The following is a 143074-nucleotide window of genomic DNA, read 5'->3' on the forward strand; positions in this document are numbered from 1 at the left end:
TGGTTTCAGAGAAAGCGAGCGGAGGGATAAATTAATGATTATAGCTGCTTCCATGGAGCCTTGTGAAAGAATTAAAGACGAGAATAAAAGGAAAAGAGGAGAACTCGCCGATCACAAAATCTGTATTCATTTACTCGCTCGAACTTTACATAAATAATAAACGCATGAAGCAATTCTTCAAATACTAGATGTACTTTTGTTTTTTTGGGTGTTCACAGTGTTCTGTTATTGATGACATATGCAGACCACTTTACCATTCAAGGGAATGGAAAAAGTTTGCATGCAAAGTCAGAAATCTTGTTAAAGAGCTAACTATCATGTAGGTATCCTGTTCTTAAATCTTTTGTAGTCTAATGCTTTAAAGGCCCAGCAGTAATTTGCTATATTACATTTTACAGACGTGGGTAAGTAGCTTTTCCATGATCACAATAGAGTTTGATCTTCATCATAAACTGGCTCAGTGCCGACATGTATGTATTTTGAGAGACACAAAAAGAAAAAGGTGTACGAGATGGGGAAGGCGGAGGGGAGAGGGAGAGGTAATTGTCTTTGATGATTGATGATTCTCATTGCTTTCTTGTTTATTTCACCAGACGGGAACTTGAAAGCAGAGCCAGGCCTGTGACCAATCAGTGGTCATCATTAAAAGGCAAGATGAGTGCCAGAACCAATCATACGCCGGTTCATTAGAAGGCGAGACGCGAGAGAGGCAGTCATGTTGTCTGAAAGGTGGGCGAACACACAAGGTACTTGTTCAGTCCGTAAAACTTTACATGTTGCACCTAAATGTGAACAGCAGTGAGTAGTGATGCCTGTGCAATGAATACAGTTTACTATACTGTATATGTCTGTAGCCATGCTAGTGACATGGATCTGAGGATGGCAATGGTGGTCCGTCTCTGTCAGTGCACCACTGGTTCAGACTGAAACATCTCAACGATCATTGGGTGGATTGCTGTGATCGTCATTGACAACATAAGTTATTAATACTTCATCTATACATTCTTTTCAAGGGCTTTCATAAACACACCCAGTGCTCTGTTTGTTTCCTCGTGTTTGATCCATGCCACCGTGCTTCACGAAATATCCTCGAAATCCTCTGCAGGGGGAAAAATGTCCAAGAAGTGATGTCATAACATACAGGATGTAAAAAAAAAAAGCCTCGCTGGTTATTTGGCCAAAAATGCTCCCAGACCCGTGTGGCACGAAGACTATCAGAGGGAGGCACCTTGTTCCATTTTAAAGAAGCTTTCAGTTCTCTCTCCTGATATCACACGCACGCACGCACACACGCACAAACACACACACACACACACGTGCACACATGCGTTTCCTTAAAGGTCATGTGAAGGTGAGAGGGCAGAAGAAAGAGTGAGACGTGGGAACTTTTGTAATCTTCTCCCTTTTGTTAGAGAATTTTGTAACCTCCCACACACACACACACACACACACACACACACACACACACACACACACACACACACACACACCACTCTTGTCCAATACTTTGGCCACAGTTGGAACCAGACACCTGTCCTTCAGTCCTGTTCCATCCACAGAGGTTGGATTTCAGGTATCGGGTTTAAATGGGTCAATAACCCCTCCTCTCTCCTTTTTCCTAACCTCTCTGCACATGCTCAGTTAGCAGGTGACCAGTACACCTGTGGCTGTATCCTACATACTGTATATTCACAGCAGGTAAATGTAAAAGTGTACCACCAACACCACCACCCCACCACTCCACACAACACATTAGTGAGGAGAGGAAAGGGCCACTGGAGTTGAAAGGCGATTATGTCTGGTCTCTGATGAGAGACAAAGCTGTGTGATGTGGTGAAGCCATGCAGCCATCCCCAGGTACACAGGTAGACAATAGACAGCAAACTCAAAGCCCTGCAAAATGTATTCTGTCTAGACACGCGAACAAGCCAAAGCGAAAAGCCCATACAGACGAGATAAAGGCGTTTCGACAGCAAAAGAAAAAGAAAAAAAGTCGAGTGAAATGTTTTGAAAATACTTTGAAGCACTTGAAATGCACTTGAATTAACCTGTTAAGCCCTCGGCTCGGTAAGAGGCCCTTCAGTTTAAAGATCAATCTGGGAAGATTGTTTCCCGTGTGTCTGAAACAGCAATCTGTTTTACCAAAAATAGAAGGAAGATTCAAAGCCCTGAGTACACTTTCAAGGCATGTTCTTTGCCTGAGCCAATTGGCAAATGGAATAAACGTCCTCAATCATATCAGCTATAGATATAATTGTCCTTTGCCACTGAAGTAGTTGAACCTTGAAGGAAAACTACATCTAAATTTGTCTTTCAAACAATGAATAATCTGTATTCAGGCCTCAAAAGTGGCTCCACAGAAACAAAATTACACTCTCACAGTTGATCTTAATTTTCAGTCTGTTCCAATTGTCTTTTGCAAATGAATGACTTGATACAGTACAGTACACTGCTCCTTGTGGAGTTTCTCTTCAACATGATTACATACACTGCTCCCATGTCACACAATCACCATATTCATATCAACATTTAATGTTTATGTAAACACCGGTACTTCAGTCTCTCTATAGTCTAGATGTGGTAGGGATGAATGATTGATGATAATAGTTGTCTCGTGTCTATAATGAGTTTTTGCCTGCGTGAACACCTGCGACCATGCGCTCCTGCTCACTTTAATTCCATGACAAAAAAAGAATAAAAAGCATTTACAGCAGCGTTAGCTGCTCTGCTGCCACTGATGGCACACACACTTTTCGCAGACACATAAAACACACAGATGAACCGGCGGTTTTCGAAAACCACAACAAACACTTGACTCCAGGACTAATCCCGTGTCTGTATATTGTGTTTCCTCCTGTTTACACTCTCCAGTAATGAGAGGACCATTAGACATGAGACTTTGTCTCGCATAAAAGGAGTCATCACGCTTCATCATCACAATGGGCTGTGGCCTGTAATGAGGACAGTGCGGCAGGGCTTCCCCTCATCTAGCTGCTGGTGCCTTGACTCATGGATTCCCGCAGTGGTTTTCCTGACTGAAGGCAAATCCTGCCTCACTCCCTCTCAGCTTGGGGTTTTCATCCAGACCCCCACAAGTGGCCTAAAGAATCTCATGTGGTCCGATGATGAAGACCAAGTTAGCAAAGCATTAAAACACGGGATTAATTTTTCCGTTTTTCAGACTTAAATTGTCAATATCATCCTAAATAATGATACTGTACATTCTCTAAAATGTTGTAATTGTGCTTTGGGCGCATTTATTTTTGAATCAATCCTACATACACTGCACAAATCCAAAGCTGAAAATAGTCTCCAATAAATGCAATGTTTATGTCTGTTGGACTTACACTACAGATGAATAGTGTATCGCCGAGTTGTTTGAGGAAATTAAGTGTAACAGGCAGGGAATAGGAAAGTCATGAAGCTTTTAGTGTTGGACCAACGCTGGTTCAGCTTTTGTTGACGATAACAGAACTGTAGTATATCTCCAGCCTTGGGGCTACACACTACTGCGTTTTAAAACTTGTCACTGCTGCTACATTTATGCTGTCCACACTACTCCAGGGGTTTTTCGAGGGCCCTAGAATTGAAAAATTTGGAAAAGCTGCTGAACTTGTTTTAATTTTAAAACCTCTGGGTTTTTTAAAATGCTAGAGCTAGAGTTGTTCGATAAGCACATTGTTCGATTAGCACATTGTTCGATTAGCACATTCTCTTACAGATATGACGACGACTTCGTGATAATAACCCCTCAAAGGTTTTTTCATCTGGTGACCAGAGTAACTGGCATATTGACTCTGTCATCACCACCTGCATGTGTCTTTTCTCTCGGGTTGACAGTTTTCTCTGTGCCACACACACACACACAGGCACACACACAAAATGTCTGCAATGTTGTCCCTCATATGGAGGCAACAACACACAAAGATCTTTGATGTTTTGGATGCGGAGCCAACAGAGTCCACATGCTTCCCAAAAGAGATGATTAATGGCTAATAGAACAGACAGGGATTAATGAGATTCACCACAACACAGGTCGTGAACTTTGTACACAACAGACATGTTGGGACACATTTGTTGGTGTAGTGGTTTTGATTGTTGGTCTCGTCCGCGATGTTGACTGATGGGAGTTCCCAGAGACAAAAAACCTGTGTGTTTACTGTTACATCAGAAGTTAGATCACCGCTGGGCTCAACTCAGAAATGCGTTACCTTCCACATGTAGCCCATTTTAAGGCAACAGAGTCCTAATTATTACATAACCTTTCATTTATACTGTCAGAAACCTTGTTCATCTTCCCAGAAACTAAGATCTAGGTAGTTTTGCCTGCCCCACCCATTTTTCTTTTTTCTTTTTCTGACATGATTACATTCAGAGCTGTTATTAACAATGACCAGACAAGAGGAGTTGTTTTGGGTTAGTTAGCACATCCGAGGTGTGCACCTGTCATTGTTTGACCTTTGACCTTCGAAATTAAGGAGAAAACATTACTGTGCAGTGCATTGTTCAACATATTATTCCAATAAACCGAATACACAGTTACTTCTGGACCCCACCGAAGCTGCATCTGACAAAGTGAACGTGTCAGACGAACTGTGGTCTACGTGAGCCCGACACATTCTGTAAAGATGTGGCAGAACAACAGTAAAACAACACAGAGATTGGACACAATCAGCAGTGTATTCTATCTTTGATGTGATCTGTCAAGCATCTGGTGCATGTAATTGTATATTTGAAGTCGAGCAACCTGCCAGCTTTAGCGTAGCATCTTTTTAGCCATGTGGACTGACGGGCTGAGGCAGCTGAGTTGAAACTATGTCACGGAGAGACATTTGAACCACCTGCTGCTGCCGTGGACAGGTCTTTTCTTCACCAGCAAAATCTGCTCGATTGGTCCTGTAATTTTCCAGCAGTTCAGCTGACTCAACAGGAAGACTCGTAACCCTACCGCCCGGAGACTTTTCGCATTTTCTCGCCTGTAGCAGGCCTCTTGTGAAGGCAGTATTTCCTGCAAATGTGCAAGCAAGCTGTGGATTGATGAGAAATGTGCCACTTATTGAGGGCAGAGGCGAGAATGCATGAGAAGTGACGTTATTGTCATGTTTTACAAACATGTGCATGCTAATGTGGTTGTAGTTTTTTTTTATGTTCACTGACGATCTGATCATTGACAGAAGTTTTTTTCCCTCTGATTTTGGGTCATTCTGTATGTGAATGTGGTTGGTGGTGCAGAGGGAGACTGAGAAGAAAACACTGATGACAGCTGGGATTTGCCTTTCGGTGCTACTTGAAATATAGTGTGACTTGGCTCACAATCATCCAGATTTTTAGAATTATTTTCCTTACACAACAGATCTGTTTAAGTTGAATCATAATTATGAAAGTACCATGAATGTCTTTGAATGGAAATTATCTGTACGGAATACATCTTAGGCCCAGATGGTTTCTTGTCGCTAGCACTGTTAAAAATTTAATCTGTACATTACTTCCAATTTGACCTACCACCTAAAGTAATCCATTTCATCTCTACCTGATGAAGTTTTTATATTTATTCACGTGTCCCTCCTTCCTCTTTTCGTCTGCAAGACATAATTCTTCTTTCTGAAGGCGATGCAACTGACATGCAGTCACACAAAGAAATGACTGCTAATTCCCTCTCTCCTTTCCTCTATCTCTGTATGTCATTTCCCCTCTCTGTGTGACTCACTTAGCTTTTCCTTTTTCTTTTTTTAAGGGTCTGTGACCCGAGCTCCTCCACTGATAAATCTCTTCCATCCAGAAAGAGACCACCCAGACTCCACTTGTGTCTCACGGACACATTTCTTTTGAACATACCAAGACATCGGAGGATTTGTTTTCTCTAGAAAAACACGTGAACATTTACTTTGAGCGGATAAATGTGTCGACTTTGAATCTTGTAGATATTTCACGGATTAATAATAATGGGTAACATTTGCTTGTCAAGAGACAATAAACTAATCTGAGAAATAACATTTTTGGAGCCCTCAGCCATTTCCAGCTGAGCCTAAAACAAACACGTGATTCAATGACTATCCAACCCTTCCCTGGCACTTTGTCCCACTGGGTTGCTGGTTTGAAACCTCATTATATTGGGTCTGATTATGGATTTAATCCTGAACCTGACGTTGACGGGTCCATAGGACCGAGACGAGACATCCGCTGACTCAACAGGAGGGGCCTGGATCAGGGCTCACCGGAGCTTCATCTCCAACCAATTGCTGCACCTCTTTCACCTGTCGAGATGATAGGCAGCCGTGCTTGTGATTCATTTAACTGGCATGACATATTTCAGCAAGAAGATTTTAAATTCTTTAATATCATGATAATGATATACCGCATTTAGAAAACAACAAAAGCCCAGAGGGGTTTGCAGTGAACCTGAGCGTAACATTGGTACACAAGGAATTTGTGTTGAATCAGAAAAGCAGAAGCAGTGAAAGAGTTTGTTGGGAGGGAAATCGTTCAGTACTTTACTTTTAGCATCGCTCTTGCACAAAAGATTTCCCTTGCACACAAAATATGCACTAATCTCACCTATAAGTTATCCCCTTAGAGCAAAGATACGCACACTACATGATGTCTCATTGAAAAAGGACATCATTTTTGCCTTAATGTCGGCCATGTGTGCAATAACACTCTAAGAGCAGGAGCCGAATAGTTCACTGCTGAAAGTTGCAAGAGTTACAGTCCTGAAAACTCTCCTGAGCCTTGTTGTCAGTGAACATTGTGAGACAAGAAAAAACAGAGCAATGGTTGCGAGTAGTGTTGTAGGGCCACAATGTGAGTGGTTGTACAGTGGATTCGTATTTCTGACAGTGGTAGTGTTATATTTGTCTCCTACGTTGATGTTATAAAGACTTAGTGATTTAAGTTTTTAAAGCAATATATTATACAATATAATCATAAAAAAGTTATCGCTTAATGTTCACTTACAATATCATGGAAAATGCATGGAATTTTACTTTCAGTGTCCGCCTTCTTTAGAATTCTAGGAGAAACGTGACAACACACATGCGCAAGCGGTGAACCATTGAACAACCTCATTCTGATCGTGTTGTCGGCCTCAGACATACTTAAAAATTTAAAAAAAATGATCTGGACAAAGCCGTCTCATGGTCGCAGTAAATATGACTCTTGTGCATCAATAAGTCAGGTGATGTTATTGTAAAGCAGCAAGGTTTGCAGACGGATGTTGGGCTGGATGGGTCAACAAAATGTTAGGCTTTGACTTGGGAATCAACTTTTCTCTGTCGGTCAACAGTTATTACTTGCTTGTATGTGTTGTTCTCAAGTCATGATGCATTTTGTCTTTTCATTTAGAGGACTCGTTGAACATTGTAAGGCTTTAGGGTTTTGGTCCGTCGAAGAAGTGCTGCCTCGAGCTGCACATTACGTCAGTAACAGCTGAATGTCATTGTGGTTTTGACTACTGAAGTTTCATGAAGGGGGGGGGGGGCGTCTATGTTTTTCACATTATGGTGTCAATCACTGTGAAAGAAAGTGAAAAGTAAGAAAGAAAGTCAAGTGGTGTCTTGGTGCTTTAGGGAATCCTTCGCTCAGAGGTCCGCCTCCACCACCAGACCTCTTCTTAGACACACTCTGGACAATGTCCATAAAATTGGGTCCGGACATTTTCCTGTACTTTGCCGTTCATATATGAGGATCGTGGCAGGAGATTGTATGGGTCAGACGCGGGAATATTTTCTTCTTTCACTTGCACTAAGTAAGTCAGTAAGTCTTCTGGATATTTTCCTTCTGTATTCTCACATGGGCTCACTCAGAAGTTTTCTCAAGGGCGCCGGCAGGAAAATTTGCGGAAAATGTGCCATGTTAAGTAGATGCTCTTTACATATTTTAATGTTCAAATGATATTTCAAACCAACTTAGTATTTGTGTATGCAATGGGAAAACACTTCCATTCATTTCTCTTTAAATTGGACAGTAAGTACCAACCTCCAGCAGCAGGTTGTACCAGCCCAGATTGCTCGGTAGGAAAGTCTGACCCACAGTCTGTCTGTCTGTCTTTCTTATTGCCTAAATGTTTCTTTTTTTGCCAACAATATATCTGTGGAGTCTTTTATTGTCATTCATTCACAAACACACACGTATACACACATTCACACAACCCTGAAAGGTAATGTTCATTCCCAAATTTTTTACTATGAACCTAAATCAATCCGAAAACTCAGTTTCCCCACGCACCCATCTGTTCGACTGTTAACCCCGCAGATGCAGTGATCCTTTCGGTGGTAAATCTGTCAATATGTCTAATGTTATATACGTCTGACCCACTCATCCAGCCACTAGCGTGAAATCAGGAGGAGTCTTCTTGATGTTGGGAGGGAAAATATCTCAGGCTGTCGTGGATTCTCCTTTTTTGAATTGTTGTTTTATTTGAGAAGCAAAAACTGGAATACTACTGCATGCATTTTTTTTTTTTTAAATGAATGCACAATTTCCCTAAATGTAATAAGTCTATGAAGTCACCTTTAATCAAATGGGATTTTAAATAAATCCTGATGAGAGTGGGTGGGCTGATATATAATGTATGCACCAAGGAATGATGTCATGCGAACAATTTGTCCGAGTGCTGACATTTTTATTTAAGAAAGATAGAGAGAGAGAGAGAGAGAGAGAGAGAGAGAGAGAGAGAGGTTACATTCAACAAATATATCATCACTAAAAAATGGAAGAAGACAACCTCCTGTCAGTGTCAGTTGTGTTGTTATAATGTGGAGGGGAAAAAGGTTTTTAATTGTTCTGCATTTAGTTTGTTGTTTATTGATGTTATTATGTGTTCGTCATTTTTTTCTGATAGTTGTCACGTGTTGTTCTGCAGAGTTTGGGAGTTGAGCTTAAACAACGTTTACAGTTTTTTGATTTGTCAAGTTTCAGCTCATTTGTTCTCCCAAGACGTTTCTCGACCATTTGCAACTCTGCAGATCTTTTCCACTTCTTCCCTCGTCACTCATTTGCAGAGCAGGGAGATCTTGTAAAAGTCCAGCTGTGAGCACGAATTCCTGAGCTTCCAGGGGAAAAAATGCTATCAGACAGCCTTAGCCCAAATAACGTTGTTGATTGATCATTTACTAACAGGCTCTGACGTCGATTCATACGAGAGACATCCAAAGGCTAATGCATTACTCACACCGCCTGGTGTTTCTGGTCACACACACTTATGTACACACACACATATATATGCAGCGGGAGTAGAACTCTAAGATTCGTGCTCACATGCACAAATACACTACTTCAGTGTGTGCACGCCGCTCTCAGGCTCCTTTGGCCTGTTACCTGACTGTAGCTCGCAGATAGAGTTTGGTTTGTAATCCAACCCCTTCTCTCCCTGCGAACATTTGACAAGCAAAGCTGCAGCAGGTGACAGAGACGGAGAGCGAGACGTGGACGAAAACCTGATTTTAGGCATGTTGGGTTTTGTTTTTTTCCCCCGGTGAGAAATTAACCTTAGCCAGATAAACGGTGATTAATTTACCTGATCAGAAACACATGGCTAAACTGCTGCGTGGCCCTGATGAGAAGTGAATGTGAGGGCCAGATACACTCGGTCTAATTCATTACTTTAAGTACACGTAGATTCATTGCCTCAGTGACATCAATGGATCAAAGCAGCATCAGCAGATTGGATTACCGAACTTACAGTAATGATGATTGCTTTTTACAGCGGGACAGAGCAAAAGTGGCAGGGCAATATAAAGAAAAGGAATTTGATATGTCTTTCTCAGTAATCCGATGACAACATTTTTGTGTGTGCTGGTGTCTCCCTCATTACAGTAAACCAGAACACATGTACGCGGTGTCGTTTGTTTGTTCTTGTAATTAAAGATCCGTCACTTAGAGACACTTAGGTCTCCCCCAGGCCAAGACGCACACAAAGAGAGACTGGTCCATCATGAAACTAAATGAATCATTGTAATTATTGTCAGAAGGCTGCTGGGAGCGAATAGCTCAGAGGCCAACATTATAGTGTCACTTTAGCTCAGAGGCCGACTGCAGATGCAGAATATTGTGGACTCTGTTTAAACAGTCATTATCCCCACAGCTCTGATCTGTGCTCCAAGAAAGTCTCTACTGTAGATATTAAATGGCATACCTGCACATTACACGAGACAAATGGTTTAAGCAGTGCCGAAGTACTTTTTCAAAAATGGAAAAAGACACATCAGCGCCGCAGGCCAAGTTGATTCAGCTACAAATGATATTTTCATTTTCATTTTTCGGAGCTGCGGTTGGGTAGAATCCCTCAACGCCACTGCTGCGAAACCATCTGCCCAGGAGGAGAGTAATCAGTGTCAGGTGAAATAACATGGATGGACCATGAATCACTGGAAAAATTCTAATGTTGATTACAAATCTGTATTGGAAATCTGAAGCAATGCTTTGGACAGCTCTTATGAAAGCCTCGAAGTCGGCTCGATGTGAGTCTTCTGTTTTACGGGATTTTTATCGTAGTGTGTAACTGAACCCGTAGATGTCACTCAGGTTTTGATATATTGAAGGATTTTATTATTTTTTTTGTTATCATTTTTGAGCATGACAGTTTAAAGGTCCAACACCTGGAGATACGCGAGCCAGAGTTTGTGCCCTCATGGTTTTTAATTGATCTAGAGCACAATGTGGTTCGCATGAGCCTCAAAGTGTTTCACATTTTCTTCATGGACATAAATTACACCTGTTGTTTGTTTTTGTCAATCATAAATTTATAAGATCTAATGATATAAATGACATAAAAAATGCTGAGCTGTGCTTCTTTAAACTCCAGAGTGATTTAGTAGAGACGCTCTCAGAATCAAACCAGAGGATTGTCCTGGTTTTACTGAATGAAGGTGAGTTTACAAGTAGGTCTGGTGATCACACGACAATTCCCGCTTACATTGCTCCTTTTTTCTAAGTAAATAACAGAGCATCTACTAAGCCCATTGTTTGGATTTTATGGCAGACAAATTCACTGTTTTAGATCACTCTCACTGCTCTAATCCACATTGTTTCCAAATGTGTTCAAGTGAACAAGCTACAAAAAAAAAACAACCCAGTATTTTCACTTGCTCAACACCAAACAGCACACAGACAACATTAGCTACTAGTGGTGAACATGTTGGAGCATTTAACAGCCAGAGACTAAGATGTTTCCTGTAGTTGGTCCAGACCTTATTGCTTGAAGGAGAATGTTGGCCTTGAAGCATGACTGCTGCAAATTAATGTTGATCTGCTGGATATGAAAATAGGCCCAGATTTTCCATAAGTATTGATAAGGTGTTAATGTGTGAGTGGTTGCTCCATGTTTTTGCTGCCCCCCAGTGGCCAAAAAGTTGCTGCGTATATTGATAACAATATTCACTAAAGCAGAATGGGCGCCGACTGTCATTTTAAACGTATACTTTTGAAACATTATTTCAGCTAATGCATTTTTTTCAATCCTATAAGCTGATATGTCCGAACTAGAGGAGAAGTGTATATAAATAAGTGAGATACAGTGGAAATAATCAAGAAAATTGCAAGTGCTTACATGTTATACCCAAGTACAGTGGTTGAGCAAATGGACTTACAAATTGAGTTTGTTCTGCATTTGGGTTTTATCAATCTATTTACTAATATTTGCTCCTAACTGTCAATTTATTTGTAGATTTATTTTATCACTAAATTCAACAGATTTTCCTTTCTATTTGTGCATCTGATTTTTCTCTTGAGTATTTCCGCGTCCTTATCTTTCCTCAGGCTGCAGCGAGGGCGTCTGCCTCGGTGCCTCTGTAACGCTGCTGAGCGCGAACCCTCGTATTTCTGTATTTTCACACAGCGTTTGATAAGCTGAGAGAATTGTGACTTCTGAAGCCGGTTTGATAGGTTGAAAAGTCAAACCTGCCCCTTTTAGTCTCATGGTAGTTCGCTTTGTGTGTCCAAGTCTGTTTGTGGACGCGAGGTTACCGCCCGACAGCAGCGAGTATCAGAGGATGTGAATCCGTCTCCTCTGGCTCTGGAGTGTTTAGTCTGAGGACTCGACTCCACCATCTGCTCTACAGCTGCCTGTACGAGGGTCTAATTAGAACAATGGTAATGTCCAATCATCTATGCTACATTACGCTCACATCTAATGCGCCCAATCAGGAGGTCGGGGATCACGAGGGCCCAGAGCTCATGAGAGGAGCTGTTACTGTCACAGAGGTTAAGGTTTAACACAGTAAGGTTACTAATGTTTATCTCATAACTAGAAGGGGAAAACATGGGAGCATGACAGGCTCATACAGGCCGACTCTCCCGTATCCTGATGATATCAAGATATGACTTTAACCTTGTTACGTTTACACCCTAATATTAATACAGCACGTGTCTCCAGTGTCCACATTGTGATCGGATCGCTCCGTCCAGCTCAAGTCGCCTCCTCCTCTCATTTGAGCAGGTCCAAAAAACTGGGGGGAAAAGATAGTAGCTATCCATGAAGCTGTGTTAATTGTGTTTGCTTTCTTTTCCATCTTGTCTTAACTGCATCCATGAGTGTCTCTTGAATAACGCGAGGACCGAGGAGAGGCTTTGTGGCTTCGATTTCAGTGTGGTCACGACGCGTCCCTGAACACCTCTGGAGGTCGTGTGGCCGTGCCTTCATGTGTCTCGTGTGTATTTTCTCAAGGTCAATCGTTAGTGCAAAGTCAAATCCGATCACCTATCACCCACAACAAGTTTGAATGCCAGGTGTGAATGAAGTAGTCTCAACTTCCTTCAGACGTTTCTTTAACAACCTCTTTCTCTGCAGAATGATTGGTAGAACCTCAACACCAGTTTCCGCCTGAATTCCGCTCTTTCTCAGCTTTTCCTCCTGAACCCCTGACATCAGTTACTGTATCATTCCTTTCTCCTCCTCCTCTTCCTCCTCTTCCTCCTCTTCATCCTCTCTCGCTCTCATGCCCCTCAGCCCTGACACTGGCCTCCCTTTGAAGTGCTCTTTGTAGAGCACAATTAACCCCCTCCTCCAGCCACTGCACTCACTTGTCACCTTTTTAATAAGGCACTCATAGACAAGTGTCGGACCCTTTTTTCCCCCGTCGTTCTCTCTCTCACACTCAGTCCGTCACACACACTTGGATCTACGGGTCCTCCCAACACGCCTGTAAATTCTTTGTCACTTGGCTGCAAACTCAGAGACCCCTTCCTGTATACGTTGTTGTGTGTGTGTGTGTGTGTGTGTGTGTGTGTGTGTGTGTGTGTGTGTGTGTGTGTGTGTGTGTGTGTGTGTGTGTGTGTGTGTGTGTGTGTGTGTGTGTGTGTGTGTGTGTGTGTGTGTGTGTGTGTGTGTGTGTGTGTGTGTGTGTGTGTGTGTGTGTGTGTGTGTGAATGAAAGGGAGAGACAGAGGTGGTTTCTGGATGTTTGACTCAGTGTTAATGCAGCTTCCGGTGCTTTGATACAAAGTGAATCACTGGTGACTGGGGGGTGAAAAAAAGCCATTAAGCAGTCGACCACCTAATTGTAGCCCAGCATGTGTTCCAGTTTGCATGATATCTGTGTAGTTCAGCTCAATATGAAATTATTTGTCTGTTAATTGCCGCAACTTACACAAAAGTATGTGGAAACCTAAACCATGCCCCTGCAAAGACTTCCCACAAGACGTTGAGACCTCGCTGCAGTGGTCTGCTCCTTTTCAGGCACCAGCATTCGACTTCTGAAAAGTAAAGACGTCCATTCTCCAGTCATTCGCCTCGATGCAGCCGCAAAATACACATGCTCGGTGTTTCCTGCGCTGGCGTGATCCACAGCCTCAGGCACCTGGAGTAATTCGGTACAGGTGAATCTGGCTTTTTGTGACTCAACCTGTAGCTCAAGGGGGTTTAGTTTGTGATCCGGGAACCGGGGGCCAATGGACATCACCTGATAGTAGCAGACATAATGAAATAATAATGAAATTGCTTCTCTGCTAAATCTTGTTTTTGTCTTTGGTCTTGTGTCTCCTGGTTGTCCAGCAGTGGGGGATAACACCGCTGTAGACAGCAATATGTCCAAAAATCTTGCCATATTAAATATATTATCTGAAGATCTTACAAACCTGACTTTAACCCGAATTTAGATCCCTCGAAAGAAGAAAAAAATAAATTCCTTCCAAGGCATTAAAAACATATACATCCTTCTAGTTGTTGGGAAGCAGCCGCTATGAAGCTCATACGCAAAATTTTATAAAATTAATTGTTTAAATTGGTTCATCCATTCATCGGTTTCTATGCAGCTTATCAGGGTCCGGTGAAGTTAAATTATAGATATTATATTATATCACTATAAATCATACTTTTTTTTAGAGCTTGGAAATACAGACAAAAAATGATTTCAATGTCAATAAGTTCAAGTTCAACTAACTGTTGGCTTTTTTCGTCCCAACTAGTTTTCTGTCATTCTTTAGATGGCAAAACATTGAATTTAATGCACTATTAAAAGAATCAAATCCTTTGCTCCCATTCAGCCATAAGAGAATAATTACTGATGTTTGGCGACGTTGGGCTGCCGTTAACAGTTCCGGTCGGTCCTGACGGTGTCGGGCAGCGTTGAAGCTCAGTGTCGTGCAGGTTCTCAAGCAGAAAACTAGTTTCAAAGATCCTGAGGAGCAACGTCACGAAAAACAGGAAAGGACTTTCTCAAAACAGCTGTCGCAAAGTTGGAAGCACACTATCGTCCTCAGTACTGTTGGAAGCTGTAATACGGGGTTTTTCTCAGACTAAAACCACAGAGAGGGAGTGTCCATATTTATCTTGGGGCATTCAGCGTACGTCTTATCATCTGTCAGAAGTGTGCCACCGGGTCCGGGGGAGTGACACGGTGCTAAGCCTGCTGAGTATTGAGTTAGATTGAGAGGATATTATTCAAACACAGATGTGCTGCCTTCCTACAATAACTTCCTCAGAAGCGACAGCAGCTCCGTGTTGAGCTATTTAAGACCAGGAATCCTTTGAGGAGGGAGGATTTTCCTTCCCCAATTCTCTCGGTCCGTCCCTCTGTCTCTCTTTTTCTGTCATTAATAATGCGATATTGTCCCATCTGTCAGGGGAGCCAGCGTGGAGCACGTGTTCCCAGTTAGGGCTCATCAGAACCTGATGTGGGGAGGCCGGAGTGAACGTGAGGGACTGAAAACTGGGAACCCGGAGTGGGAACGGCGGCACTGGGGAAGGTAATTAAATCACAGGGTCTCCACCGTCTCAGTGCACCGGTAGAGACTCGAGTGATATATGAAGAGTCTGTTTGGACGGAGAGTGACTCGTGTGGAGGGAACGTGGAGCCGCGAGAGGTGATTCTCCAGCTTCCACCACAAATGGCCAAATAAAGTTCTTTCCCATAATTTCAAATCAACACACGACTGTGCAGAACAAAGTTGCCTCCCAGATTCTTCCGTTTCACGGCTCCCTGCCAAATCTTTTGCAGGCACATAACTTTCACGACATGCGGGCGATCATACATTGATACTCGTCTTGTGTGATTAGTTTGCAACGCAAAGTGTAACTGCCCCGCGACACGAGTAAGTTGACATCCCTCTTAACATATTTGTAAGATGCCATAATGTAAAACACAAACAAGAAAATAACATGATCAAAGGCCTCGTTCTGCCCACTGCCATTACTCCACCTCCAGACAGCATTGCTGCAATCACTCTGCGCTAAATCAGATGCAGAAATAAACATCTCTGGGGTTTGGATCCGGAGCCAAAACTCTCTCACAACAGGGATCTCGTCCAACTATCCCACATCCATACAAAAGGAAAACAGCACTTGTGATCTGCGAGGCAGCATGTGATAATGTATTACTGATTACAGGTTGAATAAGATAAATACACATGCAAACATTGGAGCTTGCAGAAGACAGATGCTCATTTTAAAAGGAATTGCTCTCTTTTGTTTTTCTCCAAAGCTGAAGATTCACAGAATCTCGTTTAAATTTACTTTACTCCTATGTCGATGCTGTCTTTTCTTAATCAGCACATACGGACAGACACATCAGCAATGTAACAATTTCAAATTATAATCGCACAGCCATAGTTTTTACAGTGTTTACCACGGTGTTTTTGTGCAGGACTGCTGCAGAGCCTCTCTGTGGTCTGCTGTGTTGCGGTCCTCCGGAGTCATGAGTGTAACTGTATCTCAGTGACCCCGGGTTACTGCCGCACTCAGCCCTATGATGTCAGGACACGCATCACAGTGCCCAGAGATGGTGTAGTGGTTGTAGTGGAACATCACTCAATTTAAGAAACCACGTCTGCTTTCACGGCGTAGCACCATCGAATCTTTTTTTTCTTCCTCTCTTTTAGGGACCCGAGTAGTTTTTCTCCCAAAAGCGAGAAACCAGAGAGCCAGTAAGGTTGTAGTCCGTGACGTCATCCTGGTGTGTCGCCCGGAGTGACAATCGAAACGAGAGTGAATTTCAAGGAAATTCTTTTATGATCTTTCGGTGATCTTGGGCTTGAGTCATTAAATGTACATTTTCCCACAGGAAATGTTCCGGCGTACTGTTACAGTCACCTTTTCCAACTTCTGAAATCGATTTTCTATGGACCTGTGTGATGGTCACAGGCGCTTTATCGTTTCACATTCTGAGGGACAGTGTTAAATGTTCACATACAGTAAAATATAGCATCAACAATCTTAGAAATGTTATCCTGTAATGGTGTCATTCAGACGAGCTCCCTGGCTACAGGAACGAACTTCATATTTAAGTTCAAATCAGGCCAAATCAGAGCCTCTCCTCTGTCTCTCTGATCCTTCTCATCATTTCTGTTCAGCAAGGCTTCATGTGCTTGTTCCATGAGCCAAATGTAGATTACTGAAAGCATCTTTGCATTAATATCATCTTTTATCCATTAGACTCTGGTTCAAAGAACCGCCGGAAGATGCCTCGAGGAAACGCAACCCGCAGATTTTGAATCATTTCGATTTGGTTTGATTCCATTTGGTGTACTTCAGAGAGAAAGAAAAGAGCCTCGTAGAAGAATTAAATCCTTGTTTTTCACCAGAAAAACAAACAAATAATGTGTATACGAAGTTCGGGCTTGTGCCCTGAACCCAGCCATGTTGTAATATAGGAACACACTTCTTTATGTTTTCTTTATTGCATGTACTACACGTTGGAGTGTGTGTGTGTGTGTGTGTGTGTGTGTGTGTGTGTGTGTGTGTGTGTGTGTGTGTGTGTGTGTGTGTGTGTGTGTGTGTGTGTGTGTGTGTGTGTGTGTGTGTGTGTGTGTGTGTGTGTGTGTGTGTGTGTGTGTGTGTGTGTGTGTGTGTGTGTGTGTGTGTGTGTACGCATGCTTTCATGTGCATGAATGTGTGTGACTGTGTTTGTGGGCCACAGTAGGCTGCAGGCGAGGTTACATCTTGCAGCAATTAAGCTGCATGCGTCTCTTACGCCCCTCCACTCGTCTACTGCAGGGTCTTATTTCAAGGCCAGCCTGCGTTAGACAAACTGGGAACATTTGACGGCTTGGTGGCTGGGGCTAAATGGGCGAACACTTCTGCAACATGTTGCACACATCAGTTAATTGCTCCACTATAAAATGTGGTTGCATTAGATGGAACATGAGCATGTTAACAATGTTGACAAACCAGAGAGATGTGTAACACAAGGAGTGAACGCAGAGGGAGGCAGAAGTATGAAGTGGACAGAGAGGTGGGCGAAGTGAGGGATGAGGAGGAGGCTGAGTTGGTCACCATGTTCTTCACCATCAGACCTCCCATCAAAATACACATGTAAACTCCCTGTTTTTTCTTTTTCTTCCCACGAGTTCCCAGATGACTGAAACCATGCAAGTAGTTATAATGTTGGTGATTACGGTCATACAGAGATTACAGTCTTTTTAACCCTCCCCAGTTTGTGGGAGCCTGGATAACAAAAGCCCATTGTCCCTTGCACTGTTGAGGCACCTAGCACAGGTAAATGTCACTATTAATATTTCTAAATGTATATCAAAAGGTAATCAATAAACAAATAATCCGTTGTAGATGTAGAGACACACAAGTATTGTTTATGGAGACTATAAGTTTACTGAAAATACTCTTATTTGTCTTTGTAGCCACTGTTACTTAATCTCAGTGTGATTCGGGATTATGTTCAATTTTCTTTTTTACTGGACAATGATAATTTACTGTAAGTGACAAAATTCTCAATTTCTATAGCACACAAGTGTCTTGGTTGTTAAGTTTTATTTTGCCAACATGGTCTCAAAATCCGGGGAAAGACAGAAGTGTTGCTGTACTGTTTAAAAAGTAAATGTGGCCAACCAAACATTACACCTATATATGATTGTTAAGGCCTCACTCCAAAAACATGGGCATTAATAAGTTGCCTCCACTTTTCTGGGAAAACTTTCCAGCACTTTTTTTTTTTTTTTCGAACTTGCCGTGGGGATTTGTTAATCTACTCAAAGAGCATTAGTGAGGTCAAGCTCTGATGTTGGGTGTTAAACCCTGGATCCATAGGTGGCAGCGGAGACTGGGGCCAGTTAATGGATTTTTTTTTTGGTAATCATACCAATAAAATATTCTGTCGGTGAAGATGTAGAAGTCAATCCTAAGTATCATATGTCTACTGCAAAACTTTAAACTATAAAAGCACTTTGTTGGGACTGGTAGATACATGAAGGATAGATAGTGCTGAGGGGACATGAAGATGTTGACAACAGTCATTATTGGAAAAACTAGCTAAAAATATTCAGAAATATTGAAACAACTACACACACACACACACACATATTTTACACGTACCAATACTTGTATAATACACATCACATCACATCACCTGCTCACTGAGCAAGTGTGCTATGACGCACATTAGTGGGTATTCAACAATATTTACTGAGCACACAAACTGTGATTAGTAGGATATCCACAGTGTAAACAGTATAAAGTAGTTTGCAAAGACACAGAACATTTAAGAAGATGTAAGAGGTGGTGAGTTGGCAGCTGAATCTGCATCACTTCTATTGCTGCCTTGCTTAATCAGCCTGGAGCTACGGTAGTCAAGAAAACTTACCTGCAAAGGGACTTCTTCATCAGCAGCTTCCTCCTCCTCATTTCCGTCTTCATACTTCTGGCAGTTGACACATTTGTTTGCTACTTCAGAAGAGTCTCTTAGTTGCAGATTAGTCATCCCTCCAGTGATTGAACATATACACTTGTCCCGGTCTCCCAACCTGCTACTCTTGCTTTTCCATGTTTTTTTATTTCCTTTGGCCACGACCTCCTCTCATTTCCTTCTTGATGGGGCTCCTTCAGCCACAGTCTTCCTCTCCCGGTCTTTGACCTTTCTGTAATGACTTCTTCACATCATTTATCCTTAAATTCAATCTCTTTTTCAATACACAGAATTATCCACGTCTGTCCTTGGATATCTAGTTCAAAACCTTTTACCTTTCATATATTATGTCTTTCTTTGTCCTTTTCAAGGAAAGACTCTTGTTTCCCTAACTGTGCCCTGGGGTTCCTCAGGGTTCATATCTGGGTCCTCTCTTAATTCGCTATCTTTTTTTGAGGGGGGGGGGTCATTTTATGGGCTTAATCTATTAACCTCTAAAACGTCACCGGCTCAGTGCTGAATCAATATTACAAAGCTTCTGATTTTGAATCAGAAAAGGAAGTGTTCAAATGACATTCTTGCATCAAATATCAATTTGATGCAATATTACTTCGAAGTAGGTCTGCAACTCACCGTTGTTGTCATCAATTAATTTGATGATTATTTTCACAATGAACTGATGAATCATTCCGTCCTGAAGAACAGTTCTCAATTTACTATTGAAGCAGAAAAGCTGCATGTCTTCACATTGAAGTAATTATTGTATTTATTAAGCCATTAATGGAATATTTGAACATTGTTGGTCCATCGACTTATTTTTTCAGTTGTGCTTTGGAGTCTTTAGAACAAGCAGATAAAGAACAGATTTGTGTCATTGAGTAGAAAAATGGTTTCATCCAAGTTTAAAGAACGTAATTAGACACTGGAAGGAAAACGCTACAAGATCAACTTAGTCGTAGTCAAATAAATGAACTGAAATACGCGAACAAACATATTCGAAGAACATCCTCATCGCATTACTTCAAATTACACATTTCAGATGGGCCGAGGAGAGTTCATCCTGCCACTCACACACTGCAGACTTTGAGATTTTACAGCGGCCCGGGACGCTGGACAAACATGGGCCCGAGCTGGATTAGGATCACAGCACTAGTTCCCTCTCTGCTCAACCCTCGAGGCCTGAGGGCAGAACGTGTGGGAAAGCAAGATTGACAGGAAGTTGTCGTGTAAAGGCAGAGGTGTGTGCATATGGGTAATGTGTGTGTTTGCCCAGCAGGCAGAACACAGGGCCAGGGCAGGAAGCAGAGTGGTTGTGCCACCGGTTAGAGGAAACAGAGCGGCAGATAAATTACCCAGAGCCGGGCTGGCAGGACTTCTGAGGGCCAAGGCTGAGTGGACTCTGAGGGAGGACAGAGTGTTGACATGGACGAAGGTGTGCCTAACCCAACATGAGAATAAACAATGCATCGGATTTTTATTTCTATTTGCCCAGTTTTTCCAATTCTGAAGTGTGTTTTAGTCCGATTCTAGGAGATGTAGGTTTGAGAATAAGAACAGAAACAGAACATTAAATATTATTTATCATGATTCACATGACATACTGTGTGTGTAGATGGGGGAAACATAAAGTGACTTGCTTGTGTTGCACCAAGGAGCAGTGAACACTATCCCTGCCACCGATATTCCCTCATTTGGCGTTTTGATGATGGTGGTGGTACGGTCCAGTATCTCTGGTCAGTTGGATCTGGAGACTGTGACGGCAGCAGCAAATAACTCAGATCATTTGAATCATTATTAAACTTTTTATTTTCTGCCGTCAATTATTCAGCTCTTTAATGTGCCATCCATTTGTCTGTGAGGAGGAACCTGTGAGGAACGATGAGATCCAACTTTGGTAAAGGTTTCCATCTAGTGGTCATGTATTGTCTGTTCAGTCTCATCCTGTTTCCCATGAGTTCAATTTACAATGACTCAAAGAAATTGTGGCTCATTTTTGATTAATAGAGGAGCAGTCAAAGGTTCAATGAAGTAAAATATTTAATCGGCCTTTAACATCGTCTGACATATGGTCATTAATCATATATATTATTTAACTATTGCTTTCTTTTGTACTGGAAATACCACGATGATTAAAGTGACAAAAAATCTGAACTACTCTAGCACACAAGTGTAACTGTTGTTTAGTTTTATTATGTTTAACTTTACCAACATGGCCTCCAAATCCTTGGGAAAGGTTTTGTGTTGCTGTGTTGTTTAAAAACGTGTCACTCTGGACCTGGTTTATATTAATCTGTGGTGGCTTGTAAACCCATGTGAGCCGAGCACGACATAATGATAAAAAGTTTCCATTTAATGTGCAAATACTGATCAGCTTTCAAATTAAGTGATATTTACCTTTCTTAGGAGAATCAGGTAGTTTTCTGGGACCTTGACACATGATGTGAGATGGACAACATGAAACAAAGTCACACGATGGTACAGTATCTTGGAAATTTATTTATGTTGGACAAAAAAGCAGGTGGCAAAAACATGTTTTTTTTCCATGTCACTACAAAAATCGTTTAAGTTTAGGTTCTTTCTTTTTCCCTTTCTTTGTACGAAACATTTCAGTCAAGGCCTTGAGAGAGAGAGAGAAATTACAGCTGGAGCTTCAGTCAAGTTCATTTAATCTCACTCCAGGTCGACGGTGTCAGAGTGTAACGTTTGCAACGGTGACGGCTAAAGGTGTGTGGCTCTAAGTGCAGCACTAAGGCAAAGGAGTGATGTGAAAACCGTCTACTAGACATGCAAAAAAACTAAAACATATTCTCGGTCACTGAACAGAACACATCAGTACCTACAAGGTAACACTGAAGCAGATCACAAACAAAAAGACCCCAAAAAATGAAATCTTGATGAGGAAGCCTGGTGAGATTAGCATCTGTAATAATTGAGAATTATTGATATTGGCAGTAAAATGTTCTCTGTAAGGAACATGTAGAGCCGCAAAAATAGTGATTATTAAGTGCTGGCACGTGACACAAGACATGTTTTATGTAAAACATGTTGAATGCTCTTCAAGTAGGAAAACACCAAAAGACTTAAAGTAGACGAGAGGAGCGGAAACGTCAGAACTAAAAATGTCTCCTAACTATCATGTTTTTGGGTGTTTTTTTTTCTTGTTCCTGATTACAGTAAGAAAGAAACAACTCCTCCACATATGAACAGGAACATTTTAGTTTCATTTAGTTGTCACTAGCTGACAGTGCGTTTTTTGTATTGAATGAAAAAAGCTTCTCGTTCACACAAAACAAGGCCATAAAAATACAGCTGTCAAACCTCTTCATTTAAGTACAGTAACTTCGAAAACATGACAAAGAAAAACACAAGACAGTAAAATACATTTATATTTTCTTGTGCTAATAGGAAAATAGTCATACAAACAGTATCATGCTTTTTCTTCAAAGAGGTGCGGCCAAAAATAATACATTTCTATGTGATCTTGGCCAGCGCTGAGCAAACTCACGTGCATCGATACCAGGGAGCAAATAATTTAGATGGTATCAGGAAATTGTGGACGAACATGAAACATTTAGACGAGTAGAATAGAACGAAGACTGTTGTATCATAAAATAGATACTTAGTGACAGCAGAGTCTTTTCTTTCTCTTAAGGCGTAATAGAAACAAACCAAACTCGCCGTCTGTCGACTGAGCACATACACGAATGTTTGTATCAATCGCACTTGTGCCACTGCGTGTGATGTAAGGTTACTGAACATCTTCAGTGTGGTGCTCACGTGCACATACTGTGCGTTTGGCTGGTGCACACTCATTTGAATGGTCAGTTGGCTGATGTGGAGTTTCCCCCCAAAAAACATCTTCCATCGCAAGATTGGCGACTTAAAAAAAGATCTTGATGGGTCAAAAAGCAAAAGGCAATGAACATATGACTGTAAACATTTTCAAATACTGAAGGTTTACCCGGAGGCACCAATGCGTTGGCCTTGCTTTAATCGGCACGAGCAACATGTGAGTTCCGACGAGCGGCGAGTCTCATCTGGCTTCGTGGAGACCCGGCCCTGTGCGTCTCAGCAGGCCTCCTTGGCTTGGCTCGGCATCTTGCACATCATCAGAATCTGCTTCAAAGCTTTCTGTACATCCTCGTCCATCTGACCCTGAAGGTAAACAAGTGCCAGATCGTCATCATCAAGAAATGATAATGCTGCATATTTTAAAATGATAAGTCCACTCGCCCTCCATCGTATCGGAATGGGGACAGAAGTTTGGGGGATGGATATTTCAAAACCATTTTTAAATAAAGCCAGAAGTATCTACATGAGGAGATATCATGACTTAGTGAACAAATATGTTAGTTCAAAAAGAATTTAGCGAAAACTGTGCAACCGAACAAGTTAATTTACCTGGACGGCATAGAGGAGATGCATCCTATAGACTGACACGATCTCATTGTGCTGCTTCTTTGACTCCTACAAAGAAAACGTGAATTAATAAAAATAAAACATGATTTAAAAAAAATTAAAAATAGAGAATTTTTAGGTGTGACATTTAACAATAGGTGGAAGGAATCATACAGCCAGCTGGTACTGCAGTTGTTTGATTTGCTGCTGCAGCGTCTCCAACTGCTGGTTCTGCTGCAGTCTCTTGGAGGGGGAAGCAGAGCTGTACGAGAGCTGCGACAGGCTGTTCAGGGCGTCTTTCAGCTTCCCCACCTCCCGTGACAGGTCGTCTATCTGAGGGGGGAGCAACATGAAAACGTGGTTGATGAAGTTTAAAGACAGTCACAAATGTCATGTACTGGAGTGACGGGTCTTCTATACTGACCCTCTTGTTTTTCTCTCTCTCTGAGGCCACGTGGTTCTCCACCAGCTGTTTGAGCTGACACACGGCGTCCTGGGACTCGGCCAGCCTGGACGACAGCGTCTGGTTCTCCTTCTCCCTCGACATCACCAGCTCCTGCAGGGCTTCACGCTCTGCGCGATTGTCCCGCGCCTAATGGAAGAACAGAGGTTGTTTAGAAACGTACAGTACTTTCGTGGATTTGTGCTTCCTCTCCTCTTTCTTCTCACCTTCTGCCAGGCATCAGCAGCGTCCAGAGCCAACTCATCCTGCTTCCTGAGAGCCCCCTGGAGGAGCTGCGTCAGGTGGCTCACCTCGCCCTCCAGCTTCTCTCGCACGGTCTCGTGGTCCAGACGAGACACCGAGTCGTCGGGGGCCATTTCTTTCTCTGCCGTCAGTCTTTTGATAAAAGTGGCACCACAGAAACACGATGACACACGCAAACAACTAGAATTGGAATACATCTATTTTCTTAGCAGACAAAAAAATAATATATGAATCTTCATCACACACTGGAGGGTAAACTAGATGCTTCTGCACCTTTTCCGTTTAGTCTATAGTTTTAAACAGGAAATTTACTGATTGACAAAATCAATAATAATCTTACAGACTGAACATTGGAAATTTGTTGTCTCACGTGGAACAAGCAGTCGCACTATTCTTCCTCACGAACTTCCTGTCCAGCTCAAAACAAAGCATAATAGCTCCTTTACTCACGTAAATATAAAAATCATGTTTTCAAAATCTGACATAAAAGGAAAAGGGCTCATTATTGAGTAAAATGGCCCCAGTGATAGTTATATTACTATCTATTATATTTGTGGATGGTTTATACTGGGTTAGGGTTATATATTTCAGATTATTTTTAATTGAATCTGCATAAAATGGTAGTATGAGGGAGTTAAAATCGTACTTATATACTGTACTCCATTAACTGTACTTAATTACATTCTTCCACTAGGTTTTAATGTTATTCATCTTTATGAGTCCGTCGCTCTGAAAAAAGCAGAAGAAGTCACAACAGTCTTCTCTCCTCACCTGCTCTGAAGTGCCTCCACCTGCACGCTCTTCTGGTGCAGCTGCTCTTTCAGGGCCTCCGATTGGCTCTCCAACTCTTTGATGGCGTTTCCCAGCGATGACATAACCTGCGCGTGATCGGCGAGGGCCACGGAGCTCTGCGCCTGAGCCTCCGCCTCCTGCTGCAGTGCCGCGATCTCCTCCTGAGCAGCCGACTGCTTCTTCTCCGCGTCGGCGAGCAGAGTCTGCAGCTCCTCCACCCGACCGCTGAGCTCCTCCACCTGCAGCTGCTGGTCCACGGAGGGAGACGTGAGTGCACTGCTCTCGGCCTCCGCTGCCTGTTTCTGGGCGGCACTCAGTTTGCTCTTGGTTTCGCTGTAGGAGTGTGAGAGCTCCAGCAAGCGGCGCTGCAGCCCGGCGATGACCTCATTCAGCTCGGCCTTCATTTCTTCAAAGTCTTTGGCTGCGGCCTCAACGGGCACCGTGCCCCTCAGAGCCTCCTACACAGCAGGAAGAATGATTGGAAGTATGAATATATGGAAAAGGTAATTGAATAAGTGATGTAATTAGACAGAGTGAAAGACGGATAAATATTTACTTTTAGAGTGAGAGGAAAATGCCCGTATCTACCTGCAGCATCCTAATCTCCTCCCGTGCCTCCTTGTACAGCTCCTCAATCTGTGCACTCCTCTGCTCTTTCTCCTTCACACTCCGTCTTTCCTCCTCCGTCCTCCTCAGCGCCTCCTCCAGCTCTCTGACTCGTCGAGCTGCGCTATCTTGCTCAGATCCCGATTGGACGAGCTTGGCCCTCAACTGTTTTAGGTCGTGTTCGAGTGTGGACGTTGAGCGCTCTCTCTCCGGCGGATCACCACTTCCTTCTCTTCCCAGGTGCGCCCTGAGCTCCTCCACCTCCTCCACAGCCTGGTGGTATCTCTCCTGGGTGTCCGTCAGCTTCGCCTGCAGCTCTGCCAGACTCTCCATCAGCTCGTCCTCTCGTCCCTTCTCCCTCACATCGTCGTCCTCCTCCTCTCTCTCTCTGCCGCTCTCGGGCTTCAGCTGAGCCTGAAGGGAGCGATTCTCCTTCCTGGTTTCCAGCAGTTTTACCTGAACGCTCTCCAGCGCCTGTCTCAACAGTCGGAGCTCCTCTTTGCTCCCTCCTCTCCCCATCTCACCCTCTTCTTCCTCCCGTATGACAGAAACACTGTCGTCTTCCCTTTCCGCCGCGGTGGTGGAGGAGACTCGAGGCGGTGATTCAAACTCATCCTGGGTGGAGTGGAAGGAGGAGTTGGAGGCCATGCTGTTCGGACGGCTGGTCTCCTTCAGGTCCTCGTTTCCTTGGAGGGACGGATGTTTCTGTGAGTTGAGGACGCAGGGAGAGAGAAGTTGGAACTGAAGTTAAAGGATAGACAAATCATTTAAAAAAATAAGTAAATCATTAAAGCTTCTGAATCATATTTGTACTATAAAAATATTAAAAAATATTTAAGGGGTTGTCAACAAATATTTAAAAATATTTATTGCTTGTACAACATAAATAGGAAAAGTTGGTAAATCTAAATAAACACTCACTTGATGATTTGATTATATTGGATCTGGGTTAGTACATTATTACAACTTTACATCCTTTGTTTTTGTTAATGAATTATAATATCAGTGTTCAATAACGTGAGTACTATTTTAAGACAGACATTGGAACACAGACTTAAATTGTTGTGCTTGAAATCATTTTCCTTAAATTTCATTTAATTCATTATTATTTAACTACAATATCTGTACATTGCATTGTTTTATCCATCCTTTTTTAGTTGTTGTTTAAGTTTCTTTTTTATATAGTACAATATACTACTCTTACCTTTTTCATCCATGTATGTTTATGGTTTAAAACTAAAACAGGGGAACATACCATCAGTTTGCTTGCAAGTGTCTGGTTCTCCAGAGTGAGAGCAGTAATCTTGGCTTGCAGAGCAGAAACCAGAGCTGCAGATGCTGTAAAACGGTGCTCGACCTGTCAACACACACAACACACGTATATATTACCGTACGTGCAGACGTGCGCACACAGAGGCCTCGGAGCTGCGCTGAGGACCACTAGCTACCTGCTGAACGAAAAAAAAAACGAGTCGTGACACGTCGAAGGCTCAGGTTAGACCGCCAAGAATGCTAAGGTGAAAAGGTTCAGCAGTTGTCTGAAGAAAGTATTAAACTTAAAGAGAAAGAGTTGATTTTCCACTTTTGGTAAAGTTGTGACACGTGAAAAGAATGAATTAAAAGTCCAAACATCCACAATGTGAAATTTTATAACTGTATCCAAAAACTAAAAGACATTTAAATGTCTGATGTGAGATATTTTCAAATCTTCTGCTCTGGTCGTCACATCTGTTCTAAAAATCAGCTCGTATGTGACGTAAGTGTGTTTTTTTTTAAAGTCCTTTATCACCTTTGTATCCGGCTCAGGACTCGTCACCGTCTGCTTCAGGTCTTCAATTGTGTCCAGCAACATGTTTCTCTCCTCATGGAGCTTCTCCACCTCCTCCCTCAGCGTTGTCCCTCTCACCTCATCCTCCTGACAAATGAGAGGGGGAGGAAGAGAGAGAAGGTGAGGGGTGGCAAGACGGAAGAAGGGGAGGGGAGAAGAGAGTAAGGGAGAGAGAGAAGAAGCAGGGAAATTAGTTCTACCTGCTTGTGTACTGCATATTGTGCTTGAGGTTTATTGAACTTTTCAATTGCGTATTTATTCAACATGTTTATTTTCCTTTGATAATTGTATACATATGAATGTTAGAAAAACAGTACACAAAGCACATTTTCAGACTTCAGTGCAAGCCAGTTACAGCAGAATCATTAGTTTATGGAATAAAATATTCATTTTTCTGTTGACTACTGTTTATATTACCTTGTAGTTGAATCTCTTGGGAGTGTCACTTTTGTCAGAAGCAATGGTCCCGCTGGAGGTGACGAGTGAAGGAGAGGAGGGTCCCGAGCTCTGAGGACGTCGTTCAGTTTTAGATTGATTAGTTGTTTGATTTGTTTGTTAGAAGAGTTAAAAAAACTGAAAAGTGCATTTTGTTTTTAATCTGTTGGCACAGAAAAACGTTCTTATAAAGAGGAGCCCCTAGATATCTGTATTTTCTACCGTTTTATATCATAATCTTTGGAAAACAAAAGACACATTACTATAAAAGATAAATCAACTTACTACATGTTCTTTGACGAACCTTAAACTACGTTCCAGTGAGAAATGACTGACTGAGGGAACAATAATCTTACAGGTCATATATAAAGTGGACGTGCTACATTCGTGAATGTACAGTACTGCAGACATGCATCGATGTAAAAGAGGAGAACTGATACAAGCAGAGTCATGCGTTTACCTGCAGCGGGCTAAGAGGAGGCGGAGGTGCTTTTCGTTTTTTGGGAGTTGTGATCCGTTCATCACTTAGCTTAGCTACTTGATCATGCTGAAGAGCCAGCGAGGGAAAGATGGAGAAGAGAGGTGACGAAAGAGAGAGAAAAAGAAAAGGTGGGATTCAGTGCTGGTTAGTAAAGAGGTTGTCGATCAGTGAGCGCTGTGGTAAGACTCAAAAACAGCACGTAAAACGCCTAGAAACTGAATATTGACACATTACAGAAGCTGGTACTAAACTACTGCTCATGGGGGTTGAGATGAAGCAACACAAAATTATAGACAAAAATTTATCACAATTTAGCACTACAAGCATTTTTTTTTTAATTGGTTGGTTTCGTGAGCTCAAATATTGTTTTAACTTTGTTTTTCAGGATAAAAATTTCAAATGTCTTACCAGAGGACTCCTTGGAGACTTTGGGTCTGTCAAAGGAGATAAGGAAGAACAAAAGACAAAAAGAAACGTAAGCCTTTTCTTGAAACAGTTTACATTTTCTCCTACATGTAATATCTCGTTCTTAAAGAATGAGGAACACAGAACGTGTAGGAAAAAAAAAAACAGTGATAACATTTGAACTCCTCCAGATGGCAGTGTTGACTGCGCTGGTATCAGAGCAGTATATGAATCTCTACCACAAAGAGGTGCTACATGCACAAGTGTATAATGTATTATGATGTGGAGGCGAGCTATATTCATATAGAGGCATTATGGCTTTAGGCCCTTATGGTCAGAACTCCAGGGGACGACTGTGAGTCCTTGAGTGACCCTCACCTGGAACCGGCTGCCTGCCGAGGGCGGCTGTGAGGGCGGACCTGACCTCCGAGTTGCCCGCCAGCTTGGCGTAGTGCATGACGTCATGACCTTGTGAATCCACCGCAGACAGATTCGCCCCTCTGTGAACCAACACTTCCACGACAGACACTGCGTTGGACTCGGCGGCCAGCATCAGCGCGCTCCTTTAACACAAAAGCACAAACATGAATCAGCTAAGCAACAATCTGCCAAACGTCCAAGTATCTCCGCGCGGCCGTTCCATTTGCCTTTGTGTCGTTCGTACCTGCCGCTGCTGTTGGAAGCATCGATCTCAGCACCGCAGTCCAGCAAAGCGCTGCACACTTCAGCGTGAGCGTTTCGGGCCGACAACAGCAAGGAGGTGAGTCCGTCCTTTGAGACAAACAGACAGACAAAATAAACACTAGTTATGAGTGAGATCATCCCCATGGAGGGACCGCACACCCACACAACACTAACAATAAGATTAACACGAATCAGGACCCAATCAGGACGGGAGCCAGGACACGGACGAAGGTCAGCGTCCGTGTGGTGAGACAAGTCTCACGTCCATGTGAAGAAAAGGAGTGAACGTCTCCTGCCGAAAATGAATTTCCCATCCCATCGACAGAAAAGCCAAAGTTGTTCCACTTGGCGGAGACGCCGTGTGTTTCAGGATGACAGAAATATGAGGGGAAAAACTCAAAAATTATATATTTACAGTTTTTAAATGAACGGGTTCAGAAGAGTTTTATTTTCCCCCGCTGGAGCAGTATTTCATGCGAGGTAGCCATTCCCACAATTTGCTCCCCCTTGGATTGACAGATCCTGACCCCAAGCATGACCTTTAACCTTAACCTCCTATTACCGTAGTGCAACCTGCACATTTGATTGGCTGGGATTTCTGAGGGCAGCGTTCGGCCTGGGGAGGAGCCGCTGCCTGGGAGACTCAGTCCAGGGCAGGAACAAAGATTGAGTCATGAAAAAATACGCGTCTCAGTAAATCATGACTCAACAGTGAGCTATGAATGCATAGGGTTTTGTTTCCCCCTACACAGCACGTCAACGCAATACAAACATAAACAACAGATAAGGAACTCAGTTTAAGACTGTATGAGTAGATCTTTCCACAAGTCAATTACAGTGTTAACGGTGAAACAAGAGGATGGAGAAAAAAAATGGAAAAAGCAAACAAATGTCAAGAAACAGTGAAGTTTGTCAGCATAGTTTTGTGTTTTATATTACAAGGCCGCAGCTTCCACACGCCACAGAGGACCGAAGTATGTTGTGGCTTTTTTTTCCGAGCTCTGCTAGAAGAGTTTAAAACAGCCCGTGTCTCCTGTTTCTCTTCTCAGGGCAACAGATTCAGTGCCTCTGTTGTTGTGCAAAGAAGTGTCACCAACTGGCCGTAAATAATAAAAGAGAACATATCATTAATTCACTGTGTGTTGAGTGTTAAAGCTGGATGGTAGTGAATGATGGTTAAGCCCTCTTGTCTTGCAGCTGGATGTACACACAGACACTGTACATACAGTACAGTACATGCATGTCTGTGCCTTTTTTTTTTTTTTAGAAAGCGGCATTTTATTATTCACCTCTCACAGCAGAAACAATGGGATTGGTCACTGTGTCCACACAAGTGCTCCAACTCTTCATCACTGTAGAGTGAGAGCTACAGTTGAGGGAGACGATACTTTGGACAAAAAACACTAATGTTATTGGTCTGGGGCTCGAGTTGGGATTATTGCTGGTTGTACTTATCGCTCATTTGTCAGAATCAGGGGCATCTTTCTGAACTGAGCGTTTGGAACTGGTAAAATATACCTCTGGTGATATCTGTGCATAATGTAATGGCGCTTAGTATTTCAGTATTTCAGCCAAAATAACAGAGTAAAGTACAGCAGAGAAATTCTTTGTTAGTGTTTCGCAATTATTAATGACTTAATGTGTGTTATTATCGCTGCATTGGTGTGTAGGCAACATTTTATTGTTGTATCTGGACCAGTTGGGGCTCTGTCTATAATTATGCACCATTATATTATATGTAATCATATCATATGTTTCTTTATGTAAGGTCACTAGAAATGGAAATTTCCAGTCTGTTAAAGAATCTCATGTATGGGAATCATATCGAGGCTGAGCTCCTCTTGGGTAAATTAGAAAAATATTTTCTTTCTAACAGCAAACATAAGGAAGCTTTTATACTCCACCGTACCAACGTCTCTGAGCAGACTTCAAGTTTACATTCACCTGATTTTCTATAAACATTCTTTGTCTGACGTACAGCATGTGAGACCTGGCACATGCTCCACTGTTCCGTTCACTTTTTTCTCTGTGTGTGTTTACCGACGTTGAATATAGATCAAGTAGGGATGAATTGTGTGTTCGAGTCATGATGCATGTCAGGGGCTAACGAGCATCTGGCATCTTCTACTCGGCACAGAAACAGCAAGAGCTTCTCCATCGAAATGTCCACTAACAGCAGACACAGCAGCTCACATCTGTCTCTCTCACACGCGCGCACACGCGCACACACGCGCACACACGCACACACACACACACACACACACACACACACACACACACACACACACACACACACACACACACACACACACACACACACACACACACACACACACACACACACACACACACACACACACACACACACACACACACACACACACACACACACACACACACACACACACACACACTATCATGCTACACAACGCAGTTGGGTAAAAAACCACAGGCATGGAGCGTCACTGCAATGGAGACCACATGTCTGCGGCTTGAGAACAGAGTTCCCACAGTACACTGACCCTCTACCTCACACACACAGCACAACATAAATCAATTTTAAAAACAGAGAGGGACAATGAGAGGAAATGTCGGCTGATGAGGATCCTCCACGTTGTGGGCGTCCAGCTCTACGAAACAGCTGCAGTTAATTGGCTTTTACTTCTAAAAATGTTATTTGGGAAACAAGAGATTTGACAGCAGCGATCCTGAAGAAAATCCACAGTCCTTGAACAAAGTCCTCTGGAACTAAACCCAGAAGTAAAATGATGTGAATGAGAGCGTACGGGGGCATTTCTGTGGTCGTGGGTCTGTTGCGGAGCCGCGCTGCTCCCCTGCCAGGAAAAATACGTCTGCTGAGGAAAGAGTGGAAGTAATAACGAAAGTACATACTGCATCTTTCAGGTTGATGGGACATTTGAGTTCACACAGCAGTTGGACGGTCTGTATGTTCCCACCGGCAGCTGGGGGTAAAACAAAAACAACAGTCAGACAGTGACAGAACACACACACGCGCGCACGCGCTCGCGCATCACAGCTTGATCTAGTTTGACGTTAGCAAGGTTTTTCCAAATCTATCAAAAAGAAGACGAGTCAAACGCGGCTGAAGCATGTGAGCACCTTCTGGTCTGGTTTAAGTATTATAGGAACCTTTGTTTGAACCTAGCTGGGGCGGGATCACACGCTATCGCTCAACCCCCCCAAACACGGCAGATGATTTCATCCAAATAAAATCGGAGCTCGAACTTCATCTCACAAGATATTTTCCCACGTTCCCTCTCTGAGTCGAACGCAACAGAAGTGTTGCTCCGCTCAAAGGACAGGGACACACTCACCGGCGTGATGCAGGGCCGTCTTTCCTGAGCCGTCCACAGCGTCGACGGGACATTTGCTCTGGAGGGGGGAAACGGATTACACATGCAAATGAAATATCACACATGAAGTATTAATGGTTATGAAAGGACAGTTATCAGCTTTTAGTCTCCACTCCCCATCGACCCGTCACATCTACAGGTATAGTATTCAAATTGTAGGTTTCACACAGTTCATGCCACGTTCTGTATTCACTGCACAGAGTAATACGCCCAAGAAGAAGAAGAAGTCCTGCTGGGGGACTTGATGCTCTGCCATTAAAACATTCTTTGTTTCATATTTCTATCCTATTTTGTGGAATAACACATCTTGAAAATATTTCACCAAGCACGAAACACTGCACGACCATCACATGGAGACAGATACTGTGCGGTATTTTAATCACCATTACAACACTTTACTGTCCGTGATCAGATTCTTCTTCGTCCCACATATTGCAAGTGGTTACTTTTAAAAGCCTCCTTCTTACCTGAATGAGCTTTTTACAGCACTCAGTGTGATTGTTTTTGGCAGCCAGGTGTAACGGATTGAAACCTGGACATAAAGCAATAAAAATACGAGTTAAGCATTTCATGAAGCCAAAGATTTCAATGAAAAATTAAAAAGAAAATGTCGCTCGAAGGAAACATGGCCCTTGAATGTATATGAATCTTAAATGTCGAAAAAAAAAAACACCAAATTTTTTCACAAAAAAACAACGTATCAGTGTTTTATCAGTCTTTGAAGATAATTATCATAGCCATGCAAAAAACAAGAGTCACACTCCATGGAGCACCACTGTGTTCAGCAGCAGTGTAGTTCCATACCTGCAGCATCAGTGAGCGACAGGTCGGCTCCGTGGGCCACGATGACGGAGAGACAGTCGCTCTGACCGCGAGCAGCTGCCACATGGAGCCTGCACGAATCCAAAGACACACAGATTAGTGATGCAGTACATGAATTGTCACTGTTTATGAAATGACAACAGAGATGTTTTCAATGTGCAACTTTTCTATCTTGGTAGTTTTCAAAGCAACAGTAAACGGGCAGTTGTGGCCATTTTGGCTCTAATATATGACAATCTTTTTTCTGAAACCGTCTTAAATGTGCGTTTTTTTGAGTATTGATATGATATTCTAAATGATTATAATGGTTCAAACTGATATGTGAATGCTCCTCATCGTCAGTGACTTCCTAGACCTCTCAGCTTATTTTATCACTTCAGTGAATTTCCCTCGGGATAAATTAAGTATCTACTAAACTAAACACACACGTGGTGTAACATGTTTATCAGAGGTGTTGGCACCATTGGACTGGGACGGGTTAACGTTTCCCCTTTGTGCTAATCTAAACTAACGTGCCGCTGAAGCTAGCTTCATGACTGTACTGTCAATCATCTCATGTAACTCTCAGCAAGATAGAGAACAAGCATACTTCCCAAAACATAGAACCTTTTTTTTAAGGAAAGTGAAGGCAACTATTTCATGAGAATTTAAAAGGTTTAAGCAGAAAAACACAGCTCGTGTTTTTCTGCTTAAACCTTGTGTGAGCCACACACACACACACACACACACACACACACACACACACAGAACTAAATAAGTGTTAATTCAGTTCTGCAGAATCTAAAATTTTTCCTTTGATCAGTGTGACTCGGAGAATGAGAGATAAAGCACTGACTGCCTTGTGTGCAGGGATGTCACAAGTCAATATCAGCATTTAAGCAAAAGAAAAACCCCTCTGAATGGTGTGTCTCTTTGTGTGTGTGTGTGCGCGTGGTGTGTGTGCAGTAGCAAATCAATACAACCCCTTTCCAGCTCAGCGAGCAGAACAAAAAAAAAACACAACACATGCCCAGCCTTCCCCTCTCACACACACACACACACACACACATGCACACGACTATGCCCACATGCCTTTCACTCAGGTTTTATCACCATAGAGATACTGTAGACTCCTCCTTTGTGCGTTCTGAAAAGATTGGAGCATGGCGAACCCAAACCACCGCATTCATCATGATTTACAAAGCCTGTGAATATGCATCTGCGAGTGTGTGTGTGTCCCTGTGTCCCTGTGTTCTAGTCACACAGAGAAAAGGTCAAGGATGTGAACTAGTGGAGGAATAAATAAAAAAGGCTGTGTAGGTTGTTTTTTTTGGTTGGGGGTTTTTCAGCATGTGAAAATCGGCACATTCGCTTCTCCCTGCATTTGTTCCTGAGTGTTGATGTTCCTGGCTCTGCGTGAGCCGCTCAACACATTGAGGTCAGCGGGGTGTTGTGTGTCAGAGAAAAGAAAGAGGTCAAATATTAACACTGAGCCTCTCTGTTATCAACAATCTCAACCGGTGAGGCAACAGAGCTGCAATGCCTCTGCCGAAATGAACTCGCTCGCAAGACACTTAAGAGTCTGGGAGGCTGAATGAATGGTTGCAAAACATCAACCTTTCAGGCACCAAGAAGAATGGCTGTATTTTTAGATGGGCCATTCATTTTTTAACGTTGTCCTGCGGCGCGTGAAAGTAGTTTCATAAGACTTGAGAATCTGAGCAAATGCTGGAGAGGTACTGTATATGTAATGTTTAACTATAAAAAGGAAAAGAAACAAAAATCTCCAACACACAGATATTTCCATAAAATGAATGCTCCCATTTTTTTTGTTCTTGTCAGACCTTGTTGAAGGTTGTATTTACTCAAATATCACTGAACCAGGTAGCAAAAATAAAATCTGTATATTTTATCCTCGTCAGCGAAGCATTTCTTAAACAAAGTTTCTCCTTTTCTGATTAAAGCTGCCTCCCCCCTCCATCTCTGAAGCCTCTGCTGTCTTTTGTCTCTGACAGTTAATTACTTTTTATTTGCAGCAGACATGTCAGGATTCTGATGCACTTCATTGTCTCTGTTGGGAAATTGGATTCACTGGGATTTTTTATTCTGTAGATAAAAAGCACAAATTCTTACGCTGATTTGCCCTCGCTGTCCAGCTTCACAGCACTGGCACCTTTCTTGGTGAGAAGTGACGCCACCTTCTCCGCCTCGCCGTGCTCCACGGCGGCGAGCAGGCGCTCGTCATTTTTGCTCCACTCGTTGACCTGACGGGGAGGATTTTGAAGAAGGGATGGGGGAAAAAGAAAACAAGAGAGGTGAGGTGAGACAAAATAGGTGATATCAAATGTAATCAGTTGGGAAACAAGTTGAGGACGACAGCATTTAATTTCAAATGAAGTGTCATCATCATAACCAACACCGAACAAGTCCCAGGGCGGTAAACAAAGACAATTTACAGATATTAGGATAATGGCGTTAAGTATCACCGTGATGTACTGTATGTGTAAATATTTTTTAATTCTAAGAAAGTAGGCTGCATCAACCATTTACCTTTTCTCTTCTAACAATAACGAGAACATTCCTCACAATGAAGCACAGGCATTAACAGACACATTAGCAAATCTTACTTTGGAGCCAAAATGGCTGAGATGCCCAAAATCTGAGTAATGTTTCTCAGTGGGAGGGAATGTTTTCCTGGCTCTACAGTGGCCCACACAAGACATTTGCGTCCATATGCGGATGCACGCACGCACACACACACACACACACACACACACAAGCATCATCCAGTGTGGACAGACACAATGACACACACACAAACCAAATGGCCCCACATTTGTATCCCTGACAGGGCTCTGAGTTACGGAGAAGTCAGTTATTTGGAAAAGCTTCACACATGATCTCATACAAAGACCGTCTCTCTTCACAATCTGATGGCACAGGATCCAGCACATCGAGCCGTGACAGCGACTACCTCTGGCCTAAAACACACAACCCTAAAATAAATAAATAAATAAACTGTATGAAAACACATCTACAATAACCATATAAAGAGGGATCCACCAGGGAAGAAGACACATGTCCATAAACAACCATCTGGTTGCCTAAAAGAGAACTTATATCAAAGAATAAGGCTGGGTTAGATATATATATATTTTTTTTAACTATAAATCAATAAATCTATAAAACTATAATTTTTCATTTAAAATTTTAAAATTATCAAAAACCGATTCATAAATTCAATGAAAGATTAATGTTTGCATTTTTGCCTTTTGTTAGTAAACGTGTACATTGTTATGGGGTGTACTATACAATGTGTACTCTGTAGAAATCAAGTTATTATAGAGTGAAAAATGAACACAGTGGCTGCATGAGCCACTGAGATGGGAATAATTACAGTTGTGAATAATTACAGTTTATGCAGACTGAGCCATCACAGTTTACAGGACTGTTGTGACTCGGGGAGGGTTTAGCTGACTCACATCATCTACGAGAGGGGCAGACTGAAAAAAAGGACTGCACACGGATCCGAGGGGGACTGAACCCATGGACCCCGGACGTGTTGGCACGTTGACGTTCATTAGCCGGCTCTCCACACTACCACCTGTGCATATTCTGATGCAGGACGGTATTAAATTTGCCCCGATAGCCTCCTGACCTACACGGAGTGACAAGGAGCTGAGCTCTCCAGCTCCATAAATACTTGTGGTGGCAAACCACCACATAGCTATACATGGTGGTGGAAATAGCCACTGAGACAAACACCCTAATGGAATCGCTGCAATAGATTTTGCAGAGCTGGTGGAAAGATGCAGGGCTATAAAAAATCAGTGTAACAGCTATAGGATGACAGCCTGAGCAACAGAGTCGTTAATGTGGACCGGTGAGGGAATGAAAATCAATTAGTTGGTGTTTTGCAAATTAAACAAAGTCGAAGGTGACAGAGAGGATGTAGGGATCTTGCTTTTCTTGCAAGGATGTCTGCAAAATGTATTCTTATCCAGTTGTAAATAAACACCCCCACACACACGCAATATATCCGAGGCGGTGAGTGATCCAGGCTTCAAAGCATTAGAGCGAGAGGTGAGATCATATTTAGGAGGTGGTGTACGACGAGAAGGTTCTCTGACAAGACTGGAAATAACAGGACACTACCAGAGTCCACCAGGTGTCCGACCAAGTATCCAAAAATATCCGAGAGCAGTTCACCCACAGTTCATGAGAGTGTCCACTATTTGTCAGTGATGTCCGGAAAATCAGCTGGCAACAGCCGACATGAACCCCGGAAAGATGTTTGGAAAATTAGGTCCGGACATTTTTCCACAGTTTGCACTTTCACATTTGACGAACGCGGCGGGAGATTGTCCGAGTCAGGCGCGTTCACGCCAACAGGGACATTTCCAGAACATTCTGTGGAATCTGGGTAGAACATGCGGGGGGGCAGGACACGAGGATAGTTCCGCTGCAGAAAGCAGCGCTTTACGGCCATCAACGTGCCCGTGCGTTCGCTGTGGATCTCCGTATTCTCACTTGGGCTCACTGACATTTTCCAGAAATTGTCCTTGGAGGCTTGCAGGAAATGTCGGGAGGAGCAACATTTGCTCACAATTGTGTTCTCGTATACAGTGCTGCCCCTCCGGCCTGGAAAATGTGCCTTTTTTACTAAACACTAGCATGTTTGTCAAGAAACTCTTGATGTATCATGTGCGAATTGCAGCACTTCTGTATTTGCAGTGTGTCCCTGTTGACATATTCATGAAAGTGTCTCTCAACTTAGTTGTGTATAATGTATTTGCATTGTGTTGTTCTACTTAACAATTAGAACAACACAGCACTTGAGTTGGCAGAGGGATGAAGGCTGAAGAACGTGCATCTGTCTAACACCATGATTAGTGCAGTGAAACATCACACGGCAGGAGATAGCTGAAGCTAAAGAGGACATATCCGGTACAGTCCAATCCTTGTTGGTTTTTTCTCGGACATACAGTAGACTCCGGATTTGCCTCCCAGTGTGCTGGTATGAAAAGTCTCATGATTTTTCATACAGACAGTCATGTGTTATTTAATCAGCGTGAAGGGCACTGAGGCAATCGAATGCTAAAAATAGGTAGTACGCTTATGAGATGGTGGGAGAACTGAAAAGAGAAAGAGGAATAGATAGAAGTGAAAGAAAACGGGAAGGAGCGCCCTGTGCTTCGGTTGCCTTTTACCAAAATCCTAAAAAAGAGAGAAAAGTTAAAGCAACTTCAAGAAAGGACAGTTTACATTATTCAACATTTAATTACATATTCATATTACATATGAATATGGCTTTAACGTGGCTTTCACATCTGATTCCTTACTGGGAATGTTGTTGTTGGTATGTACGAATTCTTACAGTAATTTATAAATAATTAATCTTCTCATTTCTAGTAACTTACCCATGTGAGTTAACTGTGAAGCCCTGTGATTGACCAGTCACTTGTCAACTTCATTATGCAGCTTCCCTGAGGCTGCTCTGATCAATATACATCCGGCATCTTCTCTGGAAAATGTAATCGTGCATCGACGCCCATTCCACATTGGAAATCCAAAGGAATTGACATGTTTTTAATGTATTTTACAAGTACTAAATACAAAATATACTGCAATGAGAGTTTTTTTTTAATTGGAAGTGACAGACCGATATCAGAACAGAAAAATATTACTGGTTTTAATTGCTCCCAGTCTGGCCACAGAAGTACAATGGGGAAGAGAAGAGAAGGACGGCCACACTGTCCCGTGTCTCCCTGACTGCCTCGTTGGCAAAAGTCTCAGTCTGGATATGCACATACTCTGCGCGAGCTCTTACCTCATCTGAACCTCCACTATGTCTACAGAGTAGAGTCAACCCTCCCTCTCTCTATCAGGCAGAAATATGTGCGGTCACTGTGTATTACCATGTCATGTATTATTATTTCACAAAATGTGTTGTATGACAAGAGAAACAAGTCTTACAACATTGGTCACTCAGATAGAATCACACATTCCGCTGGACTTCATGATTAATTTCACTCGCCTTGTGTTAGGCAGGGATTCCTCTTTGTACACGGAAGCAACACAATGGTCACTCTCAAAAGACTTAATAAAAGACGAGTCAATATAATCCAATAATTGTTTGGGATATATACAAACAGCCGTACTGTGATAAGGTGAAGGGGTTTGGTTTTTAAACACCATATTAACATACAAGAAACGTATCAACAAATTTGCAGTGAATTCTCCTATTATGGTCACATGAACACGAGCTGCATGTGAGAGGAAAACTGTAATGGACTTGGAACTTCTACAAACACAAATGCCCCCCACCAGCATTAATAAAAAAATTACAGGGGAAACACTGATGTACTGCATAGCATGATCTTGCCTAATGGTCTCTGTGATTTTAATAGGCTGAAGAAAAAACAACGGGCGCGTCACCACAGAGCAGCAGGACACCGACGGCGTTGGACTACATCGTAATGGACAGGTTTAAGTGGAGCGGAATGCACTGCTCCACTTTCGGCCGCACACTCAGCGACATCGCAGGGAGGCTGGTGAAAACTATCATGATGGAAGCAATGGTGCAAAGTCAGCGCAGGCCAAAAGTATCATGCTCTAGTAGCACATCAATTAGGAAGATATCTTCATATCCTTGAAGTTAATAATTTGTTGTGTTCACTTGTACAAGGATAACAAGATTTTAAAATCAGTTACACATGCTGTGGATTAAACTTTTTTGTTTTATGGGACATTATTTAACAAATGTTTTGGCCGTGGTTAAAAAAACATTCCTGAGTGTTTGCAATGTAAAACAGCTGCATACAGAGTATGTTGGCCATGCAGTATACAAGATGGAGACAATTAGTGACAAGCTTGAGAGTTTAAGAACCAGTTCCACTCTGAAAAAAAGTTTTGATGACGCCAACATCAGCTCCAAAACATCAATAACATCAGCGGAGTGCGTTTATCACAACACATCGACAGAATTAAATTGAATTAATCAGCAACTATTTTGATAATCTATTAAAGGAGACACATTGTGCTAATTTTCAGAATCATATTTTTAATTTGGGTTATCACTTAAGAAGGTTTACTTGCTCTAATGTTCAGTAAACACATCAGTTTCCTCATACTGTCCATTCCTGCAGCTCCTCTTTTCAGCCTCTGTCTGAAACGCTTGGTTTAAGCTCCTGTCTCTTTAAGGCCTCTGATTGGCCAGCTGGCTCCACTCTGTTGTGATTGGTCAACTGCTTCCAGCTCATGTAGGAAGTTCTCTCGCTCTCGTGCCAGGCTAGCTGCTAGACATGCTTGATGCGCGTCTGTAATATGGTGATGTCACCATCATACGGAAGTATCGACAGGCCTACTGACGAGGCGTTTCAGGAGCAGTGTTTTCTGTCGGGGAGAGGAACTCCTCCTTTACCACCGACTTTCGACTTTTTAACTTTGCAGACCTTATAGATACACAAAAAACTATATAACACACTAGAGAAAAACTTAAATAGCATAATATGTCTCCTTTAATCATTTTTTTTGGTTTCCTCCTCCTGAATTTTGAGGATTTGCTGCTTTTTGCCAAAAACGGTTAAACCAGCAGACAGCACTCTAAATGACTTAAGTCTCAGCCTGCTTGCACTGAAAGTTGTAGGCTTAGCCCACATTGGTTTGCAATTCATAGGGTCACTAATCCAGAAATGATTAACCAATAAAGATCAAGAAGTGAAATGCAACTCGCTTCCTGTCTCGTTTCCTTGTCCGCCCACCAATCTGTCCGGCTGCGTCTCCTTCAGGTTCTCCCTCTCTTTTCTGCTTCTAGCGCTGCGATAAATGTGTTTACAGTGGGATCAGGGTGTGGACGGTAGTGTTTGTTCCCACTCTGTCTTAAGCCTGACACTTAAAAAAGACACACAGAGTTCTCTGATAACACTAAGTGTTTCCTGTTTGTCCGGGCCTGTGGCTGGCTGCAAGGACAAGGACAAGAGAGCAAGGAGAGACGCTGAGAGACAAAGACACTTGGAGGGATATATATATGTTTACGAAGTTTTACTACTTACAGTATATCCTGTGCACTGCTTTAAAGTCTCCTCTACTCCCTCTTTCCTTCAGCCCCTTCCTCGCCTCATGTGCCTCACAGGTGCTAAACTTCTATTTATTCGTGAAGTCTTGAAAACAAATTATGGAATCACAACTTCAAACATCCAGTCTTTCCTTCAGTCTTGGGCTAAATTGCAAAGAAAACAGATGTGCATCAAGTGTGTTAATCTAATGGTTTTTACGTAAACATTTTTTTGCTCCGTGTTTTTCTTCTTCTTGCCGTTTCTCTGAACTCTCTCAGTTCCCTGAAGGAAAAATAAACTACGGTCGGGAAACAGTAATTCCTGTATTACGTTCTGTGTGTTTGTAGAGTTCAGTCACTCATAACAGACAGTTTTAAAAAAAAAACATTTATTTTAGAAAACGTGTAGTATTCCCCTCCAGAAAAAATTATAAAATAACATCCTTGTTGATCTACAGATAAAAAAGGTGTGTTTGTCTTGACTGTTTACTCCAGTGCAAACGCTTTTAATCTACTTATAAAATAAAAGCTTAAAAGACCAAATTAAAACTAAGAGAAAAGACACATGGAGATCAAAACTGTGAACTTTGTGAACACAGGCGAAACTTGAAAAACGAGGGTTAAGCAAATCCTTTCCCAGGAAGTCTGAAGATTAGAAAAATTATCAAGCATATCCATGGCAAATTTCATGGAAATCGGAGACTTTTCCAGATGACTTGTTGTGGGTTAAAGTCTGATTTAAGGGGATATTTGATCTGGCAGCGGCACCAAAATCACTGGTAATCATAATCTGGGAATGAGAAGTATCCCTGAGAAATTTCATGGAGATCTTTGCAGTGATTGTCAGGAAATCTCACTCTGTGTTGGACAAACAGACCAACCCATGAGGTCCTGCTGTTTATAGCTGGATAAGAAAAAAAGCTGCCAGAACAAAAGGGAAAAAGATGTGAGGAAGCATTATGTCTAAAGATAACACACACAGAGAGACTAACTAGCTAAAACACTTGAACCTGGCAAGGAAATAAAACAGTCCAAGGTAGATTATGTTAAGTATAGAGGGGAGGGGGGCAACGAGATTAGTAAAATGAAAATACAAATTTTCACTGAACATTCACCGTTCAAGACAAATCTGCTTCAGCGTGTGAACGATGTTGTCTGTGTTATTACATGCAGAGATGAGAGATAAAAGCTAAATCAATACATAAAGAAAAGTAGGTTAGATGGGAGGAGAGGCTCACAAACGACGCAGAGTAAACTCCGGGGGGGAATGACCTCCATACAGGTTACGAAGAAGATTCTGAGTGAGAGACACGGGAGGGCAGTATACCGACAGGAAGAGGAGGAGAGGATGGAAGAACAATGTGCAGGACAAAGAGGAAAGAGAAAGAGTGAAGGAAAGAGAGTTTGAAATACTATCTACAATATCAATGCCTTTTGATCAGCAGTGGATGTTAACTTCAAAACCCTTATCTGCAACAAAGCAGATGCTCAGATGTCCTCAAACAATACATCCTTTCTCTGGGGCCACAGCTGAAACCGCTTACTGCCCTCCGGAGCACGCACACACACACACACACACACACACACAACAGTTTACTAGACTCTGAAACCGAAACCCAGAATAAGAGAGTTAATAGACAGAACTGCTAAACAAAGACCAGATGGTTGCTCACATAATGAAAGATGTTGCGATGCATTTCACAATAGTGCTCAATCTGGTTTACATAATGTAAAAAAAATTACATGATTTTTCCCCCCTCATTTGTTAACTTTGTTTTCAATTAACATTTTACTGAAGACCACAATGTCCTTACTAGATGGATTTTACTCAGAAAACTGAAGGAAAATTGGTTCAGTCAATAAATTCAGAAACATAAGCCAATGGTGTAGTGCATGCAACTGATCAATCACGATGAACCAATAAAGAACCATGAAGAATTTATTTAAGCCATTTTTACCCTTCCACTATGTGTTTATTAAAACTGATGATCATTTTGTATTAACCTGGTTGTGTGGTTGATTGTTCGTGTGTAGATGAGGCCAATAATGTTATAATAATTTCCAGATAATGTAATAAAAATTTCCACTCAACTCCATCAAAAATGTAACAAAGCATGCCACCAATATTGTGTTCATGTTTTGGAAAATGCATTATTTTTGTAAATAAATCGCTATTCTCAAATAAGAAATTTAAGATTTAATTTTGTTTGATAATATCAAGTATGAAAGCCAAATTTTCATCTACTGCTCTATCTCTATTATTTGCCCCAAAGCTGTTTATCCGCAGTGCAGTATAATTTTTAACTGTTAAAATTAAAGAAATGACGAGTCTCAACTTCTCAGCATTTCCACTGTCGACGTGGCTTTGACGCTTGACATTTTTACAAAGGGGAAAACAAAGTTGTCATCATGAGCTCCATCAGTCTTCCTTTACCCTCACTTCACTTCAGTATGGGCCCTTGAAAACTCACATTATTCCACGTCTACTCAAAACATTTCCCTTTGACCCCCCGATTACCTCTCTCTTCAGTGCTCCTCTGGTATACAACTGTCATTGCAGGAACACTACGAGGCCACCATGACTCGAGGAAAAGAAAAGCCATTGTGCACGTGTGCTCACTCAAAGATGCTGTGAACACCAGCTACATCTGAGAGATTGTGTTTTCAGATATGCTGCTGTGACTCTTGAAATATACATTATCTTCTTTTCATTGAAAATGTTCCTATTGTCCATTGTAAAGATAAATGATTGACGCAGAAGTCCAGCACGGGTGCAAGAAGTTTAAAAAAACTTGCAGCACTTCCTCCTGACACAAATAGCCTTTCCTGCCCTATAAATAAATACTGTTGGACTTGGAAAGCGACCAGCCCCATTACGCTCGAGGGCTGGTCATAAAGTCAGTGGAGTAAGGCGAAAATTCACCGAATCACTTCAGTTGGGACAGTGCAGGTGGGTCAAAAAGGCTCACACACACAGACAGATGCACACAGACATTAGCTAGTGTACAAATAGTTAGTACAGAGCCAAATCATAACTCCAACAGAGTCATTGAACATTGTGTCGAGCTCCTAGGACACAATTTTGTGCTACAAACGTGAAAAAAGTAAACAGTGTCAGTCCGGCTCCTCGACTTTAGGGGTGTATCCATAAACCCGTCTGTCACTTCCATCACTTAAATCATTGGACAGCAATAAAAACACGTGTGACAAACTTTCACGGTTGAAAACAGTTCTCGGAAGCAAGCAGCAAATCAAGCAGAGCAACGCCAAGAGTTTCTCATGGAGTTAAGTTCTCATAGTTTTTTCAGGTGAACTGAGTCTAACCCTCCCTCTATCCATCTCCTAGCGTGAATATTGTTCCAGTTGTTCAGAGCAGGCCAAACCAAACAACCCTGCTGAACCAAGCTGGGGGCGGGGAGCCCGCTCCTGCCCGGCTTACTCAAACAGGGTTTCTCTCTGGGTCACTTTCTTCCCATCATCCCCAATCTCTCCTCCTTTATCTTCTCCTTTTAATCATCTCTTCCTTTATCCTGCCCCAGTTTCGTCATTACTCCTTCGTCTGTGTCTCTCTTCGTCTACTTGAGGCCTGATCATGTCAACAGATGATTCCGTCTAGTGGGCCTTGCCCCACATTGATAACTAAGCGCTTTTCATGAGCGCTTTGGGTTCATGAAAAGTGCTTTAAAAATTAAATATATTATTATTATTACTATTAAAAACTTCTCACAAAACACAAATGCACGAACATGAACACACAGCAGCAGACAGGCACCTTGCATCATCACCTGTGTCCTCACACCCACAGCAGACAACAAACAAGCCCATGCACAAACGCACACCCACACATAAATGAGCATGCAAACACATGCACAGGCACAAGGATCGTACTCTCCTGCCTCTGCGGTGCTCAGTGTTCTGTGTTTGCTGACGGGCAGGTTTCCTGCAGTTCATGTACACAGGCGATAACGAAGGAAGAGATCCCACAGGCAGTTCCTGCTTTAATTGGACCCATGTTTACACAGACTCCGAGCCATTTTTTCCTTTGCCCTGACATGGATTAATTTAAACTATTTCAAAGTCTGTTCTGATTAAGATTAAGGAGAAGGCCATGTGGTCCAGATCAACGGTGAAACTAAAGGGTTGAGAACACGGTGACACAGTCAACAGCTAACCTACTGGACATACAATATGCAGACGACACTACATGCTACTGTTAGCATGTAGACTATTCATCATAAGATTATGAAATAATATCTAGCCAGTGTTGCATCGTATACTGCTGTTAAAAACAGGTATGCGACCATACTTTAGTGTTTTAATAAGTGCTGTACTAGCTACGTCAGTGAGCAACAGGAGGGCAGTGTGCTGCAGCGCTCTGCCTCCACTGCCTGCAACACAGTGGTAATTCTAATCATGTACCTTTTTGTGTTCTTGATTTTTTTAATTAGTCTACCCTTCATCGAAATGTCAGAAAATGTGTAAAATGCTTTTTTTATGCTCAATTTCTTGAAGCTCAAAGTGACATTTTCAAACTTGTTTTGTCCGACCAACAGCCCGGAATCCACAGATGTTCAATTGTAAATGTTATGAAACAATGAAAGGCAGCAAAGCTTCACATATGAGAAGGTGGAACAGGACAATGTTTGCGAATTTTGCTTTAAAAGTGACAGTATATCAACTGTCAAAATAGTTTTTAGTAATAGTAATTTTCTGTCAGTCGACTAATCAATTAATCAGTTTGTTTCAGCTCTATTTCTCTACATGCCATGGGGTGACTGTGGAAAGCAGCGGCTCGACTTGCATGTGATTGGTTGGTGGCTCACTAGTGACTGAATCAAACTGATGAGTGTTGTGAATCCCTGTCACCTTCATTTTTACTTGTGCCTGTTTTACATTGGCGTTGTCACTGAATTGCATTTACTCTCTGCTGGAGCGAAATACAATCTGAATTCACAATCTGAATTGAGCCTTCGTTATCCCTTTGACTCCTGAACTATCTCCTGCTGACTAGGGACAACACGCGCGCACACACACACACACACACACACACACACACACACACACACACACACACACACACACACACACACACACACACACACACACACACACACACACACACACACACACACACACACACACACACACACACACACACACACACACACACACACACACACACACACACACACACCCTTCCTCCACATCCTTCTACCAGATTAATGCTGGGCCCTGAGGTTTTACTGCCACTCGCAGTATTAATACCCGTTCACTACACCCAGCCAGGAGAAACCGTTCCATGCCAAACCAAGTCAGCCTGGGCCAACTAAAACAGAGTCAAGTGGAGATACTTCGGGCTGAAACCTATAATTGAAGGACTGCTACGTTATTAGGTTACTATATAATGATCTTTATATTGTGCCAATGCTATGTTTCAACTTTTATGGAAAAGGTAGGGTGTAACATTTTTCTCTAATGGCTAAATTTTCCCTGACGTACTAAGAAGCCAAGGAAATATTACGGGTTAAAGTAAACCAAAGCTCAAGGCATTTGTCTTAGATCAGTGCGAGATTTTCCCTGGAGACACATTTCATAGCTCTTGATAAGGTGGACTCTGTTCCTCCAATATTTACACAGCCAAATTCAGATCCTATAGGTGTCAGAGATGCAGTAAACAGTAAAGGCACAGTCTAGTCTCCAGTGTCATGTAGCCTGGATGAACGGCAGCCACGAAACAGCTGTGTGGAGTGAGAGGAGACGGCATAATCCACACATCAATTAGACACAGAGTGGATGATAAGGGGGGAGCATGTGTGTGTGTGTGTGTGTGTGTGTGTGTGTGTGTGTGTGTGTGTGTGTGTGTGTGTGTGTGTGTGTGTGAAAGCCTACAGTAATCCTGCTTAGTCTAGCAGCTGAGGGAGCGGGTTTAGTAGTGTGACAGTATGAAGGGCTGGGTGAGGGTTTGATACTAGAACCGCTGTCAACAATAGAAAACAGAGATAATAACAGACAAAGACTGGGTATGTGTGTGAGTGTGTGTGTGTGTGTGTCTGTGCACATGCAGCGCAGCCACTAATGTGCTTGGGGGATGGTAGTAACGGGCTGAGAGTAAAGATAATAAGTCTAAGCAAATTAAGTCATTTAGAGCAGCTCTGCTCGAACAGCAGGGACTGACTTGTTAATGTGGTCTCAAAGGGTTGACTGACACACACACACACACACACACACACACACACACACACACACACACACACACACACACACACACACACACACACACACACACACACACACACACACACACACACACACACACACACACACACACACACACACACACACACACACACACACACACACACACACACACACACACACACACACACACACACACACTCTACAAGATTTATTTAAGATTTCTGTAATTACACATGAATGTTCTAAGACTCAGTCTGTTTCAACACACCCTCCAGGAAAAAAAGCGGTCATGTTTTTCTTTATCACAGAATGTTGTCTGCGTTGCTTTACTGCGTGTTAGGTAATACAGTAGACTATTAAGGGCTGTGAAGCAAAATGAGCATGAGCTGAATATTTGTTCATATTAAAAATTGATTGTGACAAATTGATTGTCACAATCAAAGTTTTACTGTACTTCAGGGTAAAGCACTAATGCTTGTGTTTACACAATATTTCACATTTGATGACATATTTACCAACTTTAATTGAATGAAAACATTCTAAAACTGAGGGTGTTTTGGTGTCATCCTCTCACACCCTCCCTCTCTCATCCTCTCAGAAGATAAGTTATAATCTATAGTGTTTTTATGCATTTTGTAGACTTTTTATTGTTTTGTCTGTAACAAATTGTAACAAAATATTTCATCTCCTCATCTCCCCAGGTGCTACCGGGGCTCATTTTTACACTTGTTTTTCATCTTATATGATAGCTAGCTGCCCCTACTTCCTGTGGATGATCCTGAAGTTCAAACCAAAAATCTAAATTTTGCTTGTTTGGTTTGTAAATACAATATTTAAATGAATATAGCTTGTTCTGTTGGGCCCACATATTTGAATAACAATTTCATTGATCAATTCATAAACACAATACAGTATCATTTACATTCTTATATTATCTTACTGTTTAATCTTAAGTTTTTTGCCCACGTCAATTCTTTGTGTGTCAAAATAAAGAGAAATTGATTGAGCTGAATTGAAATTGCATCAATGAGGTCTAATTTGAACGTGACAAAGACATTGTCAGCAAAACAGTGCAGCATAACCACGTGTGACAGTTGACCGTTCAGACGTGGCTGAAGCCAAATGCTTGTAAGTCTCCATGTGGCCGTTTGCCAAACCTGTTCCCAGAAGCCAGATTACACCGTCTGCTTGTCTTTAACACTGCTCTCTCTCTCTCTCTCACACACACACACACACACACACACACACACACACACACACACACACACACACACACACACACACACACACACACACACACACACACACACACACACACACACACACACACACACACACACACACACACACACACACACACACACACACACACACACACACACACACACACACAATTAATTATATTGACTGCTTTACTGACTGTTTGGGCCAAATTGGCTTAGCTGACATGATCCACAAACAAATCCCAAAATGTCAATGATGTATTCCAAAGAAATACCCCAGCAGAAATAGACTCAAAAACACTCAACCCCAGACACTGAGTCTAGCAGACAGAAATATTTCAGAACACACACACACACACACACTAAAGAATTCCGCCGATTCACTTTGACCTTGCATAACCACACACCTGCTCACAGAGTTTTGATAAAGCAACACTGCAGTTTCTCCGTCCCAGGCGCTGCAGTGCACAGAAGGCTGGTATAGACCACAACACAACAATGATGATCCTTGTGCAAAACAATGATACAGGAATAATAACCAGTCCTGTTTAATCCTTGGGGGGAAAATCACACAGTTCCACTGTGCTCTCAGTTAATCTTTTGTGTAGCATTAATGTAGATTTAATGTTGAGATTGGAAATGCAGGAGCATTTGGAGTAGGTGGCCCTTTCACACTTCTAAGCCTCACAGTGCATTCACACTGCAGCGTTTGAGAAAGCTGATCTACTTAACCTGGTGACACGTTCATGCAAAACACGTTCTTTCCGGCTGTAAAAGTATGACCAAACATATTTTCAAACAATCACACACACTGGTATATAAGTGGCACAATGTGTAGCGTGTGAAATTAATTATCATTTTCTGTGTGAATATAGTCTCAGAGACCCACAAAACTGTTAATCTTCATGCAACCCGACCTTCAAATCAAATCAGAATTGATCACCTTCATTTCTGTAGCTGACACCATCAGGTACAGCAGCCGAATCAATAAACTTTATTAAAAACTTTAAAGTAGGAAATTAACCTAAAAACAATCACTGGCTCTTTGGGACTTAACAACAATAAGCTATAAACCCATTGTGAAAGTCAGTATCTTAATGACAAAAATAAAAACACTCCTACCACCTGAATTTCAGAAATGAGGCCTGAGTCAGACAAAGTAAAGTGCATGTGGATGTAAATATCAGAGGTTGAGGTTTTGTAGTTAATAGTATAAAGGGCAATAATGTGTTGTGCATATACACATTCTTTATCTCCCTCTCGGCAACTATCATCCTAACTGATCGAGTTTTAATGTTTAAACCCGAGATGTCATCACACCACTGCATCAGATGGTAAAATGCCTTGTCTGCGTAAATTGTTACACAATGCCTGCTGTTCAGCATGAATAATTTCTCATCAGGTTTGAAAAATTCATGAGGGGAAATACAGTTTTAAATTTAAACTTCCGTGGGGCTGCACTGTTCTTCGACATAATGAACCCTGTGTGGGCCAGGAGTGTTTGCATGTTGTGTAAAATGTCTGACCGATGTAACTAAGATAGGGATGAAGAAGGTTTTGTTCACAACAGAGATTTAGATATCAAAACATTATTAATGGCTGCATCATATATATAGTGTACTGTTTATTTATTCTTGAACTATGTTGTGGTCTAGCTTTTGGACATTTAAATCATGAACCAGCCATAGATTTATGAAAATAAACAGCCAGGGCTTCATCATCAGTCAGCCCCACATTCAGCCCATTAACTGCCTGTATCATATTACAGTAAAAACACATCCTATTCTGTTCTTCAGTCCCATTTTTCACACTTCTACTTCATTCAGGCCTCATGGTTTAGAGGTGTTTGACTGAAGGCCAGGCTGCCGTCAGTTCACTGCACTGCGGTACAGTCCTCAAACTGAAGCGTTTAGTAAAGATCCAACACTAAAAACACGTACTCCATTACACGCTATCAGGAAATGTCATGACTTCATAAAAAAGCTATTTACGAGGGCATTAAGTTTCTGTTATTTTGTTATTTAAAAAAATAAAAAAAGGGTTGGTTTTTGGGGGGAACATTCCTTAGTAATCTGTCAGTGACACACACATGCTGCCTAAAATAGAACCAAAGAGATATTTTCTTTCTATTAGGGTTGTTCGGGGTTTCTATAAAAAGCAATGGAATGACTGTTGGCTCAAAAGGATAAACACTCTGGCTTGTAGGGCTTTTTTTCTGCATTGCTTAATCATGACCATCATTTTAATCACTAAGAATGCAACATAATCGTGGCACCAATTTACTCAGGTTTCCTCCCCAAACAAAACGAATGCAAACTAAAGTTGGTCAGACATACTTTTCCAGAATGCAGGAGGAAAGAAGCACACTGTCAATCACAGTAGATATGCAAACACAGCACGACATACACACAACACAGAGGTCCTGAATGATGGACAGGGCTTTGCATGAAACTGGAAGTGCACGCGTGCAGCAAGACCATGCAGTTTAGTTTCCTTTTCCAAACAGTAACATATCAGTGCACACGCATTTAAACAAGGAAAACCGTAAAATTGTGAGGAATGATCTGAGGAACAAGCGATCAAACTGCGACAATGTATGTGGGTGTGAATTCTGCAAAGGCAGCAAATGGCTTCAGTCGTGTTTCCAAGCAACATTCACATCCACTGCACTTCTCTTTCTTCTCTCAAACCGCCCACAACTGGCTATTTCAGGGAGGACAAGCATTTCACTCCAAACTGGCATCAATCTCAGACAACTTACAACCTCTAATGTAAGGACACAGGTTTTTAACCTGAAAAGCACCTTGTAAAAGGTGAGACGGCCTCCCCCCAACCCTTCTGCTCACTGAGGAGGAAGGATTGTGACCTTTGCAGCCCAATCCTGGACTCTACATTTTCTAGAACAATAGACACTATTGTGCTGCTCTACATAGCTGACTGAATTTGTAATCATTTACTAATATCAGGACGTAGGCCCATGGAAAATCGCAGAAATGTTCTTCAGGTTTTCAATTCCTCATACAGTGTTTTAACAGCACGTTTGGAGGTTCTTTAAGTCCGGTGATCTGATCTGTTAGTCTCTACAAGCAGAAGTCTTTCTCTCTTTAATAACCCATGCTGCATGTATGCCCTGCAGTGCAGTATGTTGTGGCTATAATTGAGTAAAAGCAAGTATGTTTTCACCTAATTATTCCTCTGTGGGACAGTCTCTCTCTCAACCGAGGCATACTGTCCCACCACACACTCTTAATCTCATGGAAAATGTCGACATTAACCAAGTGTCTCACTTAGTTTGCGCTCTTCACTCCATTTCCCGACTTCTCCACTTGTGACACTCCCTCCGCTCTATCCCCATTCATCCAGCAGCCCGCCAGACTTTTCCTGTCTACGGTCACCGTGACAACAGATGAGTCAGATGCTGTGTGGAGACGCCTCACTTCCTTTGTGTGGAGTATCTTAAGACTGTTCCTGAGTGACTGAAAAACCAATGTGGAGAAATTCCTCCCAAAAGACTGAGTCACAGTCCGTTGGATCCGCTCCTGATCTGGAGCAGAGCAGAGTCAGAGTATCTGGATGTATTTGTGGTCTCCGTAGGATTAAGAAAAAAAAGAAAGCTTTTCAAAGTGACTCAACATGAAAAGTGCGTGGTTTCCTGCGTTGTCTGTGTGTATCATATCGCTGTCGCCGCAAATCACGGCTTTTTCAACCTTGTGACCCAGTTTTTTTTGGGGTCCCTAAAATTCACATGACACCCACAATCAGAGCTAAGAAGCTGCCATGTGAAATTGAGCATGGCAGGATTTTTGTTTTTGCTTAAAAGAGCATAGAGTGTGCTCTGAGTGGATGACATTAGACATTGTAGTTAAAATCCATTTATTTTACATTTCAAAACTATTTATTTTTTTCTAAAACAACGAGGAAAACATCAACAAGCCACCGGGCGCTGCTGATCCCACGGATAAGAAACTCAATCATAAATCATCTGCGACTGCTCATGCTGTACATACATACACAGACACTGACTCAGCCATGCAGACATACACACACACGCACACATGGATACATGTGCACACACTTAACATACAGCCATGAACATATGTTAAAGTACTTACATCGGTTTTCCTAAACTTGGCTTTAAGGCTCTTCATGTTCAGTCTGGTCCATGCAGTCACTCACTCAATCACTCAGACGAGGCTGAGAAGAAGGAGAAAAAGAAAAAAATTCCAGATGTTTAAACTCAGCCTCAGCGATGTTTACCCCCTTTTCAAATGTGATTTAGTTTCACTGAAAAGACTAAACGACCAGACTTATGAACCGTGTTGCGACACTGCACACGAGCTCCGGCCGACGTGAGTGAATGTGCAGTGCAGCATCGGCGTTGAAACTTTCAAATATGCAGTACTAAGTTTTCACAAGGAGTTTGATCACAACACTCACGCTGTCACAAATCCGAGGAAACGTTTGCAGTTCTGAGTAATAGTCGGCAGCTTTGGGAATGGACACATGCAAATCCTAATTGAAACCTGTTTTCTGGAAATGGAATCCGGCTTTGGGTTGTTTCCTACAGGGATGTTTCGAATCACCACAAAACCCTCGGGGATGTGTCTGTGACTGGATTGTTTGCACTGTAACTGCCTGAGGACACTTCTAGGTTTTCCTTCCTGAAAACGACCTTGTCAAGGATTTGGCCCCCTGGCGAGTGTTTCGGCCAAAATTAGCGTACTTACTTACCTACTCCATTACTGTTATGTCCGGCGTCCTGCCTGTCTGCTTCTATTTCAACTGGAAGCCATGTGTAAGAAATGGGAGCCTCTTTTGCAACCAGGGCTGCAAGTTTGGTCCTACAGGGATCTTTTTCATGTTTGTGTTCACAGGGGGTTTTGCAGACACAAAGCAAAAGTTGAGGGCGAGCCCTAAGAGTTTCACTGATGCACTGAGAGAGGAGCTGTTTGGTGCAGAAGGGTCTACATTCAAGACATTCTGATTGACACATCTGCCAACCACATCAACTCAGATTTACACCACAATGAGGAAGTGGTAGTATAGACAGAGAACGAGACATCAGAAGCCAATAGAGAAATATCACACCCACTCGAAGTGTTAAACGCAAACTGTTGCACGGCAAACTGCAACTTGAACGCATCGGCCAAACTCGATGATACAACGTGGACACAAGACGGCGGTGGACCGACTACGGGTCACCTGTGTTCGTGTTCCCACACTGCTCCACTCGAAGCGCGCGGCGTGCGTGGCTGGTCGCGCGAACGAGCCGGAGACAGAAGCCGCAGCTCGTTTAGCAACAAACGAAAAAGTATCAGAGAATGCGCGCGACGTGATCGTTGTCCACCAAACAAGTCGTAGGTCGCATCGACCCCCGTCCCCCCCCCGTCCCCCCGCCCCGGAGCGAGCTACAGCTCCACAACAAAACTCTTCATTCTGAGGCTTCTGGTGACCGCCACATGAAACACGCCGGGGGCGACGTGTGAGCGCGACGCGAGACCCCCGCGACGCTCCTCTTACCCGGCTCCGTGTCGCAGCAGCAGCGGCCACATGAAGCACGAACCGCCTCTTGTGCCAAAACTCCACTCGGGCTGGAAACGGGCCGGCGAGGAAACTGCGAGCGGCCGCGAAGAGTCGAGCAGGCGGGATGCATGGAGGAGGAGGAGGAGGAGGAGGAGAAGCGACACACACACACACACACACACACACACACACACACACACACACACCGGCCCGACTCGGCTCGCATACATTCAAAAGTTGGGCTGTTCGTGGACACTCTCCCCCCCCCCCCCCGCCTCTCTCTCTCTCTGGTAAATTTTAATAAAAGTTGTTTTTAAAAAATCTAAAAAATATATCTCTCTCTCTCTCTCTCTGTCTCTCTCTCTCTCTCTCTCTGTCTCTCTCTCTCTCTCTGTCTCTCTCTCTCTCTGTGTGTGTCTCTCTCTCTCCCCCCCCCGCCTGTCTCTCTCTCTCTCTCTCTGTCTCTCTCTCTGTCTCTCTGTCTCTCTCTCTCTCTCCCCCTGCCTGTCTCTCTCTCTCTCTCTCTCTGTCTCTCTCTCTATCTATCTCTCTCTCTCTCTCTCTCTCTCTCTCTCTCCCCCTCTCCCCCTGCCTGTCTCTCTCTCTCTGTCTCTCTCTCTCTCTCTCTCTCTCTCTCTCTCTCTCTGTCTCTCTCTCTCTCTCTCTCGCTCGCGACTCAACTCGGCCGTTGCCCGGTTTAGGAAAGTGACGTCACTCTGCCGAAGCGCTCGTGACCGCGGCGACCGAGCCCCTCTCGTGTCCTCCATAGTGGCCCATTCATGTTCTGGTTAAAGGGACATTTCCCACAAAAACAAACAAAAAACACAGTGACACCTCTTGGAGAGAGCATTATGAATATTGGTGTGAATTAATCTCAGTTTATATGTTTTGACCAGATTGTGTGTCTCTTTGTAGTTGTTGTTTGCCTCTCTTTTTTTGTAATTTTTTTGTAACCTTGGAGTCGTTTGTGTCCTTTCTTTTTGTAATAATTTTGTGTCTTAAAGTTGTCTTGAGTCGTATTGCTGAATCCTACATCTCCCACAATGCATCTCAGAATACATTAATTAGTCTCTACACAGGCTGTCATCTTGCCCACCCGGTAATGTGATACCAGGACAAGATCTGTAGCATCTGTAAAGTTGGGAAACTCTGCTTGTCAGACGGGTCATGTTGATTTTATGGGGCTATGTCACAACAGCATTTCAATGAAACCTATCAATGCAGGTAAGAACGTGTCTGAGCTGCAGTGCTGTAATGCTGCAGACTTCACTGTCTGTCGAAATGATTCATTCAAACCCAATATTCTCATCTCTATACAATATATTTATATTTAATTTTTTCACCACTTTTTACTCAATTCAGTGTGTATCGTTCAAATACAGTTTATTGTGATCTTTTACAAACATTAACATTGCGGATCTCATAATGTTTATATATGAGTATAAACAGTTCTGTCTTTCAAATTATGCTATTTGAGTTTTTTGATTTTTTTGGTTTAAACTGTCACGGAAAGGAAAATGAGAGAAGGAGACACTGACACATACATTTAGATCACTGGTTAGTCATCTTAGGTGAGGTGTGGCCCCTTCTACATGAAAGTATTACTAAGTATTATGTTTATTGAGTTGCAAAGAATGTAGGCAGTAGCATGAACTGTTTTGGAATGTTGACACACTGACATCTAGTGGGAAATGTGTGTCTCTATTTAAACTTGAAAATTATTGGGGAAAAAAGCCAAATTTATAATGATACAATTATATTTAAAAAAAGAACTTGAATGAACTTGTAGGTAATAATCTGCTTCCTGGTTCATAGAAGCAAACAAATGTGAAGTTATTCAAACCAAACCACCATGTTTAATAAAGATAATATTTGTTGCCCTGAAGTGCCCACTTTGTTCATGGCCCTACACCAAAAAGCAGTAGTAGCACAATCTTTTCTGTTTACTCGTAGCTAACCAAACCCTAATTTAAAAAAAAAAAAAATCTAAACCATTGGCTTGCATTCCAAGATATATATTCTGTTGTAATTTCAGTGAAACATTTATCTAATTCAATTTCGTAATTCTCTGGTTACGTAAAACACAAACCCATGCTCCCAATAATGCATCATTGTACAGAAGGGAAACATTTCTTGGATTAATTGAACACGAGCGTTTGTTGTAACATTTCCACCCACTTTTTGTTTTAATGTTTACTTTTGCACATTAGCAAGAAATGTCAAGTCTGTTGTTCATCTCATACCAATCCAAACTGCAGTATTATATGTTAATCGGGGATTTACTTGACTATGTTTGAAACAAAATGGTTCACAGAAGGCTCTGGCTAAAGAGCTAATCAACGATGTCACTGTCATGTGATTAAAAACAAAGGCTGTTAATCTGCAAGATAGGTATCGCCCCACATTTTGGCTTTCATGGCCAGCTAACGTGTAAAAAGAGTTATTTTGTCCGCCACCAACCGGTTGTTCGAGCACAACTCATTTTTAAACTTATATCATTTTCACGAGCTCATTTTAAACACATTCACATGCAGTGTGATTAGTCACGACTCCCTGCTCTAGGGAGCGGTCGACGAAAGCGGAAGTGATTGTCGTGAACTATTTTAATTCCGGAAGTGTTGGACCGAGCCACTTCCTGGGATCTGAAAAACAAAAACACAGTGTCAGTGGAAGCTTTCACTGGGAGCCGAACCTGTCCGTGGCCCGCCCGCCGCAGCCTCCTCCTCCTCCTCCTCATCATCATCATCATCATGCTGATGAAAACATGTTGCATTTACTGCATCGGAGTGTTTTCTATGCTGTTTCTGATCGCCGGCATTTCTTTGGTCCTGTCCAACGTGTTTCCACGTCTCGTGCAGTCGATGGTGAAAAGGGTGAGCGTCCCCCATGTTTTGCAGGCCAACGTCTTCACTGCAGTGTTTTGGTGACTTGCTGATGCTAGTTCACTTAGCTCGACTTGGCTGAAACAACGAACCGAGCCACAGATGCTGTGAGGAAACCGAAACACAGCGTCACGAGTTTTGTTTTGGGGAAAGAATGCAGCGGAGCAGCTCAGCTGAATGTTTTCCAGATGACTCGCATAGAAACGTAATTTCAGGTGGCTCATTGAGTTTAACGTGTTGATGTCGCAGCTGCCAGTACCGTCATAAACAACAACATGTGTGTTGTCCGTTTATTGAACCACGTGTTCAGCTGTTGAAGGAGTATTTGTATACATGATAACTGTAAAACGAAAATACCTGGTGATGAATCTACTCTCTGACATCTCTCCCTGTTGTAGCCTTTGGCTCAATCCGCGTCAGAGCAGATCAGGTAGTTGCAGGTAGTTTTATTCAAACCTTGTCTGCATTGTGAATGAGCTCCAAAACCATGACCAGCCAAAAATATCTCTGCAAATCGTATATTTTCATATTTTTTCAACCAGTGGTGTTATAGTATAATAAGTGTTATTTCTAGCCTGACCAAACTTTATAGGGTCAAAGACAAACACGCTTTCTGTATGCCAAAATCATCCTGTACTGACTGTTTTTTTTGTTTTGTTCTTATAAGGCCACAGATATGGGGGAAATTTAGCGTACTACAAACACACATTTCCCCCGTCATTATTATCTTTTTAGCTTATGAATTCTTATATTACTCTCGTCAATATTTAAATATTCTCTACCATCAATACAATCTTATTAATGGCAAAATTGGTTAATAACACCCCCAAAATAAAAAATGATTGCAAGATATCAATGCCCAAATCCGTAGACCATATATAAAAGGTTGCCACTTGGCCCAAATATGGCTTGGCTTCAAAGAGAAGGTGGTTTTGAGTCTAAAAATCTCAAAATATCAAGGATCAATTATATATATATATATATATATATATATATATATATATATATATATATATATATATATATATATATGTATACACACAATATTTTGTTTTCACAGGCATTAGTTTTGGAAGCCAATTATAAAGTCTGAACAAAATCTGGAACAGTGCTGCAACGACACCGGTCATTGTATGACAAACTTGTCATATGATGTGAGGACAGCTTAGTCAGCAGAATATAGCCTGTTACACCATTTTCTGAACTGTGCAAGACAATTAAAACACTGACCTTTCCCCCACATAGGAAGTCGTTTTGGAGAATGGCACAGAGGCTTTTGAGGCATGGGAGAATCCACCGGCACCGATCTACATGCAGTTTTACTTCTTCAATCTGACCAATCCCCTAGAGGTGCTGGATGGGGACAGGCCGGCTGTGGTGGAGATTGGTCCATATACATACAGGTGAAATTAGAATTGGAGTAAAGCTTCAGTTTTGCTTGTCTATTCATCTGGTCAATAAAACAGAAGCGTAGACGTCACTGTGAGAACAAAGAGGCTCTGTCCTAAAGGAGGGAAAGCCAAAGCTGGCGAGATGCCTCGTCATAAAAAAAATGAGCAGAGGAAGATAAATCATCACATCAGTAAAAAGAAAATGAGAACATTAGAATGTAGACAGAAGTTGTCACCATTGCACAACAGTTGTCATGATGTGGGTTCTAGACACTCACATGATATCAGTCAGGTCAATATAACCCAAAGGAAACCACTGCTACTATGCATTATACTGTAGTTAAGTCAGATATGCAAAGTGATTTGCAGTATCAGTACTATTGGGTGTCAAAACAGAAACCTTACTTTGGTAAAAGAACACAGTTTTTTTTGAATAACTGAATACATGATTAAGTTACAAGTTCAGCGATGATATAGAACATATAGTCTTTTCTATGTCTGAAGTGGGGACGTTGAAGGTATAGTACATGTGAGATTCTTGTCCGTGGAAAAGCTGCACATGATGGAAAATCCCTTTCATTCATCCCGATGTAAAGCTGTATTTAATATTGCACATAGCATCTTTTCACCCAGTTAACCGTTATGTTTCTGTACACAGGGAGTACCGACCTATGGAACAAGTGAGCTTCAATGATAATGGCACTAAAGTAACAGCGGTCAACACTAAAACCTACATATTCCAGCGTGACATGTCCCGCGGTCCAGAGAGTGACCTCATCAGGACAGTCAACATTCCTGCCCTGGTGAGCCCAAGAAATCAATGATTTACTAAATAATATACTGATGAGACACAGTATAGCTTTGTGGTATTTTGTATTACCATAAACTTATACTGTGGGGTAACATTACATAGTTCTGAGATGATGAAAAAGCAATAGCAATATTGTCTTAAAAAAATTTGAGACAAAAATTGTTTTTTTTTTACATTCTCTTTTTGAGTTGTCCGCTTATTCCATTCTTGTGAAACAAAGATCTCAGTGACGCCTCAAAGGAATTTCTTCAAATTTTGGCACAAAAGTTCACTTGGACACAAGGAAATGACATTTGTCAACAATTCATTTGATAAAATGACAAAGTGATGACATTTTACATCCAAAAGATCAGAGGTCAACTTCATAATGCTCTGCAAAACCACTTTTCTGGCCATTATTTAACAGCGTAACTAGGCAACAGAAAGGGCCATTGTGACCATACTGTATTTCCTGTAACCTGACTGGTTGGCGGAGGTATACAACCGCAAGGCAGTAATTCTGTGTTAAAATTCTTTATATATTATATTACCTCGGATCTTGTAGAGCTCGTCTTTAACTAGACTCCTCTTCTTCTTCTTTCAGACGGTAATGGAGCAATTCAAGGACTCGTCTTTAGAGGCCAACCTGATCTCCTCCTACATGAGGGCCGCTGACGAAGGCCTGTTCACCACCCGCACCGTGGGCGAGCTGCTGTGGGGATATGAAGACGCCCTGCTCAAAGCCCTGAAAACCTTTAAGCCTGACCTGGACGATGTTTTCGGACTCTTCTATAAGGTGTCACATTTAGGCACGCTGTATACTTTGTGGCAACTGGAGAGTTCATAATCGTTAAGTGGTAGAAAATAAATCTGATTAATTACACAGACATTTATTTAATCCAGACTTTCTGTTTAATTGTACCAGCTGTATAATGTCATTATGGGACCAGCTATTCCATTGTTGCTTTTTGGCCTAATCTTTTTTCTTTTTCTTTCTTTAGACCAATGCCTCCAATGATGGTGAATATCTTTTCTTCACTGGCCAGCAAAACTACAAGGACTTTGCTAGAGTGGATACCTGGAACGGGCAAAGGTGATCAGTCAGTCCTCTCACCTCCAGCACCAAATAGTAGAATTATCACTAATGATATGGAAATAATATGTAGTGATAGCAGCTGATTGTATCATACAGGAATATAATCAAGGCACATTTTCACTCTTGTTTGATAAGATTCAGGAAGCACAAAGGTGAGGAACACGTTTGAGGGTGTGTCTTTACAAGGGTTGATGACATCATTATTCAGGTTCATCAGTTAGCTCACTAGCTCGTTTGGTTATCTGTGCAATTCACAACAAACAGAGTCTTCCACAGACGAGCTCTAAGTCTCTTTGATCTCAGTTTTTCTTGTAAAACGTGTGTTTCACACTCTTCATTGTTCTCTGATAGTGAGGTATAATGATGATCTGTATCACTCTCGTACTGTTTCTGTCCGTCCAATACAAACCTACAGGTTAGACCATAATGTCAAATTATTCCTTTAACACACAGAGGACTGTTGTTCAGCCTCAGCAGCTGCAGCTTTCTCTTAACCTAAAATCATTTCCAGTCTTGATGTACTACAAGCAGACACAATTTTTAAACATTTAAAAACACATTTCTTGCCTGACAAAGTGGTAGTGGAGGCAGTCCTGCAATGGAGCTGGCAAAGGAAAAGCGATGACCTGTTTGAATGCTGGGGCATTTAAAAGCCTGCATCACCCAAAAATGTTTGTGCTTACAGTTCGTTGGATTGGTGGACATCTGATGAGTGCAACATGATCAATGGAACCAATGGAGCATCTTTCCACCCAGTCATCACGAAGAGTGAGGCTCTCTACATGTTCACCTCTGACCTGTGCAGGTGGGTGGACAGTTTATTTGAAGCCAAGGTGCCTGAAGACTGAATGCTGTTTTCTCACTAGTGTTACTCTGCAACCACCAAATTGATCGATTGATTATTTTATATAGAAAATTACAAGATAAATAATACATCTTATTTTAAAGCCTCTACCTGAGTAATGTTAAAATTTCACAAAATTAGAAAATATAAAATTAAAATGGATAAATTGACACCACTGTCACTACCTAGTGACATTACCTAATACTAGTGACAACAAATTAATAATAACATTTATGACAAAAAATTATATATATTTATCTAAAGAGTATATGTTCAGATGAAGTTCTAGTTGATTATGTTGTTACAGAAATTATATTGTAACGTGAGGTTAGTTTTCTCTGAAAAGAGTTTGGGTTTCTTTTTACTTAGAGTTTAACATTATGTTGAACTTTGACATTCATTTTTTTTTGGTCTATTGAGCACAGCTGAGCCCTGAAGCTCCCATGTTTACAATATTAAAGTGATTCAGTTAGGTGAGGCGATTTGCTTCCACTTTTGGTGACCATTAATTTTCTAGTATTCCACATATCCATCTTGCTTGTGTTGGCTTGTCCAACAGTTTCCCCGCAATTATTCTAAGTATGCCTCCCTGAGCCTTTCCCCCCTGCTTTATTCTGATCTGCATATTGGATTAAGGACATCTGTTTAGCTTGGCTGTCAGCGTTAGCCTCTTGAATGAGGTCACTGTTTCTGAGAATACACATTTAGTTTTGTTTAAGAAACTGTAAATGTTTTTAGTACCCCCCCCCCCCCTGCTTTCAGCTTTATGGAATTAATTTGTCCCTGCAAAGGTTAACCAGCATCTGACTCTCTTTTCAAGGTCTCTGTACGCGCTGTATGAGAAGGATGTGACAGTGAAGGGGCTCGCTGGGTATCGCTTTGTTCCTCCCAGCGAGGTGTTTGCCAATATGACTGTGAACCCAGCAAACGCAGGCTTCTGTGTCCCTGCTGGAAATTGCCTCGGCTCTGGCTTGCTGAATGTCAGTCCGTGTAAACAAGGTAGGATGTGCAGCTGGTTTACATGAAAAATTCAAAAACAATACACACACAAACCAAGGTTTCATTGTGTCACCAAAGGCAAATGTTCTTTAAAATTGCTGTTTCATCATGAGAGGAATGCTTTCGTGGGTTTAAGCCAGAACTGTTGTTTTTCCCAATCTGCTCCCCTTAATGTCTTCCACCATGTTATTCTGACTGACTATCTCTGTGTTTAGGAGCTCCCATCATAATGTCTTCACCACACTTCTACCAGGCAGATGAGAAATATGTTAAGGATGTATTCGGCATGGCGCCTAAAAAAGAGCTACACGAGACGACCATCGATATCAATCCGGTAGGAAGTTATATCAACCTATATACTTAAACAAGTAATTTGTCTACATGTTGATCCCCGCCTTTTTTTTAAACGTCATATACTCATGTTTTATTTTCTTTTAATGTACAAAAATTGGTAGCAATGTAGAAAGGTGATTTGCAATCTGTGGTGTAAAAGTTGGGACAATGTCGGTTACATTCATGTCAACCACTAGGTGGTGAACAAGCTCAGTAGGTTATCTGCTTCCTTAAAAGGTGGTTCAAAATTAAATCAGCCGTCTTGGTACCGAGCTGTCACCTGAGATAAGCTTTAACAGCTCTTATCATGTGTAATAATAACTTAGTGGAGCCTGTGGTTAATCTAAAGATAAAGAAAATCAGACGGGGAAAAAAAACGCTTCAGGAAAACAAGGTGTGACTAAATCTGTTCAACATTCTGGAATTTATAAGTATTTTAAAACTGTGAATACGTCACTATTTGAAAAGCAAATATAAACTACATATAGAAATATAGAAAATATATAAGACCAATATAGTTACATATTCTGAGATGCTTCACACCATTCCGAGCTAAATTTTCCACTTTTGTTTTACAGTGTTTAGTGTCTGGTGGTATTTTTGCACCATCTGTCAACAGCCAAAGATATTGCTAACAACAACATTTGACAGATATACTCCCAGTTAAAACATATAATGGAAGTACTGCAAATAATGCACTGTTAATGCAATAGTGCAGTTATTTGGGAGTTAATAAATTCCTCAAAATGCATTACCCTCCTTTCAAAATGTGAAAGAGTTTATTCTCTCCACTCATCACATGACACCGCATTGAATGCTGCAAGAAAGCATGGAAAGCTGAATATAAAGACATACAGACATTACATATTTGTGCAACTATAAATAACTTGAGACTAATTATAAGACAGACTTGGGTTTTTTTCCTTGGCAGCAAAACAGTCTGCGCTTGGTACAAAGATCCTATTTTCTTTTTCTTGTTGAACTATATTTTTAGAGTGCTACATTGGAATGTTATATTTAGTGAACTGAAGCTTGATTAGTCAAGTTGAACAAAATGAGAAATGGATTGTGTGGCACGAGTAGCAGAGCTGATGAAATGTTTCAGTGAAATTCATTGTAAATCATTAAAAAACGTTAGCTTAGTTTCATGAATTCACATTCACGTCATCCACACGGACGTTCAAGGTGGTTGGTAGCATCAAAGTTCAAAAAGCATCTTTGAAGCCAGTGAACAAGCTACTGTTTTGTCTGTTTATGCTCCTTCCTATACTGTAATCACGCAACTGCATGAGAGCACAGAAACTGATCAAAGTTCTTTCAACACCTGTCATAAATGCTGGGTTGCGATGCCCCGAACATCTTCATGTGTGCCAATGTCAGGGCTGTGATTTTCACTTGGACCACCTGCAATAAAAGATGTATCCAGGTACACACCTGTTACAGAAGGCACAACAGTACAGTGTGTGTCGGTTTGTAGATACATTTACTGAAGAGTATGTGCAGCATAAAGATCTTGAACATAAATGTAGCGTTTCAGTACGGAAAACTGAATATTGATATTGAAGCACTGAAAAGGCTATAATGAGGAAAACTGTTCATACACCAGTCATGACAGGTCTGGGTATAGTTCTTCTGCACACTGGTCTGGCACTGTTGAGTTGCATCCCTGACACAGTTTTCATTCTATTTTGCAGCTAACCGGGATCATTTTGCAAGCAGCAAAGCGGCTCCAGGTCAATGTCTATGTGGAGAAGATTCCCACCTTCAGGTTCCTGAGCTTCATCAGTCTACAAACTGCTTAGCCATTTAAATACTGCTTCTTTTTATTTTTTCTATAAATAAAAAAACCCGCCGTCTCCATATTGGCTATAAACTGAGCTGTAATTGCTGAATGACTGCCCACGTCTGGGTAGGGTTGCCAGTAAGATGAGTGTAAAGCAATTATGCCACCATCATCACTGTGAATGGACTTTTGGATAGTCGAGCCTCATGTTACGCATCTTCTTGGCATCTGAAGGAATAAACAGCAACAGATGTGCACATTATTAAATATTACGCGGAAAAGCTAAATGTACACTGTAATGTATTTGTACACAACAATTACATACCACCATAAATATGATGGCAGATAAAACATTGTGAACTATTTTATTTTACCTTTTCAGTCAAACAGGAAACGTGAGGACAGTGGTCTTGCCTGTGGTTTACCTAAATGAGGTACACACACGCACGCGCGCACACACAAATAAGAATCTGAATTTGTGAACCCATAAAGAAAGAAATAGTATACTGTATATAAAACCTAATATCAAGTTTTTCAAATTGTGGAACTTGGAATAAAGCTTTGAAAATTTCAATTTGGCAAAGCCACATACATTCAGAAAGATATTTTTCAAGTTGTTTAGCAGTGATCAAATGTCATGGTTAGGAATTCAGTTGCATATAAAACATAAATTCTTATGGCCTTCTCTGCTTTCATTAACTTGCCTCCAATCAACACATTCAGGGTTTTCTTTATTCAGTGATTTTATGGGTTTTATGTTATCTTTTCTCTTACCATCTTCTCAGAGCGTCATCATTGACGACGTGTCAGTCGTGAAGCTGCGAACGATTGCGGTCGAGCAGAATGTTGTGGTGAACATTCCGTTTATGCTGATTGGTCTCGGCATAATTCTGGGTGGAGTCTTCATGTTCCTGATGTGTCGACTCAAGGTTCCTGAGGTGAGTGTCCGAAATGAACTTTAATGAGTTTGTGACGTGATCAGAACATCAATCAACATCTGGAGTCAGATTTCTGAGTGAGCACCGGGAGAGAGATAGAACAAGAAACGAAAAGCAAAAAAAGAAAGTTGTGAAACAACACTAGCAGAGTACATTAATAACTGAATCTAACCTTTTTGTGTCTGTTTTCACTTTTTCAGAGCACTGCTGCTGAGCGTCAGCCACTGCTCTCATCGTAGCACCCAGCGCGATGTGAAAAGAAGACGACTGCCACGATTGCAGTGTAATTCAACATTTTAAAGGTTCAACGGCTCTGCAGTTTTTACCATTAACCACCAAGCAACAGTACAGCTTCCACTGTAAACTGGAATGCTACCACTTAATCTGCTTTTTTTACCTAATGGTTCTAAGAAACAAAGTGAATTATTTTATGTCGTTTGTTAGAGGTTTTGATCTAATGTGTCATGATGTCGTATCATCCGAATCAAATCTCCTGCAAAATCCAATTTAGATTGTAGAACCTTCTGGAGATTCAGCTCAGAACTAATCTAAACATTTCTTTGAAAGAGTGGGACAAGTGTCATTTTTAAAAATCTGGTCCATATTGTTTATGAAGTGGCTGATAGTCAGGATTAATATTGCTCTGGGGACGTTGCTGAGGCTGCTGGAATCAGAAATTGAAGAGACCACTTCTGAATTGTCTAAGCAAAGTGAAAAGGAAAGTCGAGCTGTGCAAGAGGACTGCTGGCAGAATGTGATCTCTGTGGAGTCAGAAAATGGTTCTCATGATAATTTGATATTCAAGGAGTTTGATGTTTGGAGAATATTTTGTTAAAAAAAAACCTCACTCAGGTGCATCTGCAGCGCTGAAGCTATTGTGAATCAGATCAGTTTCATTTCAAAACCACGTTCTCTGTCGTAGCTTTCAGTGAAAACACAGTACTGAACAGTGCATGTTGAATTAAAGCCAAGTAGTATTACTTCAACAGTAGCTGTAAAGAAAAGGTTTATTGTGCCAACCATGGCCCTTCTCATCATTCAACAGTTAACTAATTCTAATGTGTTGGCATGAATGTGTGATTTTTAATTCCTAATGATATTATATCAAAGTCAGTGTATTAACTGCTTCATGCTAGAGACGCTACTGATAAATGTTTGCCCAATAAACAATGTTTTGTATATATTTGTTAAACCACTAAGGATGGTCTACGGTTTTAGCCCTTAAATTCTGCACTTTAAAACAATTTTATCAGATGGTTGTTACTTTGCGTAGAGTTTTATTTGGCCATTTCTCAACTAAGAAGAATGTCGATATTATCATGAACCATTTTTAACCACTGTTTCACACACATCGCTGACGAGCTGTCTCGTGTGAATTTTGTTGTCCGTTTTATATGTAAAATATAATATTGTTTGAACAACTACACCTACATAGTTAAATAAATATGTAATCACAGTTTACATACTCTGTCTGAATAGGTCACATATATAACAGTTTGCACATTGTCTTGTCATAACATCAATAAACTGTGTGGCTCATGCTCTGCAGGCGTGATTAGTATTTCCTCCATCACACATTGCTTGCAGCACATTTTCAAGTTACATGACTCTGTAACGTTCTGTATCATTACTTACCTAGCTTTTTATTTTTTGTATGGGAGGGGGGGTCACCATAAAGCATGAATTGCCCTATGAGTCATTTATTATTTGCAGATGTCCAAAATTGGTGTTGAAACCTCTCCAAATATATCCACGCACACACCCCTATAGATTTCATGTAAAGTGTAAAGTTTTCATCAGCAGTTTATAGAAGGTTTTACATGTTTGGCCAGTTAGATGCTCAGGTTGTAAAAGGGGTTCAACTCTGGCTCACTGGTAAACTAGTGGACATGTTTGCTTGTCTAATTTTCTTTCAATTCTAATTTCAGTCAAATTCCATTTAGAATTTCTCAGGATCCAAAACAACTGGGTCCAGCACTTGGACATTACGTTCTGGGGTTTCTTCTGTTCTCTCCCATCGTCCACACTATGCAGCTCAGATCAACTCCAGACTCCGGGGGTGAATTAAATGTGAATGCAGACGCTACATTTCTACAGTCCATGACAGACGTTGAGGTTTCAGTTAGACACCTCCGACGTGGAATTGCCCTCAATTACCAGGTTAAAGTGTACTTCGGCTCCTTGTAGATAAACTTCTGTTGTCAAGTGGTCATTATAAAACTGATATGCAAAGAGGTTTGCATGGCTGAGTTTTACTCGAGGTCAGTTCCTCTGCCAACCTTCAGCTCCGGTCTTTAAGGCAACACACTGACAAATTAATATATGTCAGAGGGTAACTCCTCCCCAACCCCTATAAAGCCTTTAAGTGGCAAGTGGACTCACACACCAGCCCTGCTGCAGAACAACATCTCTCTTGAATTTGACCTGCAACCAGCATGAGGACTCTCCAGGAGAAAATCATTGTGCTTTCCGTTTTGCTGTCTTTGATCTGTGCCGCTCAGGTAAGTTGACAACCCTTGGGGCATGCTCGATCTCTTCTCTGCTAATAGGGCACACATTGGCTTATGATTTTTACCAAGGCTCCAGTTCTTTTATTACCATTTAGTTTATCATGCGGGTCATCATGAGCCTCTAAATGATCTTCTGTTTGACTTTTAAGGTCAATTCCCTGCCTCTGCCTGAAGACTGGGATGGTTTGATTGTGCGGACCAAGCGGTCACTGCTGTGGCGTTGGAACAGCATGAAGGCCGTTGGTGCAAGCTGCAGAGATCACTCAGAGTGCGGCACAAAATACTGCAGGTACAGCAGGGCTTTCCAGAAAGGTTGAGGCCAAAGTAATCACACATTTGGCACTTTTAGGAGAAACAGACATTTCAAAACAGTCAGAAGTGTTGTGTTTTTGATACATTTGATTTACTATTGTAGAAGTTTTTTTACCATAAATAAATCTGTACCTCTTATATGTGCAGTGTGTGAAGTTGTGTCCACGTGCATTTTGCATGGTGTTGTCAAAGTCAGACAGTAATGACACTGCAATAAATGCTTCTCCTTATCTCTGCAGGAAAAATATATGTTGCTTCTGGATCTCCACCTAAAGAAGAGCTACGCAAAAACACAACTCCGTCGAGGTGACTGTCTACTAAACGAACATCTACTTTATGGACTGAGGCGACGTCTGAAATGATTGCTCTGGTATTCTAGCTTTGATTGAAGACACGTGGGATGTTTATCAGTTAAAGTCATTTGATCTGGCGCTGCACTGCAGCAAAACAAAGCTGTAAAAGCTGGACTCACATGAACTGTAAAATGGCTCCATCTACAGTGATATGGATTAAAAATCATCAGACAGGTTGTGTGCATCTGAACATGATTTTAATAACACAATACAAATATTCACACAAAGTTTGTGAGGTGCCCTGAGTTAATTGGTTCATGTTATTATTACATATTTATTTGTACATATTGTAAACAATGTAAATATGGAGATATATGTTGCATTCTTAAGAAGATGTTTTGCCCAAATTTTGTTTGTGTTTAACTTTTTTTAAAAATCTAAAGAAAATTAATTGTAGTCTCTTCTATTCTTTTTACTATTCTTTTGGTGCAATAAAAGAAAATAGAAAGAAAAACATATTATAAGGGTTTTCCATTCCCTTCTCCCAAATTGTAATAAATTCCTTTTTCAGGTACAATGAGATGTTTCTCTACTCATTTATCCAACATTGGGCTTTTGGTAATATATATGTCCCTAGTAACAAAGGGAAACGCTATGTCTCACAGCTTTTTTCACATTTTACATATGATTATTGGACTAACTTAATTTACCAAATTCTTGGAGAGATTTTGATGAGGAGGTTTGATGAGGAGGGTTCATTGGTAAGATAACTGACCTCTGACATCTGTCCACACTAATATCTGTGGCTCAGTCCAGCTCTTCAAGCAGCTGTGGCCCTCAGCTGTGGAATTAAATAAATGGGGGGGTTCACATGATGTTTCCTCACTTGTAACTCTTCATAGAGGCTACTGCTCATTTTCACCACTGGAGGGCGAGCTGAGCCAGGGAAAGTGAGCTTAACCTGGCACCAACACATTGTGTGTGACCAACACTCTGCTTTAGTTTGCAATTTATCATTTTAGAAACTAATCATTGCTGGTAGAATTATTATCATCATGTTGTTTTCTCAGTTAGCTATATTTTTAAATGAAACTATTGTGACTTATCATGTCTCAATTGTTATTGGTTTTTTTCGCAATTACCCTTATACTTTTTTTACTGATGTGTGGCTTGACACCAACAAAACAAACCCAAAACACACCAAAAAAACGAACATTCATTTTCTAATCCATTTATCCCACTTATTTGAGATATTAATGTAATCAATAATTAGAAATGACACCAGAGCATGAACATGAATACGAGCAGTTATCTATTTTTATTTTTCCTTAGTGTGCTACTTTTTTTTTGATAACTTACTACTATACTACAATTTCGTTTTTCTTACACACTGCTCTACAGTTACTAGACTGTAAGTTGTATGTCTCCTCCGGATGTTTATTTGTTATCTTTCTATATGTGTTTACAGGCGTTTATCTCTTTTCCTGCCAGGTGTTTTGGACACTTTGATTGGCGGGGATGTATCTCACTCTCTCTCTCTGTCGCTCTCTTCATTGGCTAAAGCCGCTGTGACGTCACATCTCCGTCACAGCGCGAGCGGCGCTGAAGCGGGCGCGTGGAGGAACCGGGACCGCTGCTCGTCCCTGGACCTCCATGGTGGACCCGACCCGCGCAGTGTTGGCCTGTAGATATGAAACTGGCCAGAGAACTCACTGACATCACGTCTGACACGATCTGCTTCCTATTGCACATGTGACGTCAAAGGTGCGTCGGGCACTCGCATGGTGTGTTTTTATAGAAATGTTTGGTTGCATGATTCTGGACCGAGCCGCCGACCAAAGTCACCGGGAGGGAGCGGACGGACATCAGCGGCCCCGACGGACCACTGCTCTCAGGTAGGTGATGGTATTGAAGAGTCAGGGTGCAACTGCAAAAATTTGTGCTTCAGCTACTTTGCCTCGAAGACAGGTATTCAAGTGTATCGTGTGTGTGTGTGTGTGTGTGTGTGTGTGTGTGTGTGTGTGTGTGTGTGTGTGTGTGTGTGTGTGTGTCTGTGTCTGTCTGTCTGTCTGTGTGTCTGTGATGGATAGAGAGAGAGTAAATGGCTCCTTTGGCATTGTGTGCACACTCGTCCTACTTTAGCCAGTTTAAATATTTAATTTGAAAATAATTCTCTTTATGAAAACCAAAACACACACACACACACACACATTAACACACACACGGAAACACACACACACACACACACACACACTTTGAAGTGTCACTCAGATCTGACCGAAGCTTCCTTGCATCATATGAGCTGTAATGATGCTGCCTCAGTACAGAGACATCAGAGATAACAAGCAGCATCTTGATCCGAGTCTTTCTCCAAACAACACCACCACAACAACAACAACGCCACACCATCATCATCATCAACAACAACAACAACAGGGAGGCCTTTTATTGTTGTCGTGACTGTTCAGACTCAGTCTCTTTCCTTCTTGTGAGACGACTTACTTGACTCGACAGACATTTCCAGTGAAACAGTTCAGCTAGTCATGGCCATCTGAGTGTGCTCCAGTGCCCAGAGGACAGAGATGGTCGCCACTGATCTTTATGTGCTGCAAGTTGAGTCGTATCCGCTTTGCAGCGAAATTGTTAGTCCTCTGCAGACGACTCGTCAGTCACACTGGCCTACTTTTCTGTGGTATTGAACTATTGAACTGTCGACAAGCAGGGACGGGATAAAACAAGATTCAGTGCAAATTATATTACATTACAGAAAAAGGAAATCATGATAATTGCTTTGTGTAACATTGATTTAAAATAATGTAGTGATAAACTACAAAACGATTTCCTTTCATTTTGTCAGCATACCTACACAAAAACCAGGAGCAGTTTGGGTTCAGTGTGTTGCTCAAGGACAAGACACCAACTCTGGTTAAGGGACACACACACACGGGTTTTGGAATATATATATATATATATATATATATATATATAATGGTTAACTCAGCTATTCCAAGAATCTGAACATAAAAGATAATAATATTATCTTGTCTCGAAGCAGGTGAAAACTGAAATCTTCCAGTTTTGACAGGAAAGAAGAAGAAGAGAGTACTCTCCCACCCATTTGGCATCATTGTAAAATTCTAACTTGCCTCTAGTTCTGCTCTGTTTTTGTTTTAACACTGTACCATAAATACCGATTGACCCAGTTTATTAGGGATGGTGTTTATGAGTATGCCATTGATGTGTTTACTATTTGCTGCCACGGCAAGGACATTGTTATTGTACCAATGTGATGATAAAGAGGATTACAGCTTCACGGTCATCTGTCACAGATGTTTGGATTGTTTACACATTTATGGCCAGACAGTAGTACAGCGGTCCACCAGCCACGAGCTGATGCCTCTAACACATGAAGCCCAGACACCGTTTTAAAGGAGGAGGTTTTTGTATCTGAAATATTACATTTTATGAAAATGATTTTCCACCTACTTTAAATTCACAACACAGAATCGTGGGCTCTGAGATACTGTCGACGGCCAATGGTATCAAATAAGTGGTGGTGGTTGTATCCTAGCAACATTTGTTATAACCGATGACTTGGAACAGAGGATTTCATCTTCATTCACTTTGGTTTCTTCTTCTTCTCGAAGATTAAGTGTCATCTCTGCAGTGCAGCTGCCCTAGTTACAGAGCAGCTGAGTAACTGGGGGGAGACTGTGGTTGGCCCAGGCAGAGAGAGGAGGAGTTAGATGATGGTTGACTGGATCATGGAGGGTTAGCTGTGTTGAGGCCTGAGGGCCAGATGCAGACGACACACAGTAGGACTTTTACTGGAGGACCAGTGTGTGAAGTGATGGAGCACACTCTGACCGCTCACGTCTGCAGTTGTGCTTCATGTTTTGGATCCCCAAGGCGATGAGCCTGTTTTTAGCTTTACTGCCAGAAAAGACGCTGGATTATTTTGACAACCACACAGGCTATGTTTACTTCTTAATCTGTGTTTGTGATGAGACCTGAATTGCAAAAGGTCACTGAAGCGAGAACACTGAAAAAAGCCAGGAGCAGGCTCACTGGGAGATAAACACAAACACTTAATTTGCATTAACACGCAGCATTCAAATATGGCACGTTGGCCTGAACAGAATTTCAAAATGTTTTCACACAAATTGAGCTAATTCAGATAAGGTATAATTCCACCTCCACTCTCAGAACCTCACACCGAGTTTATACCTACATTTTGGTCTAACTGACCCAAGACTTTCCTCATAGGATCCCTCAGTTCAACTTTATTATTACATGGACCATTCTGCACTTGCTGATAATGTCTGATCAGCCTCAAGAAGTGCGCTGCAAATCTTTTGACTTACTGAATGCATTTTTAATTCTCATTAGAATATTCTCATACAAATATAATCTACTACTCTTGTCCTGTATTCTTCCCTTTTGCATTGAAATTTATATGCTTGTGATTCTGTTTTTTTCAGGATTTAATCACGGAATCATGGAGGTATCCATGGCCCATCCACGTCAAGCGAAATGATTGGTGCATCCAGTCTCTCAGGAGACACCCTGGTCGCATGCCACTTCCCCGTGGGTCAACTTCCTACATGGCAACTTCCTGTCCAGGCCTTGTGCAGCTCGGCCAAGAGGTCCGGCCGTCTGTGCTCAGTAGGCCTGACCCGAGCGGTGTCACTCCCAGAGAGAGACTCGCTCAACCGAGAGCCCGCCCTCGCTGGCGGCCTGAGACATATTTCCAGCAGCTATGGGAGTCTAAATGAGGACCGAGCGGAGGAGGAGGGGGCCAGCGACAGCAGCTGGAGGTACGACTCCACCTCGTCGCCAGAAGAGACCAGTTCCTCCCTGAAGAAGGAAAGCTCTGAGGCTAGAGGCAGTCTGCGGTCGCGCAACTCATTCCTCCCATGTACAGAGCTAGATGAGGATGAGGAAGATGAGGACAGTGATGGGGATAATCTGCACCGATATCATGAGGACTCATCTTTTGTGTTACATGGAAATTCTAATTGGACACTGAGCAACGGGGCCAGAAATCATACCACGCCCCATAGAGACATGGGCGGGGAATGGAGCAACCAAGGCACCGCGCTGGGCACAGAGAGTGACCAAGAGTGGCTCTCTAACCAGCCCAACCACCCGGACTCACTGCAGACTGGGTGCCAGTGCTTTCAAGTGAACAGATCTGGCATCACAGTGATGGCTTGTGGAGGGCAGGACTCAGACAGACTGAAGGACAACTTGTCCTGCTGCGTCCACAGCCCCCGCAAATGTTCCCCAGAGTTGTCGTCCAACACGGAGTATGTCACCGACTCCTCCTGTAACAGCTCTGATGGCGTTTTGGTGAACTTCTGCACCATCTACAACAGGAGCAACAACCCTGCCACCCCCCATGACCTCAGCAGTCCTGCGGTTCACCCTTCTCAATCATGTGAGGGATCTGTGTTCCTCAACCTCCAACCTGTCCCCCACACTCCGACCGGCGACCTCCTGCAAGATGACATGACGGTAAACTCCCCCCCAAAAGAGGAGGTCGACACGACGGCCCCTGCTTCCTGCTGGTCTCCTCAGTGCCTGGACTCCAACTGCAACCTTTATTCCCTGGAGCCGCTTCCCCCGGGTCTCTCTTCTCTGGAGGTTTCAGACCTCACTGCCTGTCTCCAAGGCCAGACCACACTGGCAGTGGGGACCAACCAGAAGTACTACAAGCTCGTGACCTGTGACCTCTCCTCCCAGTCCCCCAGCCCAGCCTGGTCCAGTTTCAATGGCTGCCCTGAGGATCAGAGCAGAGGCAGCCCCTTCCCTCCCTCTGAGCACATCTTCATCCATTATAAGAAAGAAGGACAACACAAAGAAGAGAAGGTACATTTTTTAATATACATTGTCCTGTATGCTACATAATAAACAAACTTTTATAGGATACATTTAGTCACTGTCCAGTAAAAAACATATATCTTCAAATATGGTAATGAGAAATTATTTGATATAAACTTAAATGTTTGGGAAAACTTTCCAACTTCATGAGCTGAATAGACAATTAAAAGCCCCAGTGGGTTTTCTGAAAATTGCATTGTCACAAAGTTTTTATTAGTTCATTAACAATCTGTATTCTGTAGATTTGTGGGTTTTACGGGTCAGTAACTATTTGCAAATACAAGAAGGAAAAAAGGACACAATTGAACCGCATACATTAAAAAAGTACGTACTGTATATATGCTGAAATATGAACATTGTCATTCTTCCAAGCTGAAGACATTTCAGTATTTAAATCTGTTCAATACTGAAATAAAGTCATGTATTATAGATTAGTTATAAGCCATTTATTAAAACAACATCCTTTATCTGGTATTTCTTCTTTTTGCTTTGTCATTTTATTAATCAAACCTATCAACTTCTCCTAAAGACCTGATGGTTTATTGTGAAAACCCTTATTAATCATTCACAGTACTTATTTTCTTGTTAACTGCAAACTTGATTAGTTATAAGAAAGTGACAAACCCATGAGTATTTAATATTTTGCAACCTGGTTTTCTAATACATTATACCACATTAGTAAACGAATGCAGCTATTTACAGTCCAAACCCTTTATTAATGGTGGCACCAATGCCTTGTGTAAAAATGCACTGATTTGTTTGTGTTAACCTGAGCAGTTCAATCTTTCACCCCCCTGTTCATTTCAGGACAAAGTAGATCAACACAAGGAAAAGATATTCTCCTCACCACAGAGGAGCGTCGGGTTGGACTGCTCCCAGTTTCAGACCTATAATTACCAGTTTGCCACCACTTCCACTGAAAGGAGGAAACATGCAGACGGCATCCAGAACCGCTCCTGCACTCCACCCTCACTGTGCCCCAGCCAGTGTAGCCCACACGGCAGTAAATGCCAGGACACAAGATGTGTGTCCATGCAGCCATCTGTGAACCAGGAGCACTGTAACACTGATGCCACTGAGAAGGGTAAAGCCATCTTTGTTGCTAGGTTTTATAGGAAGGAAACAAAATTAGCAGTGTTAACATCTCCTCTTATTATCCTTTACCTCCTTCTAGGTGCGTGTTCATTTGAAAATGCAGTGGTGCGCTACAGTAAAGCCCAGAGGCCGACCTCGCTGCCCATTCAGCCCTTTGTTCTGATTCCCGCAGACAAGCCCCCGTCCCAGGCCCAGCACCTGGGCTGTCTTCTGGAGCAGTACATCAACCAGAAGAGCAGCAAGTCTAGTGGCTCCCAGTCGGGCGTCAAGGGCAAGGGCAAAAGTAGTCGGTGCTTTTCTAATCTTCAGCCATCACCCATGGGCGGCCACCGCCCCGTGTTCCTGGAGGCTCCTTCGAGTTCTGATACCTGCTCCACCTGCACACCAAGCCCAGAGTGCTACGGCTGCAGACACACGTGGAGCCAGTCCAGCAGAGGCTGTCTGAGTCCATGTACATCAAAAAGCAGCCTGGATCCGTCTCATAGAAGCCCAAAGCCCAGACCGGCTCAGGTGCAAGATAATACAAGCCCATGCTCAGGCAAAACTCAGGCTGACACTTTTTCAAATCAGACCCCGGCCCCAAATCGGTCGAACCCCGTTAAACTTCCCACCTACCAGGATCTGATCGACCTCGCCCCTGAGCAGAGCCATGCCAGCCTTGAGTTTGAAAGTCCCCATCTGTCCCACAACCACACCTCCTACCATTCATTATTCTCCCATACACCACCCGTTTTATCCCTAATCACTGACACACACCACCCGAACCTGCAGGTCTCCTCGTCTCCTCCAAAATTCTCACAATCAGAGAAGAAATTCCCAGAGTACAGAGCCGCCCCTGCCCCTGCGGCCGACTCCGGCTTTTTCCACGGTGGTTTTACAGCTGCCCTCTCCTCAGTAGCCCCTCTCTCCTCTCTGAGTTCTCTGCTCTCCTTGGCTGCTTCTGGGCTCCATCCACAGCAAATGCAGGACTCTGCTGGGCACAGTGGGAAACCAAGGCAGAGTCAGCACAGTGAATCTCTGATCCTGAGCGACAGGCCGCCCTCAGAATTCTGTCTCTCGCCCGATACGTCGTATGAGTCCCTATCTATAAGCCATCTTCAGAGGAGAGGTGAGGATCCACTAATGAGTCGTACACTTGTTTGTATGATGTGAAACACGGTATATGACACACAGGAATATGAATGGAGTAAAAAGTGACTCAGTAGCAGTAACAACTCAAGGTTTCCACCTTAATTTGATTGGCTGATGAGCCGCTGAGAACAGCAATAAAATCTGACTGTGCTGCAGCAGTGCCTTCAATACCCTGAAGGGGCTTTCTTTCAAACATGACCTATTTTTAACTCTCCCTGCACAGGATTGGCGGAGCCTTCTGCTCTGTAGCCTATGTGAGTGTGGTTGCAAGGGAGCGAGAGGGGGAATGATGCAGTAGAAACGCTGCTAATGATTTATAACACACCCCATCATTTTTGTTTTAGGGCCACCATATGGGCCACTTGGTGCCAATGCAATTATATAAATGTGAAACCTTGTGATGATTGATCATCCGTGGAGGTATGTGCAGCAGCAGTGGCGAGCCGGTGTGGTGGTGCGGCACTGCAGGCAGCACCAACGTGCATAAAGAATTTACCGTGACATTTGCAGAGGCTAGCCAGAACGAGATGAAGAAAGGAAGGCAGAGAGAAAAGCAATTCAATCAGGGTCACTGCTGAAATGGAAAACTGACACTTTCATTTATGGCTCTTATTCAGATTTGCCTTTCTGCAATAGGAGGAACATTGAAAGCTTTCTCACTCTTTCGTCTATGCATTGACCCAGTTAATGAGGAAAATCTGAAAAAATTGATTATTAAGTCCTTTAAAAGTAAAAAAAAAAGAAAGAAAAGAGAGCTGGCAGTTTAGAATATTTATGCCTGTTTCTCAAAAATGTAATATCACACCACCAGAACCAATATTAAGATTCTTGAAGCAAGTTGATCTACACTGGAGACAAAACCGTACTAACTGCCTTTTTCACAGTTATTCTCGAAAAATAAGAGTTTCAGCTCAGTAATACACAGGAATCACATCTAATGGGGGATTGTTGTATCAGCCAACAGAATGCATGAAGCATCGATTCTAATTCCATCTTGTGAAAACCACTTTTTTGTCTAATATATCTAGGTTTGCTCCGGTCTGTTAGCAGAGCGGTGGATTTGATCATGGCTCACTTTGGCAGCAGCAGAGACCCTGAAGAAAAGGTATGAATTGGTAGAGCTAAGCACCTTGAGCGATGTGTCGCAAAGGGAAAAGTGCCAAACTGATATTACTTTACATTATAGACTTGGAATCAAATAACCTGTGTCAGCAGGAAATGTACAGTATAATATTTATATCCCTTTGGCACAGATGCGTCTTGGTAACAGCTCCTGGAGTCCCACGATCGCAGGTCTGGTCCTGGAGCATTTGTGTCCAACGATCCAGAATATTTTAGAGGACGGTCTCAGGGATCACAAACTGGATGTCATCGTCGGGCAGCGCCGCAACCACTCCTGGACTGTGGTGGAAGTCTCTACTGGAATCGCTCTCTGTGCGTAACTATGGCATCATTGAGCGATTGTCTTTCAACGTGTATTGTACATTTACAATGTACTTTTACCAAGCTGTTATAGCAAAAAACAGCACTTGTTGGTTGTGGCCTTTTTTGATAAACTCTCCTTGGTTTTTGTCCAACTCAGCTACAGGTCCATCCACCAGAGTCCTGCACAGCCTGATCTCAAAAATCCGACAGTGTCCCCAGCTCACTAGCCACTGTATGAGACTGAGGGCCTTCATCATGGGATTGCTTAAGTAAGTACCAGAATTACCCTTTAGCTGTGTTTCAACCTGGAACTTTTAGTCCCAGGAACTCTTTTCAAGACTCTTGTGACTATAAACCGAGAAATACTACGACAAGAGGAGACTCAAATTGTGTTTCTTTCGATCGAAACAGACGAATACTGGAAATAAAGCATATTCAAAACATCTGAAATACCGACATAATTTCCTGAAAAGGTTCCTGGTTCCTGGGGAAAGTTCCTGCGGTGGAAACATAGCATTTAATGACACAAATGATGTTAAAGAGTGCATATGAAATATTCAGCACATTAAACCCTTTGTATGTCTTGATGTTATTTGCTCTCTTTCAGCTTAAGAGCTCTGGAATTCTGGCTCAGTCACTTTCAAAGTCAAAAAAGTGAGTGTGCAGGTTGTTTTTTTTATTTTGTAACTAGCGCCGTGGTTTTAGGGATGTAATGTTGGTTGGTAGTTTTGTCCACATATAAATATCTCTGCAACTAATGATAATGAAATTTGGTACCAATATTCATATTTAACTGGTCCTGTTTATGTTCTTTTTGTTTAGTGCTTATTAGCAAATGTTAGCATGCAAGTTCTCCAGCTCCATCTACAGAGGAGGACTGAGATGTGGTTGAAATTTCAGGATCAGTATATTAACATTGTGATCCTTTTAATTTAGCATTTAGCTCAAGTACACACAGAGCTGTGAGCACATCTTTAGACCCTTGTTAAATACTAGTTACATAAGAGTCATGTTGAACACTAGTGTAAACGAATGATTGTGTATGTTCTGCACAGATGTGGTGAAAACGTACTACCATTCCTGGGGGTTCCTGTCCATGTCACTGGGTCGGTGTCAGCCCTTGTTTCAGGAACTGCTGCTCCTGCTGCAGCCACTCTCCATGTTGCCCTTTGACCTCAACTTGCTCCTTGAGCCCCGCCTGTTGCGTAACAGACAGCGGTGTCCCGAGGAGCAGAGTGTCACTCCGCCTCAGCCGTGCTCAGCCCACCTCGTGACCAGCTGGCCACTTCTGCAAGCCGACAGAAGGGTGGGCAGCAGCCACAGCAGTCAGCAAACGAAGATTTCTCACCAGATGGGTCCACATCACCAAGAGTCACTCAGTCCTCTGAATTCAAGTTCCATCCAGCGGCAATGTGGAGGGATGGAGGCAACCAGGAGTCCGTGGTTAGCGCCTATTCCAGAGTGGTGGCAGAAAGAGCCTGACCTCATGGATGGTGTTGTTGAAGGGGAGGACTGTAGCCAGAACTATGCAGATACTTGGTCTCAAATAAGCATGGACAGTGGGCAAGAAGAGACGAGGAGAGACAAATATAATGGGACCCCGAATGTGTCAACTTGTGTCCAGGTGGAGAGCCCCAGTCAGGGTGGGCTGCGCTGGGCCAAACTGTTTGGAGCTGCTGACGCTCCCACCAGAGCAGAGAGCGTTTCTCAGAGTCACATTGGAGCACAAACCAGAAGGTATAAAACCAGCCGTTAAAAAACAAGCACATATACTTTCATCTGTTTTTCATTTTTGTTGACCAATATCTCTTTATGATTGGTTTCAGGCGACCATCGCAGTGGCTTCATTTGGACAGATCGCAGCTGGGACTGTTGGCTCAATCCATAAAGTCAATGAAGCTAGTAGGAGCACAGACCAACAGAAACATGGACTACTGAACGCGACACCCTCTATGGGTGGAGGACTGAGTAGAGCCCATTTACTGTTAAAACAAAAGTTTAAACTGCATGACAGTACGCAGTGCTGAAATGATCATAAGGTACATAAAATACAACATTAACAACTTTGGCAGTGGCCCAGATTCCTCAGGCTTTGCGTCGCACAAGCTGCTCAGAGATCCATCATCAAGTTTGAGTGTCCTTCAGTTCAGCTAGTTTTAAACCCAATCACTATTTAGGCTGTACCATTAAAACTTAAGAAACGTCTCTTAACTATAGTAAAAACTTGAAATCATGAGTAAGGATACATCTCAACAAAACAAAGTAAACTCATTCAACAAACAGAATGTCACTGTTGCATCTCGAGCCGCAGCATTACTGCAGAAATACAGTATTTTGGCAAAGTATAAAAACAATTCTTATTTAGCTAGTTATTTATTTTGATATAAGCATAACTTTTAGTACTTTGAGGTTACTGCAATTAACTTTGTTCTGTTATTTCTGTGAAATGTAATTTAAACATTCCTAGTTCACCTCCATTATTAAACAATATCGATCAAATATCAGGTCAGATATGACCCGTTATACAGTATGTTAAGTACTGTATCACTCCCAACTTTTGCCAATTGGTTTCAGCTATAGTCCGTAATGGACCTATAACATCTCTGGTTACACCTGGCAGAGAGCAGGTGTGACATTTTAGTGACCAATAATTCCTATGTGAGAGCTAGTTTGTGTGGTGCAGCCTGTTTTAATTTAGTGACGTTTAAATCTCCATTTACTTACCTTGAACTTTAGAACAGCCGGTGCAACCAGCTCCTGGTCATAAAATGCCTCCGTTGTTGTTTTATATGTGTACTTTTGGTCATTTTTTCACACGTTGGATGTGAAGTGAAGCCTGGAGAACGTGAAGAGAAGTTGGACTATTTCCACGGCCGATTCTGAGCTTTTTTTATTTCCAGGAAAGTGCTTGATGAATGAGGGCCACTGCCTCTTTTTGCACCTGCACCCCCGGAACAACTGTAAGTAGTCGCCTCTGTTTCTCTCAGTTGCTTTTCTTATAGGCGAACGTCAATCATGAAATGTGAATATTGGCCTGCTGTAGACTGTTGGAGATTCATGTGATGCAAAACTATCCATTTCTCATGTCACTGTCAGCTCTATCCTTCGTCCCATCAATAGGTGAAAAAGAAAAGAAAAAAATCCAGCAATACCCCGTTACTAGCCTCTTGTAGTGTCAGTGATGTATTTATTTCCATTAACTCTGTTTGAGCAAATTCCAAGCATGGATTTACTGTAGGTGCACGAGTCAACCAACACGCAGTGAGGTGTTATAGACGCTCCCAGTCTTTATTAGATCTCTTAACCTCCTGTCTATGTTTTTATAGCTGTAGAGAAAAAGCTTCTGGAAATTCTCTGGCACTGGAATTTCAAATGTGTGCAATACTCTGTTATAATGAGGACGTCGTCAAGTGAAATGTGTTCAGTTGCACAAGTATAAGCCACCTTGTGGCTGGTTCAGGTATTTAAATGTGTGTAAGGTACATTTTGATAGACTGATAGATGAGAAGTAGGAACATGTGTTCTGTGTGTTTGTTGAATGGAGATTTTTTTTTAATAAGCTGCAGTAACGTGAAGTCTGTGAAATTATACCACCTAGTGTTATTTTCTCCTCAGTCTCTGAATGCTTCCTCTAATGCCCAGTGACAATCAAACTCTGTTAATAAAGAAGGAACATATTTACCTGTCTTCTGTTTTCATACCAACAGTTATCAAATGTTTATCGTGTTCAAAAATACTTTTGACACCCATTACAAGTTGTTCTCATGTAAATGTGAAGACTCCCTGATACGCTATCAGATGTGTGACAGTTTCAGGGCTTTTCTCGAAGGAGCTTCCCGATGCGTCTCTTTTCCAGCGCTTCCCGGGAAAGCTGACCAAAGGTGTGTCCGAACATGAACCTGTGTCCTGTGGGATGATGTGGAGTTAGACATGCTTTATGTTTCCTCCTGCCAGAGTGATCTATTCATTTTTTTTTTCTGAGATTTTTATCTGATCAGATGGCTTTGGTGGTGTGAAATGTGTTGGTAGTTCTGATACAGACCTGGGATGTGTCCTGTGAACGATGGCACCACTCCACCTTTGGACGGATAGATGGTGGGCAGCATGGGAGAGGATGTACCGGCCGTCCTCCTTAGCGTGGGGTCACTTTGCTGCTGCTTCCCAAAGTCGATCAGAGCCTGGTTTGTGATGATGGGGAAGCCTTTACCAATAAGGTAACGGTATTTTGGCACGTGCCCCGCAAATCCTGAAAAAAAACAAAAAAAACGCTGATTAAGAATGCAGTAATCCTACTGCATATTGCACACTACAGGTACCAACTATCAAACTCAGTCTTGTACCTGAGATAAAGTACTTGTGCTGGTTATCATCTTCCATTGAATAGGGAGAGATGGTGGTGAAGGACGTCAAGGGCTTGAAGGAGACCTCTTTGTTAGAGATCGTCGTCTGGGTGCGTTTTGGTCTCTGGGTCAAAAGATTACGAGAACAACTAAAACAGGCAGAACTCAATGAAGCAAGATCCTGAATAACAATATAATGTGTGATGAATACAAAACATTCATGAATAAATAACATCAGCAAATTAGAGGAGGTGAATGAACAACTGTGCCTCGATTAAAAAAAAAGTTGGTTGTGCTGCTAAAATGTCCTCATCTAAATTGGATCACGTTACAGTGGAATGACCACACATGACCTCCACCATGGATAATTTAACAAGAGTGAACCTGCTCTGATGTGCCCTCATGTCAACGTGTGTGTGTGTGTGTGTGTGTGTGTGTGTGTGTGTGTGTGTGTGTGTGTGTGTGTGTGTGTGTGTGTGTGTGTGTGTGTGTGTGTGTGTGTGTGTGTGTGTGTGTGTGTGTGTGTGTGTGTGTGTGTGTGTGTGTGTGTTACGTCAAACGGTTGGCTGGTGCAGTTGACAACAACTGGCAGGTGTGTCGATCGCCTCGGGGCCCTCGCACGCCTCTCCTGTTGAAACTCTGCCTGCGCTTTACAACATGTTTCAGAGAAGCTGCAGGAAAAGTAGTTCTGACTCCTCGGGATGAAACCTAAAACAGCAACAAGCGACACAGTCTCATCTGAATTTCACCACCCACTGAACAAACTGCACATTGACTGCATCACATCCCTGTGCGCTTCAAGCCGAGTCCTTTTATTCAGCGGCCTGGTGTGTGTTATCTTGATTTTCAACACTTTTCCGCTTACCTGGTTGCTTATACGTAATAATTCAGCAACTGTACACAGATTATTTGTGCTCGTGTTGCTGTGAAAACTGACTTAAAGGCTTATATTCTTTTAGACATCATTTATAAGTGACACGTGAAGCCTGCCGGCATTAACACTAAGTGAATGTGAATTAAAAGGTTTCAAACCTTGTAACAGGGTTTGTTTGCCCCCAATGAAAAGTGATTTCCCACGAGGTGTTCAGTTACTTTGTTGACGGGCAGTGGTAGTGTGTGTGATACCTGCCTGTGTATCCAGGTATCGGCTTCTTCAAGTTACTGTCCGGGACGCCTCTCGGTGTCAGAGCGTCGTGGGTGTCGGTGGAGGGGACGTGGCCCCCGTGGAGGACCAGGCGACCGGAGTGCTTCACGTCGGGACTCGTCAGCAGCTCGGCCGTGTGCTGGCTGTAGGTTCTCCCCATGTTGAACTTCAGCTGCGGGCAATACCCTGTATACCTGGGTGGAGGGAAGGACGCAGGTAGCTGCTTTTAAACAGACATTATACTGTAGGCTATATTATTTGAACAGATATCACACTGTGTTCTCCGACACTGGGCAAATACTTGTGTGGACAGAACGGGAACGCCTTACTGTATAATGCAGTACAGCAGGATAGTCTAACAGATAAGACCTTGAAATGAACACACCATTGTGACACAACGTTGAATAGATAATTAAATAGACATTATTATAATTTAATGACTATTGTGTGATTGTTTTTCCTCCTATTGTGTTAACTTCACAGCTCAGTTTGCAGACAAACATTTAAACCATGGATAATTAGTAGCGGCCCTTCATAGTGGTTTGTTTATTTAATTTCAAAAAAAGATTTATTTCTACAGTATAGATTATTAATTATCGTGTCTGCCGATGTGCACTTACCCCGGCACATAGTGTGGATCAGGTGTCAGCAGAACTTTGCTGAATTTGGGGGCGAATTTCTCCATTTGTCCCCCTGTTGAAGGCTGCAGGGCAGGTTGTTGGATCCCTCCGGTGTTTGCCGGTTGCTACAGGGAGGCGGGAACAAAACTCCCTCCGAGTGGGTCCCAGCTTTGTGTGTGTGTGTGTGTATGTGTAGACGTGATCAGACTTTTTGTTTTCGTGTCTCCAGGATTATGTGCAAGCTGGTCATATCAGCAGACAGGCGTCCGTTCCTGCAGCACACACATTCCTACAGTCTCAGGTAAATCTTCTGTTTGTGTGATGACGAAACAGTGTTTCCTGTTTCGGCTCTTTCTCACAGTTCCCCGTTTCACACACACATACCATTATACTCTCTTACACTCCTGTCATGTTAATGAATGCGGGTCAAAGAAGTCACGTTTTTCAGTGTCAACTTGTGGGCAACAAAGGCAGTTCCCGGACCTGTTTTATCTTTACAGCAGTTTCTGAAAGGCCCTGACTTAAGTTTGTTACGTGGTGTTTCCGTCGGTGTACTGTCTGTATATACACAACAGTATCCTTGGTGCACCCATGTCATGACTTGTTCTTGTCATTTTGGGGATTCGTTACAGAGGCAAGGACAAATAAATCATGTCAAATTTGTGCTGCAGATGAATCACAGCACTTCCCCCATATTAAGTGGAATGACAGAGCAGGTATCAACATGCTCAACAAGCTCCGCACTGGGACAGGACAGTTGATGGGGAGAGGCGTGGTGTGGGAAGGGAGGCGGATCTTAGGGAATGTCTTGAATGCTTCATCACAAGCTCAGCTCGGCTGTGCCTGCGTTGGTTGTCAAAACCCTCGCGTTTCGTTCATGTTCGCGTTGCAGTTCAGTGGCTCAGGTGTGACGGACAGAAACATTTGGAGATGAATCTCTACAGGAGCTTTGGAAACCTTATGGAGGCGTGGGTGAACGAGGAAAGCCTCTATCCGGAATCACCTACGCCTTCTTCTGACATTGGGGCAAACTTTCGCTCAGAATCGTTGGACTCTGGCGTGGAGATGGCCAGCTCTGACACATCTTCCGCTGCTACATCCTGCTTCATCTCAGCAGATAATGCAGAGATGGATGCATTCATTCCAGAAACTCAAGGCACTGGACATGCGCCAGCCTCCGCATCACGGTCTCCTGTCCTGTCCTCTCCCGTGCCTTCCCCTTCCTCGTCTTCGTCCCCGCGTCTCTTTCCCAGCCAGCCTCCGAACAGCTCAACTGCCTTGCACCTTATAGTGGAGCAAGCACTGCAGAGGACTGACTCCAAATCTCAAAAGGACAAATCCGAGCTCCTTACAGTGGAGGAGGTGCTCAGGCGACGGCCTCGCGCATCTTTTCTGGCCAAACAGCACACATCGAAATTGGTGAGAGGTCAAAGGTCAGAGAGCTTTGGTTCAAGGAGGACAGCCAGCCCATCAGTGCCCCTTCGGCCGATGTCTTTGAGATGTGACAAGCCAAGATCTGAGGTGAGATGCAATTCATGTCACAAACCAAATTATGTTCACATCCGTATGAATTAGGTTTGTTAATTTCCTGTAACTGAAAAGACCAAAGGGTTGTTCGCGTTTCTTCCTCCTGTGTCAGAATTACATAGGTTTCACACTGACACGTATGGACTTGCGCAGCACTGGCTTGTTAAAGTTAAAGGAAAGCCTGAAAGAAAGTCACAGAAGTGTAACAAGGCCCCTATTTTTAACGTAGTTACAGGGTTGCGAAACACATTCACCACGTTGCACCCAGTTCAACGACAGGTATGTCATCGGTCACACAGGATCTCTTTAATGCCTGCAACTCGTCATGAGTCCGTCTGTGGTGTGAGGGATCACAAACCAGTCTGCCCAGGTGACTTTACGCCCACAGGCATGAGAGGAATGGGTGTGTGGGAAGTTGAGCGGTCTGTGATTTTATGTTTGATTACTGTAACATTGTTGTTTAACCAGACGCCGGGAACGTTTGTTTGGATTTGGAATCTGATTTTGACCTGCAATGTAAAAAGAACATTGGAGACATTTGTCATGAGTGTTTGAGCTCAGTGGGAAAATCAGTTAATGCTGAGGTTTTGAAACAACTGGATTAACTGTACCTTTTTGTTTAAGAATGTTATTGTTACTAAACCTTGGGTGTGGGGGCTTAACCACAATTACCACAATTATATTGACATTTCTGTAATTATATTTAATTATACTTCCATCTTTCGGCTGATTGCATGCAACCACTAATAGAAATGTGACATAAACAAGTTGACATTTTCATTGTTCCTTTCAAAGTTAATTTCAAGGTACATGAGAAAGAAGAACTCAATAAATTCAAAATGTATAACACAATCTTTAATATCATAATCTCATGTCATCCATGTCCAACTTCCATAGAATATCTTTAAAATAGTTTTTATTTGGATATAAAATAAGATATTCCTTTATCCGTCCCACAGAGGGGAACTATTCAATATATTATATATTTAATTCGGCTCTGTTTAATGTTCGTCTTTTTATTATTAAATTATTAGTTGACAAATTGATTCGTCGGTTCATGGTGTCTCTCAAAACAGACAACATTAAGGCAGCATCTTGGACACTAACAAATAGTGACGTGTTGACGTTTAAAAAAACAAACATTTTGTGGACAGGACAATAAATAAATAAAAATAACTCAATGATTTGACAATGAAAAAGAATCTTCAGTTGCACAAAGCTGTGCCCGCAGGTCTGTGAGGTTGTCCTTGGATAAAGTGGGAACATGCTAACAATGACTCATGTTGACTTAATGTTAACAAGTTGATGGAAATGTCTGGACATAATTTGATGGCAGTCCATTGAATGGACATTTCACCCCAAACCACAAATATTAACCTCATGGTGGCGCTGCAGGAAAACTCACGAGGTCACTTGAGTCATTAACACTCATCCTCTGAGAAAACTTGCGCGGGTAAGCTTAACTTATATATCCCGCGTTCTTCGATGTATCTTAATATAAGGTATCGCTTTTCTTGCTTAATGGTGTGTGCAGGAGCTCCGCGAATGGGAGAGGAGAGGACTGAGCCCCGGGCTGTGCTACCTGGAGCAGGTGTGCCAAATGCTGGAGGAATTCGCTGCACAACAGATGCAAAACCGGGTGTCGCGGGCGGAGATGGATGCCCTGCGGGAACGTCAAGATGTGCAGGTGAGACAGGTGAAGACATCCGTGTATCGCATCCTCACAAAGGCAATTAAGGAGCTGTCACAGTTATCACACTGGGCCGGCCTCACAAACATGACGTGGGCCTGTCGAGCCGGGGAGGACAACTTGTCGTCTCTGCCGCTGGAGGGTTCGTATGAATTCAATCATGAAGACATTGTCTTTCGCTTGACTCTCTTGCAGGCGCCTGACTGCTGTCAGGCTGACTCTCAAGCTGCCGAGGGCGACCTCTCTTCCTGTCAAGACCTCTCTTCATGTCAAAGGCTTGAATATCTGGAAGATGAAGAACGCAGTGCCAGTGAACCCCAGCGGCTTAAAAATCACGCTTATGGACATTTTCGACAGAGATCTGCTTCAGACACAACGATTGCAACGCTGCATTTAAGTAAGTCACCTCTTACCTGTTTCTTTGCATTTCTTTCCAACTGTTTAAGTGATATTCAAGATATTCTTGGAAATGGACCACTAGTGCTCAAGAGAAGAGAAGAAGTGTTCATGTTGTGCTGTGTGTGTTTGGTGCAGGACAGATGAATTCCATCTGCAGAGGGCAGCATCTGAGCAACGATGAGCTGCAGGAGAGGACAGAGGATGACGATCTAAAGGAGGTAGTGTGCTTTCTAATGAAAAACATAATAGTTTATCTAGGTAATAAATACAGTCGCGCCAGCAGCTATATAATAAATAGCTGCTGAAAAAAAAATAAATGTTATTCTTACTGTACTTTTTCGTCACATTTTTTTTCCAGGATACTAAGAAGGAAGAGAGCAGTAAAACTGACAAGAGCTGGAGGACGAAAATTGCATCTCTAAGAAGAGAAGTGCCTTCTCTGAGAGATAAAAAGGGGTAAGATATTGCATTTAGAACTCCCCTCTAAGGGCGCAGCTTTATTAATCTCATGTGACGCATGATTCTCTGAAGAAATGTATGTGCGGCTCGAACATGGCAGCCAGCCCGATGGCAGAGGTCCACGTCAGCTACTGTAGATGCACAGTAGATGCAGAGGCGCTGATGGGAGTTTCATTTTTCAGTTGGTGAATCTGCTCCTCTTGAACATTCTGTCCGTATTCACACTGCCCCCAGTTCTCCACAATACCGTGCTTCAGCTAAGTCTGATGAATTTTTTATCTGTACAGCCAGCAGATGCAGTCATCTGAGAGGAACTCGGCCCGGAGACGGCTCAGTCAGCTGTTCAGGAGGAGGAGGACGACTATGCCTGTGTAAACGGACCGCAGTGTCCGCCATGATGTTTGGGACTGTTTGGTTTCACTTCTGCGGAGGAAGGAGCTTTGTCTTCAAGAGTCTGAGCACTATCACTGCTATCAACTGACTTCCTGTTCAGACCATGTGATGTTGATTATTTATTGTCATCTATATACCATGGGTCCATATAAGTGCCATCATTTCTTTTTATAGACTACTGATAATTAGTGTCATTTTCTGTAAAACTGTGACACAGAACAAAATAAAATATATATTTTTTCCAGTCATTTACGAAAACAGTTCAAAAGCCAATTGAATTTACAAAAAGAAAGCAATTTTCTTTTGCTTGAACGACTTCATTAACTCCCTCATGATGAATTGTTTCAGATTCGGAGTGAATGAATGACTTTTAGCTGGTTTGCTCCTTTAATCATGGGGTTTGTATAGGGGGAAAAGCCCTTCGCATATAACAAAATACAATCAAAAGTATCCCCTATTGTAAATAAAAGGGACAATACAAAACCCTTTAAACCCCTCAGACTGTACAGAATACCCGTAGTAAAATATCTCAAGAAATTCTGATTCATTCATTAACCCATGAACTTTCCCCATACAATCTAAATGAATATTCAAAGCAGAACCAGACACGTTTTTGGCTTAAACCTCTCACTATGCAATAAAACTGATTGCACAGTGTATTGGTGAGAGATAAGCGACACCATCTGCACTTTGGTTATTGGTTCCCTATAAGCTTTGCCGTCACCATGTTATTCTCTCGGCCACCGGGAAGTAGTTTTCGCCGAACAATTATGACAAAGATGGCACAAAGGAACTATCCGTCACCCATTGTAACCAAAACAAGGAAGAGAATAGCGTTCTCTCGGTATCTATCCCCAGCATTGTAAATAGCATTGACAAGAAAAACAACTAAGGAGACAGAAGAATCCCGTTGATGCAGGAATAAAAGCTGGTGAAGAAGGAGAGCTCCTGGACTTGAGAGGCACTTTATCATCTTTCTACTAGATCAGTAAGTAACACAACCAGCTACTTGTTAACACTACCAGACGTCTAACTCAGGGTTATTTTTGTTCAAATTGGAATATGTACGGTCACACTGCTGGCGTTGAGTTAGCCGTGATGCTAACACTGCAGCTATAATGACACTTCACTTCTAATGACTCTGCTGTTTGACAGACAACAAGTCCAGGCCACACAAAGTTACTTTTATCATTATTTTATCTTTATTCACCTAGGTTGGGGGGATAGACCTCCCCTGGCATTCCCATGTAAAGAGATGTCAATGACAAACACGTCCAACCAAACAAGAGGGGGTGAATAGGATTCCAGTCCATACATAAAATACATGTATTTACTATTCGTTGAACCACCAGCATCCATAAGTCCCACACAGCATCCATCTGTGCTATTAAATATATAGAGATAACATCTGTGGAGGGATTTATTTACGGTATGCGTGTGAGAGGGGACACTGGCAGAAAGGGGTAGAGCTTATAGACGAGAAGAGTGGTGTTGGGGGGCCAACGTCGAGTCACACCTGCAGAGCCCCCCCTTGTCTACATGATGCCGCAGGAGGACAAGGGGTTGGCGATCTGGCAGGTGCAGGCTGACTGGCAGTATTGGCGCACAGTCTGGTAGCAGCTGCGGTCGGCGTCCCCGCCCCACTGCACGGGCCCGTTGGGGTCAGAGGGCAAGCGGCTCAGGATGCTGGTGTTGATGGCCAGAGCAGCCAGGCCATAGTCAGTGAACAGCACCGTCTCGCGCCGGCACGTGGGGCAGGAGATGAACTTGTACTTGGGACACGACTCGTAGAGGATCTGCAGGCACTCCTCACACACCGAGTGCAGGCAGGAAAGGATCCGCGGACGCTTGCCGGCGAAGTTGTAGGTGTGACCGCAGGTGGGGCAGTCCAGGGGCTCGCAGGGCATGACGGGCCCCGAGGAGGTGGAGGAAGAGGAGGTGGAGGACGAGGTGGAGGACGAGCGCAGCACGTACTGGTTGACTATGACATCATCCATCTTGTACTGGAACTGGTGGTAGCAGATTTCGTTGGCACTGGTTTTGCGCTGCGCAAGGAAGCTCTGCTCCCTGCGCGTCACGGGCACCGAGGGCGACACCATCGATCGGGGAGACCCTGTTATTTCCAGGGTCAGGTCGCTGCAGGCCTGGTTGACAATTATTTCGCCCTCACCTCCGCCGTCCCATGCCACTCTGGGAGGCGGGGCATAGCGTGGCTGGGTGACGGGTACGGGGCACTCTCTGGGGAACTTCTCCGACTGGATGATCTTGACGGTGTCCATGGGGATGGTGACGGTCTGTCGCCTGATGCAGGACATTCGCACGTTTTTCCTGGAGGTGGAAGAGAGAGGAGACTGTGGCTCTTATCGCCGCTGGACGCTCCTGCCTGGCTCTGCGCAAGGGTAAAGGGACTGGGCTCCGTCTCTGAAGTCAGCCATTTGAGGGGACATGGGGACGGATGGTTGCCTCCATGTTTCCCTCAGGGATCCCCCTTGGTGTGCTCTACTGTCAGCCTGAGTCTTTATGAGGGGAAGTCAGATGGAGGAGCTGAGCCAGAGCACCTTGATCTGCAGCTCTAATTCTGTCACAGCCGATATGCAGATGATTTAACAGTCCACCTTACAGAATCGAACCGGTGTCGACAACTGAAAGATAGTTTTTGTTGTTTTTAAATCACTGGTGTTCCTGTGCTGTCTCTGATGTCTAGTTACAGAAACATATATTCACACGCAAAGACAGTTACTACTTTAGCACAATGTTCTCACTCAGTGAACATCAATAAATACTTCTATATGCACACGGATGCTCACATATATACATACAGTACAGGTTGGTGGGTTTCCTGCATTCACAGCGTGGGGGAGGGAGGGATTGAGCACACGCAGTTCAGAAAAGGTCCAAGAGGTATTGTCTTGAACTACTGAATACCCTGTGCCCTGCCAAGGGAACCTCTTGCCTTCTCAATCTTGGCTTTAAAAGTGTCTCTCAATTAAACGGCCGCTTAACTCCCTGTGTCTGGCTGCGGTCGAGCCTCACGTGTTACTCGAAATGTTTTAGGACGAAAGAAAGAATAACCCCTTGGTCCAATTTGGTCGGGTGACCCTGTGTGACCCCTCTCAGTGGCTTGTTGATAAGAAGGAGGAAGGAGGAGTAGGTCTTTTTGGGAGGTTTCCTATAATGCTGCAGAAAGCTGTTAGAAGGAATTCTTCAGGCTCCAAAAACTCCTGAATTCCTCAAAGGTGGGAGTGAAGTTTTTGGTTGTTTTCCCTTTTCGTACTGATTTTCAAACAGTCCTCCCAGTCGAGCAGCAGAAGTGGTGACAGTCTGAACGATGCCTCTGTGCTTGTCTCCCTTTTTTTTCAGTGAGTCAGACTCTTAAACTGATTACTTTGGTCCATCAACCTGGGAAAACAGGAAAAAAGAAGAACAGATTTATATGAAATTAACTATAATACTTTAATACATGAACTGCTAAGATGAATGCGATGTTTTTCAGTTTTAGTGAAATTAAATGCCATTTGATAGGGAATACGAATGTGAAGGGCTTGGTTTCACTCAAGCCTTTCGGGGTGATTATTATTTTCCGAAATGCTTGCCGTTGTATACAGTTTTCATCGTGCTTTACATAAAATAAAACCTGTCCGTGAGACGTTGGTTTTCTATGACGAGAATTGTTTCGAGAAGTTACACCTGGTCAGTTGGTCAAGGGAGGAGCCAATAGGCTTGTGAAAAAAACACATGAAACTAAGTTTGTTGTTTGTTTTTTAATCCTCCCAATTTTCCTTGGCATATTGGTCCCAAACTATTTTATAATTCTTTCCTTTATTACATATTATGTATTAAAATGTATCCTGTAGCTAGGATTTAAGGTGAATTGTGCTTTAAACTGCAGATAGTGTACCTGACAGGCAATCTGAAGCCAACGCCGGCCACACTGTCTTTCCAGAGCAGGTGATTGTGACACATGCTGCTCTTGTCGTGGTTCGTGCTTCCTGTCAACACTCAATCATCCTGCGAGTTGCGTCAGTTTGACTCTTACACGAGTGGGAGCAGGGCCCGTGTCCTATTGTGTGTGTGGGTTCATGTGAAAGAACACGCGTACGGATGACATTTTTTTCCATGACCAAAATCAATAGCTGCCAAACAACACAAGAGGAAGGATGACACATCTTTCATTCAATGCACGATTGTCAAGAGCGATGATTCATTAGAGGAAGAAGAAATAAACAAGTGAGCAGAGGAGGTGACCTACATGGTGAGGAGGAGAGAGAGAGAGAGGAGGGTGAGCACAGCACCATTGATGGTTTCTATTTATGGTTTGATTATCTGTGCACCTCTCAGTGGTTTCCTGCCCCCAACCTCTGCTGAAGATTCACACTGAATGAGGGAGATATAGACCCCAAGTGGCGCCGCCCATTACTTTCACGTGATGCACTGGGCCACGCGGGATGCACAGGCAAACGCTTGCTTCTCCGCTTTATTGCTTCTGCATGAATCTGTTGACATTTCTCTACGCAGGGTCTACACTCAGACATACAACGAGTCTTCTGCCAGACCCTGTCGCAAATTCACAGAATGTGTCTCTGCAGTCCTGCAGTGCTGCAACACTTCTCCCAAAATAGCTTCTGTTTTCCCTCTGATCCCTCTGCACACACAATTTCATACGCATTTGTTAAGGAATGGTGTCAGCCACAAAAAAATTAGGAATAATGCACACAATTTCCGTCCAAATACCTTGATTAAATGTATGTTTTTTGGTGCCTTTCATGGTGCTTTCAGAAGATGTTCGTGCAAGCCATTTTTTGAGAAAACCACCATCATTAAAGTTTTAGGTCCAAGCAGGATGAGAAACCGGAAAATATCATTAAAAAGCATTTAACAGTTAACAAAAGCTCAGGCTGTAAGATCCAGAAAAGACAACATTTCCCCTACATCATTATCTAGTAACCACATTATAATCCTAGACAATATCTAGTTTTGTAACACCTTACAAATGCTGAGTGTTACGGCTGGAACCAATATCTTGAAATCTTATATTTATGTTTATGAAAATTACAAAAGTTGCAAAATCTGCCGATTTACATTTAACTGTGTTCTACTGTTTTGTTTTATATGACACCAAACGCTTCACAAATGTACAACAAAACCTTAAGTAAGCCATTTTTTAAAAAGTATTTTTAAAGTACAAATTCCTTGAAAATATGAATTTAGATATTTTGACACAATATGATTATAAAGTAATTATTATGGTTGGAAATTTGTGGCAAAGTGTATCTCAATCTGTCATGCACTGCATAGTGGTATTGAATGCCTGATCTGGTTCTTAATCTTATTCACCAATTCTGTTATCAGATATATAATAATAGATTTTAATAATATTTTTGCTACTTTTCGACTGTGTTTCATTAAGGAAAAGTTTTGGACATACTTATAAGATATTCGGGATTATTTCAACTGTAGCAAAAATATATGTTCGGTAGAAAATCATGTTTGTATTCATCAATGTAATGCATCAAAAATATATCACGTAGTACCTAAACTTATAATAATAATATCAACATACAACTAATTTCAAATGATACCCTACATAATACTATAGTAGACTGTATTATATTAATGAATTAGTGAATTTTGGATTGAATTCAAACTATAGCCATTTAACCAAAGCTAGATTGAAATATCTGCCTGGATCAAACATCTGCTGATATTTTCTCATTGTGGATATCTTGGTATCAGTGTAAATGGGTCAATTGATATCAGGAAATCATAGCACATTAATGAAAAGGATATGTTGAAGTAATTTAAAACCAAGTTTCCCATAACACCAACTGCAGAGTATGAAAATAATTTAAAGGGTCTAAAATAACCTAAAAAAGTCACAATCAGATTTTTCAAACTCTCAAATCTTGATATAGGTATTGCTCTAAAACTCCAGTATCAGGAAGGTTTGTGTTTGAGCTTTAAGGAATTTCAAACAATCAGCTCCCCTTGTCCCAGATATTTTATGTCCAGACGTCATTTTTTATGGGTTCCAGCAGCTTGTGAAAATACTTATGTCTGATAGAGGCTAAGGGTCAGGTCGATAAAGCAACCAGAGGAGCCTTGCAGCCTGGGGGAGATGAAGCAGCTAAAATTACCCTCTAATTTGGTGACAGTGCTGTGAAAAGGGCTGATAACTGATGCAGACGGCCTGCTGATGGGCTCACTTTGGCGCAGCCTCCTCCTAATCGACGGAGCCCTCTCCGGTTAAGTAAGGAGCTCATCTCGGGCTCGGCCACCATATTACCACAGTGTAAACTGCATCTCTCCCACAGTCTTGACATTGTGTGTGTGTGTGTGTGTGTGTACACATATCTCTGGTTCCTCTCCCTGCAGAGGAATTATCACACTAATGAAATCATGGCAGGCATTTGACCTCGTCATCACGGGCAAGAGAAGGAAGAGGAGAGCTGACCACAGAGAGGTCAGGGGAGTCTGTCTCAGCAGCAAATTCCTCATACCATTAAACTCTCTCTCTCTCTCTCCCCCCCTCTCTCTCTCTCTCTCACACACACACAGACACACACACACACACACACATACACCCTACCTAGAACATTCTCACCCTCAGACATCCTCCCCTCACGTACACGGCACCACCCTTTTACATTCCAGTGGACACAAACAAACAGATAACAAGCAGATAGGAGCCACTAAAAGGAATATTCTTAAATGTGTACACTATCAGTCAGTCTGAATTTACTTCTGACTGACTTCTGACACACACACACACACACACACACACACACACATACACCTGACCTGTAAGAGAGAGAAAAACCCAGATATGGCTCCACATGCCTAGAACATCTCTATCCTCCTTTAACTCTCCCACCGTCTCTCTCTCTCTCTCTCTCCCACACACACACACACACACACACACACACACACACACACACAGATACCTGGCCCTCACGATCACACTGGATAGATTCCACCTGTTCAGATCGGAGAGCAGGAGAAGGGCACCATGTTCTGAATGAGTCATACAGACCCTGCACATCTCTCTCTCTCTCTCTCTCTCTCCCCTTCTCTTTCTCTCTCTCTCTCTCTCTCTCTCTCTCTCCCCTTCTCTTTCTCTCTTTTCTCTCAATGAAAATCAGTCTGTCCATCAGAACAGAGGGTCCAGGTCTTTGTGCCCTTACTGTTCACCAAACCCCCCACAGTATGTAAGGTATGCCAACAATGTCGAGATGTGTATCCACATTCGTGCCTCGGCTGGTAAAAAGCGACGCCACATGTCTCCCCGGACCTGTGTGAGATTTGATGGTGCATTTTGATTATGTAACATATTATGACCTCAGCATAATCTGGGGACAAATCCCCAGATTTGCTGCAGGTTTGGCTGGCTGCATCTCCTCTCAGGCAACCGTGACGTATTCAAGGATTTGGTGAAGTATGTGTGAATGATTTAAATACAGGATGATGTCCTTCTGTCGCATGTGTACTATTTGAAAAGTATAGTAAGCGGGATGCTGTGTAAATGCAGATGAGAGATACATCTGGGTGTCTTGTTTGTTTTTGTATCTTTCTCCTGTTTTTATCTTTATATGCTGCACTCTCTCTCTCTCAAAATGCCAAGGTTTTGCATAACATCCTTTTCTAGACAACAGAATGAATTCCATGCACACATACCATGCAGTAGGTCGGTGTCAGGATGTTGTACATAAAAGATTTAAATACATCTTGATATTGTTTTCCAGATCCACATATGATGTTTGGCTCAAAGGAAAGATTTACATGGGCTACTGCAATCCAACGTTTGTATTTTTTTTTGCAATGGGCAAAAAGTGCCTGTTGAGTGTGTTGAGAGGTTTTAAATAACAGCCTGCTTTCATTCATGGCAGACATCGGCCATTTTGCCTTACAATTCATCACAATTCAAGTGCTCTTTGTTCCCGTCTATGTAGCTCCCACAGCAACATGGCAGAGCTGCACACAGGCAGAAAAAAATGAAAGCAGTAACCAGCATCGCTGCACCTGACACAGACCTCATAGAAGATTTATGAGGGAATGAGGTTCAGCAAGTGCCCAGCGCCTCAATAACCAGAGTGACTTGAGCGATTACTGCGATTGATTTTTATTTACAGCAGGTTGTCTGAGAGTTGAGGTGGACGGCGTTGTTAATGTTGTGTGAGCTCGAGAGGGACTCGTCTGCGGCATAGCGGGCGAGGTGGCTCGAAGTGTTTGGCCCGTGCGAGATGGGGCAGCTTCGGCCTGCTGCTTCGCATGTGGGAGGGCTGCGTTCAGGAGCAGCAGTTATGCAATCGCAGCATGGTGTGCCCAGCACTCGCACTGCAGCGCCAATGCATGGCCAACACAGAGACGCCTCAGAGCTGCTGACAACGACAGAACAGGCCGTTCCTGCCCTGTCCCTGTCGCCCCCCCCCCCCCCCCCCCCCCCGCCGCCTTGCCTCCTCCTGCCCCCGGCAGGAAAGTGTCCGCGCAGGGTTCTGTCAAATGTCATAAGACGTGACGCCCACATGACACCAGCTTCACCTAAACTCAAACGTCATCACTGTGTGTTTACTGACTCGGACCCTTTCTGTTGTTGTTGTTGTTGTTGTTGTTGTTGTCTGTCCAGGTAGGCGTGCAGGTGTGCACGGGCACACATGCCTCCATTCATGCATCCATCCATGTGCGTGTGTGTGTGTGTGTCTGCAAAATGGACGACCATGATGCAACAACCATCGAAAGCTCAGCGTAACAAAGCAGAAGGCAAAGACCCCCCGCTCTCTGTTGTATTCTTTCAGAGACTGATAGAAAAAGAAGAGAACGTGAGTATGAAACCGACACAGATGCGCCCCACCTCCTCACACATCTGGAACATCCAGATCGCACAGAATATGAAGATAAAAACACACACACACACACACACACACACACACACACACACACACACACACACACACACACACACACACACACAGAGAGAGTCTTCCTCATGAAACAGATGCAAAGCCTCTCCTCATCCTCTCACCTGTCTGCTCACGCACTCGTCTTGTTCCAGTCCTTTCTCCAGTCCCCCTCGCTCCCCGTCGCAGTTCTTGCCGACGTCGATGCTGTTGATGCTGTTGATGCTGCTGCTCCGTGATGGCAGAGCCGAGCCGCTCAGTCCCTTTGTTCTGGCGATGTCTCACCAGTGGGAGGATGCGCTCTCCTGTCCATTTGGCTGTAGCAGGGTGAACAGCGAGCAGCAGCGCCGGGAGGAGAAGATGGAGGGGACGTAAGATGGAGGAAGCCGTTGCAAGGTGGATGCGTCATGTCTCAGGCTGCTCCCGTCGAGCTCCACATCTGCTCCTCTCCTCTCTGGTACCTTCGTCCTTCACTCTCCCGCCCTTGCTCTTTCTCTGACGAGCTGTGGCTGATCTTCTGGTATCTCCTTCTCCATCCCTCTGTTCTCTCTCACTCTCTCTCTCTTTCTCTCTCTCTCTCTCTCTCTCTCCTCCTGAGCCTCTCAAACTATTCTGCTTATTTTGTGCAGTGCCCTGAGAATCTGTGCTGTTTCTTTCTGTATTTATTTTCTGTTTGTCTCTGTCTTCTGCTCTCCACCTCTCCTCCTTCTTTCCCTCTCCTCTCGACTCAGCTGCCGTTCAATAGTCCTCTCTCTCCTCCTCTGTCTGCCTCAGTCAGTGCGCCTCACAGTCACACATGCGCAGTGTTTTCACACATACATGCACTCTCACACACACACACACACACGCACACGCTCTCGCCTTCTGTCTCTGATGTGCTTCTGGCTCTCTCCTTATGCATGTGGCTTGTTTTTGCCTCCCCACCCCCTCCTCTCTCTCTCTCTCTCTCTCTCTCTCTTTCTCTCTCTCTCTGTATCTCACACACTCACACACACTCCCTCTCCTTCTCTCTCAACCACTCTCTCTCGCTGCAGCACACACTGCAGTGCCTCTGCAGGCAGAATCGCTGTTTCTAGTTGCCAGAGAAAATATTTCAGCCAATGAGGAACGTTAAGTATGCTACCCACCCTCCCCAGCCCCCATGTCTACGTACATATGAGTGCACACACACACACACACACACACACACACACACACACGCACACACACGGTTACATTCACCAGCCAGACACACAGGAAGCACAGGAGCAAACAGATCAAATCTTCACTGTGCAGCAAATGAAAACAAAACACAAATTTACTCGCAAATTAATTTTCTATCCGAGGATGCTGACTGGAAGCTCAGCAGAAACCCATCCATCATATTCAGCACCGACCACATGCGTCTTATTCGTTTTTTGTTGTCGTGGTTGGACATGGATTCCCGAGAGCACATGCTTTAAAGCTCACAACGCCAAAATGTTAACAATACAGGATAGAGGTGTCCCTTTTCTTTTGTTCGTCCTTGGCTTGACTGCTGAATCGGACACTGCTGAGTTTCTATAAATTCCCTCTGTGACTTGACGGCAGCCTCCTGAGCTCTCAACACAGATCTGCACGTGTAGTGTTGTTGCATAACGAGGATTTTAGCAAGTTCTGTATCCGCTCGAGCCTTCATGCTAAACAATAAATAATCCTCAGATAAAAAAGAGAGAAAAAAAATTCCTATCTTTTAAAAAATATATTTTTTGCCATTGTAAGAGGGTTACGCTTACATAACGTTGGCATCAAAACAAAGTCCCCGAATATAAATTCTGAGCACCAAAAGGCTCCAGGTTAAGCAAGGTTTAGCAGAAACCAACCTATTAAGTAACTAAACTCATCTCTAGCTCTTCTCAGAAGTGAGATTCTTGTGAAAGAGCCACAGAATTTTCTCAATAAGTCACTGATGAGACATAAGTTCCTCAAACTGTTGCACCTTTTTGATTTGCTCTAATTTATTTTGCCCTGCAGCCTTTTTTCTTTTTTAGATAAATGTATGTGCATTTCACGTTCAGAAGCATGCTGTGAAAAACCTTGATATTTCTCCACAACATTAAATATTCTCATCCATTGTTGGTATGTAATGAATTACTTATTAACGTGTTACATAAATGTTTGTAAAATATACAGCAACACTTTTCATTTAATTCTGCATTTTTTTAGTTGTATATAAACATTGACTAAATGGTTTATAACATATTATAAGGAAGGAATATGTGTTTATTAATGAGTTAGTATAATAACTTTATCAACCAGATAATGAATGAAAGTAGAACTTCTTCAAAACCATCTAAAACAATAACTTATATGAATGAATCCCCTGTAGACTTCTGGAGATTAATGGTCAGAATAAACCCTGAAACTAGGATGTTTGGCTTGTTAAACCACAATGTCAAAAAATATTTGTTCATGAAGAAACTTAATGAGAAATACTTTTTTCAGGGGTTTAAATCTTCTTGAAGGAGGAAAAAAAAAATTCAACTCACAGCACATAATAAAACTATTTTTGGACCATCAAACCTAAAATCTAAGTGTTGTTCATTCTTTTAACACACCTCTTATGGCTCCAAATCCAAACGTAAAACCTCCTGAGTAAGAGTAGGGAGTGTTAGAGAGGAGAGGAGGACTAGCAGCGGGACAATTTTTTTCTTTTTTTGCTTGTCAATTGTAAACTTTATGGCGCAAAACATAATAAAAATATGTGTGTGTGCTACCGCAAAGCTACCGCCTCAGCAGTGTGCAGTGTGTTCTCCTTTAAGAATAGTCCCACTACTGTCTTCAGAGGTGAAGTGCAGTTCAGAGACAAGGAACTGAGGTCCCGTATAATTGCTGGGACAATGAGACCTGTCACATGCACGGAGGGCGCAAATGCCCCCAGGCACACGTCTTTCAACGAGGCCTGATTTATTCTTCAGCTGCAGAGCACAAACACTCTTAATCTTACTTAAGTAAAAGTACACAAGCACATGCGTCAAAGCATTGTTAAAATACCAAAAGTACTCGCACCCCAGTTAGGAATAATTACTTTCATTTTATATTGTGAGAATATAATTGCTGATGCATTAGTGTGTAACTTCTGTTATAGCTGGTAAAGGCAGTGTTGCTGTTTACTACTTTCTATTCTCCTTAGAAGCTCAGTCCATTAAAACAGGATGTGTTGGGTTAAAGCCAAACTAAGTGAAGTAGCTTTTACAGTAAATATGTTTGAAGTTTGAAGTCAGTCCTGCACAGAGCAGCGAGCTGTGTGGTGTAATGTTGAACCTTGAGACTCTTCTGTCAATAGGACGCCGTCTCACCTTGTCGCTACATGTTTTTAAGGTTTTAAGTCGAGCTTATATAAATTCCTGATTGGGATCAGACTATTTTCAATACTGTATATCACAGAATTGCACGTTTGTACAGTTTCAGGAAATCTAACACACAAGTGGAGCAACTTTTGTGCACTTTTTCTTTTTTTATGGTTTATTACCAACTGACTGCATGTTTCTCTAGAATCTTTTCAGAATCACGACCATTATCGTAAACGTTATCATTCACTGAATGATTCACTCAGCAAAACCTTCACATAATTATTCGATTATTCGTGTGTAATCAATGTGTTCTGACTAACGAGTCAAGCAGATATATTCAGTGATGAATGGGTGAGGAATTAGGCAGGGATTAAAGAGAAAAGAGATAAGAGACAATAAATGCATCAGCAATAGATTCAAAACTGATCATGTGTGTTTGTCATTCAGCATTTATTAACTGAGCACTTAAATGATATACTGTTTACCTTGCTGAGAGCAGATTTAACCAGAAACATAAAAGCGGGAATGGCAGAGACCACCAGAGGGAAGTAAAGAGAGTCAAACTGCTTCACAATCTCTCTTCCCTGAGTTGTTTTTATTCATTAACAACTAATACAACAAACGGTAAGGTGCATGGATTTAAGAAGGGACGCCACTCATGGACTTTGAGCACACATAAAGAGAAGAGAAGGCGAATGTAGAATGAGGTAGCGGATACAGTAATCACCAGGGATTTTAAATCTCCGTGTACGTAGAAACATTATGTATTAAAGATAATTTACAAGCATTTTCATTTTTTTTCTTTTTTCATAATTTAAGGAAGCATGATGAAATAAAACACACAAAAGAATGTTATAAAAATGGGCCTGGGTTGTATCCCTTTCATGTCACTTACATGTAAACTAGAAAGTCGGTGGAACAGTAGAGAAGCATTTACGCGGATCAGACTCGACATCAGATCCAGTAACTGATTTTGCTGCTGTGGCTGAGCGGTGAACATTTCCAGTGTTGTGAATGAGTATTAGAGTTGAATTGAATCAGGAGGGCTGGTCTTTAGGATCAGACTTTGTACTCATTACTGCTAATACTAAAAGCATGTTATTATTTTATGAGGGACACCTGTGGATGTTATACATAAAATACATTTCCACTGCCGCGAGCAGCATTCAGGCGAAGAAAATTCATATTTTAGGAGGTTTTTGGCTACTGTTGCTGTCTGACTTATTTGGTAATGAATCACATTCAGGTAAAATCCTGTCACTTAAATACAAATTGCCACATTTGAGGGCAAGTGGAGTCAGTCGGTTTTCATTAAGCGAAAAAACCGTGACAGAAAACAGCCACACAAAGGAGGATGAGGCCATTGGCATTGACAATGTTCCTCCATAGAGGCTTCTCCGAGGTGTCTGTGAGCTTCTTCTGCATCTCTTCCTGCTCCTCTGGACTCAGCTTGGGGGCCTTTTCCTGCTCCAGGCCACAGAAGCACATCATTGCCTTCTTGCACAAACCATGCTCCTCCTCTGGTTCTGTGAGGAGAGAAATGGAGGCACAACAATGATGAAAATCTGCTAGTGTGTGTGTGTACTTGCGAGCATCTATCTGTGTTTATGCTGTAAGTTCGCTGATTACTGTCTTCTTCCAAAGAGTTGGTATCGTTGTTTTCAACCCAGTCCTCCCGTTCAAGATCCACCCTCTGCTCCGTACGATTCCTCAGGCTCCAGCAAAGTCGATACAACTAGACAAACAACACGGCGCATGGGTAGAAAATAAATATTTATAACGTTTGCTGTGTCCTCCAGTGAATGGCTGCAGGGAAATTAATGATTTATTCGGCCTTATCTCGCAGCAGTCACGCACATGCTTGTCGTCGATGGGTTTGGTCATGAGAGAGACTCCCAGGATGATGATACAGGAGACGACAAACAGGATGATGGAGAAGTAGAGGTAGTGGACTCCACATATGATGGTGGGACAGTCACTGGGATTGACACAGCTGCCTGTCCCATAAGCAAACTCGGCTATCATCCTGGACAGGCCGATCAGCAGTCCGATGGTGAGGCCGTAAAATGCACCCTGAGGAAAGAAAGAAGTTTAGACAAATGCACGTGTATTAAAACAGTGATTGTACGGACATGGAGCATCCAGCAGAGACAACACATGCATGACATATACAGTACAAGATGCAGATTGCTTGGACCATAAGATCTTCATAACAGACTACATTTGACCACACATAGTTTTCTGCTGTGCTAGCACCATCATTACAGGATTGGTAATAATGATGGTCAGTCCGCCATTTTGGTCCAAACAGAAACATGTCAACAACAAACATGTGGAGTGCCATTCATTTTGGTGCACACATGAATTGTTCCCAGATGATGTAGACAATTGACCTCCTGACCTTTGTCTAAACAACTATTTGATGGATTTCAATTTGTCCAATATTTTTTATTTATGGCAACCAAACTGCAAAACTAATGATATTAACAGTTTTAATTTGTAAAAAGTGCTAATTAACGAAGATTAAAATCCTATATGCGAAAATGGTCACGATTTTAAACACGACCATGTTAATGTTAATGAAACTCACAGCCTCATTGACCCGTTTGCAGAAGATGGCAAGCATGAAGACAGCTGCAACGGGTGGTGTCAGGTAGCTGGTGATGGACTGGATGTAGTCAAAGAGCTGACCACTCTGGGCAGACTGCACCACGGGGATCCATGCTATGCTCACACCAATCAGGGCCAAGATAAACACTCTACATGCGGTCAAACACACATGGAAATAGTAGCAGTTAGGATTTTTTTAACAAATAATTAGAAATACAAACCAAACACAAGCCCAAACGTGTTTTACCTGCCGGCAATCATGAGTTCCTTTTCACTAGCGGAGCGGCGTAACTTTGTGTAGATGTCCATTGTAAACAGAGTACTGGCACTGTTGAAGATGGAGGTAAGTGAGCTCATGAGCGAGGCCATCATCACAGACAGCATAAGACCTCGCAGACCTGGAATAGATTGAACAGAATAGAATAGACAACAGATTAAAATGGAGAAGAAGACAAGTTGCAGGAAAAAGGCTTCCAGTTTGCATTCTTTGCCAACCAGATATTGTTCTTCTGCTACCTACCATTGGGCATGAGATCCACCACCAGTTTGGGATAAGCGATGTTGGTGCAGCCCACACTAGCCCCACAGTATTGTTCACATAATTCTGGTTCCACACATGCTACCTCATCTAGAATACAATGAATAAGATCAGCAGGATATTCAGAACATTTAAGTCCACCGTTATCTCCGTGTTAAGAAAAGCATGAGCTGCAGTTATTCTTTCAGCCTGCGAGCTCAAAGGTGAGCTTCAACACGCTCACCAGGGTAGAGGATCCTGCTGATCATCCCAGGGAAAACCATGAGGAACATAGGCAGCAGCTTCAGGTAGCCACATAAGATGCAGCCTGCCTTCACGTGAGATAAATTCTTGGCAGAGAGACAGCGCTGGACAATCACCTGGGAAAAGAAAAGAAGAGCCAGCATTCAATCAATGGTAAATGATTATAGCACACTTCAACCTATTCTCTCCCTATTAATATTTGCAGAGTAAATACAACACTTAAGGTAAAGAAGCCAAATCGGACATTGTTGCTAAAGTATTCACTTAGGGAAGTGACCATTATGTGTTTATGTGTGCATCTCATGTCTTATCTTATCTTTTCTCAAAACTAAAAGCGGGCCAACTCTGACCACTTGAGTGCTGCCCGGCAAAAACAGGTGAGATAAAGCTGCAGAGAGGTGTGTGCAAATGGGCTGTAATCAGTCTGATGAGTTTGTGTGTGTGTGTGTGTGTGTGTGTGTGTGTGACCGGGGATTGTTGCTAGTATTTTGCAAAAGCTAGAGCTCAGTCTGAAAAGGTTTAATATGCTCACTGCTACATGGGCCCCAGCAGTGCTGCCCATTTGCTTGACTGACCTGATCGGTGCACCAGTACCAGGTGGCCTGGATGGTGAGTCCAAACACCAGGCCAGGCCACGGCAGGTCTCCTGTTATCGCGTTCCTAAAAATATGGAAGGAGTCGGCGCGCGGCTCGTAGCAGCTTGCGCTGATGTTACCCGTCATGGAAGGAACGGCCTCCATGTAGAGCTGCTGGAAGTTGTTGTAGCCTCCCACCTCATTGAAAGCTGTAGACATGCGCATAAGTTAGACTAACACAGAGTGGTTTTTACTCCTCAATAGCTTGACGTCATTTTAACAATAAAAAAAAGCAAACAAGGAAAATAATACCAAATAATACCAATAATTACCAAAGCCCATAAGGATGAATGATCCAACAACCATGATGATGGTCTGTAAGGTGTCTGTGTAGATCACAGCAGCCAATCCACCTGAGACACAATATGGGTTGTTATCAATCTACAAATGTTTCAACAAAAAACAACACTTTTATTGCCACTAATGTACATAACTGAACCTATATGAGACAGATAACGAAAAATAAAGTCAAGCTTGCAAATGATCCAATTTGTTTCACCAAACTGGGTATTCAGTGTAATGGGGTGTTATGTAAGTGCTGTTTCACTGATTGTCCTTTAAAGCTAAAGTTCATGTGTGGATGCATTGTTGCAGAACAGCAGCAGAGGAGATTGTGCTTGTGTGTATAAATGTCTTTGACTGGCCTAACCTTTAACCCCATTCATGATGCCATTCAAGTAGTAGATAAGACCTACCATCCTCTCTCTTTAGTTTATGAGTTGAATGTCAATTTACGAGTTTGGTGGAAAAGGAAGTGACTGGACCCTAAGTGAACAGACCTGTGACGGTGTACAACGCCGTAATCAGCAGCAGCATGACAACAGCAAGGTAGATATTCAACCCGAGAGCCTGGTTGATAAAAATTGCGCCAGAGAACATGTCCGCCTGAGTGGAGGGAGGAGCAGAAAACACATCCATTCAATCGATAATGTCAAATACTGGAACAAGGATGAAATATAAATATGGCATGTGAGAGATGTTGCAGGCTCAGCAGGGCATGACTGAGGGGCTGAGATGTGGCGTCACAGTGACTTACTGAGATCTTAGTGAAAACATACAGGAAAAGGGACAGCACAGAGAGATAGATGCGAATACGCTGTCCTCCAAACCTCTTCTTCAGGTACTCAGGCATGGTGATCACCTAAACACACCCACACATCATGAGATTGTTTCTGTATTCACTGCTCAAACAGTAATTGAAAATACAGGCTCACAATAGTTATGAATGCATATTTAGGAGGGCGAAATACACTTGTTGGAGCATGAAGAGAGTGTGTTCTTTTATGTCTAAACATGTGACCTGTGTGATCAGTTTACCCCAGCTTTGATGTAGATGGGCACAAAGAGCCATCCCAGAATGACGACCACAATAAGAGCCTGAAAGACACACGCACACACACACACACACACACACACACACACACACACACACAAACACAACACAAACAGTAAGCAGTCAATGACACAGCAGATTTATCAGCTCACCTGACAGAGTTGACGGACATTATCTGTGGTGGAGTGATAATGGTTTCACTGGCACATCAGACGCAATTACTCACATTCCATTCAAATCCACCGATGGCTATTCCGGCAGCTGCGGCAGTCCCAGCAATTCCTACAAAGTGGCCACTGCCAATGTTGCTGGCAAACAGCGATGCTCCAATCTGTGAGTGACAAAGTTAAATTTGTTATGTACAGGATACAATTTGTTAAGTACAGGAATAATAGGAAAAAAAAAACTTTTTGTGGGGGGTGCATTTTAAACAACAAAGGCATCAGGTGAATAAAAAACATTAGTTAAGTAGTCGCCTGCCCTTACGTGTGTTTGGTTGTAGTTTAAAAAGTGAAAGTGGAGGAGAGAGGAGAATGCATCATTGTGAAGAGTTTGACACCCTTAAGCCACCCCTGCATGTATGTGTACAGTAGAACTCTGTGCCATATCAAAATTTATTTGTGCCTTCAGTTTAATGTTGTTGGTTTCAATAAGTTCAGTTGGACACAGCAGTATTAGCATTTAGTCCACTGGCTGCATGCAGAACACAACAGACAGTGATGATTGATCAGTGGCTGCTACTGCAGTGGAGCTCAAATTTGTCCTCTGAACGTCATTCTATTAATGTCTGGATCCACATCGATGGCACTGAGTGCATTAATAATGATAGAGATCTTAGGCTAATGTGTATTTCAGTCCTGGAATATCAATGAGTTGCTCATTAAGCTACTAGGTTAAGTCATTTTAAGCTATATAGACTTTGTTAGTCCTTACAATGTTTAATAATTACTGTTGGTTTTGTCTAATAAAAACAAAATGTAAATGGTGAAGACGCCCTTCTTGTTGATGTGCTTATATACTCCCATGCTGTTTGTTGCAGTACGTAAGCATTGAATATATAAGTAGCCCACCAGATGATTTACACGCCTGGTAACAGAATACCTGATTTTACACAAATGTTCTTTTTTTACAAACTAATTACCACAGTGAGCATGTGTCTCTGCGGCCATTACTGCTGTGTGATTACTGTAAAATGCAACTGTAAGAGATCAATCTCGACAGTCATGCATGTGATTCTCCATCGAAGCAGTGAGACACCCACCGGCCACCACACCATGCTCCTCCCTGCGAGGAAGAAGCCACCGACAGTGGCTCGATTGGTGCGAACCATAGCCTGCAACAGGAGACGTTGACATTTAGGAGGATTGACTTCAACACTCAGCTGCAATATTTGTTAGTAATTAAATGTCCTTTTATCTTACAGCTGCTGAAACTGTGATAAGATCAGAATTATTACATATTACAGTACATTAACACTAATAAATTAATCAGATTTAATTAATTACGCGCATTCCGTGTAAGTTCTCTAATCTGCTACATAACAAATGTGAACAGGGTTGTTGAGTAAGATAATACAATTGCACAATATCAGTGCACTCTGATAGGTCTCCAAGGTTCTGCTGTAAAGGTTTTAAAACAATACCTCTGTTGCTAAAAGTGAGATGCATCTTATACCAGAAGATAAATATGAATTATTTTGACTTGATTATCCATTGTGGCCCAAAACAGACAGAGTGTCTTTTGATTTCACTGGCTGAAATAAAGTGAGCTACAACTCTCACAACCATTAAACCGACGAGGAGTTAACTATTCACAGGCGAGAAGCGTTTGAAGAAATACTGGACAACTCACCCATACTCCGACAGCCAGGACCACCAAAAAGTAAATCACAATTACAGAGATGTCTGCTGGATTGTTCAGGGCCACGGTGGCATTGTTGCTTCTTGCATTGCTCCTTATGACGGAGAATCCAAAGTAATCTTGGGACATTTCTGCCGAGACGTTGACCAGAGAACAGGAGAGTTTCTGGAGTCGCACTTCTTTGACTGAAGCACCTGCTCAGACAGACTTATGTACCTGGGTCCTGCCTGCTGATGTGGGAGTGGATGAGTGTGGGAAAGAAGTGTGGGGAGGGGGGGTGTTTATCTAATAAATTACCAGATATTGTGTTCGTTTGGAACTGTATCTGGGTGCAGAAATAAACCTTGCTGACACATGACTGTGGATTTGAAAATTAAACATGTAAAAATGTGTAACCTTTTAGCGAGGAAACCATCATTAAACATTAACCCCCACCAGGAAATAACTCATGTTCCTTTAAAACAAAGACCCTACAGATAAACTCTATCAGCACTGCAGCGCTTTAAGTTCAATGAAATTTAATTCAATTTAGTTCAATTAAATTCAATTCAAACTCATTTGACTGATATGACAAAAGGGTAAAAAAAAAATCACAATTACAGGAGTCTCCTTTAAATTATAAGGTCACACAACTAATAATTTTTGTTTTTAAAACACAACTAATTTTGTTTACTCATAAAAGAAGTAAGACCATTTTACCATGTGTTCACCCATAAAAGCCATTTACTACCACCTCACACTGACCTCTGACAGGAAGCAAAACAGGAAAAAGCCAATAACTGTTGTCAGGGATTGAAAAATGTATAGTTTTGGCCATTTATGTTTGTCGAACGAGAAATCAAGCATCAGGCTAATCTGCATTGAAGGGGTGAACTGCAAAGTAAGATCATTAATCACTTATAAAATATTTTCAAATCAAAGTGAGTCCTTCACCTTTGATCCACCAACACGGAAATATTTTCACATTTACTGTAAGTCAATGACAAATAAAAAGCCCTTAGCCCTGACATGATCCCGCCCACAATGAACATTAAACATCTTAATACACTTGAGTGTTTGTGTGTTAATTATTAGTCGAAAGGCTGAAGTTTGTGGGAAGGGCCAAGACAGACTGAAAGATGACAGCCTTCAGTTCCATTTTTTTGTTTTCGCTATATATATATATATCCACACATACAAATATATATACACACAGACACACACACACACACACACACACACACACACTCATATACTGTATATATATATATATATATATACACACACAATTTATTTACTTGCCAATATATGATTTGTCTTCGGATCAACAGTACTGAGGAAGTTTCCTCCGAGTATTAGTAAAAATATATATCTCATTATAGTTGGTTTGTCTACCATGGAAAGCATATTGAAAATATTTGACCAACAAAATAAATGTAACAGGGTTTCTTCTGTAGCTTTGCATTTGTCACAAAGTTTAGACTCCAAGGGCTAAAATTTGTTTCATTTGACTTTTGAATAATAGAAACTATAACTTTAAATTACCAATTTCTGTTGCTACAATTGTCAAAACATGTTATACCCTTTCCTCACAAGGACGAGCATTAAGAAAGTACTATCAGCAGCCTCTAGGTGTCTCTACAGGACAGTAAACTAATACAGGAGCCAGGTGATTATGAGCTCACAAATAAAATGTAGATATTTAAGGGTGTATGTATATATATATATATATATATATATATATATATATATATATATATATATATATATATATATATATATATATATATATATATATATTCTGCTACTTGCTTGCTCACTATTGTTGTTCTTTGTATATGTGCTATTTGAAAATCCAAAAACTAATTGTGGAAAGAACCAAACCAGAAATCAAAACAGAAACAAAACAACACTTTTTATGAGAGTGATAATCAATTTTTTAGTTTTTTAAAGGTTGTATAGCTGTTAATATAACGATAGACAGAACAAACGTTCAGTGATTGGAGCCACGTGAGACAATTCCTTAAACAACATGCATGATTACAGATCGGGCCCCTTTTAGGATGAAAAACCCATACCTGCTTATTATACACAAGCAAGGCAAAAATGGCCTCCGTAATTATGATGCATTGTAATTAAGAGACTAATTAACTATTTTCATCAAATGGCCTTGGAATACCATGAACCAAAAAAAGTCTTTCATCAAATTTGCACTCAGTAAGCGTTGATCAGTTAATTTGAGGCTGTTGCCCGAGTTGAATCAGGTGTAATTTTGCAACTCAGTGAGCAGGACGTGTTCAAACCAAAGTTAATTTCTCTTACTCCTGGCAGATCTTGGGGGTGACCCCCCACCCCCCACCCCCCCATTACTCTAGCCACAAAATCCAATTTGCACCAGATCTCCAACGCCAACCTCCTGTCATCATTTGTGTCATTACTCACCACCTATGCCCCCAGTGTTTCCAGACCGGGTTCGACCTGGTAAATTGCTGCTTGCAGCTTTATCTGTCATTATAATGCTGACATCCAAGTTCAAGGTAAGAGCGCTTTGTCACAGCCGAAGCTGAGCAGAGGAGGTAAGGAGGCGAGGAAGCAGAAAGAAAGGTTGCTGGTGGAATGATGAAATCACATAGATGAAACGTTTATGACTGTTTTGAAAAGTAAAATTGGTTATATTTACATGCAAATACTATAATTTTTTTTTTTAGATCTAATATCCTGCATGCAGGACTGTGGTCAGTCATAAATCCATGGCAATTTATGTATATTTAAAATATTTACATCCACCCAAAAATTCCTGTCAATGCGATGTGAATCAGAAAGCAGGAATTTAAATTAGCGTTGAATTGTTCTTATTACACCCGAGGAGAGCCATTTGATATCATCAAATTTAATTTGATAAGTTGCAGGAAGTGCCCCTAGTGGTACCAGGTGGTATTATTGTTTGGTCACTGTCGCAAAGACGCTGCGGGAGCAAGAAGACGCTGATAAGGACGCAGACACTGAGGAAGTTGTCACTCTACCACTTTGGAGAGAACGGAGGAGAGGAAAGAAAATGTACACCGAAGCTCCTACTTCGTTTTCTGGTTACGCAACAGGCGACGCAGTTCCCTTGTGCCGTAAATCAGTTTCTAATTTGTCCACGAAAACCGCGCCCCGGTGGCCAAGACAACTACATCGTGAAAGTTATTGAATCAGTTTAAACATCACAATGACACGTTTAAGCCATAAAGTTGTCCGTCTTTGCTTCCAAGGTGAATACAGAGGAACGAATTTCAATGGCAACTTGACCACCACCCCCATAAAATGCACCAGGCCGGTTGGTGTGGAGAGGAAGACGTACAACCCTGAGGAGACGAGGGGGTTATCAGACCTGTGCTGTTACAAATGGCTGCCTGAAATCTCCAAATGGGGACAATCAATATTCACTTGAATGAGAATCAATCACCGGAATGAGGCCAGTGCTCTCGGGGGATTACAGCTCGGTCACACCTGCTGATTTCAGTCCCGATTTCGAAGCCCACGAGGCGACCGCGGCCTTCTCTAACGGCTCCAGACAGGTCAACAGTCTCCCACACGTGTTCAAACTTTGTGTGGCCCAGTTTAAATTTGTCTTCTCCAAGACGAGGAATCTGAACACAACGTATCATATCACAACGTATCATATCTTGTGACTTCAGCATGTTAGTGCTTCACATTATGCGTTGTCCATGTTTCAAGTATAAACATTTATCGATTAACAACCAAAAAAAAAAGATGCTGAAAAAATGGATTCACGCCAACTATTGTACTGCGATGACCCTCTTCCTGGCCTCGAAATAACAAACTGAGACTTCAGGTCACTCGGCCATTGACCAGAACCAAGAGGAGAGATCTCATTAGTGCAGTTTTAGCTGCTCTGTACTGCCTTCCTGTAACATTTAGAATTAATTTCAAGGCACTCCTCGATATATTCAGTACAATTCCTATATAATTCATAGGCTTGGACCAAGCTAGCTATAGAGCAAACTCCCTTACTTACTATTTGCCTTCAAGAACACTGCGATCATCTGCTGCTGGTGTATTCAAGGTTTTCCAGCAACAGCCGGCAGAAAATCGTGGATGCAACTTTTGTCAATTACGTGTAACACTAACTATAGATGTTTAAGACACCAGCTCACTAAATTTATTTTTTAAAGGATTAAAATATATCATTTCACTTTAGTCTTTAACGAGCTTACATTCCTGATACAGGCTTAGAATATGCTGCACTTCTGCTTTTTGAATTTGATAAATTTTGATAATCATATTTTTATGTGCTTGTTATTTATTCAAGCTGCTATACAAAGTTTACACTGGTTAGCATTAATAATAGTTGTTATTTCTGGATTATTAAACGATACTACAATGCAAAACCAGCAAGATTTGTTTTGTTATACTACTGTTTTCACACCACGCCTCACCTAGAAGTTTGATAATGCACCTTTCCGAGATCAAAGATTCAGGTTAGCTGTAGCTGGTAAGTGCTAAAAAGATAATATTTTTGTAGTTGAAGTACATTAGCAAGAATCTTTTCATCATAAAATATGAACAGAATTTTGATTTATGTTGGCCTGGAAGTGACTAACCATTATCTGATCAATCTTTTGCACACAATTGAAAAAAGAAAAACCAACAAAGCCGGGTTGAGGTCGGAAAGTTCACTTTCACAAATACTCATCGATAGGTGGACTAAATTATTTGACATATCTACTGTGTGATCAATGAGCGATAAAGATGCTGGTGGCAGAGTTCACGTGTAGGCCGGCAGAACTCATTTGCAGTAGTTTGAGTTGTAATCACTTCACCGTCTCTGGGCATGGTCCCGTACTCGGCGGCAGAGGGGCATTGTAACCACAAGCCACGACAAAGACGGAGGGGGTTTCCCACAAGGAGCTGTTGGATTTCCTGTAGGGAAGACGCGTATGAAGGAAACGCTCTCTGGTGATCAGCTGGAACTTTCCCCCAGGCCCCAGGGGAATCATTAGAGGTGAGGCTCCCCTGGTAAGTGAAAACAACAATGCCCCCCCCCCCCCCCCCCCCCCCTCCATCCCGTCCATCCGTCCGTTGTTCTGTCCGTCCATCTATATCTATAGCTATATAAAGACGACCTTTCTTCAGATGTTTGAAAGTTATTTTGGTGTGATAAACATAATACAAGAAACTTTTGAGGCTTTGTTAGCCACAAGGTGGCACAGTACTCCAGCTCTGCAAAAAAATGATGCATCACTGTGACTAGAGGGACAACAAACTGAAAGAGCTCTAAAACACACACACACACACACACACACACACACACACACACACACACATAGCACTGATAGAGATTGGGTCAGTATTTCAGTCTAAACACTGCTTCATTTCAATAACAATACTACCTTTATCAAATTGAAAGGAAAGTCAAACGCTGATTGCAAATCCTGTACTGTTTGGTAGCAACTCAGGATCAGAAACAAAGTTGAAATGACTCAGTGAATGAAGCCCACTGATGATTTCCCAACATGTTAATTGAGTTTTGCTGTGGGTCCGTGCTGCATCGTGGCGTAAAACGCTGAGTATGTATGTATGTATGTGGTCAATATCATGCTGTTAGAACACAAAGAAGAGCTTTGTGTCCTCAAAACAAATTGATCCTGCTCTGCCTTTAAAAAGAAGAAGAAAAGAAATGCTGTATTCATCTTAATTGAGGACATGTCCCTATTCACGACAGATGGAGTGAGTGAGACAAGTGGAGGGGTTTGTACCATATGTGACAACTCTAGTTAATCTTCTAATTAGTCCCATTTGTGTCCATACATTGTGAGTCCAGTTGAAAGAACCTGGGATCTTTTTCTGCTTGTTCGTGTTTTTATCGGCAAGAGATGAATTTCTAGCAAGTGGAAAAAAGAGTTGGAAGAGATTTTCACCAAGCTACTTGCAACTTGTCAACTTGTGTGCCAAAATCTTTTAATCAACTCTTTGAGTTGTTCTGACTTGAAGTGGTCGGGAGGGCTCATATGTTTCGTTCATTCCTACGCCACGTGAAGTCACTAAGAGGAAATCTCTCCGTCTGTTTCCTCCAGACTTCCAGACAGAAGCTGTGGGGGAAAGCTCATCAAGCAGATCATGGAGTGAAACCAGGTGGGCTACACCCGGAGTTTCGAGTCTGGACCGAGCTACAGAAAGGCAAGCTGCGCGGTTTAATGTCACTGGAAGTATTCCAATATACGTCAACACAAACTGCCACCAGTTTGGCAAATGTAACTTGCAGTGGTAGAAGAACGACTTGGGAAAAGTACCTCACTGTCACAGTATAACACCATGTCAGTTAAACTTCAGGGATATTAGCAATCTGTCCATTTAGGAAGCACAAGTGATTCTTACTGAATGTCACCTGCTTTGGTGCATATCAAAGTGACGGCAGGTGCAATGGAGAGGCAAAAGCAAGACGACCCCCCAGAAAGGGGAATGTTTTTTCACGTGGTGGCTATTGCCGCCCCGTTCTCTTCCCAGATGAGAGCAGGTTCACTCTGAGCATGTGACAGGCGTGACGGAGTCGCGCGATGAATGTTATGCTGCAACATCCAGCATGCTTGGCGGTGGGTCAGTGATGGTTTGGGGAGGCATATCCTTGGAGGGTCGCACAGACATCCATGTCCTAACCAATGGTAGCCTGACTGCTGATAGGCTCTAGGATGAAATCCTCAGGGTGGTTGTCAGACCTTACATTGGCGCAGTGGGCCCTGGGTTCCTCCAGGTGCAGGACGATGCCTGGCCTCATTAAAGCGTTTCAACATTATAATCAACATTATAATCTAGGCGATTTGGATTTTCTCGTATTTCAACCCATGTCATCTACCTCTGAGATTTTTTTTCCACAAGAACGCCATAGTTGCCATGCTTGTGTATCGCAACTGGGTGTTCAGCGCACCACAGTTAATGTTTAAATTAATCTTTTGGAATTTTTGGTCTGGGCTGCATGGCCGTAGACTGCAGGTGAGTTGTTTGACTCTCCTACACTGGTTGATAATTCTGCCTGTGTGTCGTTTTTTCTTCTGGGCAGGTTGCATACAATGGGTTTTTATCAGATTTCTGAAAAACAAATGCCCAGATTACACATTTGCTTCAGAGTTCATAGGGGGAAGTACTGATTAAAGCAGCTATTAGCAACAGGGCCAACAGTGGAAAAAAGTAAACCTTCCATCACCATCAGAAGACCATTTACCGCCTTATCGTGCTTACCACAGCAATGGAGATTAGAGATAGATATGTCAACCATTTCTTGAACCACAGGATTTTTTTTCTTTTAAGGCCCCACTATCTTCAACCCCTCTCTCTCTCTTATTTTTGTTAGAAATACCATCTACTTTGAGAATTATTTTCAAGGTGTCAGAAACAACCTTTTAGACCAAGGCAGTGGTTGGATTTGCCTTAAATTCAGTTTTTACCCTAGATTTTCAGTTGAACCGTTTTTCCTATCCATTTTTATTGCATTTGATTTACTTCAATAGTGATGTTCAACTTTTCAAATACAGTCAATTAATATGAGAAAAGCTGTGCACGGGAATAAAAATAACATTCAAGGTTTTTGGTTATATATAAACCACATGTTGTCCTTTACTTGGAAGTTACTGTTTATCTGCAAAAAAAAGATCTTTTAGAATTTCTTTTAGCTCTGCTGCAAACTCCTGAGATGTCAAATGAGTAAAGAAATTAATGGGAAGAGACAAGGGGGAAAAAAAGTTTATAATGTATTGAATGAGAGTTGGTAATGAATTTATTTTTTTTATCATCATGAGTAGAAGACACAAAGCCTATATTGATCAAAAGGTTAGGTCAGGTCATGTTAGTGATAAAGCACCAGAGGCCTTTTTAGACTTGTGTAATAAAGTATGGCAGGAGGGCAGACTGCCCAGTATTTCGAAGCCAGTAACCCTATTAATTATAGGTGGATTGCTCCTCTGAAATTGTATCTTTGTGATCTTCGTGAAGTAATGGAACAAATGACAGAGAAAGGAATTACAGAGGCTGTAAATGTATCATGTCTTTAAGAGGGGTCAGGGGATTATGGGTCACCATGGAAATGGAGATAAATCGAGGACAAAATTGGGAAATGGTTGCAGCTGTGTTTTTGATGTGTTGGAAAAGCTTAGGATTGAATACTTCTTAAGAGTTCAATCATGAAGAGATGATCTACGATGTCAGGTATTCTATTTACCTGGACATAAGTTTCTGTCAAGACGGAAAAAAAGGTTTTGGACTCGATGTGCGAGTTCAAGCTCGGATAGATGGAGTGAACAAGTGTTTACAGTGCTTTGCCTTCACCGCTGTTAGTCGAGTCATTGTGACCGACAACCAGGAAGCAAATGCGGGTGACTGCACCATTGCTTCATTGTATATAAAAATGGACGTAGTTGATGTGTCCGGAAAATGAAGCCAATCTGGAAAATGCCTGAAGCCTGTTTTCTCTGGAATCACCAGCAGGGGGCCACTCACTGGTTCCAAAAAGAAGTCTGCTTCTATAGAAGTCTATGAGAAAATGACTGTACTTCTCACTTGATTTATAACGCCAGTAAACATTTTCCTGAGGAGTTTATGTCTCAATGGCTAGTTTCAAGTTTTCATGAACAGAAAGTATGGGAGAAGCAAAAATATGAAGGGTGGGTTGGGCGGGTGGGATTTGTGACTTGGACAGAAATTCAATTAAATCCAAATTGTATTCGTATTGTGCCAAATTACAACATACATTATCTCAAGGCACTTTACATAGAGATGTCGAGACCTAACGATGTTACAGAGAAACCCAACCGTTCCCACAATGAGCAAGCACTTGGCGACCGTGGACAGAAAAACAACTCCCCTTTAATAGGAAGAAATTTGTAGCAGGAGGAAATTTCTAGATGTAAACTGTGTGTCACTGTGAGACTGGCTCATACGAGTTTAAATAAAAATGTGTTTGTGTCTGTTTCTGTAAATATTGAAAAAGAGATTTAGTCTTCAGTGGGAGCATGGAAATCTGAAAATATGATAATGAGATAAATGCATTAGCCTGTTAGTTGGCAAGAGTGATGCACCCACTCAGTTGTTCCCAGTTTCTATGAAAGCAAAACAGACCGAACAAGAATCAGTAGTAGAGTTAGATCAATAAGAATGAGGTTTGGGGTTCAGGCGGGGAGTCAAGAGTCCTTCAACCAGCTCATGTCTTCATCTCGATGGCCAGCACAGTCAACAACTAAGTGCCGTAATTTTGACAAGGAAAGTTTAGTGATTTACGCAGAGCAACTTCTGCTTCACAGCCCAAACCCCTTCCTGAGCTGCATTAGTTTAACAAGGGCAGGGCAGTAATTTGATTTTATGCATTTGCACATTGATATGTCAGTCAGTCACAAAATCAATTTACTAGAGGACCATAGCCAATCAGGTTCATGCTCGTGGAAATGTGGCACACCAGTTCACTCGCAGAGCAGCACATGCACAGAGCCCCATGGTCAGTCAATAACAACAATACAGTGTGTGTTTGCAATGCATACAGTAGGCAGAACAGCAAATGACAGGGGGAGTTAAAGTCAGTGTGCTTTTGTGCAATTTAATACCTACAGGCTATTCTGTCAACATCCAAACACCTAAAAAAATCTTAAGAGATGCAGTAATCAATACAGACAAGCCACAATTATGAAAATTAGGAGAAGCTAGCATTAAGAAAATGTGTTTCAATTCAACACAGAGGCATAGTGAGGCTGAAGAGACGAAGGTGCACCCTGTGGAAGTTGGGTGCTTTTCATCTGTGGCAAGAAAGAAAGCAGAAACGGTACGCTTCATCCGATCACCGCCCTGAACCCATGTTTGGCAATCTCTGTCAACTCTGAAGAGCCTGATCTGATCATTCCTGACATCCGTATGTAAAGCATGTAAACTTGTATGCAACTGGTTTTCCTTTGGTTCTCTAGGTTCTCAACATCTTCATGGCTCAAGTTTACATCTTCAGAATTGAAAGCAGTTTAAGCCTCATAATTAATTAAAATGAGTTGAACGTTAAAAACTAATGTGACCGAGGCCTAACCCTCAGCCTTTTTTCTTACGATCCCGTTTTTCCTGGTCTTGTGCCATCTCACAAAACCTCTGCTGCTGACTTTAAATATAAGTCACATCTTATATCTTTTACTTCGACAGAGGAATGCTGGCCCACATCTTTGACTGATGCTTAGAAGCACTGTAAGATGTACTTTATCAAGGCTTTTGGCATCACCACAGGTCGGGTAAGGTAGGCGATTGTTTTTAGTACATCCAGGCTTGGGCAGAGAATCCTGGTTTTGCAACACATAGCAGCACAGTCAGGGACTACAGTTAATTTGTTAGACCAGACATTGTTCTGCTTATGATATCAAGAAAGAGGTTTATTCCTGGGCCATCTTTACCCTGAGTGCATCGAATTAAGATGAGGCACATAAGACAGCAAAGGCCATGTGTGATTGGACTTGTTCGAGAAATGTTCAAGACAGCGGTTCCATTCAAGGCATATAGCTGCAGAGGAAGGCTGTATATTGTTCAGTGCATGGCCCGACTGTGTGCAGGGCCTGCAGTCTTCTGGCACAAGAAGAGGCCCCGCAAAACGACAACTGAGCCTGCACAGAGGACTTCAATCTGGCTGTGGATGAAAATAAATTATTTCAGCACAACACACATTTCTGAGATTGCAACATTCGAGAATAAAATGCAAGATCATTCTGTAACTTCATTTGAGCAAATGCTGCTCAAAAAACCTTTTAACAGTTCTCCTGAATTTGGATATTGTGCATAAATCACTAAAATAATATGGACTTACACTTCAAATATGAAGTACGAACTGCTCCCTGGCCTCTGGCTTTTTGATCACAGGCTTTTATCAATACTTGTAACAAGCCATTAATCTGGACCTAAAATTAACATTATATGAATAAAAACAATTCAAATTTTGGTCATATTTGATCTTTTAATCCTACATTGTTCGAACAATGACTTTATTAGAAACAAGCCCAGTTTCTGGACCGGTTAAACTACATTTGGCAGTGTCATGCAGTGTAGAAGAAAGGCCTGACAGCAGTCTATAATAGATGTCAGATGGGTCAAGAGAAGGTTTTGTGCGGAGAACAGTGGCTCTAACTGACTCCGAGACAGATGTTTCACAGCCAGATGTCAGGGAGGGGTTGATGATATCATTCAGGAAGCAGAGCAGATCAGCAGTCAGGGTTTGGGAGGGGGAGAAGGGAGCGGGTTGACAGAGGGCAGAAGATAAGTCTGCTCATGGGAATTTTTTTCAGGACTTCATTTACAATGGGATGAGGGAGACATTAAGCTTGTGTTAGAGAGGTCAGTGGAGGAGACAGTGACTACAGGGTTGCTGGAGGATGATCCTCGGCTTTCATCGCTCTCTTTGTGGAGTGAACAGAGGAAGGGGGGAGTAGTGCTGGGATGAGGGGAGAGCGTTGTGACGAGCCTCAGTGGGTCAGAAGCAGAGGTCCAGATTTAAAGTGGTAAATGGCCGCCGATACGGCAGCAGATAGAGGCCAGGAAAGATGGAGATGAGATACTGAATCTCCAAGACAGCCAGATTTGTGGAATTTGCATACAGAAAAAGGCTAGTGGCAAGGACCAAAACAGTCTGAATGATTCAGGAGCCGTAGGACTATAGATATTTATTGTTTCACAAATGCCGTCATAGGGCCAAGAATTTCTGTTTGTGCCCAGGGTTGTTTGTGAACTATACTTACATTTTTAGAAATGGCCCCAATCCCTCCTCCTTATTAGATTTTGGATGTCTCAGTACTGAAGACAAATCTGGTTTTGGACTGACTCCAGCCTGAATTTTACATCAACAGACACAAATTGTTTTGATGTTTCCAAAATATTAAAGTAAAGGCAAAACTTATTCTGATCAGATCATTATAACAACCTCTCAGAGCTCTCAAAGCTTCAATGTGGCGACAAACTTCTTCAATTCATTTTCAAATCTGCTGATTTACTGACACTTACCTTACGGAGGAACATGGCCCAATCCTGGCACCTGGATTTCATATTCGGACACACTGCATCACACAGCAGGAAAAACACACACGTGAAATCTTTATCTCCTTATCCTCGTTTCACCCAATTCTTCAGCACTAATCACATTTCATTGTTTTTGGTTGTTTGTTTGATCTTCTAGAACAATGGCACATGGCCCGATTTTATAGCGTTGCTATAAATATCACAAAATGTTGACGCCGTGGATTACTTCTGCCCCAGAAAATAGTTTTTTTTTTTCTCATTGTGAGGTTTTTCAAAGCATTTTCTTACACTCATCCCAGTCTTGTCTTTGTCCTCAGTCGTATACCTTCATCTTTCTTTTACTGTATCTGTTAGTTGGTCACGTTTTGCTACGTATGTCTAATTTTTGTGAGTACCATGACTCTGACGTACATGTACATTTGAAATATATCACCTTATTATCTGACAAGTCATCCAAATCATACGACTATACGTCCAACTCGCATGTATCTAGTCGTATCAGTTGTGTTCATCACAAGTAATCAGACTATGAATAAGTTACCCCTGTGTATATTCTTTCAGATAGTAAATCAGTCAAAGAGTGGACAAGCAGTTCTGTGAAAACCCCACGACTGACCAGTTTACTATTTGAACTTAAAATGTCACTTATTTACTCTTTGATTCATTTGGATGAATAAATGGAGAAAATTTCTATACCTCCTTTGTTTTTTTTTGCCTTGTTAACAGCTATTCTCCCATTCTCTAACTCAGTCCTTTTTATTGTTGGCTCCGACTGCTACCACATGATAGTCACAAGGCTTGATTTCAGTGGAACTCTCCCTTCGTCTGTGTTTTATTTATGTTCATCTCTCAAACAAATTCCCAGTGTTGCTTAAATCATTCCACAAAGAACACCCCCATGACCTCAAGAGGGGATGTAAATTAACTTAAATCAATTAAAAGATAAATAAATAAATCAGAAGCACAGTACTGTATTGTTTCTTTTCTGTGGTCCCTTACTGAAAAGCCTCATCATTACTGAGATAACGGTATATATAGTTGTTGTCACAGCCATTGTATCACATGTCTAAATGTCTTTGTGAGGACACTTCTAAAACCCTTAATGTGAAGACATAAGACCCAAATCAGTTTTCATGATGCGTTTGCCCAAACTTCATCGGATAAACAGCAATTGCAATAAATACAGCTTGTGTGAATTATAACTCTTTAACGACAAAAAGCAGGGACTCGTCAACCCGTTAGCAGACATGTTGGGTCAACCGGGGTTTATAAACTAATTAAGAGTGGAATCTGTACATGGCACTGTACAATGTCACCCCATCACACATGGGCCAAGTTCATTCAGGAGCAATTCAATTGCATACTCTATGTCCGAATTATTCTTGCTCCAGCGGCTACATTGTGTGGCATGGACAAACCCTTTTCATGTCATGATTTTGCCCAGCGAGGACAGAAGCAAGGATTTTGGAAGGTACTTTCTATTCCAAGTTGCAAATCATTAGAAGCAGCAAATTTATGAAACACACCCAAACCACCAGCCCCCCCCCCCCCCCCCCCCCGCCCCCAAAAAATTACTACACCATGACAATTTGCATAAGTTGTTTTATTCATAGTTGTTGTTCTTTTTATATTTCTCTTTTAATTGTTTTGTCTTCTGTTGAAGTGGACATCCCATAAAGTCAAGCCTGAAGCCCTTAGCTGAGTTGTTTGCACATCACCCTCTGAAACTGAAAAGAAAGGGTAAGAGGAGGAGTGGAGTGGGGTTGTCCTCCTTCTCTTTCTCTCACTCTCTCCCTCTATCTCACTTGCAGCCTCCCAACTCAACCTGTAGTTTCATTTGTTTGAACAAAGAGTGTACCTTACAGTATATTTACACATCATACTGACTGACTGTTTAACAATTTCCACTTAGGTAACGCAAGGAAGATTGAACTTTTCACGGGTTGCATCTCCGTTTTCATATTTTTCTACAGTCTTGTTCTCCTTTGATCCACTTTCTCCTCTCATGCTAACTTTGTAGTGAGGTTTTTCATCAGTGTATTCGTCATCACAACTATCATCATCATCATCTTTTTCATCCCCATCATCATAACATCATAATCACTGTTATTTTATTAATATAATTATTTTCAATAGATTCCTCTCTGACAACTGTACACTCGTACACAGTGTTTGACTTTTATATATATTTTTGGGAATATATTATTTAAACCTAAGGAGAGAAAAAAAGGAGCATAATCCCAAAGAAAATATATTAGTATCCCAAAGTAACAAAATCATGCATGTTTTAATGTATTTCTTAATAAAAACAAAACAAACAAACAAAAGCAATGTAATGGGATGGGATCTGGTTTATTTACAAACTGATCTTGGCACTGTTTTTGTTGTCTCTTGCTGGAAACTGGAATGATCATAAAGAATACTTGTGACTCTACCGAGCGCAACACTCTTGGCAATATAAGTCAGTGACCTGCTGTAAAAGGCAGGTTTTATACACATATTTCTTTTTTTAAAGCACAAAATAGATAAAAGAAAGCGAGGAACAGGACAACATTAGAGAGTCAACCAGGGGGAAAACAGAAATAGCGTGTAAAAAAACAACAACCCCACAAATGTTATTTTGCTTCAGCTTTAGACTGTGGCAGTTTCCTCTTGTAGGCAGAAACCCTGTGACATCATGTCTACTGATAATTTGTCCCACCCCCCACCCGGAAATACAGCCTCTCTTTACATCTCATCAAGTGCGCTCACTGGTCACCAATTGTAAGGGTGAAAATCCCAAAGAGAACATTGATTCTGTCAAAATTCATATTGTAAAGCAGCATTAATTGACTCAGGCAAATAAAACGGAGGAGACAAAATTAACCGAAAACCCACCGGCACAGACCCACTACTCAGTCTCGGGTTCGGCAGGCGGATAGGGGTAGCTGTCTAAAACTTCCAGTGTTGCCTTGTCAAACAAGTGCTTGACTGTTGATCCGCGGATATTGTGTGTGAGCAAACATAAGATTGTGAGTTTGGTGTGCGTGTGTGTGTGTGTGTGTTTAGGTGTCTCTGCATACTCATATTCAGTGCAAACACATTGGGTTAAAAAAAATCCCATCTTGACCACGGCCCATCAACTCTGTTGTTTCAACTGAAACAGTTTCATCTACAGAATTGACCCTGACCATCCGACGACTTCTTTCCTCGGCAGTTCCCTCTCGCACATCTTCAAAGCGATAAACTGTCAGGCAGTCTGACGTGCCTTTTTGTTTATCCAGCCCGATGGCGGGCCAACTGCCGCCGAGCAGCCGGCTCCATCCCCGCCCCCCAACCCTCCACCCCCACCCCCACACCCAGCGTCAGGTCCTAGCACAGCCCGATGTACTTGAGATTGTTCTGGATGATCACGTCCGTGACAGCGTCGAACACAAACTGGATGTTGCTGGTGTCGGTGGCACAGGTGAAGTGCGAATAGATCTCCTTGGTCTCCTTGTTGCGGTTGAGGTCCTCAAACTGCCGTTGCACGTAGACCGCCGCCTCCTCATAGGTGTTCTGACCTTTGTAGTCAGGGAAGCACACTGTCAGAGGAATGCGTTTGATCTTCTCAGCCAACAAGTCCTTCTTGTTGAGGAAGAGGATGAGCGACGTGTTGGTGAACCAGTTGTTGTTGCAGATGGAGTCGAACAGGCGCAAGCTCTCGGCCATGCGGCTCTGGAAGAGAGAGGAGCAACGAATTCAGACCGTGAGCAAATGATTTCACAGTCAAGAAGATGTAGCATTTACTTTGAAGCAAGAACCCAAATCCGCCTCAATCTAACACTCTATCAGATCTCATTCACTCAATTGAATTCACATGATTTAGCAAATGAGAAAATTAGACCATGAAAGGATGAAAACGAAGAGAAGATAAGAGCATGCCTGAAATCATCCAGCACGTCACAGATTCACTGGACCAGCCAATGGTACAGCTTTCTGTTGTGTCAACAGAGACTTGAGACCCAGACAGATGAAGACCTGCGTTTGAACTCTCTCATTCGCCGCTAAACAGCAGATCACTTCTCTACAACCAATTAATCCAAAATTGGGAGTCGATCAGGCGTAGTAGATGTGTGGAAGCCCCAATTCTGTTTGTCACAGAAACACTGTCACTGTATTGTGAAGAACAGCTGATAAACATTCAAGATTTTTTTTAATATGAAAATGTGAATGGATCATGTGGAGACAGGCACAAAGACTGTTGACAGGCAGGCTGTTTACACTGAGGACAGACGGGTCTGACCTTATACAGTTAGTCATAACAGAATCACTCAGCCACTGGGACTTCTGAAAGCTTATATAAGGATTATAAGAACAATATACTGACTTCTTCCTCTTAGTTTTTCCCTCTATGCGCTTTAAATGCCTAAAAGCTACTTTATTCTTTCTCAGCAGTAAAACCCGATTAGGTGTCACAGTTTTTTCTTCTACAAAGTTAAGTGGAAATCTAAGATTTATAATGGAAATCACTGACGTCTGCCATGTCATTTAGACAAATTAGTAAGTCATACGATACAGTAAATGGAGGACGCAGATGAGAATCCACAAGACTAAGAAATATGAACAATGTGACTGGTAGATTTTTTCCAGCAACTTGACTGGTTGGCGGAGGGATACAACCATGACGTGGTAATTCTAGTTCTTTTCATGTTAGAAAACTTGTTTGTCGTTTTAGCATTCGTCTTTTTTTCCACTACATGCAGGGCACGGAATTCACAAAATTATTTAAAAAAAAGAAGAAAAGGAAAAAAAATTTGAATTTGAATTTGATTTATGCGGGTTCTGGTGCAGAAGAAAAAAATCTCTGTGTGTGTGCACATGCGCATATACATTTGCTCATGTGACATTAAATGTATAAGAGAAAAGAAATAAAAAGAAAGTCGATCTGCTGGCATGTGGCGACTGGCCAGGAGCTTGTGACTGGGATGTTGTCAGATAGAAGAATGCTGTTCAAAAGGTTACGGAAACAACATGATGCTCTGAGCAAATCACAAGATCTTCACAGCATGAAACAGAAATACTGAGGCAAACAGCGAAGGAATGGACGATCATAGTGCCCACTCAAAGTAAACCCTGATTATTCAGAGGTGTAAGTGAACTATTTTTGGATAATGATGAAAAGGCTACAGTTATACGAGACTAAAGTCGCATGTAACCCTTTCAGCAGATACAGCTCCCAATTGTGTTAAGGTTAACCTGGTCAGTTGTGAAAAGAATTATTCTTTTACGCAGTCTTACAAATCGGACAGAGAAGCCCATAATAAATGCACCCCCAAAATTGGGATGTCTTTTGAATTACAAGAACAGCACACAAGGCGCTGGATGCCGTATACATTTTCTGCAAATAGATGTTTTGTCATATAAAACCCCCAAAACAACCGCCAATTGTTTTAACAACAAAAATGAGAGACCACAGAGAGGAGTAAAATAAATTGAGGTTTTGCTGAAAACAAATTGCATGAGAGTGTGTCTGCAAATTGTGTTAGACCCCTGCACTGAAGGGTTAAATCGTCTCTTTCTCCATCCATACATTTGTCCTTTCTTGCTCCCATTCTCTCACATGTCGTAGCCCGATGAGACTGAAACAGAAGCTCTGATTTCTGTACGAGGACGTGTCCCTGGGGAACCACAGGCTGGTCCCTAAACATTGTCCTGTCAGGCTGTTTGACCTCCCTCCTCCTCTTCTCAGCGTGTCAAAGCAAGAACCCAGCTGCTCAGAGAGTATGGCAGGGGACAGCCAGTTGAGCCCGGAGGGGTCTTTGGACTCTTCGCCTGGCCACTACATCGCCTTTACAGTAAGACTTTCGTAATGGGGAAGGGGAGAGCGGCACCCAGGAGCACCAAAGCATGCAGACCCCCCTTTGCTTCAGACACCCACTGATAGATAACGGCGGGCACACACATACACACACACATACATACCCATACACACTGTTCTCCCCCCTCGCCTCCTCCTGTCAGAGTTCTCCAGAGGCGCAGGCCTTAATTAAACTCAAGTATTAATGAGGAAGTTCAACCCAGTGTAATTGCTTTGTTTCCCACAAATACAAATCACCTTAGTGTGCAGCCATTACTTCGTAATTCATTAAGGTTCATTTTAAATGTCACTGCCATACAAGAAGGGGCGTCCGCACTTATCCACCAAGATGATTATTTTTTTCTGTCACTATGGGTTTTTTTTCCTGCTGCGCCTGAGAATTATACTTCTCAGCCTGCTCCCTCTTTATTCTCCCTCTCTGTCTAATTGCTAATGTTTCTGTTATAGTGGGCAGCAACACCGCTGAGTTTAGACATGAAACAAACAAACAAACAAACAAACGCATCGAGTATAATGGAGATAATATCAAATTCCGTATATCCACCATGCAGGTCGTCGTAGAGGTATTTGGTTACTTTTAAGATAAATTTAAAAAAATTGGTGTAAAAGTAGGACATGTTCTTTCCTGGAAAGCTCTGTTTCAAAACACCATTATGTCGTATGGACCGATTGAATTGCAAATTAGTAATGTTGTAGCCCATTAGTCAGTTAACATGCTGTGACGGAGAGAGGGAGAATATGTCTGAATACATTTTATTAAGACACAGGTCTGTCACTTGTCTGTGTGATTTAAGCGCCACTGTCTTTTTACATTCAGATCAGTTCCTACGTTGTCTTTGCTGTGTTGTGAAAAATAAAACATGAACTGACATTAATTAATGTTTCACTAACACAAGCTTAAGCAATTGCTAATCTCATATCCTCACACACACAGAATTCATTGCAGTTGTTCAGCCTCCCGCAAACACACACACAGGCACACAATAGATGCATGCACGTATACACCTCACGTTGATTCTCTCCAGCGCTGCTGTTTGTTGTACAGCAACCCCCCCCCCTCCCTTTCTCTCTCCTCCCCTCTTCTCCCCTTCTCATCCTCCCTTCCCTAGTCACAGCTCACTGTCAACAGCGCAGGATTAGGAGCATTTGACTGGCCTGTTGCTAAGCAACAGTAACCATGGCAACTGATTCATTATGAAGACAGGGATGGGACAGGGAAAATACATCAGGGAATGGGTTGATGGGTAAATGTTGTACTGTAATTTTCAAAGTGTATTTTTGGTCTCGTGTGAGCTGGTGCATTGAAACTGAACGAGCGTCAATGTCATTGGACGAACTTTGATCTCTGCTCGTGTGACATTTGTATAAAAGATCACTGGTCACAACAAGCTATCATTATGAAAACAACACCTTTCCTCTAATGAGGGCCTTCAGAGTAACTGACATGTTTTTGTACACATTAGCAGACTGTTTTCAGTACACTGATCACTGATCACTAAAATAAACTGATGAATATCCTTAAATTCCCTAATGACACTGGTAAGATTGCCTGATTGTTTTTGTTTTTTTACAACAAACACCAAGTTTTGCCACATCTGTCTATGCCATTCAGCCTCGGTAATATGTCCTGTTGTGTTGTTTTCAATTAGATTTGACAATTCACATAGACATTATACTACTAGGGTTCACGTATTTTCAGGGTTTGCAACTTAGACTTGAGATGAGATGGGTGGAAGTTGAATCAGTGACTTTGTTGCACTACATGATTGCTTTGCTGCAAGTTTGCATCCATTTTTCATGCCTATATCTACAGGAATATAATAATGCAAGGTGCTTACTGACTCAGTTGGAGTTGTGCTAAGGTAAAGAGTGTCATTGCTGGCAGGTTCATATTGTGCTTACATGGATTTTTAACTAGATGTCAATGTTTTATAATTGAACCGGAGAGCAAATACTACTGATGCTAGAGGTACATTACCTCAGCTGCTGAAGCATTTAAAAAATATTAAAAGGATAGAGCTTCACCGTAGCATTGCATGAATTGAACACACACAGGACAAATTAAAAACTGTTTAAACTGCTATGAGGGACTTTGAACCTTCTACCCTGAGGTTGGTAGCTGGGACGGAGCATGTAGAACATGGGATGGTTCAGTAACTATCCTACTGGCCTTCCCTAAGTTGGCCTGTTCGTAAATAGAGGGCAAGGGCATGTGCTGTTTTGCCCCTATAATCCTCCACGCAGTCTGCATCCGTCCAACCAGTTTGGACTGAAGCTGTGCAGAGCGGTTACCAAACCAAGTTATGATGCCATATCAAATAAGACTCTTAAACTAAAGACTAACAATTTTGATAAACGCCGCGAACTCTGAGTCGGTGTAGAAAGTGCAATTGCTTTGGCAATCTGCTACTAATCTGTGTTTCAATAAAAACACCAAGATATTTGTACAAGGAGACTGTGACATGGTTTCTCCTGTGTTTTTAACATTCAAGACAAACTGGTTGTCCTCACACCATTACACAAACCTTTGTATCTCTGAATAGAGGTCAGCTACGTCACTATCCTTTGTCAATAAACCTCAGATGGCACTATCATCTCAGAATTTGATGATGTGATTCTTAGGTCCCATCTGCAGTCATTAGTGTATGAGGTACAAAGGACCAGTGAACAGACAACCCTGGGAGACTGAGAGAGTACCATTAACAGTGGTCTGTTGTCTATGATCGGTCATAAACGAGTGGTACCATTTGATAATGAGAGGGTGGAAATCAAGATCATTCAGCTTCTTAAATAATAGATGCAGCTGAAGTGTATTTAATGCTGAATTAAATCTCCAAATAAAAGTCGGTTCATGTGAGGTAGGGTCCTCTAAGTGCTTAGATTAAAAATGCATAATGGCTATTACTGTCGACATTCTTTTGCACCGTTATGCAGACAGAAAAGGATCTACTGAGCAGCTGATTTCAGTTTTCACAAGGTTGATCAAACCCCTTCATAACTACTGAAGTCATTGTTCTCCTTAAAGCTTGTTTTTTTGGGGGAACAGGGTTAATAATCAAGTTTTTCCAGATGGAAGGAACTGGATGCAAGTCCAGATATTTCTTGTAGATGGGGCACCAGGCCTCTGCCAGCTCTTAACTGGAAGATTTCCTAAGAAGTCCAGACGTTGCCCACTCATCCAGTGGCCTTCCTGTGCCATATGTTTAACGATCCCAGAGCTGCTTTTTGCTGCTGTAAAAAGTCAAGCTATTTCACACCTACTTTAATTGTTGTTTAATTCATCGGCTCTCTCATCCTCATTGAAAACCCCTTCTTGCCTGAGCCATTTTTGTCATAAATTTCATAGTGCCATAGTCATTCTGGTGTTCATAGTGGGTTTCAAATTTCTTTTTCCCACAAGATCTCAGCCATGAGTTCTGAAAGGAGTTATTTTTCACATTGTGCTACTGTTCTCTAAGCCACACCCATGCTAAAAAGTTTAGAGATGCCTGACCATCACTAGATTCATTCATGGTTTCCTGTCTGTTGCATGCTTTCATCAATAATTTTGACAAAGTTAAACTCTTTAATGTGGTTCAACAGTGGTAAGTACTGTCGCCTCACAGCAAAACAGTTACACAATAGATTGACGCTGATTTCAGGATGATCCCCACCAATAACTATTTACATGTCGGGTTAAGCTCTAACTTCTCTTTCTGAGTAGATTAAGTGGTTACTAAAATATATGGATAATCATTAAGTTTTTCAAGGTTTTTTTCAACCTCACACAAGAAAAGCATATGACTGCATGTGAGTAGCATCAGTCTTGTAATGAGGTTTAAAACTACGCATGTGTGCTCAACACAGTAACTCCAGCAGTAACACTAACATACAGACAATAATGGCATTCATAAAATAATTCTACATCAAGCACCAAATTGGCTGAGGGATGATGCCGTTAATGGGAACACAGACGAGCTATTTGTGGAACGGTTTCACTTGAATCGGCCACAGCTAGCATTCATTTCAGTACTTCAGATTTAAAGGTTTACCATTGAGAAACTGAAGAAACCTTGTTGGAGTGTGTTATGAGTGGTTAACTTTTATGTATTTAACCATATATAATTGTATTGACAGTCAATGATTCAACCACAAACCAACAAAACCGAATTTCAGAATTAGGAGAAATGCACCGAGGATTGGAATGTTTAACTCATGCTTCTTTGCTAATGTACACTTTTTGTAGATTCTCCAGCTGGACGGCTGCTCCAAATTCCGGATGTCTTTCTTCTGTTACTTTTGATCCCTCCTGTTTTAGAGATTTAAAAAAAAAGTTTTTACCTGTGAACTCCCAATGCAACACTGTGCCTCCACAATCTGTTAATTCTCACAGGTACAGACTCACACTTCATTCTGTGAACTCAATTAACACCATACTGCATTTTTCTCCTCAGACTATATTTTTAACCTATAAAACTAATTGATTTCATGTTCCAGCCTGGCATAATGTGTACACCCTGTTTTATCACAGTAACCCATGAATTACCAGGCCAGTTCAATTACAGGCTTAACAAAGTTCCATCTCTACTCAAGCTATTTCTAGTCCACACTGTATAAAGACATCAAGGTGAACCTGGATACTGAAACCTCTCCATGTTAAAAAATGTAATCATTCCTGTGAAGAAAGAGAATAGATGACCCCTCATAGTTGTCGTAGTCATAAAAAGGTTTAATATTATCTATTGTTTACTCTCCACTATCAAAAAACAGTTAAACAAACAATAACTTCCCTACTATTCCATAAGACTCAGATAAGAAGACGGATGTGCTAAAACTTTTCAAATTCCACAACTATGAAAAGGAGATAACAAACACTGACCACTCTCTTTATTCAGTGCCTTGCATTTTATCAATTCCTACAAAATAAGTCAATTTATGCCCTCAGTCAAAGAACTTTAGATATGGGCCATAAAATTTAGATCAGGTTTTCATAATTGTTCTTTACAAAACTATAAAGAAACATTTAGTATCAGAATAAAAGTTGTAAAATTTGTTTGGTAGCGTAACTGATCAACAAATAAATACAATAATTCCATTCAACAGTCTGTCCGTGCAATAATGAATCTCTACCAAAAAATGTTTGGTCTTTCCATCATTTTCTGGCCAGCTTTCAAATCAGGTAGCTTTCTATTTACAGAAAAGACATATGCAACTTTACAGAAATTTAGATACATTTTTTTATTTTCGCATTGAATTAAAGCTTTACTTCTTTGAATCCTGCTGAAGACCTGTTCATCTCAACGTCCACTTAGTAGAGTGAACTGAGAGAGCATAGTTTATTGTTATCTGAGCAATAAATCATGGTTCATGTTTGGGCATTTCCAAATTGTGGCAGGCAAATGATGCACCACATTTTTCAAAGCTTTCATAGCCCATCTTTGGAGGACTGGGACATGCGGAAGTTATGGCTAGTTTGCAGTGACTATTATGACTGGGATGATTACTGCCAGTCAGATAGGAGAAGAAATCCAACCCTTTTTCACACCAATTGACATGGAATCAGTTTTTTTGAGTGGACAAATTGATTTGCATTGCAGCCGTTTTGTGTTTGGCAGCTCAATATTGGACTAATTCCAAATAGTTTTATCCCTATTAATCATTTCCCTAATCACCCAAAAGGGGAGAAAATAAAGCCCATTAAAATAAAATTACCGGAATTATCTTTTAAAAAAGAATGTTCTTACCGTCTGGTTGTCCTCGTAGAGTTTGAGGTCATAGCCACTTAGCTCGACACAGAAAATGATTGCAGTCACGCCCTCAAAACAGTGGATCCACTTCTTTCTCTCTGAACGCTGCCCACCCACATCTACCATCTTGAAGGTGAGCTCCTTGAAGGTGAACTTGTTCTCCACAATGCCGGTGGTCATGTCGCGGGATCGTAGGATATCCTCAACAGTTGGGATGTACTCAAGTGCAGAGATGCGGTCCAGGTCATTCAGGTAGTAGGCAGTGTTGTCCTCTAAGTGGTACTCATTGGATCGTTGAAAGCACTCCTGGACCCCTGAGTCAGCCCACAGACGCTTCATGACCCCCTGCAACTCTGGAGTGATCTCCCCCTTGCTCTCAGCTGGCCCTGTGAGGGCAAAGAGCTGCACAGCATCGTAGGCCCGGTCAGGATTGTGAAAGTCAATCTTGAGGGTGGTGAGGGCCCGGATAATGCGAGTGAGAGAGTCGATGGCATTGTACAAAATGAGGGGCTTGTACTCCTTGCATGCCTCTAGGTTAAAGCCTCCACTGTGGATGATCTTCATCTGTTTGACGATGGTGCTCTTGCCCGAGTTGCTGGTTCCCAGCAACAGTAGCTTGATCTCACGCCGCTGCCGTTGACTCTCTGAACGCAAGTGGCGGTCAATTCGCCGTGAGCGTCGCGCGGCCTCCTTCTCCTCCGAGCTCTGGCGGCATCCCATGGTCCTCCACCACGTGGTGAGCACAAAGGAACTCGTGCTGCTGCTTGATGTGAAATCAAGTTATGATGAAGTTGTGGAGCTGGTGGAAGAGTTGGAGAGGGTTTTTGATAAAGATAGGAGCTTGCTGGGCAAGAGTCAGACCAAACCTCACAACAGACCAATTTAACACTAGACAGGAGAGTCACCATACAGAGAAGTGACTCAGGAGTATTTCATTCTTTTTGTTCAGGGGCAGTCTGTGAGTACCGTGTGGGCAGGACCCAGACTTGTAGGATGCCAACACAGCGCCTGGCACTGAGGTTGGACTGCCTGCTCAATTCAAGGGAGCTGGGGTTCATAGCAGGGGCTCCCCCTGAGGAAAGGCTCTGGAGGAGGGCTGGTGAATGTTCAAATGTCAGTAGAGAACGTGTTTGGACTTGATTTGTGTGAAGAGCAAACCCCCCTCACTCTCCTCCCACATGGCTCTTGCGCTGCGTTGCCCTTGTTTGGCTTCTGCAACCATCCACTTCAGTTCGATATTTGGCCTGTTTCACTTGATTTTCCAGAGAAAATATTTTCTGGTTCTTCTGCGGTGTGATATCTCCCAGACAACTCAAGGCCTCTGAGTCTGCCAACACACAAGACAAAGAAGAAGACAAATAAGTCCACTTTTATCATTTCCAGCCCATCATTAACCTAAATGTGAAAGGAAAGTTATTTGCATTCGCTTTGACAGTAAGATAAGAAAATGGATACCATATCTGTTTTTTAATATATATAAATATATATATAACATATATATTGTTTGTTTAACATAAACAAAAAAAGTAATGTGTGGTTTCCACTGTTTTCGAGACCATTACAAAAACCTCTGCTCTCTTACTGAATTTAGCAGCCTGCTGTAACAGCATTTAGTCATTTTTTGTACTTCGTCTTGTGTACAGATTAAACAAACAATACATGTTGTGTTAATTACTGAGCTTCAGAGGTGCTGATAGGCAGATTTTTTCAGTTGTGGAGAAAGCTTGTCCCTCTCCCTCCTTTCTTAATTGCCTCCTGGGTTTACCTCACACTCAGAGAGAGAAAAATTCTGTTATTAAACAGTACTGGAAATCTGAAACTGTTTGACAATGACAGCATGTACAGTCGTAATGCATACCAACCTGCACATTCTCCATTCAACCACTGCCATGCTACACTTTTTCTGTGTGCACAACCTCTTCAGATTTCTGTTCCCAACACTCACACACCTCTCGATCCATCTGCAGTCCTGTGTAACCATAGACTCTGAGCCACGCCTATCCATTTAACATCAACACACACACACACACAAACACACACACACACACATTCACGAACAAGGTCAAACATATGCATTGAGACAGGCACAGAAATATAAAGTCCACTATTTGAAAGGAAACTGATTTTGGATCAACAAGATGAATGTGTTTCCTTGTGACCAATAGCATCACCCTCTGACTCCTCTTTCTGGTGGACATCAGGTGAACTGATTCACTACCACAGTGGAAAATAACAGGCTCAAACCGGTGCCTCTCATACTTTCATACTGCTTTAAAGCCTCTTCTCCTTACCCAGACATCTGTGTTGTTATCCTTCAGATTCCTACAGATTCACACTGTGAGCAGAAAATAAATAATCAAAATATTTCTGAGAATATTTGCTTCCATCCATGATCCTGCTTCGATATATTAGCTCTTTGGGAGGCAGCACCTTTACTTGGATAAAACAAATACTGAATACTAATAAGTTTGGGGACATGAATTCTAATAAAATACTTTATTTTACTATGTAATAGATTTAAAGCGAAAACTAATTTGGAGCAGTGAATGCCTGTGGGATTCTGGGATGAATAGATGCACATTGAAACAGGCTGCATGCTACTGGCTGAGTAACAAATGTGAAATCATACTGTGGCCTAGTTTTGTTGTTGAAACTATACTCTGCAGACCCCTCAGATAGACAAGACAGACAGACAGACAGATAGATACAGATAAATAGATAGAGATAGAGAGAAAGCATTTCTCATAACCCAGTGAGTGAGGTCCAGTCTTCAAAAGACTGCAAGGACAAACAGAGCAGAACAGAGCCATAACAAAGCATCACAACACAAACAGTGTGGGGAGCATTGTTTCCTGGCTTCAGGCACCTGACTACCCTCTCAAAAAGGCATAGCCAGCCAAACCGGTTAATGCACATCACTGATTTCGAGAGCCGAACACATTATAGCTGCGTGTGAAGATTTTTTTTTTTCAATTTGCTGTTTTCAGAAATTTGCAGCACACGTATTTTTGCACTTTTTGAAGTTATACACCACTTAAGATAATTGCCAAGGAAGCTGTGTGCTGGCAGTGCAAAATCAGTACATATTATTATCACATGAAGTTCTTATTCATTATGTTTTCCATGCTATTATACAGTACAGAAGAAAATGCGGCTTGGTTACCTACACCCTAATAACTGGAGCATAACTCAGCAGGAGGAAATGCCTGGAACTTTGAAATTTAAGGAAAAAAAATAAACCAAAATTAATTAAGAAAATGCCTAGAGGAGGAAAACATGCTTTGTAAGAAATAACATAACAGTTTCAACAGCCCATAATGCAAGCAGGAACAAATAGCAGTGTATGTAAATTCAGGATTTCACATGATGCCTCCAGTGTCATCATCTTTAGATGCTACATTTTCAGGCTTACCTCCTCTGGCCTATGACTTTAATCTTTTCTCATATATGTCAAGCAATCTTCCCAAAAAAAAAGTGGACATCTGTGCTGTCATGCAGCTGGCTCTGGTATAGAGAAGAGGCATATGTCACTTTAAGAGTAAGTGAGTGGCGGCAGAGACATGGGGGCCACAGAGAGAGGCCAGCATCTTGATGTATCATGAGGGCCGAGGTAATGTGATAGCCAGACTGAGCCGAGTCACTCTCCTTCCTTTCCTTTGCCGCTTCGGCTGCACAGGGCCCATTGGCTCTCCCATGTGCTTACCACCTATTATTTAGTTACCATGCTGCAAATAATTACAATCATGCCCTGTTTTAGAGATGAGCACATGTAGTCACTGTGTGTTTCTGTTGTATAACACTTTCTGCTTTCCCACTGAGGTTGTTGAGTCCACAAAAATGCAATTGAAATCACATTTGATTGAAGAGTGAGTTTTTAATTGCTTGGACACAACATTTGTTTAGAATAAGTACATCTACAGATGAAGACAAAGGAAGTACTTTAAATAGTGTGGGTTTTTCCTCTAGATTACCACCTTACCACATTTAGAAAGGTGTCATGGTAAGAGATGAAAGCCCTCGTAATTTTGCTGACACTTGAGGCAGGTAGCATTAAGGGCATACACAGATGACCTGGACTCAAACCCCAACCCTCCTGTACTAAATGTAGCAGTGTTACTCACTGAGCTATACCAGCTATCAAGCTATACCAATAACTCATGTCACTCAGATGTTCACCAATTGTACATTGAGTTGTATGGCAGTTATATTGAAGTACTACACAAGCATGTTAAATCCATATGTTGGTGTGAATCAATTTGCACCGCGCTGTTGAAAACATGATTTACATCATATCAAATTAAACCACATATGACGCCCAGCGACGCAGGGGATGCGCTCGCCCAGTGGTGTGATGTGTAATGATGAGGTTGACAGATGTGGGGAAAGTGGCTCGTGCTCGGGCGTGTCAGAGATGAGGGAGAACAAACGCAGAAGGTGTATTATTTCCATGAATGAAATGGAAAAAAGTGTGCCACGTTAATGGAAGGGTGAAAGGCACAGGTGCTCTTTTGGTCATCTTGCAATGTTTTATGAATGAGGTGTGCAGGTGTGTTTGTCGACGCTTTGGGCAGCGGGCTTGCATTTCAAGTGGTATTGAATGAGGTGTTCCACTGAGAATGAAACTGCCATGGCCAGGCGGCAGGGGGAACAGTCGACAAGCAAGCAATCATATTTCCCCTTTGTGAACCGCTTAACCATTACTCATTTACATCAAAATGAACTACAGCAAGAAAATAGCCCTTTTATTAAGGGCAAAGAGGAGTTGTGAGCAGCAACCTGGGGACTAGCACATGTATGGCCAGTTTGAAAGTTGACTATTCAGAACAATATCGTGCTCGTGAAATTGATGACTGTTCTGTGATTCATATCCATTTGACCAATGGGTTAACAGGCCCTCTGAACTCTGTGTCACCATCATTCATCATGGCTAGAGGAGAGGCTGCTGGTATGGGGACCTGCCAGCATGTCTTCCTATTGGACGAAAGAAATTTTTTTCAAATGGAGAAGAGGTAAAGACGATCCTTCGTCCCTCTCCAGTTAAATGAGGTTTGCATCGGTTACTTGCAGAGACAGAAAGTCCAATGTTATCTCTGTCTCAATGATGGATGATGGCATTACATAAAGGAGCATTCCAGCAGATATAGATTCCCTCCAGCAAACGCACATACAGTACACGCACACAGAAAATAAAACAGCTCACATGCCTTACGATCAGCTGCACCAGCTGCGTGAATGCTTTCTTATCCAAAGGAAACTGTTTCAGTGGCTGGAAGGTTGCTTCCTGTTTCGAGCGTCCCCCTGGCTGCCTGACAAAAACGGGTTACTGAATTACTTAAGGCTGTCTGGTCAGTGTCCATATACAATGTCAGAGTCTTACTGGAATCTAGCAGATTGATCTTTACAATAGTATCTGAAACCCCACGAGTGAAGCAGTAGCTAATCCCTAAATGTGTACTAAGTCCTGCAATTGTGTCACAATTAAGCAGTTAGTGTAACTTTGATCAAACCTCTGGGCTGTTTCAGGTATTTATGGGCTCAATGGCACCTTCCAAGTCCAGCCATATGTTTGTTTTTTCTCAGTTCTGTATTCACGGTTTTTCCAAATCGTACAAAAGCTATAATTTCTTTGGATGAAATACAGACCGTTGTGATAGACAGTGTATAGAGAATTGTATAGAAAGTGTATAGAGAATAGTATAGAAATTGTATTTATGCTCATATATATATACACACATATGTGTATGTGAAAATTGTAAACTGTTGTATAGAAATCCACAGTTAAAAATATACTGAAATAAAAGAGAGAAATTTCTTGGATAGGAAGTTGCTGAGCAAAAGAAGGCCTCTAAGCGAGACTGCTGGGACGACGTTATTAATTCATGTGATGCCACAGAGGCAGTGAATATGCAATGCATTAGTGAGAAAGTCTGAGGTGATCAATTGGCATACTTTTCCTCACAACAGCTTTTACTGGCCCCGCACGTCACGGATAAGGTCCGATGAGAGCGTTTGGTATAAACAGAAGTCAGAAAAGGCATTTGACCAACAGTTGATTAAGGGGGGAGGGGGAAGGAAAACACGGACAGTTTTAATTCTCAAATGAAGGCATATATAACAGAAAATCTGTTAAACTGATGTTTGGGCCAAATAATCCTCATACAGACAGACGTGATTGTTGGCATTTTTTTTTTCCACACAGGGCAGCGATTTGAAATGCACCAGAGAGGAAGACTTAAAGAGAAACATAATGAATGCATAAGTAATGAAAATTGTGTATGTAAAAAGTCTCCCCTGGAAAGAAAGCGCTGCTCCTGGGTCAGTAGCCCAACATGGTGACGTCACCATATTACTTCCTACACACGCTTGAAGCAGTCAACCAATCACAACAGAGTAGGCCAGGTGGCCAATCAGAACAGACTGGGCTTTATCGGGAGAGAGGGCCTTAAAGAGCTAAAACCAAGTGTTTTAGACAGAGGCTGAAAAGAGGAGCTGCAGGAATGGACAGTTTGAGGAAACTGATGTGTTTAAGGAGCATTAGAGCATGTAAACCTTCTCAAGTAATAACCCAAATTAAAATTATGAACAGGAATATGAGCATAATATGTCTCCTTTAACACTACTACTACACTTGCATCAGAATATATAATCTGCTGCTGCATAAACTAAAACTGAAGAACCACCCCCCTTGGAAAGAGCACACTTGAGTTAAATTGCAGTGTGGCAAAAAAACCCCTGTTTTTTTAATTCTGTGGGAGGATAACATTTGCATATTGATATACATGTTAGCAGTGCTTGGTTGGTCATTGACAAAGCAATCACAGTCTTGCGGTTATAATCACTGGAGCTTTTTAGATATTTAATCAGGAGCAGACATGTTACGGCAGCTCCTGCCTTTTCATTAGAGCACTGTAAAGGTAAATATTCCCATGACATCCCGCTTTCAATTTGCACATGGAAGGAAATCAAACCCCACAAAAGTGTTCTTTTATGCTTTGTGACTGATTACTAAACTAACAAATGTCACTTCCATTAGATTCATCAATAAATAATTGTAAAGCTTTCTCAAACTGAGGCACTTAAATTTTTTCCAAACCAATAGATTTGAATGAGAATTACAGGAAGTCAATATTGCTAAGAGACGATAAGCCAGGATTTGATAACGTCAAGCAAAAGCAGGAGATAACACCGATTGATGCAAAAGGGCAAGTCTTTTATCAGGAAAAAATGATTGAACATTCCTTTTTATTTTAAAGGAAAAATTCAATTCTGGGTTGAAGACATGAGGTTTCAATCTTTGAAGTACTATGCTTAACACTGACCACAACATCTTTGTGGCTGATGAGCTACACATGACTCCAATCAAGTCTAGTTCAAACTCACTATTAGCTGCTCTGACTGGAGAGAATGTGTTTTTGAGGGAGGTAGATAGCCATGAAAGAAATACATTGTAAAAATACTTTGTACAATTTGTGTAGTTTGTATATGTGGACATTATATGGACATAATTTACCCATATTTTTTGCATTTTATTCATGTTCATGCCAAAATTAGGATCATTTTTGGATATTCTCACGTGTACATCAGAGCCTCAAATGAATTGAATGTTAATCAACACCCCTCTCACAACATAACTAGACATTATTGTAGGGTTATTGTATTGGTTCGCATTAAGTATAAGTATACCTTTTATATTGGTGACTCAATATCGACCAATTTTATAAGTAATGTAGATTTCAAATAAAATGTGAATTAATTAATTTTGAGTTTAATGTTTTAGTTGATAGCGGGGAATATTACAGAGATCCTACTGACAGATACTCAAATTGAAAAGTATCTGTGTTGATGTGAGGTGCCCCTGTAATATTTCTGCCACATACACGGCACTTAACATGGGTGTAGCAGGTTTTTGAAAAATAGTAATAAAAAAAAAATCTTTTCCAAGCTTAAGATGGAATCTTTGAATCTAAAATGACAAAAAAGATTTCAGATATTTGTCTACCGTTTTTATCCATTTAAGGCTCTGGAGCCAATCCCGAGAGGCAGGGTTAGGTCGCCAGCCTATCACAGGGCCACATACAGAGACAGACAACCATTCACTCTTACATTCACACCTACGGTCAATTTAGAGTCTCCAATGAACCTAACCACATTCTGCATGTCTCTGGACTGTGGGAGGAAGCCGGAGAACCCGGAGAGAACCCACGCATACACAGAACATGCAAACTCAACACAGAAAGGCCCTGGTTGAACCGGGATTCGAACCCAGAACCTTCTTGCTGTGAAGCGAAGGTGCTAACCACTACACCACCGTGCAGCCAGATATCAGATAAAAGATATCAAATAAAAAGAAACAGGCTATGTGCACTCTCTACTACTGTACCTGAAAGCAAAAGCCAGTTCTGCCAGAGCTGTTTGAAAGTGGCACTGGACATTTTAGCAGTCTGTCAAGGTTTCCAGGAATATTACATCTAGCAGCTAAAACTGCACATTATATAAGTTAAGATGAAAATGGATTCTTCAGCAATTGTCATGTTAATCTGTGAAAATCCTTTTTCAGACTGGTTTTGAGTTAACTCCTACAAATAACCTGAGTTTTTTTTCTCCCCACATCACATTTATCATATCTCGGTGCTCAAAACAAAGCGAAGAACCAACACGTTTCTCTGCGTTTCTAACTGCTTAGTAACAGGGTGAAAATTTGTTCCAGTTTTGAAGGCAAAAGACAGAAAGTGAGATTGACTTGAATGGACAGTTGTCTCTTTACTGTAAGTAAAATCAGTATTGAGTTAGCAGGAAATGCAAGCCAGAAATCCAGCTCCGCAAATCAGATCATGTTTATGGAAAGATTTCGGATTAGCCAAAGCAAAAAGGGAAGCTTTAAATTATAGGTTGGAGATCTGCCGAGCACTATTGGTTTCTGTGTCCAATTTATACACTGGACGTGCTGCAACTGTAATGTTGTGGAATCTGGGACAAAAAACCTGACTGTCAATTTCGTGCTTCCAGCAGAAGAATGATCAGTTCAATGGGATCTAGTAACACTGATCGCTGATTCTGTGGATAACCTTGTATCATGTGACGCCTCTGTAAGATGTGCCGCGTGTCTCGGTGCACGTGAAAAGCTGAATGCGTGCTCTGCTGTGCATATTTCAGTTTAACAAAGTGAATGAAATATTCCAACCTAGAAGGCCTGTTTTTCATGAGTCAGAGCTTTGTGGTCGCTCCGTCCTGCGTCAGAATCATATGAGATATAGGTCGCAGACCGAGCAATCTTCAGCACGATTCAGCAGTCTGTACCACCCTGAGCAAGATTTGCCATCAGATCATAATAGAGCCGTGTAAAAATTGCCGAAAAGCTCATTTCACTGTAATGAATCCAAGTGTAGTCCCCTTTTGTGTTATCTATTGCTGATAAAAGATTGGGCGAACATTTAACAAGCAGCGGGCCTTCCTTGTCATTCAGGCCGCAAAAGAATTGCGAGTTAACCACATTTATGCAGTGAGGAGACATTTAAATGGGCTGTCAGAGTCTCAAAAAAGGGCTTGTCAGCAACCATGTGTCTGGGACTCAAGAGGACTCCTGGAGGGAGGAGGTGTATGAGAGCCTCGGATGGCAGATAGCACCTTCTCTTTGAAATGATCTGTCATTGCATGTAATGGATTATCCAGGATTCTTGTCACAATTTATATTGTCACTTATATCGAGGCCATGAGAGGATTTTTGTGCTAAGGAATTATTACTGTTATACTCAGAATCTCCTTAAGCCAGCTGCATGTATACTTTTGATACGAAGTGGTTGGCATATTGTGTTAAAATCGTTGAAATTTCCTCTACAGTTTTAATTTTGCAGCGTCCACATTTACTGTATAGTTGAGTCTCATCTGCTCTTATTACAGTAACACCCAAAGGCAGCAGCCCAGAAAAAGCCGAGGAAAAGCCAAGCAATAAAATGGTAGACAGACAGTGAAAAAGTCGAATGTGTCGCAAAAAGATCTAGAGTTCAAAATGGAGCTATAATTTTAATTTACTAATTTATACTAATCAGGTGGCGGCAAGAAATATGGAAAATTAACTTTTCCAACTTTGTGAACCCCCCTATTCATACATAAACATTCATAAACCTTAACAAAAAACATGTCTCTGTAACGTTAGAGCCTCATTATCATAAACTCTTCACATAGCTCTCACAATTGTTTGTTCAACATTTCTGCGCTCTCACTGCTCGACATGCTGCAGTGAATGCGGACTTCAGAGAAAGATGGCTGCGCACATGTGAGGACACTACTCATTCATTATGGAAAACAATGGTGGGCAGTGTTCTCCTCTCTACTCCCCCAAATCAGTGGGCCAGTTGAGAGGGTGGAGACGGGGTGGGGGCGAATCCTCGCGAGATGCTTTTTTGCGATAATGCTCTGTTTAACGTTGCTGATCTCCATGTCTGTGTTCCCCCTGCTCCAATCCAGCGGGTCACACTGAGTCACAAGGCCAGACAGTGATGACAATGGCATGCTTGTGCACAGGCTGAGCTACTGGTAGGCCGTCTGATGTGAAAGGATAAGATGGCACAGGGTGGACATTAGAGTCTAGGGTGTGTGTGTGTGTGTGTGTGTGTGTGTGTGTGTGTGTGTGTGTGTGTGTGAGTGTGTGTGTGTGTGCGTGTGTGTGTGTGAGAGAACTAGTGTACACGCAAATGTCTAATGTGTGTCAGCCTTTGGTAATGTGTCTGATGTTCATTTGCTGCTGATGAACACAGATGTTAATGTGCTCTTACAGAAATTATTTCTGCCATTACAGTGTATAATGCGGAGATCTAAAAAAAAAATGGTAGCGCTATAATTATCCTCATCTACATTCAAAAAAACACTCCAACGTGATATTAATTTGGATCGTGACAGATGAGATCAACCTTTGATGCAACAGAAGGATGTCATAGGTAACGGACACTCTACAAGCCGCAGACTTTACGTGCAGATGTTGATTTAATAACTGGAACAGGAAAAGGAAAATATCTCATGCTTCAGCCAATGCAATTAACACGCCCAATCAGCACCATGAAATGAATCAGTGAAACATTGTGATTTACCTCAATGATGAAAAAAAGAATCTATCTTTTAATCAAAAATATAATCTTGCTGCTGCCAGTACCCCAACAGATAACAATGACAGCACTGTATTCTGTTTACATGATGATTGTGTGGGAAGGGGACAGATATGAGAAAATGTCACATGTTCAA

General features: G+C 42.0%; 9 protein-coding genes across 18 annotated transcripts in view; 4 read left to right on the forward strand and 5 right to left on the reverse strand.

Annotated features, from left to right (window-relative positions):
- Positions 1-21542: 21542 nt before the first annotated feature.
- rai14 (retinoic acid induced 14) lies at positions 21543-54829 on the reverse strand. Of its 4 annotated transcripts, none has more exons than XM_047329490.1 (22): positions 54574-54829; positions 53166-53247; positions 35710-35840; positions 33580-33668; positions 33243-33307; positions 32737-32794; positions 32294-32364; positions 29382-29488; positions 29096-29280; positions 28721-28746; positions 28292-28378; positions 27814-27903; positions 27358-27483; positions 26824-26925; positions 25551-26273; positions 24942-25420; positions 24541-24579; positions 24134-24302; positions 23889-24056; positions 23639-23797; positions 23468-23533; positions 21543-23221 (listed from the first exon to the last, which is right to left on the reverse strand). In XM_047329490.1, the coding sequence occupies exons 2-22, from the start codon at positions 53199-53201 to the stop codon at positions 23135-23137; spliced, it is 3063 nt and encodes a 1020-aa protein (XP_047185446.1). In that variant the 5' UTR covers positions 53202-53247; positions 54574-54829; the 3' UTR covers positions 21543-23134. The 4 variants fall into 4 exon arrangements, with proteins under 4 accessions (XP_047185446.1, XP_047185447.1, XP_047185448.1 ...); XM_047329491.1 differs by lacking the exon at positions 54574-54829 and adding an exon at positions 53785-54313; XM_047329492.1 differs by lacking the exon at positions 28292-28378.
- Positions 54830-57199: 2370 nt separating this feature from the next.
- On the forward strand, positions 57200-67176 carry scarb2c (scavenger receptor class B, member 2c). Its single transcript, XM_035608371.2, has 12 exons — positions 57200-57449; positions 58704-58861; positions 59508-59652; positions 60244-60435; positions 60641-60732; positions 61421-61540; positions 62400-62578; positions 62794-62912; positions 64606-64679; positions 65077-65128; positions 65480-65632; positions 65833-67176. Exons 1-12 carry the CDS (start codon positions 57327-57329, stop codon positions 65869-65871), a joined length of 1446 nt encoding a protein of 481 aa, XP_035464264.1. The 5' UTR covers positions 57200-57326; the 3' UTR covers positions 65872-67176.
- Positions 67177-67972: 796 nt separating this feature from the next.
- On the forward strand, positions 67973-68983 carry LOC118285056 (liver-expressed antimicrobial peptide 2). Its single transcript, XM_035608372.2, has 3 exons — positions 67973-68133; positions 68292-68431; positions 68694-68983. The coding sequence occupies exons 1-3, from the start codon at positions 68068-68070 to the stop codon at positions 68725-68727; spliced, it is 240 nt and encodes a 79-aa protein (XP_035464265.1). The 5' UTR covers positions 67973-68067; the 3' UTR covers positions 68728-68983.
- Positions 68984-70261: 1278 nt separating this feature from the next.
- On the forward strand, positions 70262-81962 carry LOC118284908 (AP-4 complex accessory subunit RUSC2). 6 transcript variants are annotated; one of them, XM_035608098.2, is made up of 12 exons: positions 70263-70642; positions 73229-74618; positions 75438-75714; positions 75805-76833; positions 77885-77961; positions 78110-78290; positions 78439-78550; positions 78889-78935; positions 79337-80018; positions 80108-80183; positions 81182-81241; positions 81402-81962. In XM_035608098.2, the coding sequence occupies exons 2-11, from the start codon at positions 73281-73283 to the stop codon at positions 81191-81193; spliced, it is 3831 nt and encodes a 1276-aa protein (XP_035463991.2). In that variant the 5' UTR covers positions 70263-70642; positions 73229-73280; the 3' UTR covers positions 81194-81241; positions 81402-81962. The 6 variants fall into 6 exon arrangements, 5 of the variants coding, with proteins under 5 accessions (XP_035463992.2, XP_035463991.2, XP_035463986.2 ...); XR_007030209.1 differs by having other exon boundaries at positions 80108-81241; XM_035608093.2 differs by having other exon boundaries at positions 80108-80249; positions 81182-81962.
- Positions 81442-84576, reverse strand: fam166b (family with sequence similarity 166 member B). The gene is made up of 6 exons (XM_035608104.2): positions 84386-84576; positions 83751-83959; positions 83175-83329; positions 82622-82745; positions 82324-82527; positions 81442-82187 (listed from the first exon to the last, which is right to left on the reverse strand). The coding sequence occupies exons 1-6, from the start codon at positions 84448-84450 to the stop codon at positions 82093-82095; spliced, it is 852 nt and encodes a 283-aa protein (XP_035463997.2). The 5' UTR covers positions 84451-84576; the 3' UTR covers positions 81442-82092.
- A 614-nt stretch (positions 84577-85190) lies between these two features.
- si:dkey-106l3.7 lies at positions 85191-89101 on the forward strand. 2 transcript variants are annotated; one of them, XM_035608101.2, is made up of 6 exons: positions 85191-85906; positions 87447-87608; positions 87798-87999; positions 88137-88219; positions 88360-88457; positions 88748-89101. In XM_035608101.2, the coding sequence occupies exons 1-6, from the start codon at positions 85316-85318 to the stop codon at positions 88833-88835; spliced, it is 1224 nt and encodes a 407-aa protein (XP_035463994.2). In that variant the 5' UTR covers positions 85191-85315; the 3' UTR covers positions 88836-89101. The 2 variants fall into 2 exon arrangements, with proteins under 2 accessions (XP_035463994.2, XP_035463996.2); XM_035608103.2 differs by having other exon boundaries at positions 85193-85906; positions 87447-87599.
- A 931-nt stretch (positions 89102-90032) lies between these two features.
- Positions 90033-98675, reverse strand: rnf208 (ring finger protein 208). The gene is made up of 2 exons (XM_035608105.2): positions 97870-98675; positions 90033-92252 (listed from the first exon to the last, which is right to left on the reverse strand). The coding sequence occupies exon 2, from the start codon at positions 91166-91168 to the stop codon at positions 90389-90391; it is 780 nt and encodes a 259-aa protein (XP_035463998.1). The 5' UTR covers positions 91169-92252; positions 97870-98675; the 3' UTR covers positions 90033-90388.
- Positions 98676-101486: 2811 nt separating this feature from the next.
- slc5a1 (solute carrier family 5 member 1) lies at positions 101487-108483 on the reverse strand. Its single transcript, XM_035608100.2, has 15 exons — positions 108266-108483; positions 107676-107747; positions 106641-106745; positions 106399-106458; positions 106118-106222; positions 105861-105966; positions 105354-105434; positions 105022-105230; positions 104427-104562; positions 104186-104293; positions 103913-104063; positions 103646-103814; positions 102913-103128; positions 102685-102790; positions 101487-102581 (listed from the first exon to the last, which is right to left on the reverse strand). The coding sequence occupies exons 1-15, from the start codon at positions 108401-108403 to the stop codon at positions 102367-102369; spliced, it is 1977 nt and encodes a 658-aa protein (XP_035463993.1). The 5' UTR covers positions 108404-108483; the 3' UTR covers positions 101487-102366.
- Positions 108484-123605: 15122 nt separating this feature from the next.
- gnaz (guanine nucleotide binding protein (G protein), alpha z polypeptide) overlaps positions 123606-143074 on the reverse strand; it is a 23690-nt gene continuing 4221 nt past the window's right edge. The window contains exons 2-3 of the mRNA XM_035608866.2: positions 131837-133166; positions 123606-123970 (exon numbers count right to left, since the gene is read on the reverse strand). Coding sequence (XP_035464759.1) covers positions 123626-123970; positions 131837-132559 — 1068 coding nt within the window. The 5' untranslated portion in view covers positions 132560-133166 and the 3' untranslated portion in view covers positions 123606-123625. The remainder of the gene's footprint in view (positions 123971-131836; positions 133167-143074) is intronic.

Source organism: Scophthalmus maximus, chromosome 20, assembly GCF_022379125.1.
Source record: "Scophthalmus maximus strain ysfricsl-2021 chromosome 20, ASM2237912v1, whole genome shotgun sequence".
Taxonomy (NCBI): domain Eukaryota; kingdom Metazoa; phylum Chordata; class Actinopteri; order Pleuronectiformes; family Scophthalmidae; genus Scophthalmus; species Scophthalmus maximus.

Bases quoted from the DNA above. Each gene is read 5' to 3' on its own strand.
- rai14 (XM_047329490.1), bottom strand. From the start codon at position 53,201: ATGAAGAGCCTTAAAGCCAAGTTTAGGAAAACCGAT. The intron at 33,308-33,579 runs GTATGGAACTAC...CTTTATGTCCAG, and splicing joins GTCGCTCACTGATGCTGCAG to GTTTCAATCCGTTACACCTG. The intron at 28,747-29,095 runs GTGAGGGTCACT...CTCCTTTGACAG, and splicing joins CGGCAGGCAGCCGGTTCCAG to ACCCAAAGTCTCCAAGGAGT.
- scarb2c (XM_035608371.2), top strand. From the start codon at position 57,327: ATGCTGATGAAAACATGTTGCATTTACTGCATCGGAGTGTTTTCTATG. The intron at 57,450-58,703 runs GTGAGCGTCCCC...TCCCCCACATAG, and splicing joins TGCAGTCGATGGTGAAAAGG to GAAGTCGTTTTGGAGAATGG. The intron at 59,653-60,243 runs GTGAGCCCAAGA...TTCTTCTTTCAG, and splicing joins CAGTCAACATTCCTGCCCTG to ACGGTAATGGAGCAATTCAA.
- LOC118285056 (XM_035608372.2), top strand. From the start codon at position 68,068: ATGAGGACTCTCCAGGAGAAAATCATTGTGCTTTCCGTTTTGCTGTCT. The intron at 68,134-68,291 runs GTAAGTTGACAA...TTGACTTTTAAG, and splicing joins CTTTGATCTGTGCCGCTCAG to GTCAATTCCCTGCCTCTGCC. The intron at 68,432-68,693 runs GTACAGCAGGGC...TTATCTCTGCAG, and splicing joins TGCGGCACAAAATACTGCAG to GAAAAATATATGTTGCTTCT.
- LOC118284908 (XM_035608092.2), top strand. From the start codon at position 73,281: ATGATTGGTGCATCCAGTCTCTCAGGAGACACCCTGGTCGCATGCCAC. The intron at 77,962-78,109 runs GTATGAATTGGT...CCTTTGGCACAG, and splicing joins GCAGAGACCCTGAAGAAAAG to ATGCGTCTTGGTAACAGCTC. The intron at 78,551-78,888 runs GTAAGTACCAGA...GCTCTCTTTCAG, and splicing joins TTCATCATGGGATTGCTTAA to CTTAAGAGCTCTGGAATTCT.
- fam166b (XM_035608104.2), bottom strand. From the start codon at position 84,450: ATGGAGAAATTCGCCCCCAAATTCAGCAAAGTTCTGCTGACACCTGAT. The intron at 83,960-84,385 runs GTAAGTGCACAT...CCCTCCACCCAG, and splicing joins GATCCACACTATGTGCCGGG to GTATACAGGGTATTGCCCGC. The intron at 82,188-82,323 runs GTCTGTATCAGA...ATCATCCCACAG, and splicing joins GTTCACAGGACACATCCCAG to GACACAGGTTCATGTTCGGA.
- si:dkey-106l3.7 (XM_035608101.2), top strand. From the start codon at position 85,316: ATGAATCTCTACAGGAGCTTTGGAAACCTTATGGAGGCGTGGGTGAAC. The intron at 85,907-87,446 runs GTGAGATGCAAT...TGGTGTGTGCAG, and splicing joins GTGACAAGCCAAGATCTGAG to GAGCTCCGCGAATGGGAGAG. The intron at 88,458-88,747 runs GTAAGATATTGC...TTATCTGTACAG, and splicing joins TCTCTGAGAGATAAAAAGGG to CCAGCAGATGCAGTCATCTG.
- rnf208 (XM_035608105.2), bottom strand. From the start codon at position 91,168: ATGTCCTGCATCAGGCGACAGACCGTCACCATCCCCATGGACACCGTC.
- slc5a1 (XM_035608100.2), bottom strand. From the start codon at position 108,403: ATGTCCCAAGATTACTTTGGATTCTCCGTCATAAGGAGCAATGCAAGA. The intron at 106,223-106,398 runs GTAAACTGATCA...GGGTGTGTTTAG, and splicing joins CCATCTACATCAAAGCTGGG to GTGATCACCATGCCTGAGTA. The intron at 102,582-102,684 runs GTAATCAGCGAA...CTCTCCTCACAG, and splicing joins CAACTCTTTGGAAGAAGACA to AACCAGAGGAGGAGCATGGT.